The sequence below is a fragment of the Tiliqua scincoides genome, chromosome 1, assembly GCF_035046505.1.
Source record: "Tiliqua scincoides isolate rTilSci1 chromosome 1, rTilSci1.hap2, whole genome shotgun sequence".
In the NCBI taxonomy this organism is placed as follows: Eukaryota; Metazoa; Chordata; class Lepidosauria; order Squamata; family Scincidae; genus Tiliqua; species Tiliqua scincoides.
The window spans coordinates 68,617,078-68,739,764 of record NC_089821.1 but is presented as its reverse complement, the minus strand read 5'-3'; the positions used below and the strand labels follow the sequence as shown (position 1 = coordinate 68,739,764).

Here is a 122,687-nt window from a genome sequence, read left to right as displayed (position 1 = left end):
TTAAAAGTGTACTACTAAGTAGGTGATACAGAGTCAGCAGATGCAGCCACAGAATTATTTCCAACTGGGAAAGCAATCTAGTTTAATTTCTGGAATAATCTTAAACACCAAAATGTGGTGTTTTGTGTTTTTATTCTGATATTTTAAACACAAAATAGTGGTTTGTGTTCTAAAAAACAACAACAATGAAAACATCTCTAGTTATGGGCTTTCTTCAGGGATGGCTTTTCTCACTCTAAAACAGAAAACGCCAAACTTGCAACTGCTGCGTTACGAAAACCAGTCCCCGTTTGGATTGGAGCTTACTGTTCTACCATGTCGCCACATAACTTTCACTTAGATCAAGGGACAGGGATGCTCTCAGCATTTGCATCAGTTTCCTAGTGTCCAAGAAGGCTGCACAACAGGACATTCAGGCAGACACAACTGCCCAGAGTGTCCCTGTCCCCCAATTTAAGTGAAAGTCATGCAGCAATGTGGTGAAATGGTAAGCTTTGCTGATGGCAGAAGGGTTCATCCAAACCCTGGATCCAACCCCTGAGCTGAGGTTTGGAAGGCCCTGTTCTTATATTACACAGTTACAGGGTGAGAAGGGGGTTATGGAACAACATGACATGATAAGTGCTCTAGGTTCTTGTTACATCTTCCATTACATGCACATTCAAGTGAATAGTGCTAATTTGTAGCATAGTCTAGAAGCTCAGTGTGTTTTCTTCGCTGGATCATTTGCCCTCAGGTGCAAGTCATTTGATTGACAGCCCAATCCTGAGCTGCCCGCAGCGCCCAGGTCCGGCGGCTCCATGGAGGACTGCCGCCGGATCCTGTGCCTCCCGCGCTACCGCTCGTCCCCTTCCCATGAGTAAGGGAAGCAGCCCCGCAATGGGGCTACTCACTTTAGTGGCGACCAAAAGGTCAGCGCTAAAGTAAAGGTGCTCATGTAGGGCACGCAGCCCTGCACGAGCGCCTTGGATCCTGTGGAGCTCAGCTCTGCAGATCCGCCTCTCTCCCTCCCCCCATCGCATCTCCCCCACGCCCCTGGTCATGCCTCCCCACTCCCTGGAACGCCTCCCCCATGCCCCCGGCCACGCCCCTACCTCCCATTCCGCAGCCCGGTGGTCTGGGGTACCACGGAGCTGCAGAACCCAGGCAACCACCGGGTGCTAGCCCAGAGGCAGCCAGCGCTGGGCTAGATCTGGCGGGAGCCCAGCGGTGAGCCCCACAAATGTGCCTTACGGCACGTTTGCGACTGAGATCTGCAGCGCGGAGCCATGCCGCAGACCTCAAGACTGGGCTCTGAGGGCCCAATCCTATCCAATTTTCCAGGCCCAGTGCAGTGGTGCCAATGGGGTGTGCGCTGCATCCTTTAGTGGGGTGGCAGTCACAGAGATCTCCTCAAGATCTCCTCCAGGCTGCATTGCAACTGCACCTGTACTAGAAAGTCGGATAGGACTGAGCCCTAAGACAGTAAAGGCTGCACATTCAGACACTGCTGTAACAGTAATCTGCCATAGAGAAATTGTTTGATGTACGTGCAAGTGTGAACAGAGACCTTTATGACTACTCAATACTTAATGAGACCTCCTTCCTGCTTTATTCCCCCCTCCCTTTCAAATGACAACATTCCATTTTTCAGCTGGTCTCAAACAGACTTTTATTGCATGTCCCACTTGTTAACGCCAATGGTATAATCTGAGGCTTTGCTTCTGGCCCCACCTCTAAGTGAAACTTGACTGGTGGAGACAAGGGGCAGGATCTTTTGAGTAGCTGCACCCGAGCACCCAAACTCATAAGAACATAAGAACAGCCCCACTGGTTCAGGCCATAGGCCCATCTAGTCCAGCTTCCTGTATCTCACAGCGGCCCACCAAATGCCCCAGGGAGCACACCAGATAACAAGAGACCTCATTCTGGTGCCCTCCCTTGCATCTGGCATTCTGACATAGCCCATTTCTAAAATCAGGAGGTTGTACATGCAGATCATGGCTTGTACCCCATAATGGATTTTTCCTCCAGAAACTTGTCAGATCCCCTTTTAAAGGCATCCAGACCAAACGCCGTCACCACATCCTGTGGCAAGGAGTTCCACAGACCAACCACATGCTGAGTAAAGAAATATTTTCTTTTGTCTGTTCTAACTCTCCCAACCCTCAATTTTAGTGGATGTCCCCTGGTTCTGGTGTTATGTGAGAGTTTAAAGAGCATCTCTCTATCCACTTTATCCTTCCTGTGCATAATTTTGTATGTCTCAATCATGTCCCCCCTCAGGTGCATCTTTTCCAGGCTGAAGAGGCCCAAATGCCGTTGCCTTTTCTCATAAGGAAGGTGCCCTAGCCCAGTAATCATCTTAGTCACTCTCTTTTGCACCTTTTCCATTTCCACTATGTCTTTTTTGAGATGCAGTGACCAGAACTGAACACAATACTCCAGGTGTGGCCTTACCATAGATTTGTACAACGGCATTATAATATTAGCCGTTTTGTTCTCAATACCTTTCCTAATGATCCCAAACATAGAATTGGCCTTCTTTATTGCCACCGCACATTGAGTCGACACTTTCATTGATCTGTCCACCACCACCCCAACATCTCTCTCCTGATCTGTCACAGACAGCTCAGAACCCATCAGCCTATATGCAAAGTCTTGATTTTTTGCCCCAATGTGTATGACTTTACACTTACTGACATTGAAGCGCATCTGTCATTTTGCTGCCCATTGTGCCAGTCTGGAGAGATCCTTCTGGAGCGCCTCACAATCACTTCTGGCCTTCACCACTTGGAAAAGTTTGGTGTCGTCTGCAAACTTAGCCACCTCAGTGCTCAACCCTGTTTCCAGGTCATTTATGAAGAGGTTGAAAAGCACCGGTCCCAGGACAGATCCTTGGGGCATACCGCTTTTCACTTCTCTCCATTGTGAAAATTGCCCATTGACACCCACGCTCTGTTTCCTGGCCTTCAACCAGTTCTCAATCCATGAGACGACCTGTTCTCTAATTCCCTGACTGTGGGGTTTTTTCAGTATCCTTTGGTGAGGGACCGTGTCAAATGCCTTCTGAAAATCCAGATATATAATGTCTACAGGTTCTCCCGCATCCACATCCCTGTTGACCTTTTCAAAGAATTCTATAAAGTTTGTGAGGCAAGACTTACCCTTACAGAAGCCATGCTGATTCTCCCTCAGCAAGGCTGGTTCATCTATGTGTTTTGAGATCCTATCTTTGATGAGGCATTCCACCATCTTACCTGGTATAGATGTTAGGCTGACCGGCCTATAGTTTCCCTGGTCCCCCCTCTTTCCCTTTTTAAAGATAGGCGTGACATTTGCTATCCTCCAATCTTCTGGCACTGTGGCCGTTTTGAGGGACAAGTTGCATATCTTAGTCAAGAGATCAGCAACTTCATTTTTTAATTCCTTAATAACTCTTGGGTGGATGCCATCAGGGCCCGGTGACTTATTGATCTTTAATTTATCAATTAGGTCTGAAACATCTTCTCTTTTAACCTCTATCTGACTTAACTCCTCGGTCAGGAGGGGCCGTTCGGGCAGCAGTATCTGCCCGAGGTCTTCTGCCGTGAAGACAGATGCAAAGAACTCATTTAATTTCTCTGCCATCTCTAAGTCTCCTTTTATCTCCCCTTTCCCTCCCTCACCATCCAGAGGGCCAACCGCTTCTCTGGCGGGTTTCCTGCTTCTAACGTATTTGAAGAAGCTCCTAAAGGGGAGAACTCTCCTCCCCTTTAGGACACCTGAATAGCCAAGTCATTAATCATCTTCAAACATCTGAGTTAAATGCAGCTCGCCTTCTGTCTGTAATGTTTTTGTTTTATTTGAAATTGTTCCAGAGTATTCCTCTTATTTGCTTGTTTGTTTTTAATTAGTCATGAACCCCCAGGTTTGGAGTCAGAATGCTACTGAATGTACTGGGCAGCAACATAAGGGGAGGGCTATTGCATCTGATGGGTCATTTCAGGAAGCAGGAAGCTGGGTGGTCAGACTTTGGGTCTGAGCCAGTGGCAGAGCTCTTCTTATATTTCAAATTATAAAGGCAGAGAAGTGCCTGTACAGTTTTGAAGAGCTTAGGGTTTTGTTTTGGTCAGGGCTGGACCAAGGCAACTGAAGTGGCATGCAAAATGCTTCCCCCCACAGCACCTGATAGCATGCCAGTCTCTGCCACTCCCCAGTGTTATAATTCAGCTGCCTCTACCATAAAGAAAAGATCTTAAGTAAGCACTGTCCTGGCTGACACTTGCCTGGTCACAAGCTGGGGGAGATAGCCATAAGAAGAGGTGTTTGTTTTAGTTAAAAACACAAAACACCACATTTTATCTTTAAAATATCAAAATAAAAACACAACATTTTGGTGTTTGAGATATTTTCCAGAAATTGAAATAGATTACTTTTCCAGTTAGAAATAATACTGTGGCTGCATCTGCTGCCAATATTACCTATATTACCTCACTTTTAAAGTGTTTTAAAATTAATAAGAATGAGAACTTGGCATAAAAACAAATAACACCGTTTTCTGCCTTTTTCATTTTTTTCAGTCACAAAATCTGTGAAAAAATAAAACTATTTTCAGACACCCCTAGCCATGAGGTATGTTGAACCCCAGCTCTTTCAAAAGATAATTTCACAAAAGGAAAAAAAAAAAAGGCTTCTTTACAATGCAAATTACTGGAGTTCAAAAAATATTAAAGATTTGATGAGTTGCTTCAAATCTTTATACAAGTCCTAATCTTGGCAACTGCTGCCCAGGGGCTGCAACTCTTTATTAACTCAACTGCAACTCTTGTCTGTGTCTGTTCTCTCCCAGGTTTTTTGCTCCTCTCAAACTTTTCCTTCTGCTATAGCCTCTTTCCACCTTAAGGGCCAAACTATTCAGGGATAGTGTCAGAGATCTGCCACTGGCTGAGGGCTCATGCCCAGCCAAGAGCCAAGATCACACCTGGCTGAGCTGACCCCTGAACCCTCCAATCTGGTTGCACCACTGGGGGGGGGGGGGAGAGCACAATCCAGGATAAAGCTTTGCTTCACGTCCCAAGTATCTTGCCCTTGGTATGGAGGACCTCCTTAAAACAACAATGGAGAGGCAAAGAATGTACGAGCAGACCTCATATTTCAGACCTAAACAGCAGTCAAGGGGCTGTTTTTAATTAAAAACCTATTCCTTTCCTATGATGAACACTGCACCACAAAAAGTAGTACTAACCCTGACAGGGATGTTTCATTCCTAGAGCAAATACCAGCTTCAAAGGTGTACTTTTCAGTGGGACTAAGGCTCAAGGGGAAAGGGTTAAGTACTCTCCCTGGCTGCCATGGTAACAATTTTGATCTCAAATACTCCCCCCCCCTACTATTAAAACTTGGGGGAGGGAATCACAAAGCATCAAACTACATAATGCATCGTTTGCTTCTAAGCTCCCCTGCTTTCTTTGGGCTGTTACTCTCTCAGGCCCAAGACTCTTGCTTTCCTCAGTCTCTGCTTCTTTTACCCATTTTTCTTAGGCCTTCCCACTGCCTCTTTCTAGGAAGTTAACAGCTCAGCAAGTGGTAGTTTGGGGCTAATTGGCCTGCCTTCCTTTCTATCTCATTAAGGCAGTTTCATCAATCCCTTCCAGAGGCTTCACCAACAAATACCTTTCTACATTACATATAACAGCAATGGCTGTTTCAAAGACTCCTAAATGAGAACAAGTAGCACAGGCGAGCAATCTGATGGCCAGAAGAAGACCTTGTTCTTGCAGGCTGCTAAACCACCTGCAGCAAATCTGTTCCCCTCTCTTACCCCTGTGGAAATAGAGATACTGTATCTTGCAGAATCTTGATTTCTTTGTTGCAGGAGAAACCAGGAGCTGTGAACTGCCAATAAGTATTAGTTCCATGAGATGGCATTTCCTTTCATATAAACATATATGTTAAAGGCTGTTGTTGATGTCCTGTTTAAGCCTGGATATCATACCACATGCAAGCCTTTCTACTTCTAAGGGCCCAATCCTATCCAACTTTCCAGGACTGATGCAGCCACAATGCAGCCCTGAGGTAAGGGTACAAATGTTCCCTTAAATTGAGGAGGTCTCCATGACTGCTCCCCCACCAAAAGACGCAGCACATGCCCTATTGGCATGGTTGCATCAACACTGGAAAGTTGGATAGGGTTGGCCCTCAGTGTTATCGTAGAAACCAGTAATCAATCATCCTATTGCTCTCATTTAAAGAAATCTGTGGGGCAGCTCCAACAAGCCTTATCACACACTCTGTGTCCTAACTTATGGGAGAATGGAAAGAGACTCGTCATGAGCCCACAAACACTAAACTCCTTACCACATTAGCAACGTGGAACATTTTATCAGATGCTGCATGTGACACAGTAACCACACGGGTGTCGCTTCAAGTGGTCATCTTGTTTTCACACATCATGGAAAAGCAAGGACTGGCCACTTATCTTTAATGGTAAAATACTCCAAATGCAGAGAACATCCTGTCCCAAGACAGAACTATTTGTTTTGTCTCTCCGAAGGAGAGGAGGAATGAATGAGACCAGAGTTCCAGCAAGTGAAAAGTGAGCTAACTTTATTCATTGTGTGAACCTGGCAATGGCACCGTGGCTTGTGTGCAGGGACAGTTTGGTCCCCAGCTGGATCACAGTGAGAAGGCTGACCCCACTCCTTAAAGCTCAGTGACATAAAAGTAAGTAAAAGGAAATAAACAGAGGTGCACTGTGATATAAAATGTGGCACTGGATGCCCCATGGAGCTGTGCAGTGTTCAGGACCACTATGAGATCTGAAACAAATGGTCAGAGTGAATCCCCTCAAGAGCACTGGTTCTCCCCTTCCACATACTGGGGCTGCCTACCACTGGAAAGATGTGGAGCTGAGCTTGTGAGATGGTTGTGGTCTCTTGAGGATTCGATTCCCTACTCTCTCACTGCTCTTTTCCCAGAGTGTACAGATATCTCCCAAGATAAATTGATACTAGAGTCTCAGGCAGAGGAGGAAAAAAACAAAAAAACCCTCTTCCCTGTAATGTGGAATGAACTGTGGAATCTATGAATGACACCACTCAATAACAGCATATAGGGAGAAAGGCAAAGGCAGGTCTTCATCCCAAACTGGGATCCATGTCTATGCTGGCCTGGCGCACCATCCTTCGGGACTGGGAACGGGGTAAGGAACAGAGATCAGCGTCTTCTTCAGGTTGCTGCTTTTGGGGAGATGGTGACAGGATCTTGTCAGAGGTGCTGGAGTCGATTTGTCCTTCAAATTCCCTGGTTCGGCTTACCACCAGGGCAGCATCAGCCAACTGGGCCACAGAGAGACGTTGATGCAAAGGGGGCCTGCTGCTGAGTGGGACGGTGCCCTCCATGTGTCGAACAGCTTTATGCACCCTGCCTGGTGCTGGACGAAACGAAACTTGCTTGCACAGCTGGGAATGGCCCCTACGGCCACACCTGCGGTCCCGCACCCGCTCTCCCCCTGGCAGGCCCCGCTTTGCTCTAGAGTCTGTGGTCGACTTTGTTAAGTTCTCTTCATTTAGGGGAGATGGCTCAAAAGTCACCTTGGTCTTGCCCTCCTGATGAAGGAACACCTGTGGAGGAAGAAGAGATGAATATATTGAGCACCTCCAACAACACAGGATTTCCCTTCATCATAACTCTGCCCTTCTACCTTTTCCCAGTTACTGAACCTGCTAAGCAAGGAAGTCAGGGGCACATCTATTTATGCACTGCCATTTTTGTCTTCCTTATTGCAGCCTAGGCTTTATTACTTGCTTTTGCCTCCACTAAAAGTTTGTTTACTCCTTCCATGTTCACCTCTGCAGGTGAATGTCATAGCACCACCCCCTTACCTCTTCCTCTGTGGCACGTTCTGGTGAAGCGGTGGGTTCTGGGCTCTCCATCTGACTGATACTGCGCATGACAGCATAGAGGTTAATACGTTCCCGTCGGGGCATAGCTGGTTGCTCCGGTACTTTCATGGTAGCCAGGTGTCTTCGCACCTCCTCAGCCCCAGAGTCGTCTGATGCTCCTGTTTCTTCTGCCTCCTGAAGACGGACCTGGGGATCACTAAGTGGAGCAAGAGGCTGGTTGGATTCTTCAGGAGGTTCCCACAGAGGTCGAAAGCAATACTGGGGGGTTTTCACTGGCTCCTCAGATTCTTCTTCTGAACTTAGAGTTTCATAGTCTTGGCTGCCTGAAAGATCACTGCTGACATCACTTAGATCCGAAGAGCCTTCTGATTGAGCATCTTCTGCTTTTTGTTCCCATAGGCTACTGTGTCGGCTGCACAGACACATGAAGCAAGTGTGATATACCGAGTTATGATACATCTTAAGAGATAAGCAATGCATGTAAAGAAAACTATCATAACAAATTGGCAAGATCTGAGTCAAATTATAGGTCATATCAGTTTTCAAAAAGAGAAATAAAGAAGGGATTTAAAATTAAGTCACAGTTATAACAGTACTGTAAATCTATTCACATTTATTACAAACTTTTTCCTAACTTTAGCTGCTGTTTTTATACAGACACTAGCTTCTTAGGGTCAAGCTCAACACTGCATGCACATTCACTTAATGGTAATCTGACAGCCCATTTTTAACTAGAAAAATTGCTTCAAGAGGCAGCAACTAGGATCTAAGAAACAGCAAAGGCTTCTACCTATCTGGATTTTTTTTTTTTTTTTGGTTCTAAAAGCAGCTAAACAGCTTTTCTTCACCAGGATTTCAAATATGCGTTTGTCCTCACAAAAGGGTATTTGAAATCCTGCTGGTGATTGGTTGGAGGTAGTTAAGCAAACCGCTGCCACCTCTTCTAATTTTCCCCTCCTGGTTTTCCACTCTAAAATGGGCTACTGGGCTACCATTTTACACACTTATAATAAATAGCTTAAACTTTGGACAAGAACAAATAATCCAGCTTTGAATAGGCAAGTGAACTGGGCAGCTGCAGACCCCACCAGTCTCCCCTTGCACATCAACTGATCCTGACAGTTTCATGTCCATCTTTCCCATCCCTAGTGCAGTTACCTAGCGTCCAAGATGCCCTGGTAAAGTTCCAACTGCCTCATGAAGCCTGGGTTGGGATGGACAATTGGGCGTCGCTCCTTCACATGGCGAAGGGCCTGTTCCAGTGACCAGCCATACTCCTTCATGGCGTAAGCAATAACTGTGGAGGCAGAGCGGCTCACGCCCATCTTGCAGTGCACCAACACCCGCAAGCCTTGAGCCCTGCAGAGATAATCTTGGCAATAAGCAAGGCTAATGTGTTATCTTGAACAGCAGTAAGTTGGGACACCTAGGTGTTTCACTCAGGCAAAACCAAGAGCCTTCTGCTTCTTGGCATTCCTCAACATTCGTCAAGGCACACAGCTTGAAAGTGATAAAAAAAGACTCTCTTTGCTGTTCTGGAGAGAATTTTGGTTGCACAAACAACAGAGATAGCTAGAAAAACAAAAGAAGCTTTCAGATAATGTTCCCAGCAATGATGGTCATGCCAGGCCTAGAATTCCCCCCCCCCCCGGTAAGGAAAGACAGAGCTCAGTTCAGTCGCTTGCTTTACCAAACACATGACTAGCTCTTGTAAATGTGACAGCAATATCTATTCACCATTGCATGTACAGTTTGTAAGCATGAGCATCAAGAACTGCTTATTCAGCCCCAAGTATGAAAGTTAGAGATCTAAAACTGGGAACCACAGACACAGCACATATCGGGTCCCAAACCAGCAGGTGGTGCACTAAGACTACACCAAATTTTCATCCACAGATATGTTCAGAGTGAACAGAGAGCATTTTCACAGATTTCACAGACCCTCCTGAATCAGTGATATCACTGGGGTTTGTGTCACCCCGTACAGGAGGCAAGTGCATCACCGCTATGACTGACCTCCTCCCATGCAATGGATGGGGCAATGTCCTGGGTGGTGAGTATGGTGATGCACTGCCGCCCCACCCCACTGGTTTTTTGGCTATGACTTTTAATAGAGATATTTCAATGTGGTTTGTTTCATTGCATTCTTCATGAATGTACACCTCAAATAATGTACAGGTCGCTTCTTGTTATCCGCTGGGGTTCCGTTTCAGAACCCCTAGTGGATAAAAAAAATCAGTGGATTAAAAAAAACAATGGAAAAATAGATTTAAAGACCCGCTTCCAGGTTTCTTGCCCCTCCATTACTCCTAATAAGGTTGTGTCTTGACATTCACAGGGGTTTGATTCTGGGACTCCCTGCTGATACCATAAAATGCATTAAATAAAAGCAATTTTAAAAAAAATCAAAAAGTGCATCCCTTTACAAGTGCATCCCTGTTTAAAAACAGTTTTTCTTATTGTTGCAGAGAGGCAACCAGAAATTAGAAATGCAAAGGACACCTTGCCTTCCCTGGCCTAGCTGAAGAACGGAATCACTTGCATGACGGTCTCACTACAACAGTAAGAAAAGCAGTTTTTTTTAAACTGTGATTTTAAAGAGATACATTTTCCCCTTCTCCAGGGATCAGGACATTCCTTCTCATTTGCAATGGCCATTCATGCTGAGTCAAATCTGTATAAAAAATCCGTGTATAACAAGGTTGGACCTGTATAATATGATGGTATTATTTGAAAATACCAAGATTTAAAAAATTTGGCCAGTAGTGGTGTCACACCCCCTCCCCACCACTTTCCTGGATGGTCAGCTTTATTATGTTTTTAACAGTAACCCGCTTTAGTGGCACACATTGAATGCTACTTAAGATTTGCATTGCACTTTTTGAGCTTCACTTTTTGTACTTCACATGAATTATCCTGTTGTTTTCTTACAAGCTTGTTGTAAGGACAAGTATTATTATCCTTATACTGCAGCTGGGGAATGGAGGCTGAGAGGGTGAATTGTCTAAGGCCCATCTGGTGAGTGTGTGTCAGAGGTGAAATTTGAATCAGAAGAGTCCTGACTCACACCTCAGCCTCTTAGTTATTATGCTACACCAGCTTCTCATCCAACAATGTCTATAAAGAAACAACCGCCCTAACCACCTGTGTGCAGAAATGATGCCAACTTTTGGGGAGGCTTCATGTTGTTGCTGTCACCTGCTCCCTACTGAGCTACGGGTGGCTTTCCAGGTGATGGTGAGGAGCAGTGGAAGTAGTGGACCATCTTCTTTCCACATGCCATTTTAACATTCCCAGATGTCCCACCCCCTCAATGCAGCATCAAGTGCCAAGGCATCCAGAAGGTTTTAAATGGCTTCAAGGGAGAAAGAGGGTGATCTTCAGCCGCCCCCTCAACGTCGTCCAGTAGGTATCCCTGTGGTTTACAGGCATGGCCAGCCCATCTATGAAGTAGCTTATGTCATGTTGCAGCTAGAAGACTTGGTGTGCCCTTCAACCCTTCATCTGCTGTGGACAGAGCTGCTCTAATCAGCCTCCTTAATTTGCTCCTTTCTTGTACATTCCTTTGGAAAATTTTTTTTAAAAATCAGGAAGTACAGGGCACACTGGTATGGTGCTGGATCTCTGCCTTCTGCAGTTTTTTGGGGGGGATGCATTGGTGGGTCAAGGGTGGTGTCAGCAAGGGGCTTTCAGGTGGTTGGTAGAACATGTTGGGTTGTCCCTGTATACAGAACAAGCAGGGGGAGCAATGGCTACAGTAGGCCTGTTGCTGGAATCACAGCAGGCAAAGCTGGGGGTTGGCTAGGCATGGGCCCTTGGCAGATGCCTGCCCAGGCCTCACCTGTGGCGCCATCCCTAGACACATGCATTTGTGCTTTGCAGAGTGGTGGTTGTGCCATATGCCCTCCTATTTTGCTCATTCCTCGGATTTATACCTGGAAGCCCACTTCCACGCACGCATTACCCTTGCTGGACTGGGGCAATGATCAGTGCCTTCTTGCAGTATATGAATGATACAGCTCCATTCACATATACATCACTATGCTCAATTCTCACCAGGCAGCTGAAATGAAATGGTAGGTCTCCTTCCAGTATGGCAGCAGCTGTGATGCCTCTTCATCATAGAGCCGCACATTCATGTATTTGAAATGCTCCGGGAAGAAGTTATCAATCTCGCGGGTCACATTGAGGATGTGGCTGATCCTGAAAGGTCAGATGAGGAATAGGCTAGGCTCTCTGATATATCCTCATACAGAGGCTGTTAGTAACCTTCTCACCAGGTTTTTTGCTGTTCTCCCCCATCCTCACCCTGCCAGTCATCCCACTCTGCATTTCAGTGGGGCTGAAACCTACATTAAACTTCCTTCTGAATGGAAAACAAATTTGGAGTAAGTGACATGGCAATGGTAATCTCAAAGCCCAAGAATTCCAAATCAGAGGAAATGCCTGAAGATGCCAGTCTTGTTCACCAGGCAGTGTCCTATTTAGAATACAAACCTGTTCCTTTGAAGTTCCTCAAGGTTGGCTGCATTCCACTCAGAGCCCTGGGGAAGAAAGGGATAGCAGCCGTCACACAGCGCAGGCCCATGCCTGTAAGTCATTAACAAACCAAAGTGCACCTTAAGTGTATGCATGTATGATGGAAGTGTAGGACTTCCATCAATAAGCAATTCAAAGACAAACTATGCAAAATAGTGGTTGAGTTCTTGATCTGCACTACTGCAGGTGGAAGAACTACATTGTCGAATGCTTCCCCATGTGAAAACACTGCCTGTATATAGAAAAAGAGTCTAGCCTTGGTCTCTCCCACAGGTTGATGACTGCAATTGTTTCAAGTGGGGAATGTTCAAAAACGCAGTTCTTCACCTGCAGTATGAAGTGATCCTCCTCCTCCTTGATACCACTGAAGCCCACCCACATTTCCTGCAAGAAGTAGCAGAGGAAGGAGAGTAGCTGGAGCTGTAATATAGGAGGGGAAGAATGGAATTCATTACTCAAGATCCACCATGACTCAATCCAAGCAAACGATCTGGTAATCTTGCTGTTAAGTATTTTGTATCTGTGCTTCACAATGCCTATGAACAATGTTAGTAAGTGTGTGTGGATAAAATTAATAAGCGCTTATGAATAGCTAAGTACCAAGTCTTCATCTCCAGAAAATGCACACCTAAGGAGAGGTTGTTTTGATGATGTTGTATAATTTGATATGGGTATTGCTATCCAAACATGTGGTCATTAAGGGCTCTTCTAAGCAATCAAAAGCACTGTGCCAGAAACCACATATTGTGGTCTCACCCACAAGTTCTGTCCACGTATAAATAATGAAGGGAGGAGGAAAATTTTGCTGCATGGAAATAGCATTCTGTTTATCCCTTTAAAAAAAAAGCTGGGATGGAATATGGAAGGACACCACACATGTTGTATCACGTGCAATTAATACAAATTTCTGTATTACTACTTGCTGAAATTGCCTGGGGTAAGAATTGCCTCCGGGTGACCAGGAAAGGAAGATTTATGCTGCGGTTATTTCTTTCAAGCTGCAGAGGGCTAACGTAGATGTGTGTGGCATAGATGGAGTAGTAATGTATTGAGAGATAGTAAATATTCCAGGATTAATTGCAAGGGTAAATTAACCAGGACACTGGCAATGTCCGGTGGACACTCGCAGAAACACATTCCACATGGCAACCAAGGCTGGTATTTTGGCATTTCCCAGTGCCTAGAAAATGTAGCATCCTCAAAACATAAATGCAGTTTCAAAGGAATATGTGTGAATCTTGTACAACAAATGCCTCAGAAATGTGTTTATTGTGCTAAAAATTGATTAGAAAAGAACCACCATTTCACACTGGAAAGTGAAAGTGGCAGAGCCATTAAGATTCTGTACTTTAATTGGCTAGTACTATTGTTAATCACTTTAAAAACATGTGTTTTTTTTGGGGGGGGGGGTCCAAAAAACCACTAGTAGGATCCCTTCTTATACTGTCTCACCAAGAAGAGGTGGTCAAAGATCTTGGAGGGCCGATCCATCTGAGCCATGATGAGAAGCATCTCATTGTCAATAAACTCCTTGTAGTCCTTCAGACTGCACCCAGCTCGGTGCTCCAGTTCTGTGCGGATCTGTGGGAATAGGGGGGGGGAAGCTCACTCCAGCCTGGCTGCTCGCTTACTGCACACTCGAATTTCTTGTTCCCATACCCCATCTCCTCCTACACACACTTCCATTCCCTCACCCCCCACCCCCCATCACCTCCTCTTCCAGCACCCTCTTGTCCCAACATCCCACCTCCTTGGAGGTGATGTTCTCCAGGTCAGTGGTGGCCATCACCTCACGCAGCTTGGCCCGGATCATCCGCTCTGTCATCTTCTGTGCTGTCGGCCTGAGGCACAGAGACGGGAGGGTCGGCAGAGCTCTCGGCCCACCAGACTCTGCCCCAGACACCATCACACCAGAGTTTTCACTGTGGGCCCCCTCCCCCCCTGCCACAGTAGGCTTATAAAACTGATGTTGTCCTAAATGTCTGACTTTCTCTAGACAGCTTGATAAATTTAAGATTGAAAAGTGAAGCTGTCAGAGCAATAATGGGATGGGGAGGGGTGCTTGGATCAGCATCTTATCACCTCCAATCCTGATAAAAGGTCTCCTTCCCATTAGCTGCTGAGCCAGGGTCCAGAAGAACCACCCCAAGGGCATGGGAGGTCCTAAGCTGACTAGCAAAAATGTCCCCAAATGTCCGTGCTTTGGGCCACTGCATGGTGTATCACCATGGACTGTGCCAATCACAGACCAAGCCCCTGGGGGGTGGGGGAAGGGCATCACTGACTGGTCGGAGGAGACTGCAGGAGAACTGGGCCGCACAGACTCCAGGTCAGACATGGCTAGCCACTCATTAATGCAGCTCTGCTCAGAGTTCACAGCCTTCTGGTACCACTCAGTCCAGCACAATGCACTGCCTCCTGGGAAGTGGTTGTTGCAGACGGCTTCACTGCATGCCTTGTGCAGCACTTGCAGCGCTGACCTGAGAGCCGAGATGGCCAAGGAGGAAAGACAGTCAAACATCAGACGTTAGAAGGCAAGGAGCTGCCCCAAATAGGTGGCACCACTGAACACAAGCCCCACTCCCACTTTCTTTCACATAGTCATAACAACAGAACAAGGACTGGACATCTTTGCAATGCTTAAAGATCAGCTTCACAAAAGAGGCTCTGTCTTAGAGCCATAAAATGAAGATGTAGGGGAACATGGAAAGAGGAATCTACCCCATTATGTCCCCAGCTCCCCAGAAGACATTTTATAGCCATCTGTCACTGCCATTAAAGAAACAGGTCTCTCTTCCCTCCACAACATATAATCCCTTCCACCCACCCCAAAGCAATAATGGCACCTATATCCATCTTCTTCCCAAAGGCATTCATCCATACCATCCACAATGCTTACCACATGGTCTGGACTGAGATGGGCTTAAAGATACGTGTTTGTCCACCAGACGTCACACTGAAGCCCCTAGAGAAAGAAAGCAAGAGTAATTTCACAAGCCACTGCAGAGCCAAAGAGGGTAGGTCAGTTTTCCATCAGGGATACTGATATGCTGAAAGGGGAAAGAAAGAACATAAGGGCTGGTACAGTTGTGTAACTGGCTTGGGGTAGTCCATAATGCCAGATCCCATTTGTAAGCAGAAAAATTGGTTTCTGCTCCCATTCCAGGGATCTAGTATCCAGTTGGTGTATCTTGAATGGCAGTAGTGGTAGCCTTAATCTTAGAGTTCTAAAAATGGATTGTACAAGCTAAACCCAATATACTAAGCACTCTTCCTCTGCACTGTGAAATCCTGCTACAGATTTTCAGCTTTCATAGAGAGACTCTTCTACTCGTAATTTTTTTTCTGCAGTACGAAGGGGTTAAGCAAAATACAGAAAATTAGTACAACTATACCAGGACATGGCAAGAACAGACCTGCTGTCATAACCCTCGAACAGCCCATTCATTAAGAAAAAAAACAAAACTTAGATTTTAGAGAGGCAATTCATGACTATGCCATAAGGAAAAAAAGTGATAAGGCCTATCCATGTCATTTCAAAAAAGAAATATAACATTTTCTTTCATTAATGGTTGGCAACCTTCAGTCTCGAAAGGTATAAGCCTACAGCACCCGGTATTCCCAGGCGGTCTCCCATCTAAGTACTAACCAGGCCTGACCCTGCTTAGTTTCCAAGATCAGGTATGTGCAGGGTTTCATTGCCTATCACATATCTGTGCAGAATGGAGACACAAGACCTTGTCCTTAACTTGTTGGAACACTGCTTAGAATCTTTCCAGTAAATGACCCAAGTACCATATAAAGCTTCAAGATGGCCATTTTCCTGGAGACAAAGAAGCCTGAAAAACACATTGCTTGTGCCCGCAATTTTATGAGTCACTGCTGTCCCATTTAAGGAGACAGACGACTTTAGTTTCAGTAATGACAGTTTGCCCGACAGGCTACATCAAGGGTCTCCAAATCCTGGCCTGGGAGAAAGATGTGGGCCCTGCAAGCCTCTGGTCCCTTGTGAGCCTCTGACCCACTCAACTGGATGCAACCAGTAGGAGGGGTGTTCTGAGGGAGGCCGCACACAGCCTTCCTGATCCTCAGAACGCCTAAAAACATCATTTCCTGGTTTTTCTGAAAAACCAGAAGTGATTTTTTTTCGGCCCTCTGAAAGCCTTAGAAGGCTTTCTGAGGGTCAGGGAGGCCTCCCCAGCCCTCAGACCTTGCTCCGGGTGTTTCCTGTGATGTGCTGGTTCTGAGTATTTACTCTTGTACATATAAGTAAGCTACTCGTACTTGTGGGGTGGGACAATGGAAGTTCATTTGCTTTATTTCTGAGGTATGTGTTGGTGCTTGGAGAAATCCTGGAACTTTGAGCCCATTCATTCATTCATTCAGGTTCCATCTCTTATGTATTTATTTAAATTTTATGTATTTAAATTGTATGTATTTATTTAAATTTATTTATTTTTCTGGCCCTTGACACCATGCCAGATATTTGATGTGACTTTCTGGCAGAAAAGTTTGGAGACCCCTGGGCTACACAGAGGGAGGGGGTTGAAATGATAGTGTGAACTCCTCCTGTACATACATGCTTAAACTAATCCACCCTCATGGTGTCCATTTTTGAGAAGTAGGGAGTAGCAGCAGTTCATACCCTTTCTGCCCTGTCCACCTCCTTAAGAAGCATCTGGGGCTAGAGGGTCTGCAAATTCTACAATGGTGCCTGAACAAAGAAGAGGTCAGGCCACCAGCACCGTTCCCTCCTACAAGCTAGCCAGGACCTAATGAGGAGGTGCACTGGGTTACAGTGGGAAGTAGCATTTCTTTGGCTGCGTATTTCATTTCTATAGCATTTCATTTCTGTGGCTGCGCACAAGCAGTAGCTGGCATACATGCAAAGCTAAGTATTCCGAAGTTTATGTTGGATGGTGGAAAATCTGTCCTAACACAGCCAGTCCAACTGTTAGACAGAGGGAGTTGGGCTGCCTCAGGCAGCAGATCTGAAGCACTCAAGGGTGGAAAATTGTCATCCATCTCAGTGTTTAGCATTTTCTTGGGCTGCCATTGGCTTTTTCACCTCAGTACTACTACATCTTGGGTTGGCCCCGAGTCCTAATCAGCTTTACAAAACCTTTCCCCTTTCTCTCTCTTTTCTCAAATCCTGACACATTCATCCTGTGACCTTTGGTCTTTTAGCTCTGCCACCTTCAGGTCTCCTGCTTTCTCAAACAATTCCACCCTTTATCATGTGCTTCTCTCCACACCAGGAACTGCTACCCAGAACACTGATGTGTTGACACCTCTCTCACTTCCTTCAAAATCCCTCCTTAAAACCTGCCTCTTCTGTGAAGTCTCTGGCACAACACCTTACTCCTTGTCTTTTATTGAAACTAAGTCTGTGTAACTGAAATGAATGTGTATATTCCCCTTTCCCCATGCAGCCTCCCATACAAGGAGATTGTAAGCTCCTCTGAGCAGGGACTTGTCTTCTTTGCCTCTGTAAAGCACTGTGAACACTGGTAGTACAATGGCGATAATTTATTTAATTGATTTTTACATTAAGTAAAAATCTTGAGTGCCCTGCCCTGAAAGGCAAGACGCTCAAGGCAGCTTACAATCATTCTAACACAATAAAATAACATGATGATTACAGGATCCGATCTAGCTAGAGGCAGCACACAACAAGCTCTTGAGGCAAGTGTGTGAAAATTAAATCATCTGGAAAAGAATGGAAAAATGCTGGTTTAAAGCCAGAAGGAGGGACAGGTTAATCCAGAAACAAGCCAAACCCCTTCATGGCAAACTATATGCCACTTCTAATTGTGGACCTAACTGTTAAAATAGATCAGAAAGGAGGCATCTCCTATTTATTCCACTTCAGCCTTATCAAGGAAAAATGAAAAAAAATAAACACAATAAATTGTCGGAAGCATACTTGAGTCCATCTAGGTCAGTATTGTCAACACAGGCTGGCAGCAACTCTCCAAGGTTTCAAGCAGGATTTTTTTTTTCTGCCCTACCTTGCAATGCCAGCAACTGAACCTGGAACTTTCTGTATGCAAAACAGATGCACCATCATTGGACCACATCCCTTTCCCCCCCCCCCATGACCTCTCATTCTAAATAATAATGCCAGGCTGTTTGTTTAGTTGCAAAGTAAACCTAACTTAGAAGTATAAAGATTGCACAAGGATTACATGGAGGAATGTGAATCAAAGAGGGGTAAGTGGCTGTAAATGGAGTCTTACCCATCACCATCCAGGAAGACCTGGGTGTCACTCCAGAGTGGAAGCACCATCCCCAGGGTACAAGCAGCCAAGCTGGGGAGAAAGAGAGAGATTCACACTTCTAAAGACTTTTCTTGTATACCCATGCCTACAATTTTCTCCAAATGCTTGGCAAAACAATGTAGAAGTAAATACTACAGGCATCCCCCGCTCATCTGACAGGTTAGGGACCGGAGCTGTGGTGAAAAGCAGAAATGGTTGAAAAGTAAAATCGGTCTTTTTTTAGATTACAAATGTTGCTTCCAATGCTGTTTTAGCTAGCAAATTGCAAATACCTTTTTTATTTTGCAAATTCCTGCTGTCACACAAAGATTTCTGCAAATGGACTCTCATTAATGCCTTTAGGAATGGGAATGACTGAGAGCTGAAGCTGGTGTGTAAGCTCTTTCCCTCTCTGTCACACACACACACACACACACACACACACCAATCAAAACAGTTTGAATTACCAAGTCATATGCAAATCAACATGAGAAGGGCAATTTTAGCTTTTAGACCAGCAGTGAGAGGTTGAAAGAATGGAGCATGCATTTAATGAATGACTTCTGGGTATAATTGAAATGTGTTGAAAGAGCAGAACCTCAAAAAACAAACTGTCAGAAAGCAGGGGATACCTGTAGTTGCAAATACAAAGTTAAACCAACCTTCGATACTCCATCTGATCCGATGGAAAAAACAAATGCAGAAAATAAATAGTGAAGGTTTTGGATGGCTGTACACAAGAACATAAGGAAAGCTCTGTTGGATCAGGCCATAGGCCAGTTTCCTGTATCTCACAGTGGCCCACTAAATGCTTCAGGGCACACAACAAGAGACCTGCATCCTGGTGCCCTTCCTTACATCTGGCATTCTGAGGTATTAGTAGGCAACCTTCAGTCTTGAAAGACTATGGTATCGCGCTCTGAATGGTGGTTCTGGAACAGCATCTAGTGTAGCTGAAAAGGCCGATTCGGAAGGTAGCCCACTTCTAAAATCAGTAGTAGCAACAGAGGCACCTGGGGGACTGCACCTTACTGCCTAAACAGTGGTTCCTTATTGTGGCTAAAGAAAAGAAACACACATATCTTCAATTCAGCCCTTGGAATTGGGAGTCTTACAGCACAATCCTATGTATGTATACTCAGAAGTAAGTCCCATTATATTCAATGAGGCTTAGTCCCAGGAAAGTGTGTAGTATAAGACTGCAGCAGCAACACTCAAACACCTGTGTCCTAAAATGATTACACAAAACACATCCAGAATGAGTGGACACAGTCAGTGAAGGGTTGTCAAACTGGTTTGACCAGCAAGTAAGACACATTAAGGAAGTTAGATGTACATGAGGACAGGAAGAAACCACTCTGAAGTCAAGATACTTTGGATAAGGTTTTTTTTTATTTTCTCCCCCGACCTAGCTTCATGGAGAAAGCAAATGGTCCTAAATGCATTTGCTTGGAAGAAGAGCCCAAGAGACTTATCTGGCATCTCAGGAAATTTCAACCATTGGAGGCTCTCTCACTTAGGAATGCTTTTTTCTCCCAAACATTTCATCACTGTAACAGGAAGCCACTTTTATGTGGCTTTTAGCTTTTTGTGAAACCATTATGTCTAAACTAAATGTAAGCTTGTCTTTCTGAATTATCAGGTATCAGCAAATTGTCTAAATGAAACAATTGTTGAGCATCACTATCGCTTTTGCTTTCTTTCCTTCACAAACCACCACTTGGGACATGTCCCAGATTAACCTATCACACAGTGGAGTTACCAGAGACAATACTCCAAAAAAAGGAAGACCAGGACTAGCTAAAATTATGGTGGAAGAGTGCAGACAACTGCTCCCCTTATGCAGTGACCCCCCCCCACTCCCAATTTTTTCCTGCTTGGAAATATGGACAGGCTACAAAAAGTGGGCACATCTTATGCCACATCTTATGCATGCCAAGATGCATCTTATTAACCCATTTTTTCCCTATCCTATCCCCAAGGCTGGGGAAAAATTACATTATATCTTTCTCATTTTATTCTCAAAAATACGCTGTGAGAAATTATGCTGAGAGATGGTGACTTTCCCAAGGCTACCCAGAAGTCAAGCAGGGATTTGGAGAACTGGTATGTATTCCATCAAAATATATGTGTTATACCTCATTGGCTCCTTGGGTGTTTTCACTCCTGGCCTCCATTTGCCCCAATTTTCTCCATGCCCACAACTCTGAAATATTCTAAAAGTGTTATGAGTCCTGTTGGTTCTCTACATTTCCTCCCCCAGCCCATCCGCCACTGAGTCCATCTGTACCCTCCTCCTCTCACCCTTCTTCAGGGAAGTCCACTCCTAGCAGCACCATCTCACTCTTGCTCTCCATCTCTGCTGCCGACACAACCAGTAGGTACCGGATTCTGTGAATTCGAGATGATTCCAGCCTCACAGCCTGGATGCGAGAACACAAAACTTTTGCAAGACTGTTCTCCAGGGTTAGCCCTCATATCAAGGAGACTTCCCAGCATCAAAGTATGTGGTGCTGTCCCAAATCCAGGGATGGGTGCTTTCTTCAGCACCACTGGCCACTCACCATGATTCCTCAAGGCCAATGCCTTTGTCGGGTTTTTTATTTGTACTTACATGAAAACAACATAGTTAGCCACACACATGCATAACTATGGTAGGTTCCAGGCAAGCCCAGGCTAGAGGACATGTCTCATTTCTTCTTTGTAGCCATTTGCGCAATTTCCAGTGGATTTCAGAAAAGAAGCAGTGAGTTGGAGAAACTATTTACATTTACCCAGAAATATACATTGTTTATAACACTGCTAAAGACTGAAGTGTATGTTGCATCAGATTTGCACATCTAATTCTGTCCAAGAGCCCTATTATTGCTAAGCCCAGATCCTTGAAACCACAAATTATCTCTTTAAAACCATGGAGGGTTTGAAAACAATATATTTTTTTTTTTTCCAAAGCAGAGAAATAGAGCCACAAAGGGTCCAATCCTAAGCTTCCACAGGGCCAGCACTGAGTTGCAGCACAAGTGCTGGGTGTTGCAAACATACCATGTCCTCAGTGCTGGGAGAGGTGGGGCCGCCAGCACTGGGCCAGCACCAGTTGGATGGGATGGTTTGGGACTGTGTCCTATGCTCTGTGTCACAGGAGCTGGCAAAATAGCCAGCACACACTGGAGGAGACCCACTGTGATCCCTGTGTATGTGTGCTCGTGCTATAAATTGTTGACCTCAGACAGAAGAGTGAGTCAATGAGACCACTCTCTTGAGCAATAATCTGCCAATACCTGGCATATCCTAGCTCATGAGAAAACATCAAAAAGCATTTTTTGCTCCGAGTCGCTCTTGGTATTTGTAATTTTTGTGAATGTTGCTTAAGGCAGGGACAAAATATGCAAAATGTGAAAAAGCACATATTCTAGCCAATATGAGTTTCACTGTTATGTGCATTATGAACAGATTTAAGCCAAAAACAATTTAAGCCTTACTTGTGGAACAAGCCATTAGTGATAAGCAATGCCAAACTCCATTTGCATGATGTATTTTAGAAAAGACTTCTCTGTACAACAGCCTTAAGACAGCGGTTTTCATATGTTCCCGTCTTTGGGGAATTATTTCCATTCCAAAGTCAACCATGGAACCCCAGCATTTTACTGAGAATTCTGGAGCAGGAGTACACCATCAATTTGTGAGGGGCCCTCGATAAACTTGGACCCCACTGTTGTCCTGCTTGAACTCAGAGTATGCCTCAGAACACATCCAATGCTCTCTGGAGGTGTGCTTTCGGTTATTCCTCTGTTCCCTACACAGTGCAGGGAAAGAGCAGTAATGTCGGGAAGCTGTCTTTCAGAAAAATGTGCCTGCCGGTACTAATCTAGTTTCCAGCAAACACCAGAGTTCACCAGATTGCCACTTGAAAACCAGGGCTTTGAGGCATCGCCTCAGGTGCTCAGAGGCTGCCGTGACTCACTCTGTAGGGGGAAAAAAAAAATACTTAAACCAACTTGGAAATCTCCCAGCTGTGTCCTCAGAGCAAGAGCTGGGATCAGGCGCAGTAGAGACGCCGCCAGGTCTGGCCGCCTGCCCAAGAGAGCAAAAGGCCCACAGGCCATAAATGGGGAAGTGGCTGCAGCTCCCAGCTGAATGTCTGCCTGAAAGTCACATTCCAAAAGTTGAGGAATCCCCCCTCCCCCACCTCCACAAGCATGGACAAGGAGGCCTAAGCTATGCCCTCCCAAGTCAAGTCCTGGGGGAAGGGCCGGTTCCATTTTTTACAACCATGTCAGGCAAGATACTGGACTCATGCTGAGAAAAAGTAAAAGGCTAAGCCAGGTCATAAGCAATAGCCAGTCTACACAGAGAATTTGAACTGGCCTGGGAAGCAAGCTGTGCCCTGAAAAAGTTCTCACCAAGGTGGTGAACTTGTGCCTTGATTATACCATTCTGCCTGTGTGGGCTGACACAAGAGAATGCTCCACAACTGGCGGGGTGGGGGAGAATAGTATGAATCCTATATATAGAAAAGTATGATGTCAGGGAAAAGATTAGGCTAAAACTCTTCTTCCTACCCCTTTGTTTTCTTTGTGCAACTAAGTAGTTTGGCAGAGAAGACAATACATTATGTGAGCTCTCATCTATAGTCTAAAATGGTATAGTTCAGACAGAGGTTTTTCACTGCAGGGAGATCTAGCTCAGACGCTTATAGAAATATTGCTAATTTACAGAACAAACACACATCCTCAGATAAAACCCTCATTTGTTTCCAACAGTGCTCTGGTCTATCAAAGCCTGCCTAGTGATTCTGAACCAGACCTGTAGGAGAGAAACAAAGCATTCTGGGTACAGCTGGTAGCTCCTGATAAAGCTCAGAGGGGCATGACACAATGTATGTTACCAAGGAGAAAGATCCCACAGGTCTGATACAATGCCAGCGGGGAGAGACTTAGGTGGATGAGAGCATTTGATTGACAGAACAAACCAGTGGGAAGCTTTGATTGATCTACCAGGAAGGAATACTGAACCAGGGAAGGGAATTTGCCCAACATCTGGAGCCTACATGGGCACCTTATAACCAGTTGTAAGAGGGTGAGAGTGAAATGGAGGTGTTGCAAGTCACAGAGCAGGAACAGACAGCAAAGAGCACAGATCCAAGCTCCTCTGCAAGCACCATGCTGCTACGTGGCTTCTTCAGGCTCAGTGAGGTTTTCCTAAAGGGGCCCATTTTGCAGCCAGGAGAAGCCAGGCTCCATAATTCCACTCCGCTGTTTCCTTCCACCCCATCAGCAACCATTCTCACCAGCCTGATGGTGTCTTCTGGCCGAAGCAGTTCCACCATCTGCTGTAAGTGCAGCTCCTGCTGTCCTGCAGTGGTCTCACTCTGCTTCTGGTCTATGGGGGCAGAACTCTCCTGCACTGCCTCAAGCTTCTCTTCTTCCTGCAGGAGCAGAGCAGCTCCTTTGACCATGACAAAGCTGTGGCTAGAGAAAGGATGGGAAATGGGGAGATTAGCACAGAAAAGTCATCCGTTTGTGGATAATGTGTGTGAAAGAATCAACTCCCCTCTTAGAAGCTGGTGGAGAATTTGTTCCAGGGGAAAGGAGATCTTGCTCAATTAAATCCTACCATATCCCAAAGGGATATGTCTAGAAGTCTTTGTGATTACAGAAAAATCTCAGAATCTGAAGTGGTCACGCAGACTGCCCTTTTGTTCACAGGAAAACTGAGCAGACTCTGTTAGCCTGAAGCATTAAGTATCCAGAGGTATTGTTAATTGAAAATATGACTTTTTAAAGCAAAACAGAATAATTGTGACTCTGATAAATATGACTGATGTGAAACATGCTCAAGTTAGGTACATAAAACAAAGCAAGCATTTGGAAAGTAGCATTTTTTTTGGTCTATGCTGACTTATTTATGTTTAAAATTTGCTTTATAACACCCTACCCCCCCCCATCCAAAAAAACTCACCATTTGCCAATATCCGTTTTTGTGCACAGTTTTAGGGGGATTGTGAGCGCCTAAAATTTTCCACCACCACCTCCCAATGAGGGCAGATTAGGGGAAAGAACTGCAGAGATTCTAGACTTTTCACACTGCTGTATCTAAAACTGCCCCCAAACTAAAAATAAATACATGCATACAGAGCTGCTTCAGGAAAGGGGAATTTAGATTGCAGAAGTAGTAAAGGAGAATAGGGCACAGAACCTTGTCCTCATTTCTGTGCTCCAATTTCTACCCCTTCCCCTGGCAAGGCTCAATCATGCGTTTGAAGGTACAAGCAGTTCTTTCACCTGCTGAGGCGGAAGTGGAAATCAGATTCACCAGTTCATCAGCATTAGAGCTATTTCCATGAGACTTTTATATACAGGGTGTCCACAAAAACACTTCCTGATTTCACGATGTTATGATATCTAAACGAATTCAAATATATTGATAAACATGTTGTGAACCGATTCTCTAACAAAAGTTATTTCATTTCTGCCGTATCAGAGAGGAGAGTGTATGGCCCTTTCTTCTTTGAGGGAGGAACTGTTACTGGTCAAAGTCACCTGGAGATGCTGACCAATTTGATGTTTCCACAACTAGCTGCTAAGGGTGATGACTACCTTTTCCAGTAAGATGGTGCTCCGCTGCACTGGCATCTCGCTGTCAGGAGATTTCTCAACGAGCACCTGCCAAACAGATGGATTGGTCGTGCTGGACGAGATGATCAGGTGTTCTGCAAGTGGCCTGTGAGGTCACTGGACCTAACTATTTGTGACTTCTTTCTTTGGGGGTACGGGAAGAGCACAGTTTACATACTACCACTACCTGCAACCCTGGAGGAGCTGAAAATTTCGATCACTGAAGCAGTTCGCATGATACCTCCAGATATGCTGAAGAGCGTCTGGACCGAACTGGACTATCACATCTTAAGAACATAAGAACAGCCCCACAGGATCAGGCCATAGGCCCATCTAGTCCAGCTTCCTGTATCTCACAGCAGCCCACCAAATGCCCCAGGGAGCACACCAGATAACAAGAGACCTGCATCCTGGTGCCCTCCCTTGCATTGGCATTTTGACATAGCCCATTTCTAAAATCAAGACGTTGCACATACACATCATAGCTTGTAACCCATAATGGATTTTTCCTCCAGAAACTTGTCTAATCCCCTTTTAAAGGCATCCAGGTCAGATGCCGTCACCACATCCTGTGGCAAGGAGTTCCACAGACCGACCACACGCTGAGTAAAGAAATATTTTCTTTTGTCTGTCCTAACTCTCCAAACACTCAATTTTAGTGGATGTCCTCTGGTTCTGGTGTTATGTGAGAGTGTAAAGAGCATCTCTCTATCCACTTTATCCTTCCCAGGCATAATTTTGTATGTCTCAATCATGTTGCCCCTCAGACGTCTCTTTTCTAGGCTGAAGAGCCCCAAATGCCGTAGCCTTTCCTCATAAGGAAGGTGCCCCAGCCCAGTAATCATCTTAGTCGCTCTCTTTTGCACCTTTTCCATTTCCACTATGTCCTTTTTGAGATGTGGCGACCAGAACTGGACACAATACTCCAGGTGTGGCCTTACCATCGATTCGTACAACGGCATCGAAGTTTGACGAGCAACTAGAGGGGCGCACACTGAGTGCCTTTAATGCTACCCTATACCACATGAAACTGAATGAAATCCTGCATCTGAAACCACCGACTGTGAAAGATTATTACAATAAAGTTGCATGTTATACCTGTTTGAAATCAGGGAGCATTTTTGTGGACACCCTGTATAACCCACAGTATCCTTCTTCCACACATTTATCTGATCCACGTTTTTTCCATCCGAAGAAACTTTAAAAATGTGCGGTTGTTACACTTCTGATGCACACAATACAAATATTTTCCTTTCTGTTGCAGGGATTTCACATTTTCTTAGCACTGCATGAACAGATTTTGTATCTGGGAAAATGTGATTCTTTCTCCAGATAGCAACCACAATAGCACAGATAGTCCGTGTGACATTTGATTCTTACAGGTGTCATGCACTACCCCTACTGGAGATTATGTTTAAAAATCAGTTACGCAAGTTGCCTCCCACATCACCCGTATTTTTCTGGTTTTTAAAAATGTATTCTGTGAACCCTCACTTAAATTGGCCTATGGGGGAAGGAGTGCCTGTTAACAGCTGTCTGTTATGTCTAAATACGTTTAAGTCAATGGAAATGAGCAAACATAGGCAAATCATATATGACTAGTTTTTAGTGAAGCACAAAATGTCCCTTGTTTCTGAAATCTGTAAAATTGGGGTCTATTCAATTGAGGGTTCACTGTATCCCAGGTGTTAAGGTCTTTCAACATACAGTTCTAGTACTGAAACGCTTTGTAAGTGCTGACCTTAAGATGTCAGAGAACAACAAGGCTACTCCCTTCCTGCCCGACTATTACAGGAACCTTTACCCACCCACCCCTTCTGCTTTCCTCACTGTGCAAATCCTCTTGTGGGGTGGACAGACGGATGGACACAAACTGGCAGAGACTATCATCTTCAACAACATAGCAACCTTCTATGGGGATTAGATAATATTCTACTAATATCAGATAACCACTAGGGAGAATATGACACCAGATGTAAGATTCTGAGTTTTATAAAAATAACTGGGCAAAGAGGCACCTTTTAAAGGTGGCGTCCTCATGTTTAGAAACTGTTGCTCCTCACTTCAACATGGTGTCTTTTTCAGTGGCTGGTATCTCTTTTGCATCCTTTTTTATTGTGAGCCCTTTGGGGGCAGGGAACCCTTTATTTATTCCTTTAGTTATTATGTAAACCACTCTGTGAACTACTTTTTGTTGAAAAGCTGAATATAATAATAATAATAATAATAATAATAATAATAATAATAATAATAATAATAATAATAATAATGTAGAATTGCCTAGAGACTGGCTCTGGATAATCCTGCTGCTCAACACTGGTCATTTCATTTGTATGTATATAAAAGGACAGGATTATGACTCCTTACCGACGCTGCAGCTGTCTCCTCCTGGGAACATCTTCCTCCTGCAAGACAATTCCAGGTGGATTAGTAAACTCCTGTTGCAGTAGAGAAGGACCTCTTGCTCTAGATCTGTGGTTCCCAACCTTTAGGAGCTCGCGGACCGCTGAGGCAAAAATTGGAATTGTCATGGACCACATCCAGTTGTGGATGGTCTGGCCTTCGCCCTCTCTGGTGGTCTGTTTCCCAAGTGTTCTCCTCCAGACTATCAGAGAGGACAGAGAATGGACTGCCCACAGCCACAGCTGACACTTGTGGTTGTGGCTGTGAGCGGTCTCCACCCTCTTTGGTGGTCCGTGGGAGATTACTTGCTTGGCAAGACATGGAAGTGATCAAAGGTGGTTTTGTTTTGTCATGAGACCTTGCATACCACTACTCAGGGTCTCACAGATCACAGGCTGGGAACCAATGCTCTAGACTGAGATCAATCAAACTTCCACATATGCCCAGCACTGACCTGCTTCGTGCTCAGCAATTTCCCCAAAGACGTTAGGGATAGGTGGTTCATCTCAGTGAAATGATCATGACAAACCTCCAGCTTCTCAGAATCTGAAGTCACAGAAAGCTGCCCTTCTATTAAGTGATAAATACATTTCTCTAGATCAGGGGTCTCCAAACCCTGGCCCAGGGGCCAGATGCGGCCTGCAGCAAGCCTCTTTCTGGCCCGCGGCCAACTTCTTGTCCCCTGAAAGCCTCTGGCCCACTCAACTGAACATGACCAGAACTGTGCTCTGATTGTGTCTGGAGGGTGTTCTGAGGGCCAGAGAGGTGGAATAAATGAGCCCATTCATTCATTTATTCACTCATCTAAGTTCCATCTCTAATTTATTTATTTAAATTTTATATTTAAATTTTTTTTCTGGCCCTCCACATCACGCCAGATATTTGATGCAGCCCTCTGGTCAAAAAGTTTGGAGACCCCTGCTCTAGATCACAGGTCATAACCATGCCATATAGTGCAGTAATGCACAAATATCATTATTATTATCTATTTTTACACAGTTGTTTATACTTGCATTGAATTATTGTTGCAACTTTGTTGTCCTTTCTTTGTAGTTAATCTGCATGATTACCACAATTTTGTGGTTCCACCAGTTATTACTTGCAGGTAGTTTATACTTTTTATTTTGTTGCAGTGAATTATTGTTGCAACTTTGTTGTCCTTTCTTTGTAGTTAATCTGCATGATCTTCTTGCAGCAGCTGACTAGGTGGTCTACAGTTTCATTAGCATCTTTACACAGGTGATGTGTTTTCTCAATTTTGGCAGTTCATGGCTGAACACAGTCACGTTCTGGCAACTCCTGCCACGCCGCTGGAACCAACCGTATTGACCTCTGCCTTTCCGTTGGACCATTTCGGCGACGTGGAGAGGGGGGATTTGCTGCATGGGTAACAGCCTATCCTCCATACCTACTTTACCCAGGCTTTGCGCACTGGAGAGGACACTCTGTTCCAGAACCACCATTCAGAGCATGACACCATAGTCTTCCGAGACTGAAGGATGCCAACTACATACATTTGTTCTTAGTGCCTGGTCTTGGGCAGTCAAAATTAATTCCTCTGTCTCCTTCTTCAATCTACCTGTTCTTAGCCGGTGCCAGGTTTTGTTGTTGTCAGCATTTCCTGCAATGTCTTTTGTGCATAGGCTATGGAGAACTGTTTTGCCATTTTTATTTCCTGATCTTCATTTTATCTTTTTTATAAGCCAGCTTTGTGGTATTGTATCACCTTCTTCAGTATTTAGCATGTTTTCTTGGTAAACCGGCTTCAATGCCTCTTCTTTACTAGCCTTTACATATTCTTGCAATGCCCTTTTCTCTTCTTGTACAATTTGGTGCAGTAGTAACATCCCATGTCCACCTATGCTTCTGGGTAAACAGAGTCTATAAACATTGCTGCATAGATGTAGGTCATGATTCATTGTCATTATCTTCCTGATCTTCCTGTCTAACATTTCTAACTCAGCCTGGGTCCAGTCTACTATGCCAGTTGCGCATCTTATGAGTGGAATTGCCCGTGTGTTTATTGCTCCAATGGTATTTCCTGCTTTGAGTCTAGATTTTAAGATCTTCTGCTCCCTCCTAATACAATGTTTCTCAAATTGTGGGTCACAATCCAATTTCAGATAGATCCCCATTCATTTCAATATATTATTTTGAGTATATTAGACTTGATGCCAACATGGTATGTGACTACATTTGGGAAGATCTGTATTTTTAACAGGCTACAATGTATAAACTTTTAACAATGATAGTGAATGGGGCTTATTCCTGGGTAAGTGTGGATAGGATTGCAGCCTAGGATTGTTAAAAAATTTTCTTGCTTGATGATGTCACTTCCAGCCATGACATCACTTCCAGGTTAATGACATCACTTCCACTGGGTCCCAACAGATTGTCATTCTAAAAAGTGGGTCCTAGGCTAAGAAGTTTGAGAACCACTGTTCTAATATATTTATTATTAATCTTCTTTTCAACTTTGGTATGTTTAATGGTTTCTGCCTGAAGAATGCTTAAATACTTGTAGCGATCTTCTTCCAAACTGTTTGTCAGGAGGGCCACATAATCTCTCTGACACTATGTCAGGGGCCAGGGGTGGGGGAAAGGATTACCTTGCATTTCAAATTTGAATAAATTTACATGAATTTACATAAAGGAATACATTAGAGAGATAACTTATATGAATGAATGAATTTTACTGAGCTTATTAATAATACAAATGAGAACTGTAACAGAGGCATGCAATGAAAACACATGAGAACTAAGAACTTTGTAATTTAATGTGAGTGGTGGAGCTGTTGTCTTGATCTCATTATTTTGTCGTACCAACACAGGAACTGGTGAGTCTGCAGCAGGCCAGAGGCCTGTTGAAGACAGGGGGCTCCCTGAGGGCCAGATGAGGGGTCCTCGAGGGCCAGAAATGGGATTTACCCATCCTTGTTCCAAACACTTGGTGTTGCTTTCATATGGCATTTTGATTCCTTCAGTTCTCACCACTTTTCCCCTGTTGGTAGTTGGTAGTTGCCACATCTCATATCCAAACTCCATTGCTATATCTTGGCTAAATATTCAGACAATTTTTAACAGCGATTCTATTTTGGATGGTGATTTTCCATATAGCTTTAGATCATGCATGTAAAGAAGGTGGGAAAGCCTGGGAGATGTTTTGAATGTTTGATAACTCAAATCCGTTTTGTTTAGCAGTGTTTTTGGAGGAATCAGTATAACAAATAACGGTGTTTGAGAGTGCATTGCCTTGAAAAACACCTCTCCTGATGTTAACATCACCCAATTTATTACCACTGACCAGCATCAAATGTGTCTTCCATTTTGCCATTGATCTTTGCACAAATTCTCTGACATTTTAATTGATGCCTGTTATTTCTATGCACTTCATTATCCAATTGTGCAGCAATGTGTCAAAGACTTTTTTGTAGTCTATCCAAGCTACATTTAAATTTGATCTTCTCTTTTTGCAGTTTTCCAGAATCATTTTATCAATTAATAGCTGATTTTTTGTTCCCCTTGTATTTGGGCAATTTCCTTTCTGCTCAAATGGGAAGATTATTAATATTGCCAAAGCAGCACATAAAGCCATCAAACAGCAAACTGTTTAATGTTTGGCATTGAAACCATCTTGCCCACAGTCGAAACCTTTAAGTGCACTCTTACCATCACAAAAACATATATACAGCACTTCTGGCTGGCAAAAATTCAAGGTCTTTTCCTGGTTAGATCAGTGGTCCATACCAAATAGAACTGGTCCAGGTACTTCCATAGTTACTTGTGAGTAACTCCTTCCTTTGTACAAAATAATGATGCATAATTGAAGTATTTTTGAATAATCTTGCAACTGTGCTTGCACTGTCAGCTTTACCAGGGAAGAAGCAGAGTGTGAAACATTTGGGGTTGTAAGCATTTGGGATCAGGATGCCCAGCTATAATATCCTTATCATCAGTGGGACTTCTATTAAGGGTTGGGTATACTATGGGTCAAATATTAAAGACTGAATTTGCAGGTGTGTGTTTATTAATGTATTTCAGTTCTGCTAGTCAGGTGGAAAGAATGCCTCTTGGCCAATTTCACAAGCACAACCCACATCCTCTCAGTCTATCTCAGTAACCAAAAGGGCTAGAAACATGCTTTTTAAAAATTAAATAAAGTGGATGGTCTCAGCATGCCAAGAACCAAATCCTATGATGTGACAGCAGACACATGGAATACACAGCTCTCCTTAGTGCAAATGGGTTTGGGACTGCAATCTTTAAAAAGAATGTTGGAAAGATGGATTTATCTAGTCTTCTCTGTTTCTACAAATCAGAAGTGGCCTTATGATAAAGCGACTGCTTTGGGCTGAATGTAGTTTCCATGGAAGTGCCATTTTCCTACCTCTAGCCTCCATCTCTCTGTGGCACTAAAAAAAATGAGCTTCAGTTCAGAAGAAAGAGCTGTCATATCAATTTTTGCTTCCTGTACAAAATTATAAAAGGCTAAGAACTCAATCCTAAACAGTGCGCACCAACTCACCACTGATGCGCACTGTCACAAATGTGCTGTAAAGCACATTTGCAAGCCCTTAGCGCCAGCTGAGCACTGGGCTACCGCTGGTGGAACACCAGTGCTCCACTGTTCTGCGGTCACCCAAACCACCAGGCAGCATGGGGGAGGCAGGGAGGAGGCGTTTCGGAATGGGGAGAGGGCGGGGTGGAGGGGTGCCGGGGGAGGGAGCAGGCCAGGTGGGAGGTGGAACAGGTGGAGCTCAGTTCCACCAGACCCTGAGCTCTGTGTTGGACTGCATGGCCCGACATGGAGGCTCTTAATTCTATGGCAGCCCAAGGTCTGCTGCAGAATCAAGTAGCCCCATTGCAGGGCTGCTTCCCTCACCCAGGGGAAGGAAGTCTCCTTCCCCCAAGGAGCCAGCGGAGGATGCCCTTTTGCACACAGGATGCTGTGGTAGTCATTTAGGTGCTGCAGCAGTCTCAGCACAACAGGCAGCTCAGGATTGGGCTGCCCAACATTTGCTTATACAAAAAGCTGAATGCAAAGCAGATCAATCATACTTCTTACATTTGTATCTCATAGTGATACAACCTCGAGGCAAAATCCAGAGCCGGAGTCCCTGAGGCAGTTCATGGCTGAACACAGTCACGTTCTGGCAACTCCTGCGACGCCATTGGAACCAACCGTATTGGCTTCTGCCTTTCCACTGGACCATTTCAGCAACGTGGAGAAGGGGGATTTGCTGCATGGGAAACAGCCTATCCTTCATACCTTCTTTACCCAGGCTTCGCGCACTGGAGAGGACACTCCAACTTTGCCATACGGCGTTGGCACAACACAGGAAGCAGCAGTTTACTGGTTATAAGTCTTCTCTCGATTGGCGTAGAATGTGATGCTAGGGGCTGCTTCTGACGGTGGGAGAGATCATTGCATCTCATTGGGCAGCTACCGTCCGCCTTAAGCTGGGCAGTCCCCAGCCAGTAAGGTGTTGCCTCACCACGGTCCATTAACCTCACGGGGTGCATGGGGTTTAGAGTGAAAACCAACAAGTGGATCGACAACTCTGCACCATGCAACAGAAAACAGAAAACTCCTGTCCTAAAGCTGGGCACCTGGAATGTAAGGACAATGACACTTGGCCAACAGACTGAGGCAAAGAGGCAAAGAAGGAAGGCCCATAGCCAGGGAGACAGACCAGGGACAGACTGCACTTGCTCCCAAAGTGGAAAGGATTCTCACTCCCTAATCAGCCTTTTCAGTCACACTAGATGCTGTGCCAGAACCACCATTCAGAGCGCGATACCATAGTCTTTCGCGACTGAAGGTTGCCAACTGTGAACATAGTGATATGCATGAAGTTTTCCTTCTATTACTTAACATTAATGCAAGCACTTTTTGTGTGTCCTAAAAGCACCTCACGTTATCTGTAAACCCTACCAACAACCGGGTCAGGTCGGTCAGCATTATCACCTCAGCTTTGCGGCTGGTGGAACTGAGAGAACAGTGGCTTATCCAATGCTATTCCATAATGGATGGGGCAAGACTTAAACTCAGGGCTTCTCTGCTCAAGCAAAAATCAGTAGCTCTTACTATGACATGTCAGACCTGCACAACTTACCAGCTCACAAAGGTGAATGGTAACAGATGCTTGACAACTCACATTAAGAACATAAGAACATCCCCGCTAGATCAGGCCAAAGGCCATCTAGTCCAGCTTCCTCACAGTGGCCCACTACATGCCTCAGAGAGTACACAAGAGACTTTATCCTGGTGCCACTTCCTTGTACCTGGCATTCTGAGGTAGCCTACTTCTAAAACCAGGAGGCTGCACGTACCCATCATAGCTTGTAACCTGTGATTGACCTTTTCCCCAGAAATCTGTCCAATCCCCCTTTAAAGGCATATAGGTCGTGCCATCACTGCACCCTGTGGCAAGGGGTTCCACAGACTACGTGCTGGGTAAAGAAATATTTTCTTATGTCTGTTCTCCCAACACTCAATTTTAGTGGATGTCCCCTGGTTCAAGTGTTATGTGAGAAGAAAAATGAAATTCCTCTATCTACTCTATCCATCCCCTGCATAATTTTGTACATTATTCCCCCCTCAGCAGGCTTTTTTGGCAGACTCTTCTGTCTTGGCAGGCCCAGATAGGCAAGAAATGTATATTAAGCCCTACCATGCCACAATATGTAATTGGTGGGCTGTATTTGGCCTGATCGGTCACAAGTTATGTAGTCTGTGCTACACTGTAGCTGCTCAGCAATAGGAAAAACTTGCCCAAATACCAGGCTTGAAAATGCCTGCACAAGGAACAGAATGGTTCAGTTGCAAGACAGTGTCCACTGCTAGTCTCCCCTCTCCTTGGAACGTTGCAAATATTTTCCTGGACTAGCCTTGAATCGAGACTCTTACATAACCTTATCTATGTGATTCCCAGGCTGTTGACAATTTCCTGTGACATTTTTAAGCATGGAAACAAAACAAAACACAGTGGTCCTGCCACTTCCTAATTGCCAGTTCCCTGCATAATGTCTAATTATACTTAATACTCCTTCAGCTCTAGAATGCCAAGCACAGGGTGTGAACTCAGGTGCTAGGTGCCCCAGTGCAAAGAACATGGGGCGTGCCCTGGCACTGGTGTTAATGGACTGGGGATTCTTGCTTTGCTAAGGTTGTTGTGCAAGGGATTTTTTTTCCTGCCCTTCATGGGTCTGTGACATTGCAATCTGCAAGGAGCTGGCAGGAAGTGGAAAGTTGTGAAATGCACTGACAAGTCACTATTAGTGCTTGCTTCTCTCCACAGGATCCTGAGCTGTTAAAACTAGATTACAGAAACAGCATTTTTGTGGGGACACAAGGAAGGAACAGCCATTGCCCACTGGCATGCTTGCAACAGGTTGCCTAGATTCTTCCTTACAAGGAGACATTGGAACTAACATAGTCCAGGAAGGGAAGGGAACCCTACAACAAGCTACTCTCCATTGGCGTAAGACCCATGCAAGAATAGCAAGATGTCCCTTTCACAGCTGGCTCCTTCCCTGCTCTCTATAGAAACTGCAGTGAGGAAAGACTGGGTTCAAAACTAAAAGGATACACAGTCTTGTTGTCGTCTTGTGTGCTCCCTGAGGCATTTGGTGGGCCACTGTGAGATACAGGAAACTGGACTAGATGGGCCTTTGGCCTGATCCAGCGGGGCTGTTCTTGTGTTCTTACAGTCCCTAAGAGCCAGCAACCCCCGTTTATTGGGAAAGGCTACTACACTGTGACATACAAGAGACAGAAGTCTGTCTAGTACCCCACTTGGCAAAAATGTAGCCCCATCCCACACATTATGCCATGGTATCCCCTTTTAGATCTTCAGAATACCACACACACAGTATGCATACACACATAAAACAAATGAGAATTCTTGCTTCAACTTTATTATTACTATTCTTTTTAATATTTTAAGACCTCCTCCTTAAATGAAACCATGTTCAAAGGGGTTTACATGGAAAGGGTGGTCAACTTTAAAAAAAATTACCTTTTGGCCACTCTTCAGTTACCCAGACAGCCAATGGTGGCAGAAGAGATAAAGGGTATCAGTGTTAATGGATCATCTGTCCATCTTCTGCAGCTTAGTTGGGCAACTGTTGTGGTGATGACATGTGGTGGGTGGGGAGGCAGGTGAGGCAGCGCCTCCCCACCGGAGTCATTTGAAAAGCACCGCTGCTGTGTGAGGCACCCAAGCACTTACAACCCATGTGCTCTGCACGTGTCATGTACGCAAAGCGCATGGGTTGTGGGTGTTTGGGCGCCTCACACGGAGGCGGTGCTTTTCGAAGGACTCCGGTGGGGGAGCTCTGCCTCACCTGCCTGCCCACACACCGCACACGCCTGACTCTTGCCCTTACTAGAACCAGAAAAGCGCGGCAAGTTCTCTCCCATCACAACAGCTGCTGCTGCGCCTTCCTTGGGAAGATTTACTCACCGGACCTCCTCCCCCGCCCAGCTGCCTTTCCCGCCCCACCTCCGACAGCGCCCCCTGGAGGACGATGCCCGCACAAGCCCCAGTCCTTCCACCGCTGCAGCCACAGGGCTGGCCCCAGCCTGCAGTGGCGAAGAGGGGCTGCGCGCAGATTCGGGCAGGAGCGCACAGGCAGCGATGACGGGGACAGGAGTCCCTCGCCGAGGAGCAGCGGGGGCACCGGGAGGGGTCCCACGCGACAGCCCTGCCACAGGGAGGCCGGGCGAGGGAAGGGGGCAGGGGGGCTCACCTTGCAGCCGGTGGGTGTGGAGTGGCCGCTCCCCGAGGGGGAGCGACAGACGGTCACAAGCGCCATGCGCGGTCTCGTCTCCGGCGGTGCCCTCCCTCCACTTCCAGCCAGCCGGCGAAGATGGTGCCAGCCGCCGCCGCCGCGGCCAACCTGGAGGGGGCGGGCGGAGCGGAGCGGAGCGAGCCACCCACGCACCCCGGGGTGGGACCGTCAGCCGTAAACTTTCTACTCCTGCTGCAGCTGCACCCTCGCCCCGCAAGCGCGGCGGGGATGCAGCAAAGCGGCGGGCACGTCCTCTGGAGGCGGCTCTTGGAGGAAGAGGCCCCAGGAGCAGAAGCCGCGAGGGCTTTCCCCGCGGAGGAGGGCGAGGCGAGCAGCTGCCGGAGCCACTGCTGTGCTCGCCTTCGCAGGCGGCAGCAGCAGCCCCTCCAACCCTTGGTCCCCCCTTGCGCTGGGCCTTAGCGCTTCGTCGGAATCGGGGCTGAACCCGGCACCTAGTTGGACTGCCAGGCCTCCGCTTGGAACACGGCGCGATCAGAGGGGGAGCGAAGCCTCTGAGGATGTGCAGAGGGACGTCCTCTTTCTCCAGGACGTGTCCTCTTTTTTAGTCCCCTGCCCTGGAAAAGAACTTACATGTCCTCCTTTTCCCTGTGAGCAGGCAGCGCAGAGCCTTCTTGCCACTCACAAATCATATGTAAATTTAAATTTGCATATGTTTAAATTTGTTTGTTAAATATGTTTATTGTTTTCATTATTTATTATTATAAATATAACATGTTTGTTAAATACGTTTAAAATTAAATTTAGTATGTAAATTTTAAATTTAATACTAAGTGATCTGGTGTTTAGGTTAACCCCATGAAATCAATATGCGAGTGTTTTTAGCTTTTATTTTGTCATGTCCTGCATTTGTCTTGGGCATCCTACATTTTGGGCTGCCTTGTCCTCTTTTGCAGTTACGACATCTGGTCACTCTGGTAGAGTGCCTTTCCTTCCCTTCTGAAGAACACCAGCCTTATAGCCGGGACTAAATTCTGAGCAGACATGCATTGGATTGGGCTCCAACTCCCCAAGCAGCACAAATGAGATTAGGACTTAAAGAAGTTCAGCATTACCAGGCTGGCTTCTTTACTGCTGTCCTCTTTGCAGAAATTAACTATTACAGGGAAGAATCACAACTGACTTTCAGGTTGCCTCTTCTGTGGGGGGGAGGGGGATCAAGCAGCCAGTCACTTTTTTGCATATTTCTGTGAGCCATTCTGTACTGTTATCATGCCCCATGGAGAAAAGCAAGGCTCTGTCCCTGGACTTCTTGGTGTGGCCTGGTCAACTAATTTGCTTTCACATATGCCAGTGGTTCTCAAAGTAGCATTGGGACCCACTTTTTATAATGTAAATCTGTCAGGACCCATTGGAACTGCTGTCATGACTGGAAGTGACATCATCAAGTAACATCATCATAATTTTTAATATATATTAAAAATTAATTAAAAGTTAAAAGCCTGTTAAAAGTACAGGTCTGTAACATTTCCCCAAGTGCAGTCACATGCCATGGTAGCATCAAGTCTTGTATATTAAAAATAAAGTATTGAAATGAATGGGGACCCACCTGAAATTGGCTCATGAACCACCTAGCAGGTCCCAATCCACAGTTTGAAACACTGGTGTATGCCTATAGAAAACTTCATAGCTAATAATGAGACTGCACTTAAAATAGGAAACTTCGTCCAGGTAGGAATACCTCTGCTTCATTGTATGTATTCCTACAAAGACACAGCAGGTGGTTGAGCCATGCAGAGCATCTGAGCCTGGGGCCATTTTACTTGCCCCTTGCAGCAGAGTTATCCCTCCAAAAGCTTACAAGGTGACAATCTTTCTAGAGAGCTCAGCAAACCAAGAAGCAACACATAAAGTGCCTGCAGCATTGAAGCCCTCAAGCCAGTTGATCAAAGGCAAAAAAACCCAAACTGTGCCAGGCTGAGATCCTTGTATGTTGGGGAAGGTGACCCACGGTCAATCCAGAGATCCTGCTGCCTTTTTAAAGGTTCACACTACTAGACATTTCCAGGAAGCAGCTTTGTGCAAAAGCTATAATTCCCAAGCATTTCAAGTACTGAGCTCCTTCTTGGGGGAATAAAATCCTGTTGGATCTGAGAGACCAACACATTTATCATAGCACAAGCACTTGTGGACTACAGTCCACTACATTCGAAGCCACCAGGTGCCATTGTTTTTGCTGCAACAGCAAACAAAGCTACTTCTTTAGATGTTGGGAAATGTCTTTTTAAAGTTTACATATAAATATTAAACTAGTAGATAATTTATAGTGGGAACTAACAGTAAACATCTAAGGCTGCAACCCTGTACACAGTACCTGAGTAAACCCCATCGAACATAGTGGGACTTACTTTTGAGTAAACATGGATTGTGTTGTAAGATATTTATTTGTCGTAGGAAGTACATTGTGAACTGACAAACCACTGCTGATCAGCGGGATGATTGTTTTGCTCAGTATAAACTATATACTGTATTATAACTTGCATTGTAACTTTAAAAGTGACCTTTAAAATCCGCAAAAGAAATGAGGATTCCCCACTGCTGCACTTCCCACTCCATTGTGGTTCTAGTAGCTCTATCCACCCACTTGCTTGCTTCGTCAGTAGGAGGTCAAAAGGAAAGTTCAGCTTGCTACAGCAAGTGAAATGAGGGCCAGCACTGTTTTGTTGACTCAACAGAGTGGAAAGCACATCAGTTGCATCTTCTTTTGCTGAACAAAAGCTTCTGATGGGAGAGGCAGGACATCTCAGTTGAACACTGGCAACCCTATTCTTTGGTTTCTCTCTCCACCCCCAGCAGGCCAGTCAGTTCAAGGCACAGAATTGCAAGAGGCCTCATGGCACAGCTTCACCATCTGAACCCACAGCTGCAATGGGCAGTTATAGCCTAAGCTTAGCTCTGGGAAGGCAAAGAAAGAGGTTCAGGAGCTCCTGCAGACCTTTCAGTGAGCAGAAATACAAATAGCAGGGAAAAGTGTGTTGAATGAGCACTGTCAAATGAAGGTCACAATAAAATCTGCAATACCATTCTGTTAAAGATAGATAATCTCTGTTTGACACTGTGCCATCATATGAACTTATAAACCAATTAGGGTTCTTCACACAATTGCCAAGAATGCCCACTTTCTAGATTTCCTCATACAAAAGGTTGGGCAAGATGGAAGAGAAACAAATTGCAGTTCTGCTTGTGGACACTAGATGGGAGTATGCTTAGTGCCAAACCAGGAAGAATCTCTATTAAACAGCACTTTTGGCAGGGATTGTCTGAGCAGGTGGGATGGCTGGGAATTTCAAGTGCTCAGGGAACCAGTTTGCAGTCCAGATTCTTTGATGCCACAGAATGTGGCCAGTGTGAGTGGAATTAAAGGGGGTTGCTGAGGACGGGAGAAGGAAACGTAGGGAGCAGGGAAACAAACAGGTTAGTGGGAACGGGCAGAAATGTCAGAAAATGAAGACAAGGGATGAATCGGGGAGGTAACAAAATGAAACTACACGTTGCTTAAGTTGAGGAGGGGCTATCTAGTATGGGGGAATTGAAATTACAGGGGGCTGGTTAAGAAACAGAGTGGATTGGCAGAATGGGATGGAGTAGGCAGTGGCCTGAAAAGCAGAAAAATGAGGAAATCGAGGTAGTACAGCAGAAGAGAGCAGGTGCCAAGGAGAACATAGGACTAGGGCAACATTCGGCATTGGGCTAGAGATTGGAAAGTGGGCAGTCCAAAGGGCACGGAGTAGCTGGGTCTAGAGCCTGACCCTTGATGAGGGAATTCTGCCAGTCGCTTCTTATGTCCCTAGCGCACTGGGACTATGGAAGGAGATCATGTTGACCAAGAAGGGAACAGGTGGCTCAACTGACTTACACTAACCAGAAAATTCTTTAACTGAAGCCTTCTAGTTTGTAAGAAACTGAGGTGGTTGCCATCTGTGACTCTAGGTGCTGACTACCCTTCCTCTCACTTCTGCACTGCTCACCAAGAAAATGGTCTTTGTGGCAAGGCAGCATGTGAAAGAAGCAAACAGAACTGCACAACTTGCAACATCTAGCCCAATATAGTGGCCCACCAGGGGTCTGATAAATCCCAGGTTGCTTGCTTCAGACTATGAAAACGGGAGGTTTGTCAAACACCTGGTAGGATGCAATACATGTCTTTGATTTGGTGGGTCCCATGGTGTGCGTACCCAAACTAAAAAGATGAGTAAAGCCCCCCCCCTCACCTTGGGAGCAGCTCTCAAATTCATGATTAGGTCAAGCCCAGCTATTGCTACACTGTGGCTCAAAATACAAGTTGTTTTGAGTATACAAATCAACTTGATAGGTAATTTGCATGAAACACTGTAAGCAGAGCCACAGAAATCCGGGCAGGAATGAGAGCCTAGTTTAAGTGTATGTGAATGCTGCACAGTCTGAGACCAAAACACAGGAAATGGAAGAACACCACAAAAGCGCAGTGCTGGTTTCTTAGTTTTATTTAGTAGTTCCTGCTGCCCAGAGCCCCCTGTGCCTGGTCCCCAGACGACAGGAGAACGCTGCTCAAGAGTGGGCACAGCTGTTCCCTTTAGACCCACTGGGTTCAGTTAAAAAAAGAAAAGAAAATACACACCTCCCACTCCCATTCTTGTATATATCTTCAGAGATATAAATAAAATAAATTAAACACACTGGGAGGGGGGTGGAGCAGCTCACAATGAGGAGAGGAAAAATGCAGGACTGAAAATTATTCATCAGACCACAGCCTGGGTTTAGGTCTTACACTGCAAACCTCAGTGCATCAAGCTCCAGGCCTCCGCCACCCCCTCTATTGCCACTTCCCCAACAGGCCCAAACCCTTGCAAGGAGAGAGACAGCAGCGCATTTAGATCAGTCTCAGAGAAACCTCCTGCTTATCCTGAGGCGACAAAAAACGTCCTTGACTTCTTCTTTCTCCATTCCTCTCTATCTGTTGCTCCTCCTCCTCTCCTCTCTCTCTCTCCCTCCCTCGGTGCTGGATAAAACATTTCCTCAGTGAAGGATAAGGAGATAAAGCGATTAAAAACAAAAATCTTATGGGAAATCATATCAGAGGATGGAACCAAATGAGTCCCAGGAAATGCAAAAGGTGCTGTCTTCTTACACCCAGCCTGACCCCAATGGGGAAGGGGCAAAGCATGGAACCTACTCCCACCCCGTCCCCGAGGTTAAAAATACAATGACAGCAAGGACAGTTAGGCTGGGCGGTGCAAGGCTTGAGGGAGGCTGGGGGTCCCTTGCTGGCAGACTGGGATGCTACTTCTCCGTCAGAGAGAGCTGGAGAATGCGCTGCAGCTCCTCGTCTTCCTCACGCCGTTGACGTTCCCGTTCCTCCTGCTCCCGCGATGACAGCTCCATGGCCAAACGCAGCTGTTCATCAAAGCTGGGATAAGGTGGAGGCAGCGCGGAAGAGTTGCCACCATTGTTGCTGAGCGCTGGGCTGCCCTCCGAAGTGGGGGCACTGTTGCCGCCTCCCGACTCCACTGTGCCCAGGGCTGGCCCGGACTGAAGGAACATGCTCTCTTGTATAGCCCTGAATGAGCAGAAGGCAGAGGGTGAGAAACAGGCATCAGTAACACAGGATGACCAGCTGTTGCTTGGCCACACTCCACAGGCCTGCTGCATCCAACCCTGCCCAAGCTGCTTTCAAACATGTGTCCCTCCCCTCACCATTCTCATCACTGCCCTAGGCCAAACTGGGCTTCCCCCATGTGAAAGCCTTCTGGGTGCCAGGAAATATAAAGGAACACATCAACCTCTGGGTCACCGCGTCCCTGTTGTGACCACTGATCCCTGCCCCAGACAGCTTTTATAAGGCTGCAACTCAAAACATATTTAGCAACATTTAACAGAAGAATGCAGAAGCAGGAATTTGTGTCAGTGTGCTTTCATTGACATACAAATGCACAGCCTCCTAATCAAAGATTGAACTTAGAGCCTGGAGGGCTGGAACAGCTGGAGCATATGCATTAGCATCATCAATGTTTCACCACTGTGGCAATTTCTCTGCTGGGCAGCAGCTCAGAAGCTCTCAGAGAAAAGGGAGGCGATTTCTTCCTATGGTGAAGAAAGTCCTCGCAGACTGCAGAGGTCACAAGGTGACCACATGACCAAGAGGTTTTCCCTTTGTTCACAAATTGTTGCACACCACACAGTTTTATTCAGTTCTGCACTGAGATAATAAGCTCGTAGAATCTCCCTCACTGCAAAATACAGGTGAAGCTACAGAAGGGGCTTCCACCACCCCTGGATCATTGTGGATGCAGTTGCACTTCTCTCAAACAGCAGTATTTTACTGCTGAGGGTTACTGCTGGGGGAATTACAGAAGGATAGGCACATTAATCTGTTGCAGCAAAAACAACTGTCTTGCGGCAAAGGTTAACAATAGCATAACAATATTTTGGTTAAACAATACTTTGTGTCATATGCTTTCATGGGCCAGAGCTCACATTGTCATGTGAGCATGAAATGGTCACCAAAATGGTGAGATATATATATGCACACCATAAGTATAGGGAGGAACATTTTTCCACAAACTGAGGCCAAAGGGCCAAATAAAGCAAGAAATAGCAGCAGGTATGTCACAGGACTATGCAGAGCATAAACAATCCAATCAAATGAATACAAAATATGTTTAGAGTGGATGTGGTTCACTCCCAGCAAGCATCCACTAGTAATGACCTGGCATAGCACGGTGACTAATGTCAACCAACTCTCAAAGATGGGCCATTATTTTCTCCAGACAGCTAGCTACTCCCAGTCTTCATTGAGTCCAAGTTCCACATGATTAAATTTATGGGTGAATTGCAACTCAGCGCCTTCGCTTGGGGGCCTCCCCTTCAAAACAAACTGTGGCATCTTTAACAGGCCTTTTACAGGACTACCAGACCAAAATGCTCCCCCTCTGGTATCTGCGACCTTTTACAGGTCTGGTTTGTGTCCTTTTAGTCTCTTGCACAGCAACTGACCTGACTGGCTTATGGAAGGACATTGTTGGCAGATGATGGCATATATTACATTAGAAACTGTCCAAGTGAATGATGGTATGGCTGATATTAGTTGGTTCCATTATAATGTTTTTCAAATAGATAGGGCACAGAGTTACAGTAATGTGCTTCCTTGGGGACAAAATGAATTCGCAACATGGACAGTTCAGATTAAATACTTTGTTGCTGAAGGTCCCATTGGCCTAAATTATTGCTTCTTGAGAACACAGATGCAAAAATACCTTCACTCATGATGACATCCACATTTTAAGCTGTCTGCATTGTACATGGTACTGTGTTGCTATCCTATGCCAAAAATGCCTCACTGTATATCTGTCAACCTTTTCCATTTTGTTGGTATAATTCTTGAATTGTCATGGGAGGTGGGGCAGCTTGCTTTTCACTCTGATAAGATTATCGTTTCTTACTTTTATTAAACACTTCTTGAAGAATTGCACAACTGCAAAAACCCAGACAGGAATGTTACACTGGAATGTGAAATATCGCAAGGCCTCCCAAAGTCCATCAGCCCAACTTGGCACAGTATGCAATTGCATTTAAGAGAGCCTCTTTCCCACATGCAGCAAACAGGCTCATCTGATATACAATCAAGCTGCACATTAGACAGGCACTAATGAGAAAAACAAGAGCAGAATCTACAATACAGGCCAAATGTGCGTTTTGGATTTGTTTTCTTTTCAATCAGCACTTGTTTTTCCCTATCTCATCCTAACTGTAAACCCCCTACTTTTACAACAGAGACTTTGTATGAACTGAGATGAACTAGTGGACTGCAGTGCCCTTTTTCTTCTGGAGCCAGTGAGTCTGGTGAATTGTGTGAGTGTGTCTGACAGCATGAGTAGTTTGACAACATAGGCACATGCCCAGAAGGATCTGGCACTGAAAGGAATTGGGGCCAAATCCTATTCCATTTTCCAATGCTGGTGCAGCCGTGCCAACTGGGCATGTGCTGAATCCTATAGTAGGGGGGCAGTCACAGAGGCCTCCTCCAGGTAAGGGAATGTTTGTTCCTTTTCCTCAGGGCTGCACTGTGACTGCACTGGCATTGGAAAGTTGGATAGGATTGGGCCCTTAGTTGCTTGTCCAGATCACAGCAGCAACGAAGGCCCAGTTGATGCTGTATCAATGGGGCAGGTTGGGGATCTGAAATCCAACCAAGCAGAATGTGTGCTCATTTTCAACAAGAATTGTCCAACAGTGGGGCTACCCGGGGGGGGGGGGGTATCACAAGGAATTCAGCAGCTATGTCATAACAAGCCTCTTTAAGATAAGAGAAAGCAGCGTCTAATGAGCCTGAGTGGTGTGCTAAGAAAGAAAATGAGGGGCAAAAGTACCTAAAAATGTACCTAAATCATAAGTGGGACCACAATGGAAGTATGCTCCCAGCTTTTTGGTCAGATTTACATTCTCCTCTCCTTGATTATACTCTGTAGAAACAGGTTCTGCTGGTTTGCAGCTAGAGTTGGCTATACACAGTGCAGACTGGCTAGTGTCTCTGATGTTACCAAGAAATCTCTCCCTAGAGCAGTTTTTCAAGTTTAGAAGGACTGGCAGTTTTTTTGCCCCATAAAAATGAGACCAAATAACTTTTAAATGCAAAAGCAAATAGGGGTGCATTGAGCAATTTTAAAAGGCAGATTGTTCACCTGAAGCATGGGGGGGGGGGAGAGGCAGGGAAAAAATGAAGACAAATCAGCATTAGAATGGGAAGAAAGTACATCTACATGGGAGGAAGCCAGGCTCATCCTACAGGAGATAAACCTCTACTGGGCTGGGTTTTGAGAAATCTCTTTTTGCACCCCCAGAGAAGTGAAAGAGTTCTATTAATACCTAACTGTCTCCTTAGGCCCTGCATGGTCACCGCACCTAGCAAAAGTAAGCATTCAGTCTACAAACTCATGAGCCTGGTAGCAAGTGGGATGGGACTGACTTTCTATTTCCACTGCCTCTATCAATACTCACAGAGCCTGGGAGGACCTCATACCTAAGCCCATGCTTTCTCAGAGAGTGCTCCACTGTGAAGTATTGTGACTGCTACGTAAAGGCCACAGCATCTTTGAGTGGGGTAAGGATCGTAAGGTGTGGCCAGAGGAAAGCTTCTGTGCTCTTGATCAGTGTGGAGGTGCACAACCAGAAGTACAGGAAATGTCCCAGCAAAGCAGGTTCCTCTTCCATGGGACACTCCTGTGATCACCACAGGAGACAAATTATGCACATGACGTGGCCTCTGCTGGATCCCATCAGCTGGGATGACGACAACAAGATAAACCACCACATGACAGGACTGCTTTAATCAGAAACCTTACCCTTAGAACAGCATCCCAAGTATTAGCTGCTGGCTTGTGCCCTTCAAATTAGAGAAGGTATTTATAAAGTTATACCTATATACCAAGCTAAAATAAATATCTGCACAAAGAATAAGCCATTTAGTTATTTGATTTTTCTCTGTAAACCGCTTTGTGAACGTTCAGTTGAAAAGCGGTATATAAATACTGTTAATTAAATTAATTAAATTAAATTTTTCAACCTGTATCAAGTATGCAAACATATATAATTGGTTATGCATCTGCCAGCCACAGAGAAGGCAAAGAGCTATGCAGGGCATAAATATTCTGCCCCCTACCTCCAGGAAATCTGACTGAGCCTTCCCCCTGAGGTTTTCAGCAGGTACACACTTCCCAGCCTAACAGAACGACTTTCATGCCTTTGTTCTGGGACTCACACCAATGGACTGCAAGATCCGTCAGCATAAGCCCTGGACAGGAATGGACTACCTGTTAGGCACTGAGATTCTCAAGGTGTTCAAATACATGGCCAGTATACTACATCCTTCACTTACCTAAGATAGTCAAAGTTGTGTGTAATCTGTGGGAAGGCAGTATTGTGATTAGGTGCAGAATGAACCTTCCTCTGAAACTCCAATCCTACTCTTCCCCCATCCCCCGCCGATGCAGCAGAGCCAAAATGGCTACTACTGCATCATGTGGGGGGAGGGGAAGTTGCAGAGGTTTCCTCTGGGTAAGCCTCCACAGTGTGGGGTGGGGGTCTACTCAGGCCTACACTAGCTAAGCAGTGGAGCTGTGTGAACTTGCACTGTGGGATCAGGTCTGGGAAGGGGGTTAGGACCTAACCGAACCCACCTCTTCCTAGACTCATCCCCCACCCCCCTTGTCAACCCGTTCTGCCCACCCTCAACTCATTCTGCCCTGGCAGGAGACAACCTGCACCCACTTTCACCAGCCTCTTTCACCATCTTTGTGCTGCTCCAGAGTGGCCTTCCCACAGGTATTCTGGCAGCAGGTGGCTTTGTGCACTACCAGAGTGCCTTTTACAGCAGCCAGAGCCAGCATGCCAGTGATGGCCGGCCCAGGTAGGATTGGACTGTCAGTTTTTGTTTTTAAAAACCAAGCTGTGAAGACCTGCTTGGAAATGTGTGCATGCTGCCTGGTGATATCTTAAGAGCCAGAAGAACAAGATTTGGGGGGGGGGTAGTAGGATGGGGGAAGGCTTCATAGGATAGAGGAAGGCTTTGCTTCTCCCCATGATGAAATAACAAATAGTGAAAACAAAGACATAGATGCACATTTCCCTTAAGTTGCATAATTGAACAGTAATGGAATCTGCCATGCGGCCTACTTGCTGCCAAATACCCACCGTTCCAGCTGTAGTTCCTCATCATAGGATGGGGGATTGGATCCTGGTCGCGTGTTGGTCAGAGCTTCCCATATGGTGACCTAGTGTAAGAGGAAAGAATAAGGATGCTTAAACTGGGAAACAGAGATGGAAGCGGTACGGTCCTATACCTGATTATTAGGACTTGGGCCTGGGATAATGCATTCACCTCCAAGGCCAAGCTATGGACACACTGGATGAAAAGTCATAATCTCTTGGCCTCAGATACTTCCTCACTTGAACAATGCAAATATATTACAACCAAGAAATGTGTGAGTATTAATAAGATCAAGAGTTGCAAAGTTGCACAATGTCCATAAATGATAGCCAAGAAAAAACACCACTGACAGGGCCAATCACTGGGGCTGGCATCACTGGGCAGCTGCTTAGGGAGTCAGGGCCCTCAGAACGGCTGATATGATCTCAGACCAGCTCTGTGCCCATGTGGTAGTGGTTGGTGGGGCAACTCTCCCAGGAACAAAAGAGCCCATGGAGGTGGGCATCCTGATAATCCCCTGAAACCCAAAGCTGACCCTTCCACTGAGCACCTGAGTGTTGGTTTGCTAGCTAGCCCATTCCAACTCTTGCTGATATCCATACCATCTTCTCAGGACCAGACATATGGACTCAAACCCCCTCTCCAACACAGGTCACTTGAAGCCCTCCCAATTACCTGGTCTGTCTCTGTGCCAGCATCCAAGAGGCTCTGCTGAATAGCAAACTGCAGTAAGTCGTCATCCTCGTCCCTCATGGGCTCTGTACGGCCTGCGCCCAGCATTGTATAGCCCTGGGGCACCTCAAATACTGATGGGTCCACCTCACAGGGGAAAGGGTACACTGGTATCAAGGAGGAAGATATAACAGTGGTCAGCATACTGGTCAGGGACTGGGAAACCACATTTCCATAGTGTCCTGTGTCAGAAAACACTCATCCCTTCATCTCAGCCTCATTTTCCCCCATTTTTAAAAGGGGTTCTTAAAAATTTTACTATTTCACATTTCCTTAAGATAAGAAGAGCATGGCATGGACTTCCCCAGGTCTGCTTAAATACAAATAGTGATAAGGTAGCAGACATCACCTTCCTCCGGCAGTGGGATGGGAAGGCGAGAGGTCCCTAGAAGCATGGTTTAAGAGCCTAAATAAAAAAAGCTTTAAACATATCAGAAATTGTTTCTACTGGTTCCCTTCACCACCAACCCATCGAAGCTGACAGGCATGAAGACATCATAATATGATGATTGGGCATGTCTGGGCAAATCCAATCTCCAACTCTAAAGCCACCCTCTACAAAATTTGGGCAGCTAGAGAAAAGACAGCTTGATGGAAGTTCATGCTTCCACAGGGAGAGCCAAGGTTCAATACCAACCAGTTTTTTTCAATTAATATGGTTGTTCCTAAAATTTGTGGGTTGGTTGGGAAAATGGAAAGGAGGAGGGGAGGATGTATCCCCTCCAGCAATTATTTGCACCTTCACAGCAGGTAGAATCACACTTCTGCCACTTTCATGCCTCCTTCCTACCATCTCCTCTCCAGAAAGGCAAGCTAGCCTGGCTGCCATTGCACCACAAAGTCTTTAATTTACCCAGCTGCAAAAGCTGCCTCCTCCTCCCTAGTCTTTTTCCTCCTCAACGGATTAGTAAAGCCTTTGGGAGTCTCAAACCCACACTTGGGAAGGCCTCCTTCAGTCCCTGGGCCTACCTTTGGTGTTGTTGGCTGCTTCGGCTCCAGCGCTCGGCTCCTCGGGGCTCTCGGGGGTGTGGGTAGGGGTACAGATCCGCACAGAGCTGAGTGGCTCATCGCAGCCACACAGATTACTAAAAGTGATCCGGGCATTCAGGACATGAAAGAGGGGGATCTCTGTGGAGGACAAGGGAATACACAGAAAAAGGAAGCTGATGGAGGCTGGCAAGCTTCCCTTTCAAGCCTCTCACTGTTCTCTCACGTGGCTTTTCTAGGCCCTCTTCCCTGACCCCACAACAAAGGCAAACAGTACCCCACCCTGCCACTTCCATCTGCCTCTCCTGATCTGCATCACGGCAATCCCTCTGCCTCTCTGCAAGGGCTACCATTCTCTTGCTTCCCACTTTCAGCCCCCCCCCCCCGCTTTACATTTCTCACCAATTTTGACAGGGAAGCCAGGCGGCAACTTGAGGGTGATGAAGTCTCGCAGCTTGGCAAAGTGAGCGTTGCTGATAGCCATCAGATCAATGATGGGCGTCACCTGCTCCACCAGGGAGAGGGGATGATCCTCACATAGCCACAGAGTGGCCTTGAACCTGGTAAATGAGGAGCATGTCAATTCCCCAAAATCCTGTTCACCTCCTTCCCTCCACCCCTTAGCCAGCAACACGCACATGGTGAATATCCGCAGGGCCGTACTCTCATATTCCCCACCCCATCTCTTCCCTCTTTCTGGGAAGCCTCTGCCCTACATAAAGAGCATTACTTCTAAGAGCCACATGTCAAAGAGTACAATCCAATCTCTTCTTCCATTTCTGTCACCCCATCCTTGCTACCTTCCTCCCACTCCATACCTCCTCACCTCTGCACCTTACTGGACATCTCAATAGGGCGGCCAATATTGCGGGTCTCCAAGTTGAAGTTGGGGTCAAAGTATTCCTCGGGGGTAATAGCTGTGGGGTTGGTGGGACTGGCGGACTGCAGCACAGGGGCCTGCAAAAGTGGAGAGGAAGGTCCACTTTATACGAGGGATTCTGGCACTAAACCCCAGTGCCTATTATCTGCAAGCATGCAGACATATACATGCCATTCCTTTTCCTTGCTCTGCCTTCCCACTACATCCCATTGTTACTCCCCTCATATATCCTAGACTCATTTGCATAGCTAGACCCGCTTCCCCTCTCCCCAGGTATTGAAGGGATCTGAACTGGTCACTCACCCCATTCTGGGCAGCATGCTGCTGGGCAATGCCCAGGAAGGACTGGAATGGAGTCTTGGAACCTACGAAGAGAAGAGACAACATCCAAGGAATAAGTCCAGTGCTTCTTTTCCAAAGAAATTCTTCTGTAAACATCACTACTAATACCATGCCTGCCCCAACTGCTAGCTGGTCTCTCCTCTCTTAGACTCCATCGGCAGGCAACCACACTTCAGTACAGAACAGAGGCCCTTCCATGTTGGTTTGCCTTGCCCAACTGCCAGCTGGTACCACTCCTCCCATGGAACCCCATCAGCAGCCAGCCACACTACAGGAGGGAGAACAGGCCCCCTCAGCTCATCTGCTTTGATCCATTTGTATTTGATATTTTTTTCACCAGCTGCCTTTTCTGTTGGGAAAAGACAGGCAGGAAATAATTAATAAATAATAGCTGCAGAGAATGGAAACATTTGGCAACTCTCCTCACCATTGCAGCACTGTGATGAGAGAGGCCTCATGCGCCCAAGTAGTCTCCATGTGACTATTCAAGACCCTGCTTTGCCTTTGCACAGACTCTGGCCACCCTAAATGGACTGTTCCCCTGAATTCCCTCCCCCCCAGGCTAGATGGGAAGTCAAAAAAGTCCTCACCTGTCCCTCCCCAGTCCTTGCCTTTCTGTCATATTGGCAGGTAAGAGCACAGAAGGTTTCTCTGGTTTCTGGACAGGAGTTCAGACAGTAGGGATAAAGACTGGATAGCCCTAATGAAACTCCCCCCAAGCTGGTACTAACTGGCAGGTGAGAAGTATGTGGCAATTGTCCGGGCAAAGAGAAGCAGTTCATACCTATTGGGTTACATATGGTACATCTGAGGCTTAGGGAGCAATCCTAACCCCTTATGTCAGTGCTTTCCAGTACTGGCATAGCAGTGCCAATGGGATATGTGCTGCCTCCTGCAGTTGGGTGTCACTCATGGAGGTCTCCTCAAAGTAAAGGAAGGTTTGTTCCCTTACCTCACAGTTGCATTGCCCTTATGTCAGTGCTGGAAAACACTGACATAAGGGGTTAGGATTGCGTCCTCGGTTGTCTTCCTGCACCACTTAAGACTGGGTGGAAAGCAAGGTTCTCTGTAAAAATTACATGGACTGCAAGGAGCCCTAATGGAGCTGCACAGGGCAACTATGGAGTCCCTGGCGATGACATCATCGCTGAGCTCTGGAGCACCATGAAGGAAGCTATGCAGGGCTCCAATTCTAGCTGCATAGCCATGTGGCCACACAGCTTATAGCAGTGGCTCCCAAACTGGTGGGTTGTGACCCACCACCCAGAGAAGCACTTGTCCCTGCCCCTTTAAGGGGCGGGGGGCAGGCCACAACACAATCCCCAGGACCTTGCTGCTGCCAGGTATGGAAGGGTTTTGTTTTTTTTTTTACTTACCATCAGCCAGCACTAGAGTCCAGGGAGCCCTCCGCAGGGCTCCTCCCACCTCCAAACATCTAAAAAAAAGAAAAAAATTGGTACTTCTAGTTTCATGACAGAAACCGGAAGTGCCCATTTTTTTCCACGTCTGGAGGCACAGGGAGCCCTGCAGAGGGGTCCCAGACCACTCAGGACTCCAAGTGCTGGCTGTCGGTAAGTAAAAAAACCCTCCCATCCCTGGTAGCAGTGCATTCCTGGAGATCGTGTTGCTGTCATAGCCCCTCCCCTGCACTCTCTTACAGTGCCCTTGTAAGAGTTTGGCAAGCACTACCTTAGAGGGAACACTGGTAGAAAGGGGTAGTTATTTCTCAAAATAATAGCACATTCTTACATTTAAAAGCTGTTCCAATTCCCTAGGAAATTATCTCCTTCACCTGGGAAATCACACTGAGGGTCCTGTCATCCAAAGTCAGACAGCGGCAATGATCAAATAGTGAGAACATTAAGGTGAGTGGAACTCTATGGGACTTGAGTTAACAGCGAGTTATAAAAGAAGCATCAGCTACATTTTACCTTTGTTGCGTGTTTTGTCCTGGTCTGATAGGTGCTCTGTACGGGTTTTGGTGACAAGCTCTACATTGCTGGCACTGTATACCTGGAGAAGCACAAAAGTCATTGATATTGCATGATCCCACACAACACAAGCCCTGCTTCCTGGAAGCAGTGGTCAAACCTTGCTGGGTAGAAGCCTGGTATCCATGCTGAGTATCTGTGCACCCAAAGAACACGGGTGGAAACAGAAAAGAGTAGTACCTTGGCTTCATAGCCACTGATGGTTTCCATTTTCTCCGAGCGCCAGCCCCAGATGCCAGATTTATTCCTGCAGAAAGGAAGACCCTAAGTCAGGCATGATAGAAGCCCAGTTCAGACATGATGCTGCCTCTTCCTCCTCCAGTCTAAAGACTCCAGTTTCTTCAAATTTCACATTCATATGAACCTTGAGAACCCTACCCTGTCCTACGCTGTCCATTTAGACTACAGAGCAGAAAACAGAGGCCTATGGGCCAAAACTCATCCCCACAGAAGAGACACCTAGCCCTCAAACCAGAGATGTAGCACATGTAACAGGGCTGCAGTCCATTTCAGGAGTGGGGATTGAGGCCTCAATCCACCTTTCCTCTGCAAAGCTAGTTGTACTCCCACTGGGTGCCCATGAGTTTCCAGAGCCTTGCCTTCCCCATCTCATCTTCCCCAGCTCACCGCTCAAAGGCAATGTTCTTGGTGTCAAGGTGGGTGGAGACGATGGGCGAAGTGAGACGGCTGGCCACATGCTCCTCAGAAGGCTGCATGGCAGCCAGCATCAGTTCAGGCTCGTGCAAGGCTAGCGACAAGGTTTCAGTGTACACAACCTGCTTATCATGGTCAACCTCCATCACCACAGCATTCTCGTCTGGTTCGCAGGTGAAGGAGAGGGGGAGAGAAAAGCAAAACAAAAAGATCAGTTAGCACCATAGCCTCAAACTCCATCAAAGACACCCTGATTTTCCCAGGAAAGGGATTTGCTGACCTTCGCCTTTAAAAATGTAGCTGCGCCGGCCCCGCTGCCAGGTCATGTGTTCAAAGCCCAATAAGGTAGTGTCAACTCGCAAATTTTCGCCACGCTTCCATACTCGGTACACATCACTTGGGCACATCTTGGAAACCAGGGGCACTGATGGGGAGAGAGAGAAAGAGAGAAAGCAGAGGGACAGGGATGATTATTCAGTAATGACTTATTTGCCACAGGTGTGCCTCACCCTTCTTTCAACAAGACATTTTATCTTCTCTGGGATAAGCAAAGGTGAGACAAAGTGATGGATACAAGTACATGCAATGAGAGGCACTCCTTTCCTGATCTGACTGGGATTCTCCTATTTCATCAGTGTCACTTTCAGCTTCTGGTGTGCTGCTGGGATGCCATGAATCACACACACAACTAAGCAGACTTGATCCCTTGATGAAGCCACTACAGTGATTGCAGAGAAAGAAGAAGGGATCCCCCCCCCCAAATATAGGCCAAGTTTACATGCTGTGCTCCTGATGTGCAACTAGCAACCAATGGGTCAAATCTGGTTTGAGGAGTGCTGAGTATTCTGCCCTTAAAGGAGATCTGCTTGCCCAAGCCAAACCCCTCCCATCCTCGACACCTCACCTGCTCTCCTCTGTTTCTCTCTCCTCACCTGTTCTAACTTTTGTGAGATTCTCCATTCCTAGAAGGTAGAATTCCAAGCATGGACTTACCCCAACTGGTAAACTCCCATTTCATCTCCACATAGAAATCTGGAGCCTGATCAGATGGAAAACCAGAGTGAAACATATAAGTACAAATAAGAACAGGGGTAGTAGCGGAAAATCTCTATTCTTAAGGGGGAGGATGTGTTTTGTCCTAGTGGGATGTGACCATAACATTGATAAAGTCTGTATTTTGCCAGTGAGAGTTCAGTACTAAATAAGATTTAGTTACTACAGTACTTTAGTAGAAAACCCAGGAGATTTTTCAAGCACCCCATAGGAAACAGGGTTTAAAAAACAAGCTGATGATTCTGAAATTCACAGTAAGCGACTTCTGTCATCCTGACAACATGCTTTTCAAGCAAATCATCCTCAAGTCCCTTCCCTTTGCAAGAGAATAGGGGAATAATTATTTTTTTCCCTGCTGTAAATACACATTGGAAGAACTTTTGGAGCAAAACAGGAATAGTAAAATAGCATTAAATTTTGACTTTTGTACTCTATGTGTGAGCACACACTGTACAGAGATAAGGGAGATAATGCTGAACCTCTCTGCTAGAGAAGAATTTAGAGTGCTCATTTTGAACTGAGCAGAAGATAGGAACGTAGGAAGCTGCCTCATCCCAAGTCAGAGTGTTGGTCTACCTAGCTCAGTTTTGTCTACATTGACTAGCAGTAGCTCTCTGGCATTTCCAACGGGGGTCTTTTTCAGCCCTACCTGGAAATGCTAGAGATTAAACCCTGAGACCTTTTGCATACAAGGCATGCATTCTACCATTGAGCCATGGTCTCACAGCCACTTTAAAAACTGCAAATGCTACCAGAGTTTTAGGAAGGAGAGAGGGATATTCCAATCAGATCCTAGAAGAGACACCACTGGCAAAGTCTCTCTTTCTCCTCCCCTCCTCAAGCTCTGGCAAGGTTTCTAACAAGAGTTCAAGATAGGCATCTTTATGATAAAATACTGGCATGGTATTACTGGTAATACTGGTAGAAAACACTCGGGTTGAAGTCAGCTGGAAGATTATGACAGTACATACCCTGCGAAGCTTGTTAAGCAATTCTGGGATGCCAGCTAGGCGTTGCGTGGCACGCTGGTAATCACGATACTGGAGCACCAGTTGTACCATCTCTGGGTCCCCTGTACTCACGGCCTCCTGCAGGACTAAAGTGCAGGGACAGAGTCACAGAGAAAACATCAGTCTCCAGCTCTTTGGACCCACTCCCTGTGCCCGTCATTCCCCTGCCTCTACATCCAGATGAATTTCTCCTCTACCCCAACCAGCAGGAGCAGAGACAGCCTATTGATCTGCCAAAAGGGCATGTCTGACTGCCAAGGGCACAGGTGTTGTGCTAGTTAATGCTCAGTTCCCAGTGAAATGCCTTTCCATGCCGGAAAGATCAGGACAGGCATTCCAGAAAAAAACCGTAGAGAAGAAGACAGCATATAGCTCCATCTCTGAAGCAGATTATTTATTTAAAGGGAATAATTACATACTGGATCAGCCTGGATTCCTGTTGCACACTCCCCATAACCACAACCCCAATTTCTCAGATCCCTCCTTTCTCAATAGCTGTCTGCCCCTAACCAATGTTCATGACAATCCCTTCCAGTTTGTTATTCTCACCATTACAGGGTATAAAGAACTGCCTTATTCTGCATCAGATCATTCTTGAGTCCAGTATTTACAGGTAGACACTCCCCAAGGTGTCAAGTAGAGGTCTTGCATAGCTGTGTGACCAGATACCCTCTGAAGCTAGGGACTGATCCTGGCACCTTCTATAGGCAATGCATGCACTCTAATCACTGAGCATCCGTACCTGTCCAGCCATGCACATTCTCCTGGCCCACACTGGCATTGTGTCGCAGCAGCACTCGGGCAGACTCCAAGTTTCCCAGGGACACGGCCAGCTCCAAGGGTGTCCGGCCACGTGGATCCAGCATCTCGAGGTCATGCTGTAAGGGAACCACAAAACGGTTGATCTAGAGCAGTGATGGTGAACCTTTTGGGCTCGGCGTGTCAAAAATTTGGATAATTCCTAACTTGACTCTGTTGGCGTGTCACCCTTCTCCAAACAAAAGACAAATAATTCTTTACATATTCATTTATTTAAAAAAAATACAGTCCAATCATGTGTATGGCTATGTATTTATATTAAAAGATCAAATAATTACAAAAATGAAATAAGAGTAAAACAAAGTCAGTTGTCTGGTGTTGGTGGATGCTAGTATGTCACCCAAAATGTCATGGCCTGTCACCTTTGACACACGTGTCATAGGTTCACCATCACTGATCTAGAGGGAGATCCCTAGAGGGAGAGCCCTAGAGGGACTCCCCGGGAGTGACAGAGATAGGAATTAATTTTAACTGGGGCTCAGTCCTAGATCTATTTTTTGTACTAGGACTCAGACCTGAGAACTGGAATATTAATGTCTTTCCACCGATGTTAAAGATGACCACACACCCAGTACTTTTCCCAGATACTTGTGTTTCTATTTTGTAAGTTTCTAAAACAGAATTCAGATAGCCTAGAGACTAATCCCACCTAAGAGATCATATCATATTCACCTGCTAGGAAAAAAGAAGAGCCACATTGCTTAATCTAATATGCACTGATACTGACACCAGATTAAAAAATCTATATGGTTATTGGGTCCTGAAATTTAGACAGCTTCCTAAAATTTAGGCCAGTGGTTCCCGACCTTTAGAAGCCTGTGGAAGCCTGTGGACCTCTGAGGCAAAAATTGGAATTGTTGTGGACCACACGCAACCCTCCAACCCCAGCTCACAAAAAATACAATTTGGTAGTCCATGGGGGAGGACGCTTGGCAAGACATTGGGCATGTCAGCTGCAGGTCATCCATTCTCCACCCTCTCTAGTGGTCCATGGGGGAGGGCTTGCTCAGCAAGACTCTGGAAGTGCTGGCTGCGGTCAGTCTGTTTTCTGCCTTCTCTGGTAGCGTGAGGAAAAGTGTCTCCTGAGCAAGTGCTCCCCCATGGATTACCAGAGAGAACAGACCACCCACAGCCCCAGCTGGCACTTCAGTGCTGGCTGTGGTTGGTCCATCTCTGCCCTCTCTGGTGGTCCCTGGAGAGTGCTCGCTCAGCAAGATGCTGGAAGTGATCGAAGGCAATCTTTCTTGTTTCCTCCCCTCCCCCCAGAACTCACAGACAACTTCTCAGGGTCTCATGGACCATCTGTGGTCCACAGACCATAGGTCGGGAACCACTGATTTAGGGAGATGAAAATACTGACCCTGCAATGGAAATGCTGTGTCCTTCCAGGATTTTGCCATTCACAGTCATATCTTATCAATATATAACGGGAGGAGCCAGCACTAGCCTTGCCATCCTGCAACACTATCTGGTTTGTTTTTAATTGTAGGAAATGTGCACTCAAGTGCTGTGTAGTAGATGAGTGCATGGCCCATGAATTAAAAGAAAATTTTTTTAATCAGCAGAGCAAGTTTTAAAGAGATGAATAATTAAAATGGATGATGGGAGGGACCTGCAGCACTCAAGAATGGTATCACAAGCAGCTTCTCAATGCTGAGGGAAATGCAACAGTTGTAACTAATGGGCTAGGTCAGCGCTTCTCAGCATTTGTCCTTTGCCATATCACTTCACATGGTCCACCTATTCAAAGTACCACTGGATGAAACTGGCAATGACATCATTGCCAGATACTTCTGGGTTGGGAGGCCAGATGCAACACGACAAACACCAGTAAGAGGCTCAGGGTGGAAGGAAGGGCTTCTGCAAGCATGGAAAAGCATTCTTTGGAGCCTCCAACCACTGTTGTGTTGCATTCCTGGTCTCACCGCAGGCAGTAGGTGTCCAGAGGTCCTGTGAGTACCACCAAACACCACCTCAAACACTACCTCAGATACCACTGGTGGCACCTGTAACTCTGATTGAGAAACACCTGGCTAGGTGATTCACTAATAATGGCACTGTCTGCTAGGGAGATGCCTGGCTGGTTCAACCATAGTTCAGCACATAGCTCCACAGTCTGGAACAGCCCACAGTGTCTCATATCCTACAGTAGATGTAACTTGTATCCTACAATTTTTTCTATTCATGAAAGTTAGCTATCTACAAGAGCTTCTCTGAGTATAGGCAAACTGCTCTACTATTCACCACAGAGTTACCAGAACCCCAACCTCCTCAAGACTCAGGATTTGTGGCATGAATTCCAGGCAGGTAAGAAGTCCCCTACTGCTTTGTACACATTAAATTCTAAACAGGAAACAGCTGTATACTTTAGGATGGGCATCCTGTTACCCAACCTTGTCACACCATATCCCTATTTCTTGAGATGCTACCAGATCTTTTCTATGCACCATAAAGTGGAGATGTGCTTTGAGATTAGCTGTAATGCTAATCTTGGTGAAGTACGCCAGCATCTTGCAAAGTCTGATAACAAGACAGGGGTATGCAGGGATGGCTGGTGCCACAAAACCCACCCACCCTGCCAAATCACTCTCTTCCCTGGGTTCCATCCACCCAAAACTCCTCTTACTTGATCCACCCTAATTCTACCCTCAAAAGCCCCTCCTGACAGCCATGAAAGTTAAGCAGAACTTCCATGTTCAGAGCCGCAATGCTTCTTCTAAACTTTTATATTCCATTCTGGGGGTGTCCAAAATAGCTAGCATCATTTATATAACACATAAACACAACACCCCCCCCCCAAAAAAACAAAGCAATTATTTAAGTAACAATTGAAAAAAAAAGAAGACATCTAGATCAGGGGTGTCAAACATAAGGCCCAGGGGCCGGATGCGGCCTGCAGAAGCTTTTTATCCGGCCCTCAGGCTCTCCACTGCTGAGGTGTTACTGCTGAAAGGGCAGCCCCCACGAAAATTGGGCTCTCCCATATCTTGAAATATGATAAAGATTTGCATGTTTTCTCTTCTGTCATTTGTAGTTAATGAATTCCTAAGTGAGAAAAAGTGATTTTTGTTATGAGTTGTTTAATGACATCACTTCCTGCCTAACGACATCGCTTCCAGCCCTCGGCAGGCATCATGAATGCCATTCAGCCCTCAGTATGAAACGAGTTTGACACCGCTGATCTAGATAGTCCAGAGAGAGAACAATCCACAGAAATCAAAAATCTTGTCAAGATAAGAGTGTTTAATTGGCGACAGACCACGGCCAAAGAGGGGCTCAAACAAACTTTCTGTGGTAGGGAATTCCATGTGCTGGGTGCCACTACTGAGAAGGCCTTCACACAATCACCAGCAATCTTCCTTAGTAAATGGCAGACTATGTAAGAGCGAATATCAGATGCTAGTAAAAACAGTAGGAGAACACTGTCATCCTCACAAACCTGAAACAAGGCAGAGGTAGAAGTACAGTCTGAGCCCAAACACCAACTCATCATTTCCCTTTGCAAAAATTACAACCCCCAACTCAACGTTGCTGCAATGCCATGGTATGCAGTTCTTCTACTTCTCCGCCTAGATTTCCCATCATTGCAGAAATAAAAGGAAAATAAATTCAAGCAGCCTCACAAAACCATGCAGCACACATTACTTCTTCATGAAACACATAACCACCTTATGGAATTCTCTGCCACAACCTATGGCAGAAGCCACTAGTTTTAAGTAGACAAATGCCTGAAGGAGAGTTCCAGCAACAGCCTGACAGCTGAGCTAAATCAAGCTTCCATTTTCAGAGGCAGTATATCTCTGAACACCAATGACAGAAACAAACAACAGAGGGCCATCACCCCACTGCCATACCCTTGTGCCTTCAAAGGCATCTTCTGGTCAGTCCATGACTCCCTCAAACTCCTTTCCTTCAGAAAACCTCGCTAAATCCATTCCTCCAGATGCCCCAAACTAATCTTCTCTGCCCTCCTCTAAAGAAAGGAAAGGGGGGGGAACCCTTTTGCTCAATCTCCACCCGCTCTTTCTCTGCTAGTCTTTTTAAACAGACACCAACTAATTCCCATTTCTCTCCATTCAGATGAGTTGCCAAGAGGAGCTTCAGTTTTCTCCCATGTAGGCAGTCTGACCCTAACATCCCTGTTTACCTGGGTCCACCTACAGGAGAAGGAACAAAAGTGCAAAATTTAAATGAGCAGCAACTCTCTAAACAGCAGGCACCCACCTGTGCCCCAACAGTCACCATGCCCTGCCATTCACACCTTCTCGTGCACTGAGTCTGGTGCCAGCCTGGAGACTTAAGTCATTTCAGTGAAAAATAAATAAATAGATCATGCAAGGTGTGTGCATCTGCAGCAGTGATCTTTAAAGCTGCTTTTTGCCCTTTTCCAAAATGTCAGATATCGGTGCACCGCGTACACTGAATAAGATGCTGCCACCCCTGGGGTAGAAAAGGCTAGGACTCAGTGCCAAAAGATGCTATGAACTATATCATGGCTGATGTTCCTCCAGAATCAATTAGGTCTGAGAATCCTTGGCTGGTTTCATGCGCCCAGTTGTGGGTGGGTGAGGGATGCTGCAAGGCAGATGAGGAAAGAATGTTGGATTGTGGGATTCCAAGCAGATGACCTCAAAGGAGGAATGCTCTTTTCTTTGGCTTCTGCTACCAAGGAGTGGGGTTGGGGATTCCCAGCCCAATTACCCCCCCCCCCCCATCTGTAGGACTGTTCTCCAGGCACTGGCTGGGTTGGTTGGGTAGAGTTGAAGGAGGAGGAGCAGGAGCTGAGGTGGCACAGAAGAAGGAATGGAGATGAGGCATAGGGTGAGATGGGGGGGCATGATGGAGCCCTAGCAGTTGGGGGCAAGGAATATGCAGTGGTCAGATGTTCCCATGCCAATGTGCTGGAGTGTTTGGGGGCAGGGGAGAATGCAACCCCCCCAGCCATGGGGTTCAACAGGATGCAGGCGCCTGGGAGCCCAATCCTATGCGCAGAAGTAAGTCCCATTACAGTCAATGGGGCTTACTCCCAGGCAAGTGTGGCCCCCCAGAACTAGCGTGCCAGTCTCTGGCCCCCCTCCAGCGGCCGAGGGCTGGGACCGTCCCCAAAGGCTCCCCCCTTCCCCCGGGCGGCACATCTCCAGCTCCGGCTGTGGGCCGGGCCGGGCCGGGCCGGGGGGCTCCGCGTACCTGTCCCTTGCGCAGCTCGCTGTCCAGCGCCTGGTGCCGGTTGTGCCAGACGAGCAGGTGCAGAGGGAAGGCGTCTGCGATGCGGGCCATCCCGTCACCATGTCCCCGCGTCTCTGCGCCTCCGATCCCTCCCTGCCCGAGGCCTTTCCGGGCGGCGGCGGCGGCAGGGCCGGCGACGGCTTCCCTCCCTTCGGCTCTGCGCCAGGCCCCGCTGCGACGGTGGCGGCGGCGGCGCTCCCGGGAGGAGACTCGCCAGCCAGGCAGGCAGGCAGGCAGAGGGAGGGGCGCGCGCGCGGCCTGCCCGGGTTCGCCTGGGCTCCCGGGCCGCCCGACACAGAGCCGGAGAGGGGCGGGCCTGCAGCGGGGCGCAGGGAGGAGACAGCGGCGGGGCGCGGAAGCCTGGCCGGCCCAGCCCCGGCCCCTCTCCGGCCTGCAGCTCAGCGCCAGCCGGGGGCCGGATGGGCAACACCCCTCGCGTCAGTCACCCTCGCCGCCCGCAGGGAGGGAGGGAGGCGACTGGCAGCCCGCAGGGCCTGGCGTGGAACCCCCCGCTTGGCATCGAGGAAGGTGGGCTGCCTTCGGCCTCCCCCGCTTTTCCAGCAGCGCTGCACGGGCAGGGTCGGGGCTCCTGGCGTCAGGCAGAAGCCTGGGGTGCCATTTAATCCTGCTGGGCTTGCCTGGGAGTTTGCGAAGCAAGGAAAGGAAAGGGTGCCTATGAACATGTGCAGAGCGCCTTTTCCTCACCACTGAGTAGCCCCATCAAAGGCGTTTCTGGAGCCCCAGCACCCCTTATTATTGGGGGTGGCACAACATGCAGGGTAGTCACCTCTGGGTTCTTCCTGGAGGAGGAAGAGGCACCAGCGGCTTTGCACCCTTGTTCCTTCCCATGTAGAGGCTCCCCTTGGTTTAGAGGTAGGCTACCTCAGTTTGCCAGATGCAGGGGAGGGCACCAGGACGCAGGTTGTGTCTTATTGTCTTGTGTGTTCCCTGAAGCATTTGGTGGGCCACTGTGAGATACAGGAAGCTGAACTAGATGAGCCTGTGGCCTGATCCAGTGGGACTCTTCTTATATTCTTATGGGGCGCACATAGCCACCAACGCCAGAGAGAACCCAGTAGTGATGTCACAATGTCATGTGACATCATGACATCACTGCCCCAGGCGCCAGGGCGTCTCGTTATGCCTCTGCATATTATAGAAATGACAAATTCCATCTTAGCTCCTTTGCTGCTTTTTACTTCTAGTTGCCAATTCCTAATTGTGTCCTTCAAAGCAACTTTAAGGCGGGGAAAGCTAGGCATGTTTTCTCAAAAGTCCTACTTTGTTCAATGGGGCTACTTTGTTCCAGGCATGTGCTGTTGGATTGTAATTTAAGCCCTCAAGTAATGGGTCCCCTTCCAGACCTCCTTGTGCAAGCCAGCCCAGGTCTCCTCTCCACAGGAACTGCTCTTTGCCTGGCTGATGTGTTTCTTGGTTGACAAGACAAGGAAGTTGGTACCCACTTAAGAAGTAGTTTCCTTTAGGGAGAGGCATTTGGTAAACAAGAGGCCTTCCCATGAGCAGACTTAGAAAAATGTAGCAGAGGAAGTGAAGAGGTAGCACCTCAAAACCACAAGGAGGGAATTCATGAAGGGAAGGCTGCCTCCCTTGATCATTGCGCTGGTCAGGAGCACTATTACTACCTTTGTGATTTGCAAAAGATGCTCTTTGGCTAACAAACGCCCTCTCCTGCTATAGACCCCAAATCAGACTCCTAAGGGGGGGGGGAAAGCCTGTTCTTTCCATTTTTGTCCAGGAGGATTCCTAAGGTTTTAATAGCCACATGACAGGGAGAAATTCAAGTGAAGGTTTTCCTACCATTGCTACCTTTAGGCTGTCAAAAGCTACAGAAGTTTAATTTCTGCCCAGCAGTGCAACTATTGAAGATGTACCCCTGCCAGGAAAGGAAAAAAAGTGGTAACTCCTCTCATCCTCTGGGTATCTACTGTGTCACCAAGATCAACCTTGAAAAAAAACTTTCCCATTCACTCTTTTTAGCTCCAGCCCAGTTTGTTTTGCCAAGTTCATCTACGCAGACTGCTGTGTATGTTTAAAAAAAAGAAGTTTTGTGGCACTTAAGGACTGATTTATTATGACATCACCTTTTGTGGACTAGAGTTTTTTTCTCTCCATTAGATTCATGGTGTGTTATCCTCAGTTCAATCATATAAAAATATATATTTTCAGAGAGAGGGGAAGAGTTATAGAAAAATAAAAAAAATGGTACACTGTGAGAGTCAAAAGCCATGAATTTCAAGAGGAAGCAGTTCTGTGACTGTTTTGTGCAAGGCCTACATGTATACAAGATAAGAACAGTTTGATCCCTTTGCACAGCAGTAGTCCCTACAATAACACTTCCTTATGAGGAAAGGCTACAGCGTTTGGGCCTCTTCAGCCTAGAAAAGAGACGCCTGAGGGGGGACATGATTGAGACATACAAAATTATCCAGGGGATGGACAGAGTGGATAGGGAGATGCTCTTTACACTCTCACATAATACCAGAACCAGGGGACATCCACTAAAATTGAGTGTTGGGCGGGTTAGGACAGACAAAAGAAAATATTTCTTTACTCAGCGTGTGGTCGGTCTGTGGAACTCCTTGCCACAGGATGTGGTGATGGCGTCTAGCCTAGACGCCTTTAAAAGGGGATTGGACAAGTTTCTGGAGGAAAAATCCATTACAGGGTACAAGCCATGATGTGTATGCGCAACCTCCTGATTTTAGAAATGGGTTATGTCAGAATGCCAGATGCAAGGGGGGGCACCAGGATGAGGTCTCTTGTTATCTGGTGTGCTCCCTGGGGCATTTGGTGGGCCGCTGTGAGATACAGGAAGCTGGACTAGATGGGCCTATGGCCTGATCCAGTGGGGCTGTTCTTATGTTCTTAACACTATCCCAATAACCATGCTAATTGAAAACCTAAAGTGTGTGTGTGTGGGGGGAGAAATCCCAATGAAATAGATTGGAATTCCAATCTATTCCAAATGGAATAGAACCAGATTTGCTGATAAATTCTCATTCAGCAGCTTCACAGTCGCCTTTTGAAGTTTTGTTGTTGATGGATGGTGATTCTGAGGTTAGCAATAGAGTGTGTTCTGGAAGGCTGAAATATTCTCCCATCAGTTTCTGAATGTTGATTTTTTTTGTGTCAGATTTGTGATCCTTTATTCTCTTGCATAGAGACTGACTAGTTTGCCCTTTGTAGCCAACAACACATTCTTGCTGTCACATCATGGCATATGTTATGCTGGAGAATGAGCAGGTGATAAGCCAGTGATATTTGTAGGACCAGTATAGTCTAAACCAGTGATTCAGAAACTGTGGGTCGCAACCCAATTTTTGGTGGGTCTTGAAACTGACAAACTAATAGCCAACAAGGCAAATGAGCCCTATGGTAAAGTGAGATTTTATAAAAGTCTCATAAAGCTAGGTGGGTCCTGATAGACTGTTTTAAAAAGTGGGTCCAGGTGCTAAAAAGCTTGGGAACCACTAAGCAGATGAGATGGGTACATCTTATATCACAAACGGCAACTGTTTAGGCATCTGAACTCACCTGACCTGATCAGAGAGTAAGTAGGGTTGCCCAAGGGGTTACAAAACATTCAACAAAAGCAGACAATGATATTACTGAACCTTTGTTTCTTAAGGTCAAGCCCAAGGGGTGGGGTGTGTGTGTTCCAGATTGACTGTCCTTATGGTGGCAGTAGGAGTCAGTACTAAAACAATGTAGTGATTTTGGCTCTGGCATAGGGGAAAGGAGGGAAGCACCAACTTCAGGGTTCTTCACTCTCCTTCTGATATCACTATATTTGCATGCAGCTGTAAGGGACCAGATATTACTTCCCTAGTTATGTTATCATAACCTTCCCTGTCTCTTCCCTTTAGCAGTCTGCTGTAGTGTATACTGCCTTCAAAGTCTCTGTTCTCTTTGAGGGGAGAAATACTGCCTCTGGCATTGGAAGCAGTGGATGAGGACATTGTTTCTCAGGCAGCATCTGCTATGAAAAGATAAAACACTGTCTGCACAGGCTCTCTTCAAGACATACTCTGAGAGTGTTGAGTTGATGGTAGCCCCTCCTCCCCACACAACCAATCTTTTATCTCAATGGAGAGAGATGGTGTAGTTTTTTCCTCACCAAACTAATTCAATTGATTTGTCTACATTGTAATGCATATTTCTAGTATGTGTGTATATATTGTACACAAACACATAAGTACGCTCCTCCCCACAAACACATTTGTTCCTAGCACAGACTCCAACATGGACCACCCTACATCTCTTTGTGGAAAGGATGAGAGAGAAGGCACTGAAGGGCCCGTCAGTCAGTGGCAAAACATATATTCTATGAGTATTAAGTTGGGTGCTGGGTCTGAACTCCAGTTAAAGAGTCTACCATAGCAGGACTGGAAAAGGCTCCTGCCTGTAATCTTGGAGAGCTGGTACCAGTCTGAAGAGACATTACTGGATTAGATGAACGCTAAAACAGGTGTAATCTAGGTCAATGACATATTTTCTGCATGCAGGTGATAAGAGCCACAGAAGAGCCTATACTAGAGTTGTGGGTTTTGGATTTTTTTATTACAAAAACAGTCTTTTATCCCACTCATTAAAATCACATTCAAAAATCGGCAAAAAATCCATAATAATAACCCAGAGAGACAAACCAGAGATCAATATTTACAGACATTGCAGGGAGCAGGACTCTGTTCTACCTCTCCCCTCCCAAGGCCAACCACCCTGGGAGGAATGCAGGAGTTAGGTGGCAGAACAGGCAGAACTCATCACATGGGGGGCATGCAGCAGAGGCAATCACATGCGCTTGGGGCATGAGACCATGGGGATAAGACCTGATCCCCAACTGAAAGCCATCCACCCAAGCCCCACCCCTCTGTTAACCACAAGTGGAGGTGGGAGGAGGAGGGGCACAGGGTTAATTCGACCTGAGATTTCTTCCCATCTTGTGGGAGAAATCCTAACACTGCAGGGGATAGGGGAAGCTATTGATACAAGGGATGCTGAGAAGGGAAGAGCAGACTTGGTTTTTCAAACCCAGCCCGGCCCCTTGGCACAGAGATATTTACAGAGTCCTTCAGACACTTGGGAGTTTACATGGAGCTTCACTCAGGCTGAACTTCTAGAAAACTGCATCCCTCAGTCCAACCCCAGCCCAGAGCGGCCCTGGGCAGAGGGCTCAGGCACCTCAGAATCTCTTTTGGCGTGAAACCTGCTGACCTTCCTTCTTTCCACATCAAAGCTGGACAGGGTTTTGGCAGTGGAGACAGCAGAGTAGGAATAGCTCTCATCCCACCCCAAGAAGAGTCAGAGGCAATAGCACAGACTAGGTAGTCAGGTGCCAGAAACGTGGTCCAATTTAGCCTGGGATCATAGGGAGTATGACTACATATTCTCCACTGGGCCAGCTGCGATGGGCACAAAATTCATCTTGAAATTTGGCACAATTGACTGAGAATATCTGTTCAGGCCTGGGATGGCAGAGGCAAAGGATCATGATTCCTAAGGCTGTAGTAGCAGCGGCAGCAGCAGCCCAGGTCAGAGATCTCAGTTTTGGAATGGAAGCTAGTGGGACAAGAAGAGGGCAGAGGTGCAGATTTAGGACTTGAACTCAGGAACACACAGTCATTTGAGAAGAGAGTGGGGAAGAGAAAATAGGAAGAAGACTTCATGTTTGTTAGGAAGTTCTTCTGGGATATAATAGCTTCAAGGCAATTCCTTACCATTCCGTAGAATGGAAATGCAGCCAATCCTGAAAGAGCTGCTTATGGCACCGTGGCTGCCGAACCGATACTCTATAAGGATGGGGTATGGCAGTGGAAATTGTGCTCTCCTGAGCACTTCCTGCCAGAACCAAAGCACCCTTTCTTTAGAATCTGCTGTGCAACCATTGTCAGAGTGTGAAGCCAGAAGGGGGCTGGTATTCAGATTGTCATGCAGATGTCTTTGCACTCTTCCTAGTGTCCGGGGACTAAAAGCAGAGGACATGCCCTTCCATACACCACATAGGAATCAAGGCCTAAGCTTGCAGGCTCTGTGATGCTCCTCTTATACACACTGGCACATTTGGCACCGGGGGTGGGTGGGGCAGAAGCAGGAAGTGCTCAAGACACATGGCATGCCTCAGAAATCCCCTTTAATTGGTCCTATTTAGAGGCAGGGCCTTAATACCAGCCTTGCTTAGCAGGGGAAGGATAGACTCTTATTCACCTTTCCAACCAGGGTTCCTTCCCCAGAAATGGGTATCAGTCCCCATGTGCTTTGGGGCACATGTCCCACACCTTCTGGATGCCCCCCTCACTATAATACCCCAGGGGCTGGGGTAGACGTCACAACGATCAGCAAAAAGAGACAAGAGAGGGTGGGGACGGTGGATAAACCCAGCCGAATAAATTAAGGATGGGAGGGGACATACAGGAGGATCAGAGGCCATTGGTGCTGCTGCTGCTGCGCTGGATCAGTGGAACCTTGCTCAGCTCCACCACCGGAGAGCGTGGCTTGTGTTTCATTTTGGGCACCCTCTGCAGCAGCTGTTGAGCTTCTGAGTAGGCAAAGCGCAGTTCCTTCCTCCATTGCACCAACTCAGGATCACTCTGTAGGGTATGGTAAAAGGACAGTCAAAAGGACCAGAGAGAAAACACATGTCAAGGCAGCAGCAATGAACAAGATTTACCAAGATTCATCTGCTTGTTGACATATAACAAGACCGTAAGCAATGAGGTGACCCCTCCTGTGACACTCTTAGCCAGTGAACATTTGTATATAGAATGTTCCATTAGTTCTAACTAGAATGGTTACAGATATTGTTTCTCAAAGGACTGCTCTGTGCCAAGCCTATGAGAACCAATATTTTCTCTCTATAGAGCAGGGATAAGCAACTGAAAGAACAGGATCCCACTCCAGCTCCAGGAGCTTTCCATGTGGCCCCCTCTGCATGGCTTCAATCTCAAGAAGCCTCTTACAATTCACTTTAGATGGTCCCGCCTGCAAGTGCTGAGGCTGCTGAATCCTCTCTTGCCCCCCCTTGAGTCAATGGCAACAAAGTCCTGTCAGAATTCTGAGGTGTTTGTACACCTCAGTTGCTCACTCTCATTTGATCATGTCTTGGCTGTGGTATGGGAGTCATTGCTAAGATAATTTAAAAGAGGAGGGCAGAGGTTAAAGAGCTCTTTGCATGTACCTGGAGTTGTGTGGGAGGGGCGTAGTGGGCAGAGCCAGTGCTTGCTGGCTCTTCAGTAATTCCTCAATTCAAAATATGGTTCCTGCGAAATATTTGTGGGGAACTAGGAATATTGAGCTTCTTACCGACAGCCTTCGTATCTCCCTTCAGTCAACCGAGTCCCTATCCCCCACCACCAGTGCCAATGCAGCTGTGCCAAAAAAGGTGCACACTACCCTATACTGGAGGGTGACCCGAAGGAAAACAGGAGGTAAGTAAAATATTTTTGACTTACTGCCGTGCAAGCTCTGGGGCTGCTTACAGGTCGTCTCAGACATATGCCATCTATCTTGATGGTATATATCCCAGGAGAGGAAAGGGGCAGGGAGGTTTCCAAAACAGGAGATAAGATCTAGGGTGCCCCAATGCCGCCAGATCCACTCCTTCCCTGCCCTAGTACCACCCCCTCCCTGCCCATGATCCTGCCAACCAATCTTGTGCTAGCTTACACACCACCTGCAGCAGCTGGCTTCTGCTGCTATTTATGGTGTTCATTCCAAAATGGCCACCACCAAAGCAGTGCATGAGCTGCCACATGGCCTTTTACGACAATGGAACACTACAGATAGGACTGGGCTGTGAATTTTTAAAAACCTACATTATGGGAGTGGTTTTCTCCTTCTCAGATCAACCTCACAGATTTGCTTTCCACTTTGTCTCTGCCATCCAGACTAGATGGCTATCAAAACAAATAAGCCTGTTTACTGCCCTCCTCTGTCATGCATAATAACACAACTCTTTCCTGCTCTTCATAAATACTCTCTTCCCCCAAAGGGTTGTGTGTGAGGATACACTAACATGTGGCACTGCATGGCATCCTAAGAACCTCAGCCTTTTTTTTCTTCCTTTTGTAAATATCTGAGGCACAATCTGACCAAAGGTCATGGCCCATAGATGTAGAAATGAGAGTTTAACCACATGCTTAGCAGACCAAGTGAGTTGGTGTTCCATTATTTCTAACTAGAATGGTTAAAACTTCCAGATAATTGTTTTTTAACTTTGGCTGAGTCGTCTCCCTGGTTTGAGGAGAAACCTGAAAAGGGGCAGCAAGAATTTATGAAAAGATCTGAAACTAGAAATCATTTAGTTGAGACTTCCAGTGATGAGCTATAAACTCTTCAGTCCCAAGCATCTCTAGGCAGACGGAAGGTACTAGCAAAGAGAATCTGGAGATCAGCTGCCAGAGCAGAGTAGATATTACTGAGCTAGATGGACCAGTGGTTTAACTCAGTATACCCCTCCTTGTCGCTCAGTGCTATAATGCAGGCTGCTCCTACTCCTCTAAATGTGCACACTAAAGAGTCATATTATATTATACTAGTCAGTGAAAGAAGACATTCCAATTCCAGCTACACTGAAATACTGAAAACAGAATCATGAAAATGACATTCTAAACATCTGCTTAATATGCATACATTTATTCCAATTGTAGAGCAAAAGTTTCCTTTGTACAAAAGGTAGCATTTCAATGCAAAGCACACGTGACTTCTTCATAATCCACTAAATTGGCCATGCTGCAGCATGACACTTTTTTTTAAATATACATATATGTGGTGCTAGGTGCATGCCAGGTGAGAATGACTCAGGTCAATTGAGTGTCATTTTGAACACTCTGATGGGGGGGGGGGGTCTGATGGGGGGTCTCAAACTCCACAGGCGCTGTTTCTGCCAAGCTGTGAAGCCACATGCCTCCAAGCCAAACTCTGCACAGCAGAGCTTGGTAACACAGAAGTTCGCCAATGACATGTGACATCATAACTAAGCAACCAGAGAAGACGTCATGATACAGCAAAAGAAGGGGCCTGAGCACTGGCACAGACCCCTTACAACAGCACATCCCAAACTTACTGGGCCAGCGATGCCTTGGGCCTGTTGCTGCCGGTATGGAACCCAGCAGTACATGCCAATGACATGACGTGTGGCGTGATTACGTCATCAACATATACTTCCTGGTTCCATCACCTCAAAAATCAGCACTAAACAGGTAAGAGTGAACAGAAGGGCTTCCCAAAACCTGGTGAAACGACACGCAGCACACAGAGCAGAGCCTCTTCCCCACGCTTGTCATGTTGCAATCACACTGCCAAGTGGCTTGGCCGGTGCACCACCCACCACACCCCTGGGAACTTATAATGACAGCTAGTTTGGAGAGCACTCCCCCCAAGATTCAGGTATAAAGGCCAAGCTTTGGTTTGTCAGAGCAATCCTGCTCCTGCCACTCTAGCTGGCTGGTTTCAGAGAAGCCTTGTCTTTTTCATTTTGGAAAAATTCAACCACTGGCTGCACTTTGCTTTGGGCAACAGATTTGAACCTTTAAATCAGTCACATCTTGTGAAATTTCTGATTATGGAGTAAACTAAGCCATTAGCAATGCAAAAGAGGAGACCTCAACCTCTGCTTCCTTCACAAACCTCATTGTAACAGTCAAGAAGTTGTACGGTAACTGAGGCATAGGCCTCCTTTGCTGGATGCCAGACAATGGATGTATCCATCTGGAACCACAAATGGACCATCAAGACATCAAAGAAAGGCCCTTGATGAATTCACACCACAACCACTTCTATGCTTCCCAAGAGGAATTTTGATAGTAAAAAGTGGGATTCCCAGACCCCTCATACTCCTTCTTGCTGTGGCCCATGCTTGTGAATTGCTCAGCTACCTATCCCTGCTGCACTTGTGTCAAGCAGCTCCTTTCCTACCCAAGAACTGCAGGGCAAGCTGGCACCCAGGACCAGTTTCACACTGCTCCCTTTTCTTTGAAGCTTACCCCCCCTTCTTCCTTGCACCCTCCCTAGCATTACCACCAACTGCTTCTCTATAACTCACTGAGCGGCCTTCCTTTTGCAAACCACTGCTCCGCCTGCACTGAGCAGACTCTCACAGAACCCTTCCCCCAGGAAAGCAAACTCAGCTCCCTTGCCTTGCTTCCCTCCCAGGAACCAGCCAAGGCCACTGCCTAGCCCTCCTGAGTGTTTTCTATGTCTTTTTCTGCCTTTCTCCCAACTCTGAGCCAGGAAATCAGTCTCCCAGTATCCTAGTCCCACAACCTTTGCAATGCTACAAGCTCACCTCAGCAGCTACAGATAGGTAACTTTGGCCATAGGCAACCCTAACTATTGGCCCACAAACCCCCTCTATCTTCTGTTTCCTCATGTGCAGTGAAACTGACCACACTTGGTGTTCTATTTTTTATTCTCCTCTTAAAAGCCACCTTATCCCCATCATAAAAGCTACCTATTGTTGCACCTTTAACCTTACCTCCCTCCCTCATTTCATGCTGTCCACTGAATTATGCCATGAACCACTGCACTTGATCCCTGCACCTGCAATAGATTTTCCCCATATGCTTGTTGCATATGTTTTAAAAATATGCCCAGTAACAAGCATGTCAAGTGAACTTATTTTTTTTAATGGATTGAGAAGGACCTGTTAGTCATACAGGAAACCCGGTGAACACAAAACCCAAGAAGTGGACCAAAAGGCCATCTCAGAATGGCGCAGGAAGTGCAAGTGTCTTGAGCTTCCTGTTTCTGCACTTCTCCATCTCATCTGAAATAGAAGTTGCATGTCTCCCACTTTGTTCCCTAAAGCTGACCCCACATCAGGAACTTGCACATCTCCTTTTGCAGTTAGATGTGAAAGCTTTGTTTCAGACATGACAGAATGGCACAGGAAGAGTGCATTTCCATCTTGCATCCTCTTTGTGTCCGGAGCTGCTTACTTCAGCTCCCTACCAAAATGAAGGATCATCAGTCCTTCCCCTGACCACCCTTCAATCCACCTAAGAGGTCTACTCAATCAATCTACTACACTCAATCATTCTTGAGCTCAGATACATGAGACAGCCAGGTCATAAATTAGTATAGCGTGGCACTGGAATTCCCCAGTTCAAATCTTGCCTCTGTTTTGAACTTAACAGGTGGCCTGTCAAAGAAGCGCTTTCTCAGCCTAAGTGCTTCTCCCCTACACCAATAGCAGCAATCAAGACAATAACATTAATCTATCTTATAGGGCATTGCTAAAAGAATGTCTAAGATAATTTATATGGATGCACTTGGGACATTCACTGTAATGCTGCTATAATAATTATGAGTACGGTGCACCTATCAAATCATGTCTAAGGGGAAATGGGGGAGAGTCTCCAAGCTAGAGGTACAGAAGGTTTCTGTACTGCTTTACTGTTAAATAAACAGCTTCTGTTATTTTATATATGCCTTTTGCATTTCTATTCTGTCCATAGCAATATGGAAATACAACTGAACTAAACCGTATCGCTTCACCGGCACTCCCTGTATTTTTCAGGCTCTTTTCTATCAGAGAAAAACTTACATCGCACTGCAGGACAAACTGCTTGCCTCCCCGGATCCTGAGGAGGATACACTTTCGATCCTTTATCTGTGTCTCATCCACTGCCTGGATCTCCTCCATAGTTAGCAGGGATTGCTGTAGTGGGGTGCAGAAAAATCACTGGTCAGTGAGAAATCTCCAGTCTTTGGCTTAAAGATGCATTCTGTATTCCCTGCCCATATCCAGGTAACCCCTCCTTCAAGCATTGTAATCACTCCCCAGCCCTACCTCACACAGTCACACAAGCCAAAACCAAGCTCTCATGCATACACATTTATTTGAAAGATATACCACTTTTCCCTATGCTCAAATATATGGCAATTCCTTACCCCACCTTAAATGTGACTAGGAGTAGAAAACTTCCCTTACCGGGGACTCTCCTTCTCCACGCCATTCCAACCGGTTTGGGAAGAGGTAGAAGTATCGCCTCTGCCACTGAGTGAGGAAAGGGTTTCCTAATTTTGACATGTAGCCATGCATGATGCAGTCCTTGCCCAGGGCATAATCTGTACCAAGGAGGTCAAAGGAAAGAGTGTCATGGAAGCATACAGCAAAGCAAACAAGTGGAAGTTCTGTTTGCAGGGCAAACGGGATAGGAACAGGGCAGGGGACAGTACCCAGATTAGCCAATCACAGCTTCTCCTTGCAGCAGATGGGGAAGAAGTTATTTCAGCAAAGGATTTCTGAAAGCAAATGCCCTTTGAATACTCTACATTTTAAAACAGGCAGAACTGGTGGCTGGAGGAGGCACTCCTAGCATGACCACAGTTTGCCTGAGCAAGGGCACCAACTGCAATCTGTTCTCTCAGCAGCGGGGCTCACCTTCCTCGTGGCCCAGCTGCTTGTTCTTGGCTCTTTTGCGGGCCTCCAACTTGTCAGTCTCAGCATTGACAGTGTCAAAAACAGTCTCTGTCACCTCCTGCTGCCAGCGCTCTGAGATGGTGAGTGGAAAGTTGCGATAGAGCTCCTGGTCACTATCCAATAGCTGGGATGAGAAGTAGGTTTGGTTACTGTGAAGCTTTAGCACAAGTGCCAAAGACCCACCATATTCCCTCCCTTTCCTACCTTAATGTTCTTAATCCAGTCCTCTGCCTCAATTTTTTGACTGTCCACATTGCCCACCTTCCCAGCCTATATACCCGTTCCTGACCAAAGCTCCTCTCTTTTGGTTTTGCCCAGAGAACTCAGTTCCCTGCACATCTCCTCAGCCTCCCTCATGCTTTCCCCCAGATGTAAAACTCTCCTTTCACATGTGGGAGCCCTTTTCATTCCTCCAGTCCCTCAGTGATTGCCACCATTTTCAGAGGCAGATCTCTCCTACTGCCAGATGAGAACAAACTGGGTCACGGCTATTCCCTGCTTCTGATACTCTCTAAGACAGCGGTCTTCAACCTTTTTCGTGCCACAACCCCAAAAATAAAGTATGGGATTGGAGACCCACCACTGATCCTGCCTCCCAGGAGCTGATTAGCCCACCACACACCCCATTTCCCCTACTTCTTGTGTCTTCATAACAACCCATGCAGCAGGGCCAGCCTTTGGAGCTGCTGGGCAAGACAATGAGAAGAGGCTGTGCAGGATTCTATCAAGAACTCAGTTCTGATCAGGCAGTACCTTATTGGATTTACCCCTGCTAACTGGGTAAGAGGCACTTTTTCAAGTGGGTGCTCCTCTTTTTAGCAAGGGGAGAGTAACTGGCCCACCTCACCCCAGCAGTGTCTTTTCTAGTGGCTGTCTGCTGGTGTTCTTTTGCATCTTTTTAAATTGTGATCCCTTTTGGGACAGGGAGCCATTAGTTATTTGATTTTTCTCTGTAAACCGCTTTGTGAACTTTTAGCTGAAAAGCGGTATAATAATAATAATTAATCCAAGCCCTCTTGTATAGGCTTTGAAAGGTGGCCATAACCCCCCCCCCCACACACACACACAACACACACACACAATCAGGCTTTGTGACACCATTGGCATCACATCCCACAGGTTGAAGAACACTGCTCTAAGGCATCTGGCTACCCTAAAGAGGTTTAAACAAACTCATGACTATTAGCCACAATAAATTGAAGCTCCAGGTTGATAGGCTCTTCAGTCAGTCTTTTGTTTGCAGTAATGTTATTTCCCAAGGAGCAGAACAGAGTAACTGCTTCAGCTGTCAGTGCCATCTCCATCATTAGCATCGCCTCCTATACTCCAGTCGCTCTGCCCCTGCTATGTGTAATTTGCCTGGCTTTGAGTTCCTGCTCTGAAAGGGATATGATTTTTAAAAAGAGGCATGCTCAGAGCAGGAGAAGAAGGTCTAGCTGGCTAGCAGTGAGTGTGCTGTAACCCTGAGAGAGGAGAGTGGGGAACTTCTCCTACATACCTTGATTCCTTTTGTGTCCTCTTCATCAAAGGAACCAATGTCAAAAGCATCAGCTGCATTTACCTCCCCACGTGGTGGGATCAAGGGGGGAGGATACTGTAATGACATCAACAAGGACAATGTTAATGAAACTCAGAAGGAGCAAAAAAGAGTTGCCTTTTCCTCTTCTAATTTCCACCTTCTTTGCAATGTCTCAGCAGAATCTTTGTCCCATTAACTCTTCTTCCAGCTCACCTTCTGGAGGAAAACCATCTGCCAGTCCACACCTTGAAAGAAGGGACTCTCCTTTACTTCAAGGGCCCTGTTGGGAAAAATGACAGCAGAGTCCTCCTTAGACTACTGGATGACCCAGATGCAGGGAGACAACAGCTTCTTCACAAACATCAAATACAACTAGAATGTTCCCTATGTGTCTGCTGAACAATTTCCATAGGGCCAAAGCACACAATACCTTAAATCAGTGGTTCCCAAACTTTTTTGACCAGCGTTGACCTCCTGGGCCACTTGGCCGTGGCTCCCCATTAGGGCTACAATCCTATACATTGTATAGAGCAGCAGGTATTTGCGAGGATTCCATAGCTCCCCAGGAAGCCATGGCTCAAAGTTTGGGAACCACTGCCTTAAATGCATGTACTAGCCCAGGTTATATTTTTTCCTTTAAAAAAAAAAAGTGCTGGAGGAGGTACTTAGAATGTGGTGGAACTAAGGCAGGTGGGGAGCAGAACTTGAAGACTTTGCCTCCACCATGGTTCTGATCATGTGCTATTTAAGTACACAAAAAGTTTCCATTAAAATAATGGTCAGGATCAGAAGTGCAGTGGAGAAAGAAGTCCTAAAACACCTCCATCCCCCCCAACCCCATTTTGGGTACTCCCTCAGCACTTTTTTCCTTTAAAGAAGAAAGAACCCAGGCTGGCACACACATTTATTGTATTGTGTTTCGACCATTAGAGGAAAAACGTCTTTGGCATATCTCTTTTACATCTATTGGTTTCTGCCTCCTCCATTAACTTGGCTGTGGTGTTCCTGGTTTGCTCCAGAAGAGCAGCTGTTTTATTTTGTTGTAGCAAAACAGGACAAAGAGACTTGTTGCAACTTTCTGCAAACTTGTGGCAACTGAAGATGAACAGAAAAAGCACAGAATGTAGTATTGGGTGTAGAATCCAGCTTCCTGAGAATTTCAGTACTCATTCTTTAAAAAAGAAAAACAACCAAAAATAAAAAGCAAGTTTCTAACCTTTACAGTTTTGAAAATATGTTTAAGCGAGTATACAGAGCCGCCCTGGGTCCCTTTGGGGAGAAGGGCGGGATAGAAATAAAGTTTTATTATTATTATTATTATTATTATTATTATTATTATTATTACAACAGATCAAATTTCCAGTGGTTCAGGGGCAGAACCCCTTGCCTTTCCCTATGGATTAGGAAAACCGAAGTAAACCATAAAAAAACAACTGCAGAATAAATTGTGCAAAATAAAAGACATCAGGCAAACGTGCCCCACTTGCACATTAAATGCAGGCTACAGAATTTAGCTTTTCTTGGTACAGAAGTTAGATTGCTTGGGATGGAGTTTTGCTAGTGCAGGACACACACAAATGCTTAGAAATGCAGTTGCCTTCAGAAACCCATGCTACGATAGGACCCTATGCCAAGAACTGAACAAAAAAAGGTTCATCCTTATTCTGTGACATACTATGATCTGGATGATATGTAGATTCCTCTTGGAGTGCAGAAGATCTTATTTTGTAGTTCAGCTTCACAATATGCTCTCTTCTAGTTCTGTTACTTTCTCAAAAGGTGAATGTGAATATCTAACCATGACAGAGGTGTCTGGTCAAGCTCACCCTCGAATCTTGAATCAAGAATCTACCATTCTTGTAAGAAAAAAATATATCTACAGGAGAGGGTCAGGCAATTCACACTTTTGAAAACAGTTTCTTCTTATTACTAAAATGGTGCCAATAGCCCAATTTTAGTTTTGCAAAATTTGAAGTGTTCTAAAAAAGATGAAACTCATGGAGAATAAAGACTAAGGATGCAATCCTAGCCACATTCACCTTTGAGTAAGCTCCATTTACTATAATAAAACTTACTTCTGAATAGACATGTAAAGGATTGGGCTCTAAGGGGAGATGTAGCATGTTGCTAGGAGGGACAGAGAGGTGCGAGTCACTAAACTCACAGAATCCCTAAAACCAACTGTATAGTCCCTCTCTGAGTTTTAAGGCAGATTTTTTCTTTGAAGGGTTCCTCTGAAACTTTTCATGGTTGGAAATTGGCTTATTTTAAACAGACGTGGGCCCAATTCTATACAGCTTCCCTTTGCTGATGCACCTGTGCCAATGGGACGTATGTAGTGTCTGTGGTGGGGAGGCAGTCATGGAGGTCTCCCTCAATGTAAGGGAATGTTTGTTACCTTACCTCAGGGCTGCATCAGCACTAGAAAGTTGGATAGGATTGGGCCCTAAATTTGTGATTCCCTGGATTCCATGTCTGTCTGAAGTTCTATGCTGAATAGCATATAGGTGGCAAACTAGAGCCCAGGGCATATGTTGCTGGAGCACACAAATGCATTCCTTAACACCCTCACAACACAATCATAAATTGAACTACCAGGTTGCCTCTGAATCTAGGAACAGGGCAAGCAGGAAGTCAAACCAGCCACAGGACACCAGAGGATAGTTTTGTGACACCTGTTCTGTAAACTTTTAAAGGGCTGCTTTTTATAGGTTCTCATTATATATCTAGCACAACATGTGAGCAAATAAATCTGGTACAGACATGTTTTAAAGCTGTCCTTATTGTGAAAGTACTCCTAAGCAGCAGTGGCATCACTAGGGTTCGTGTCACCTGATGCAGGATGCCAGCGGGTCACCCCCCATGCAGTGGGCAGGGCAACATCCCAGGTGGTGGGCATGGTGATGTACCATCACTCCGCCCCCACTGGTTTTTTGGCTATACCTTTTGATAGAAAAAAGATAGAACATATTCTGCATGAAATTACGCATTGATTGATATATAACATACTGGTATTATTCTTCCAAATTATGATTTTAGTGATTTTGATCACTAGTGGTGTCACCCCTCCCAGGTGTCAACTTACAAACACCTTATTGCAGCAATTCTCAAACTTTTACAACTGGGACCCACTTTTTAGAATGACAATCTGTCCAAGACCCACCAGAAGTGATGTCATGGTGGAAGTGACATCATCAGGCAAATTAAAATAAATAAGTATAAATAATTAAAGTTAAACAAATAATTAAATAAGCAGAAGCCAGCCCTGGTCCACGCAGTGAATTTCCTCTGTAACCTGCCTGTAATAACACCCCCCCTCCAAAACCAACAAGGTTTTCAGCCCTACCCAGTGCCCAGATCAATTTAAGAACTTCTGTTTAAACCAGATCACTGTCAGGATCCACCTGGCTTTTCAAGTCTCAAAAAGGTTCACCTTATCAGCTGAAGCCTCTGTTTTGATCCTTTTTAGTGGGGGGGGGGGAGCTGCCTTCTGGAGCATTTGTTTAACTGCAGGTGCATAGGATCAGGACCATTCTGGTAGCCTTGCACTCTCCTTCACCTGATCTTTCACACCAGCCAAGGCACATTTGCTAATTGGGTAAGAGGCACTTTTTCAAGTGGGTGCTCCTTTTTTTTAGCAGGGGGAGAGTAACTGGCCCACCTCACCCCAGCACTGTCTGTTCTAGTGGCTGTCTGCTGGTATTCATTTGCATTTTTTTAGATTGTGAGCCCTTGGGACAGGGAGCCATTTAGTTATTTGATTTTCCTCTGTAAACCGCTTTGTGAACTTTTAGTTGAAAAGTGGTATATAAATACTGTTAATAATAATAAATTCAACATGAGGCTTAGTTTTGTTTTCCATAGGGCTCAACACATTCATCTGCTTGGAGGGAGGGACTTCCTTCTCATGTGTTTTTGGGGGCTGCATTCATTGGATCAGGACCATTCTTGTGTCTTTGGATTCCTCTCAGCCTGCCCTTTCCAATGGAGTAAGGCAAGTTCACCTACTTGCGAGTAAAAGCACGATACAGCTCACTTTCACTTTCCATAGTGATCCATGCATTTTTTGTTTTCCAGTTTTTTGGCCATAACTTTTGATAGAAAGAAGATAATTTACTCTGGTGTTTTGCATTGCCTTCCACTTGAAATTCTGCATCCAACTGTATATAATATGGTAGGTGTCAGACCTTTAGAATCCCAGGCCCTGAATTGTTGTAAGCCAGGATGTGGAAGGAGGGGCCTTGATGTCCAGGCCTGGTATGAAATGTAAAGTAAAGGAACAGCTGCACTGTATATGTGTGTGATTAGCAATCAACTGCACCTGTGTTAAGTGGGAGCCATGTGACCTGGGAGGATGTGTGCAGAGTTACATAGGCTATGGTGAAGTGGTGCAATGCACCACTGGACAGCCAATCAGAGTGGGTCACAAGACTATCTTGTGACTATGAGGTCGCCCTACTCTGATTGGCTGGCCCCAGTATATATGGGGGCAAGAACAGATGCCAAATGTGGGTTGCTGTGGTGGAGTTTCTGTGTGTCATGCTGCTGGTTTGTTCTGTGACTTGGACTGCTTATCCTGACTGTGCCTCTCTGTATCCCTGACTTCTGGATCGTTTGACTGACTACTCTTCTGCCTGCTCCTTTTACCAATACATGCTTCTGCAACAAACAAACCTGTGTCTGCTTCTTTGGCTCTGTTCGGAATCGCCTGCTTCTTGTGCGATCTCCCTACGCTCCCGTGCCACTCTGCTATCAGGAAAGCAAGGGCTTTCTTCCCCTGCTGCCCTGACAATGGGGTTACTCCTAACCACTGCAATTTTAGCATGTCACCCCCCAGTGCATGTCACCCAATGCGGCCCGCACCCCCTGCACCCTCCTAGTGACGCCACTGCTAAGCAGCATTTTGTTCATTCTTACCAGATTTTCTTTTTAATGTGATTGATGTTCACAACCCAAGTCCAACCCAACTCCATCTGAGAACATTCATCCCTTCTGGTACAAAAGGTGGGTAACATTAAAGTCCCAACCAGCTCCTGCACTTCCTTGCAGCCCATTCAGACCCTTCAGCTCTCCTGTAGAACTCACCCACGGCCCATGCAACACAGGCGACGGTTGACATCTCTCTGTAGCAGCCCCTCCAGCAGAGAGCGCAGTTCTGATGAGAAAGAATCTGGCAGCTCCACAGCCTGTGGGATCAAGGAGGACAGAATAAGCTGAAGGGTCATATGGGTATGCATGTGGAAAATGGATGTCGGATGTCCTAATATAGGTGCTTGTGGGTTCTACTTTGTTTTAACTAGGACCTTGAAATTCACCAGCCAGAGCTAGGAGCAGAATTTAATGGGGAAGGGAGCAGATACCAAACTACTTTCTGTCCACCAGTTTTAGGAAACTAAAGAGATCCTGGATCCTAGACCCAGAGATGCTATTCTGGGAACACAGTAGCAATTCTGTCTCATGACTAAAAGCTGTGCTGACCAATGGGGCCATTTATTTATCCATTCACAATACCAGAAGGGTCAGGACTCCCGTCCAGGAGCCCAAGAAAGTTCCTCAGAAAAAGAAACATAGGACTTGTGTCCAACAGCAAAACAGTCACAATCCAAGGAGAAGAAGTGAGACTCAGGGCTTAAAGCATCTTCAAATCAGCAGTAGCAGAAAGAAAGATATTTTTAACTGATAACATCTTGCCCCTCCCCAAAAAATGCCCAAGCACACACACACCATTAGGAGGTTGGCCATCACCCTGATCTCCAATAGATTATCTTTATTGTTCATCTCTACTGTACTGTACTGTACATCTCTACTGTTCATCTCAACTGTAACCATGCTGTCAGCATTTACTCACAACTTGCCTCATACCATGGAGTCGACACCCAAAGTTGCCTCCTAATACACTTTACCCCACCTGCCTACCTCCTGCCTTCCTCAGCTTCATCATATGCCTTAAAAGCCCATCAAGTAGTTTGGCAGCCAATGCCTCACAGTTCAAGGGCCCCATCCTACGCAACTTTCTAGTCTGATGCAGGTGTGCCAATGGAGTATGCACTGCATCCTGCAGTGGGGAGGGGGGAGCAGTCACAGTGACCTCCTTAAGGTAAGGGAACAAATCTTGGGGCTACATTGTGGCTGCATCAGCACTGGACAGTTGGATAGGATTGGGCCCCAAGTCTATCATGACGATCTGTATTGTCTCTCTTTCCACTCTTCCCTGTGCTGCAGCATTCTATTGTGTGCAAGAAAAAAAAAACTGTAGGAGGAAATGTACACCCTCTGGAGCACTAGTGCAATACACAAGCTCTACTGATCAGCCTGGAAGAAGAACGGAATCCATGATATTCCAGAAGCAGCAGCCCTGAAAACTACCCAAGCAGCAGAGACTTCTAACAGAACAATGAAGAGTGAACCCGCACATTTCATCAATCTTGTATAAGTCAAACCCTGAAATACGTTTAACATCAAGTAGCCACAACCAGACCATCTGAGTACCACACTTGAACAGAGAAGCTTCTTCACAACTGCCATGTCCAGAGCTGAGATTTTGATGCTAGAGGCAGAATCCAAATAGCATTCTAGTCTTCCACTAAGAAGGAAAGTTGCTCTTGGAGTTCACTTAAATGATTTCTCTTTCTCTCAGCTCCCTGTAATGGTGACCCAAATCTGTCACTGCCTCACCTTATTTTGTGGTTTGACCCACTTCCAGACCCACAGTCTCAATGCCTCCTGGGGTTTGCCAAAATCCATGTTTGGGCATTTTCCTGAAACAATGCAAAACCTTTTTGCCTTACATTTGATCATTAGAGGGTTAATCTAGTAAAGAATGATTTTGTATGGAGGACATGAAAAAAGGTTTTCAGAAAAGGTGTTGTCAGACACTAACTGCTGAGGAGGTGGGGGAGGTACAGGAGAGATTGAGGGGGCACAGGAGAGGTATGGGCACACACATTTTAACACTCTCCCCATCTCCCCTGCACTCCCCAATCTCCCCCCACACCTCCCCTTCTCCATGTCTCCGACCTCCATCACTCTACCATATTTCCCCATCTGCTCCTTGCCTCCCTTTACATTTCTGCATCTCCCCTTTCAAACTTCCCTCCTTCTTGCCACACTGCTGTTCTCCTCCCCCTGCCCTGTGCCATTCAAAAGCAGAGGGTGGAGAAGACAGAGAGGAAGTGGGGGAGAAGCATAAAGAGGACTCAAGCAACTCCTCCTGCACTTCCTCTTGCCTTCCCCCACCTTCTCTGCCTTCTTAAAAGGCAAGGAGCCAGGAGCAGGAGGCAGTGACTAGGGTCGTCACCACTGCCCTGGATACTTTCGAATGCCAAATGTTTGAGAGAACACAGGGAGGGTTATTGCCCTCATGCCCTGCTTAGGGGCTTCCCAGAGATACCTGGCCAGCTACTAATGGAAACCTGATGCTAATGAGGGACTTCTGGTCCGATTCAGGAGGGAACATCTTAAATTCTACTAGTCCTGTTATAGTGTTTGCTTTATATTTTCTACATGCATTTATCTTGATATTCTGCCCTATCTTGAAGATTCAATTACAATGAGAAGGTACTATCTCTACCAGGATTCCATTTATTAGAGCAATAATGGATATTAACATGCTTATATCTGTAAAGTGTCCCACAGTCTTCTCACTGACAGCAATTCTATGAGGCAAATGTCTCTTATTCTCATTTTTATGGATAACAGAAATGCCTAACAGTGACTTGTTCCAGGGCTTCTTGGACAGAGACCAAGCTTTCTATCAATTAGACTATATCTCATGGCAATCAGTTTCTCATATGCATACATTTTCACAAAACGTGCTCATTTCATTTTAATTCATGCAGCTGAGCCCATGGTATGGCACAGTGGCTATGTCTCAAGTTCTCTCTGGAAGAGAAACAACAGTTGAGAAGAGCAGCTCTTCTGCACACCCAGAAAAAGGTTTGGCCATGGTGACTGGAAGTAGAAGATAATCCCTCTCAGAAGTCCTGGAAAAATAGCTGCAGGTTGCAAAGAGTGGCAAAATTTGAGCTCCAAGGAAATTGTTAGGGAGAAGGAGAAAAGGCAGGACACCAATATTTGTTCCCAACTAGACACATCAGCTTTGTCCACTTCAGCTCTGCTGATTCTTCATTTCATAACCTCAGGCTGCATCCCAGCTCTTGGTGAGATGCCACACACTGTACATAAACACAGAACAGTCTTGTGTGGCCTCCATAAATAAGATATTGTCATGACTCCTCTTAGTTATCTTGGAGCCAATTCCGCTTTGAAAGTGAAACCTGGACCCAGCCAGGACAACTAATCTGGATAAAACTCTACAGAATTTCTATTCTGAATCACTGCAAATGCACACTGTGCACACATAGGGACAACAGCCGCAGAGCGCAACACTGAAAGCACAGCTGTACAGGGCTGGCCCAAAGGCTCATCCATTCCAGTATTGTGTTTGCAAGTAGCAAGCACTTGTCTGGTGAAATGTGTAAGAACACAGAGTCCTGCCCAGAAGTTTAAAGCTCTAAGCCTGCGGTTCTCAAACTTGCAGGGAGTTTGAGGACCGCAGTAAGTCCTTGCAGGGGAGGCGGGAGGCAGCAATGCAATCTGCAGGATTGCATTGCTAAGAGGGCTGCAGGGACTGGCATGTACTCACCATTCCCTGCAGCAGCCTCCCTGGGGCTCAGGGAGCCCTGCGTGAGTGTCTGCAGGGCTCTCTGAAGCTTAAAAAGTGAAAGTGCAGCGAACACGCCCCGCCTCCGCAAAACTGGAAGTGGAGAGCCTCCCCTGCCTTCCCCCCTTAAGGGGAAAGAGGCCAGGGCCCTCTGGCTGGGGCGTCACCATGTCCCAGTTTGAAAAGCACTGCTCTCAGCTTGCCTAAGCCTTAGAAAGGCTACACCGTGTCTTCTTCCTACCAAGAGTCTTGAGGCACATTTATTGTAGCATAAGCTTTCTATGGAGTAGAGCCCACTGCATCAGATGCAGGAAATGTTTGCTTCAAGGACAGGATTGTAAGCAACAAGGCCAAATGCCCATGAAATGCAAAAGGGACAATTAGTGACCATCTTGTGAAATGTTTATTTTGTGCATTTTAAGATTTACATACAATTACCATAAACTGAGGCCTTTGGTGCTATTTGGCCCCCGTGCTTATACAGTTAGAGAGAGAAAAATGATATACCTTTATCTGCCTGTTGAGGATTGCACTTCATGCATCCAATGAAGCAGGCTCCAGTCCACACAAGTTTATGCTACAATAACATGTGTTAATCTCTATGGTGCCAAAAGCTTCTGTTGTTTTTGCTGCAACAGACTTAACACAGCTACCCCTCTGGAACTTGTTACCTAGTAACCAGTCATTCCTTCCTTATAAGTAGGAGCTTCAACAAAATGCTGCAGCATTTCCCAGTCCCTAAGAAGAGTGCTCCTGATCAGGATTCCAGCCAGGCTGATCAGGATTCCAGCAAGACTCAACAAGAGTTTTGTAGCACTGTACAGGCCTTTCTGGGGGAGTGGAGGGGAAGATTTCAGGAGTGCAGGAGGGGAAGGACCTTTTTTTCTTTTCCAATCCATTGGGATTTTCCCCTGCCATGCTATACAGCCCTAGAGGTGAAAGTTAAGGGCTGACTGCTAGCCCCAGACCTAAACTTGTCATTTGCATACGGTACTATATCTTGGGGAGAGGGGCAGGATGGAGGCTCCAGAGACCAGGAAATGAATTAAATGTGCTTTTTCTCCCTCTTGAAGCAGCCATTTAATCTGATGGTATGCATACCCTCAATCCCCTTCCATAAGGGGCTATATTTATTTTGTAAGAGGCTATCTTGGCAATTCGCCCCCTCTCCCTTGCCTTTCATTTCCCCTTTTTTTTGAAATGTACTTTTCAACATTTCATGTCTCAACTAAACATAGACAGACTCATAAAGCCTGGTCAACTTCTAGGTCCTTTATACCCCCCCCCCTTCTTTCCCACCTCCTTCAGGGCAAAAATGAGAGCTGTTCATATCCAACAATGAAGAAATTCAGAATTTTAGCACAGCCGTAAATGGGCAAGCAGCAATGGCAACATGTACCCCTCTCCAAAGGAGGCAGCAAAGAGGAGTTCCTCATTTCCAAACAATGAGATGAATTATGTGTCATATTTTGCTATCTTCATGCACTCAGTATTGCATAAAGTTCTAGAGTTATTGACAGGATCAATCTGGTTTTGAGTGCGTTTGAAACACTTTTAATCACAAACCTATATTATACTTCTTTGCACACAGGGAACCCTCCCCAAAGTATGAAGAAACCACCATCTTATTTTTGGGCAACATCATTCTGCTTCCCAACTGATGGACACTCAACTACCTGAGTTCACTATTAGTACTTGAGATTCCATTAATTTGTTTTAACAGTGCATGGAAGAATTAGTGTTCCATATTCACTTTTTCCCCAAACCTACTCATTTTACACAAATTATATTAGTTCCTAATTGCTCCTTATTAAGGTGAAAGAATCCTAACCCATTTTAACCTGATTTTTATATGAAAAGTGTCTCAACAGCATTTTTATTTCCTTTTTCTTGACCTTTCCCACACTTACTATGCCTTCTCTGAGGCAGGGAGATCAGGACTGTCATCTTCCCCACACAACAAACAGCCCAATTTAAGCAGACTGACAGAAAGACAAGCAAGAAGGTCTGATCCGAAAACAAGGTAGGCTGGTATAGATCCCCCTTGACAAAACAAGTACACAGGAAGATTCCTAACATGGCAGTGCACTTTCCAAACTATACGAGATCTTTTATGGATGACAATTTATGACCACAAAGAAAACATGGACGTAGAATCATAAGCACAATCATAGTAGACACACATTGCCCTGTTCACTTGCTCAACCCCCTCTCCTAGCTTGGCAGTGCCTGGGTTCTACCTAAAGTAACTGAGATAAAACAAGTAGGTGACAACTTCCTGCCCTCAGCGTGGGGAGGGCCATGACTCAGTGGTAGGACTCAAGCTTTTCGTTCAGAAAGTCCCAGGTTCAACCTTCAGCTAATGCTGGAAAAGACCCCTGCTTGAAACCATGGAGAATCACTGCCCGTCAGTATAGACAGTACTGAGCTAGACAGATCAATGGTCTAAGGCAGCTTTCTTTGCTCAGAGTCTATGTAGGCCTGTTGTGTAAAGATAAATGGAGAAGGTATCACTCTAGCAGTGATCTCTCACTACCCTCATCAATAAGCCATGAGGGGAAACATCATTGTGTTACAGAGGAGAAAAGGACAGAAACAAGGACATGCCAAACAACAGCTAATGCCTGCATCCCCTATAGGGTACTTTAATCCTGCACTGTTCAACAACCTGACCACCTTGGCAGCAGCTGAACAGCTCACCCTGCCAACAAGTTATCATTGAGTTGAACTGAACTGCATCTGCTTACTGTCTCCACAAGCTCTCCAGGGAAGGGAATATCTTTCTTACTGCCTGGACAGTTCCAAAAATAGAAGGCCCCGATCTACTGAAGCTCTTTAGGCAATACTGTAAAGCCGCAGCTTATCCAGCCAGTTCTGGTTGCATGTCTCTCTCATACACATGCAGAGCCACCCAACTAACCAAACAAGAGAGGGCACCGAAACAAACAGAACGAGGGCCTAAACATCAGGTATTTGATTCAGAAGTTGAATTGTGGAGGATTCAGTGGAAGATAACCTTGTGAGGAAATGCACAGACAATATACCAAAGTTCACAGAATGGGGACAGTTGTTCAAAACAAATAATTAGAAAGATGCTCCAACACCACAAGACACTGTCAAGTTGGTATGTGGCATAGCCACTCAGGAACCTGGCTGCACACACCTGGGATGTAAGGACTGATCTTCCAGGTGAGGGCTGGTTGGAGATACTGGGGGTGAGGGGGGCCAGGTTCAGTGCTGGGGGGGGATTCAGGGCCGAGACCAATCCCTTCAGTGAACTTAAGAGACAATGGGAACTTACCATGGTGAGAGTCATACGGTCAATCTCATGTTTGTCCTTAGTCTTGTGCTGCCGAAAGGGGCTATGCCTGAGTTTGGAGAAAAGAAAGTGTCAAAGCCAACTCCTCCTCACTCACACGCATCTTACAACTGACCTCTCTCTTCCCATTCTCTCATCTCATTTCAGCACTGCCAACCTCTCCAACCCAGCAAGAATGTCAACCCTGCTCCCCTATTTGTCATGCCTTTCCCCCAACTCCCTTCTCCCCCACAACCACTTCTCCATTCTACCCACTTACCCCCTCAGTAGTTTGAAGAGCATGCAGCCGAGAGAGAACCAGTCAGCACTGCTGTCATAGGCCACGCCCTTCTGCAGCACTTCTGGCGCCATGTACCCATGCGTGCCCCTTGTCGGGGTGAAGGAAACACAAAGTTAGAGAGAACACAGCACCTACGTGGCTAGAGGCCTTCAACAGGATTTATCCATGGAAAACAGATCCAGCATTTGTTTAATGGAGAGGGAAGATACATGTTCCCTGCTGCTCTGTTGGCAGGGTCTCCCAACAGGGGCTACTAGTCAGAGCCAGTGATCACACCTTATCTGGAACACACACACACACACAAATGCTGTGCAGATGTCCATTTTAATATGGGAACTGGGATTGTGCAGGGCTGATTTCACTGAATGCTGAATATTGCATTTGCAAACTACTCTGCACAGGGAGTCGAACATGTGTACATAATTGGTACATTACAATTTTGTGCGGAACAGATCACATGTTTCAGGCCTCCATGCGTTGGGCTTCATGCATGCCATATGCAGAAGCTCTATGGGACACTACACAAACATACAAAGGCAACCGTGCTGAGGCGCAGGAGCCGAGCTGGTGTGAACAAAACATCTACAGAGAGCTAAAGGAACTGCTATTTGAGGAACTTCAGGCAGCTCACATTGCAGCTGATGATACTGGATTAAAAGACAAGTGCTTCTACATTTATCAAGTCCCACCACCCTCAGAGGGAGAGTATTTATAGGTATGGGTAAGTAGTAAAGAACAGAGTTTATGGCTGAGCAATGGATTCCTTTCTAGATACTCACACACTGGCATGAGGCTTCTTCTTTGAGAAATCACAGGCAAGCCCGAGATCTGAGATGCGGACATGGCCAAACTCATCCAGCAAGATGTTGGCTGGCTGAAGGTACAGAAAAGGTAATGAACAAAAGTTGTGCAAAAACACAGCCTACTAAAACTGTCCTCCATCAAACTGTGGCTGGGGTCTCTACAGTGGTACTCTGAGATCTAACCAACAAGGATAGGCCTCTGCCGGGAAATGGAGGGAATTCTTTCTAAACCATGCATTCAGCTGCTGCAGTGGGTAGATTTAATTTTTGCTAAAGGATGTATTCAGGTCATGATATACAAAATAAAGCACAAAGCATGATCCCTTCCCACTTGAAATCAAGCTACAATAGTGATTCACTTTGTGGGCGTCAAATGTTTAATAATCCGCAGTACAAAAAATATGAATGCACTTGGAGCAGAAGCATCCAATCTCCATCAGGGATATTCTCTGTAAAACAGTCCATTCATGCATCTTCAAAACACGATTTTCTGAAGAAGTCAATGGTGGACCTCGATTCCAACATCCCCTGGGGAAGAGTGCTGTGGCCCCAAACAAGTCATGACACTACAGTGTAATGTTAGCTCCTAAGAAGAAGGGGGTGGTACAGCTCTGTAGAGAAGCACTCATATCATAGTCAAGAGTACATCATAAAACTGTGTGGTATCTGTGGGCGGGAGTATGGCATGGAGGGCTTCTGAACCAAAGACAGCCATTGGCTCTCTTTCTGGAAAAAGAAGTCTTTGTGATAGTGTGGGTGAGGTATCAGGTGTGGGTGACAGTATCAAGCGAGAGCACAGCTGTTGGGGTGGCCTGGAGGGGATGTACATGCTCACCTTGAGATCACGATACACCACAAAGCGATTGTGCATGTGTTCCAGCCCCAGGATGATCTCTGCTGCATAGAAGCGCATCTCAGTCTCAGAGAAGACCCCATGCTGGGAGAGGTGGTAGTGTAGGTCACCTCCTGCAGGAAGTAGAGAGCCATAGGAAGTGTACAGCCAGTACATTAGCAGAGGTAAGGGGCAGAATGGCAGGGATGAGCCACAGGAGAGAGAGGAGAATCCCTTAGGGAAGCACATGAGAAGGAGAAAGAGGAGGGTTCCTACAGAGAGGGTTCTGGCTCTCACCATTCATGAGGTCCAGGATGAAGCTGAGCTTGTCAGGTGTTTGGAAGGCATATGACATGCACACGATGAAGGGGCAATCCTGGCAGAGACACGAGGAACAAAGTCACAACAGGACAAGGAAAAAACAACCATGGATGTTCATACATGTTAATAGGACTCTTATTCTACATGGTGTGTATTCTAGCTTATGCATCTACTCCACATGCCCTCCTGCACCCTTTGGGAACATTCTGTGCTTCCCTTCTGCATTCTACAACACATCCCTTGCACATATCTGTTTCCTATCACATTTTCCTTCTCGCCCTCAAAGGCATATGTGCATTAGGCAATCATGTGGGATTGGATTGTGCAACCTCTCGGCCTCTTACCTCACACACTACTGTGGCCTTTTTTGTTTGCTGACTTTTCCATTAACCCTTCACTCCCATTCCGCACTGTCTGCCATGTGCTTTGGATCAACTCCTACACAGCCAACAGACTTCCCTGCTTTTTTACAGCACACACAGATCTGTATTACACCCTTGTCAAGAACACCTGCGGTGGGTTTCCAACCTCCTTTGATGTGTCTTGCTCACTGAGCCGTGTCCCTCCCCCTCTTTCCTCTGCGTACATCTCCTGCCCTCCTCCTGCCATCACACATATTGCACTGCCTCTCCTCCCCTTTCACGTTCATGATACTCACTGCACTGCCTACACACATCACAGTCCTGTTGCTAGCTTACTGCAGATATCACACTCCCAGCCACATGCTCAACACCGCCTCCTGCCCACATTATCCTCCCTGTCAATATACTCTCAGAACGCCTGCTGTGTCTACCAGCATATCATTGCTTTGGTTACAAGTCCCCTGCATGCTCCCAAGTACTCCCCTCTGCATACTTGTCACAGCCCCCCCCCCCCATATCAAGTAGCTCTACTGGCAGACTCAGGTTTTATGCATTCTCTCCACTCTTGCCACTGCTCAAAGTAGCCAAGCTCACCCCAGTGCTGACAAGGGACAGCATGATGCGCTCATTCAGGGCCAGTGTCTCCCCCTGCTTCATCTTGATCCGCTTCTTATCCAGACATTTCATGGCATACCTGCCAAGAAAAAGAAGGAAACAATCCTGGTATTACATTCTTGCCAAGTGTGCTTGGTGATGATGCTTCCCAGGAAATCTTCCCCACTAATATCCCTCCATGCACAAACAGTGCAAGTGCTGGGATCTCCATGCAGATATCCTTCCACCTGGTACTTTCTGAACAGCCCCCCCCACTACCCTCCCCATGCCATATGAATCTTGAGCCTCCCCTAACAGCTAGACAAAATTCCCCCTCACCCTCAGTCTTTATCATGATGGAAATTTGCCCCAGATGTCCCTGTGATGCCTCATAATGTTCTCTATTCATCCCATAGATGCCTCTAGCAAGCCAGGAAAATAACCAACCAGTTTACCAATGGCTAAATTCAGTTAGTGCTCAGGACATGAAAGGAGGGGGTGGGCAAAACTGTTAAGAGTTTAATCCTGAACTCTGTTTGGATTACCAGAACAACTGTTGGCATGAACTACTTTGGGGAGGGGTTGATGATGTGGTTTGCCAAGGCAGAAGCAAGGAACCACATTTCCAACCCCATAAAGGAACAAGAATGTCAACCGAAATAGAGAAGTTTCAAAGAAACTCAGGGTTCTCCTAACTGGGACAGGTTCTCCTAACTTTACCTCAAAAGAGGTTGCTCAGCCCCCTCTATGGACAGATATGACAAAAAGACAATGATTGTATCTTCAGTCTAGGGTCTCTTCAGTCTGTGTCAGGGATGGTGTCAAGAGTCAGCATCATAGGGCACCTGCCATGAGCCCTCAGAAGGACCCTCTGCTGTTCCCTTGGACCACCTGTATGCCCTTCACAGGTAGAGCAGAGGGACCCTTTAAGGACCAACCTATGTCAGGCAGTTTGCCAAGGCCCCCTGAAAAGTGGAGCTACTCCTGCATTAAGTATGTTCAACCACACCTGTTCCAAGATCTTTCTCATCCTATCCAGTTCTCCTCCCTTTCCTCAAGGTATACCTTTTGTGGACAGGACACAAAGTGTTGTGTGGCTACTGGGTAGGAAACTGAGGTCAGCTCTGCGATACTGACTAAAAACAATAATTTTTTTTGGGACATGGTATATATACATTACTTGGGGGATGCTCGGTTCAGGGTAGCACTGCTGTGCACCCACAAGGAAGAGAGGAAAGCAGAGACAAGGCCTCTGGGAAGCTCACCTGCAGCCTGAAGCTACTGGGGGCAGAATGCTGAGAACAAGCAGAAACTTGCTTATGCCAGTTTTGGAGAACAGCAGGACTGACCAGGAGTTGGGATACCAGAAGGTCATGCCTAAATATTCCATTGCTCATTTATCCTCTCAGCAATCCTATGGTCTAAATCAGGGGTGTCCAAAGTTTTTGGCTGGAGGGCCACATCATCTCTCTGACACTGTGTTGGGGGCCGGGGGGAAAAAAGAATTAATTTATATTTAAAATTTGAATAAATTTGCATAAGTTTACATAAATGAATATATTAAAGATGAACTTATATGAATAAATGAAGGTCTTGCAATAGCTCAAGGCCTATAAAAGGCCTTGCACAAAGCAAGGCTGGCCTTTCCTTTTCTGCCTCTGCTGCATCACAGACATGAAACAGCAAGCAGTGGAGGGAGCCCTCATCCAACAGCTCACACGAGAGGTCAAACAGTCGCCCCCACGCTGAGAGCAGTTGCGTCGGGCCAGTGTGGGCTCCAACAAATCTCCAGAGGGCCAGAGGCTCATTGGAGCCTGGGGGATCCCTGAGGGCTGCATTGAGAAGCCCTGAGGGCTGCATGTGGCCCCAGGACTGGGGTTTGGGCACCCCTGGTCTAAATGAAAGCTGGACTATGGCCTACCCCAAACCATACAGTAGATTTTTTCCTCTCTAGCCTGTAAATAGGCATTTGAAGACTCTTCTACCATGCATGAAACTAGTATTCAGACAGGGAGCCTCCCCTTTTAGCACAGGCCAGTTATCACATTGTGAGGAAAGAGTGCCTGGCAGTGAAGCTTGGCTTGTGCTAGGACTTGCTCTTGTGGAATTCTTACAACCATCTGACACCCTCAAAGCAATCCCACACATTACATTTTGCCAGTGTCTGCTTTCCGGCAGCCATAGACCTCGCCAAAACCGCCACGCCCGATGATCCGGTGGACGCTGAAGTCATTCATGGTTAGCTGGCTCCAGAGAACAGGACAGTAAGGCAAAACAAAAACAGGAGAAGTGAGAGAATACATTAACAAACTGTAGGCACCGTCCTGCTCCCAGGATATCATGGGAGCGACAGAGAACATAGCTAATGTTCTCATCCTTTCTAGTATCTGGGCCTGCTATGCCTAAATCTGCCTGGCCTACCACACACTTTGCCCCCACCCATCATAGCTGCTTAGGTGTTTTTCTTGCAATCTGGCAGTACAGCATGACTCAAGGTTATCTATGTCATGAGTGGGCTGAAAAGGCTTGCTCTAAGATATATTGGTCACCAGGTTGGATTCACTTCTCAAGCTCTTGCACTGATACGGAATGCTCAAACGCCCCCTCTCATTTGCCAATAATAACTCTCCTTTCCTGTGGCTACTAAGATGGTGAGCCTGTTGAAGCAGGAGCCAATCTTCTCACTGCATTATCAACACTCGGCAGATCCTGTACTCTCTACCGTACTATGGTCACATGACCACAAACAGGTCTATGCTTCATGTCTTTTGACGGCTCTTCCTTATCACAACAGCTTTCAGGAATGCCCTCCCACCCTCCGGAAACTCACATGGATGTTCAGCTCCACATTCTTCCACTGGCAGAAGCGTGTGAACTTGTCACTATTAACAGAGTAGAGGGAGGAGAAATGAGAAAGGGAGCCTTGTACTCCCAGATGACTTCCATCCCCAATGGGCACATCGCTCTCTTCCATTCTGTTCACTCACAATCCCCTGTCCAGAATCCTCAAGTCAGAATTCCCATCACAGAGGGATCCTCCATCCCAATATTCTTGAAATGAAACAGCAGGCACGGGGGAGGGTGGAAATCAGAGAATCTCCATCAGTCCTGCCAGCTGATACTATGCATGTTTATTCAGAAATTAATCCCACTGAGTTCAATGGGGCTTATGCCTTGATAAGTGTGAAGAGCATTGCTGCCACACAGCCCAATCTCATTTACTCAAAAGTCTCACTGTATTCAATAGAGCTTACTCCCCAGTAAACTCAGTCTTAAAAAGGTACAGTCCCATCCTTCCCCCTTCAGAAAAAAGTACATTTCCAACCACTCCACAATTAACACAGAGTGAAGCTCACCCACCTTTCCAAGCCACTCTTGGGTTCAGCATCTTTATTTTATTACTCCACCTGGAAGCACCCACTAAGCATTATGTAAGCATTTCTCTCCCATCACATATCTTCTCCCACGATCCCCCATAAAGCTGCAGCCCATAACCCATTGAGCACCTACAGTCCTCAGCACTCACCTCTCAATGAATCTCTGGAAAATAGCCCCACGCAGGCACTGGCAGATCTCTTCAATGTAGGGCTGCCAGAGAGTGAGTAGACAGGGATGAGTGCCAAGAATCTATCCCACTATTCCTTCCTCCCACATGTTCTACTTCCCAACTGCACAACTGCTGCAGCTCCTGGGGATGTTTACACCAAAACCTGTGCTCTAGGGGACACCTGAGCATCAACAGCAAGTGAAGTAGAACATATGATTCCAATAGGAGTCTATGTTTAGCTTTGGTAATGGTAGGGAAAGAGGCTTTTCAACTGTCTCTTCCCTCCTCTTCCAGTACTACGGGTCACTGGTACAGAATGGGAAGAACCAATTGCATGCTATCTACCTCTCTACCTGACCTCATGGCTGATCCCAGAAATGTTAGCCAGAGGCTGACTCTGTCCCAAGATAAGTGAAATCCTAGACTGGATAAGCCCAATGTTTTAGCTAGTCCATGAAGGTGAACTTACTTGGAACAGGTCTGGTGGTACTTGCTTCTTGCTGAGGCGGCTCTGCACATATTCAGTGGCGGTCTTGGAGAATGGCTGCAAGGGGACCGAGAAATTAATGAGCCTGGTTGCATGGGCCATCTCTCATCCCACTGTCTAGGCAGAATGACACCTTGGGAGCGACCTCCAGCTCCAATGCAGCCGTTGCTAGGGTTTTGCAAGAGCAACCCATCCATAGAAGAAATAAGGGTTCAGAGAAATCGGAAATTCAGGGACACATAACATGAGTCAATGGATGGGGGAACAGGACTGGCCACAAGCAAATAGCAGCATGCTGGGGGTGGGGGGAAAAGGCACTTTCTTGTTCTCTTACACAAAATCTTGGTACTCCTGGGCTGGCAGCTACTTCTCACCTATTTGCCCTGGACCTGAAGCTTCTTGCATTGATAACACCTCATGTTCCCACAGGCTGCCTAAAGGCCACTCTCCCGCAATGCTGCCAGGTTCATAGTCTTCCCCTGCATCTCCTACAGAACATCTACTACTTCCAGGTAGTAGCTGTTGGTGCTGCTAAGCCCTTCCCCTTTATGATTCTACTGACCTTTTTCCTTCACTTTTGTTTGATTTCAATACCTGAGGGCCTTTATAGTCTGAGGGCCAAACCACACATTATATTAACAACATGCTTGCCCCCATGGTGCAATTTGTTTTTCAGTGTCAAATACAGCAGTTGCTGCAGGATTGAGAAGAGTGATTTGGAACAGGACCATGACAGGCAGTTAGACTTTAACCCTTTGCTCCCATTGTAGTCCTGAACTGCATTGGAACTCTGTGGTTGCTAATGGTGCAAAGGAAACTTTCCTCCCAGGACAAATGGGAATATTTTTCCTGGATCAAATACCAAGTGCAACAGAGGATCCTGATCACTGTAGGACAAAGGGTGAAGTCCCCTAAACTGCAGCCCTGACTTGGATCAGGTCCCCCTACAGCAGCCATCTGCGACAAAGAAGTTGAGCACATCACTCCCAATGATGTGCATATACAATGTGTAGCCTGGCTCTTCTAAATAAAAGAAAGCACCTTCCATCTGCTGCTCCTGCAGCAAAAACACTGCATTCCATGAGGAGCTGTCCTAGGTGGCAGGCTACAACTTCCTAAAAGTAAGGACTAGAATAGGAGAGCTCCTAGGAACTGTAGGAACTCTGTCCTTGAGGAAGGGTGTTCGTGAAATGAGAGTTAAGAGCTGGCTTGAGTACTTCTAAGGGAGCTGTGCCTGTGATTTACAGGTTTATAGGAAGTACTTAGCCAATGTGAGCAAATATAAAGCTAATTGAGTAGCTCCTCCCAATCTGTCTGGGGAGTACTAGGGTTTCTGGGATCTCATTCAAAGTGATTATATAGCTCCCTTTCTGCTAATTGCCATGGGGCTTGTCAGACTCTCCCACAGGACAGGATATATTTGGGGCACTCACATGAGAACAGGATAGCAATTCCTTCATGATGTACATGTCAAAGATCTGGCGGCTCTTAATAGCTCTATCCTCCTCTGAGTCCAGCTTCTCGTACTTTTTGATCTGGAGAAAATCAATGAGGTCACTTCCGAGGCATAAGACAATAAGTTCCAAGAATGTACTCCTTCCCACAACAGGCTCTATAAAGTCTAACAGGGGAAAGAGATGCTGCAGAGACTACACACATTGTCTGAAGAACTCAAACACTGTTCTTGAAAAAAGTTCTTCAAAATATATTTGGAAGACATAATTTGTTTGAAGGGAGGAGGGCAGCTTCCCTTAGGGCCTTGGTGGTGGTGACAGAAAATCAAATGGGTGGGGGCTGTGCATATACCTAGTCAAAGGAACAGGAACTGAAGGTTATAGGGAGAGGCAAGGAAATTAATAATATCCTGAAACTCAGTAGGAGCCCTCTCTACTTTTTCAAATCTATTTTTTATTTCAAATCCAGACAGAACAATATAGACTGTGCACAAGCACCACAATGTAAGAAAACATGAAGTACAACAACACTGTTTGGCTGTTAGGTCTTTAAAGCCAGTATTATGGCTGAGTTCAACCCCCTCCAGGTAAAAGATAAGATGTTCCAAGATTTTGACAAAAGTTATAAATGCTCTGCCCTACAGACTGGTTTCCATATCACAACCCAGAGACTCCTCCTGTATCATCACGTTTCCAGCTGAATCAAGAGAAGAGGTGACTGTGGCTTTGCTTCCGCTTGCCCACCAACCGATCTTTTTGCCTGATTTCCTTGCTTGAGATAGTGAACCAGGCTTTAGTTATGCTGCATGGCAAGGTGGGGAGCACAAAAACACAAAGAAAAAATGGGTAGGAGAAGCCACAGCTGCTTCATCTCCCAACTACGTCAGGAATCTAAAAGGTACAGACATTCCTTAAATGTAAGAGGGGAATCTCTGGGTTGTGAACTAACAGTACTCATTCTGAAAGCAAAATTGCTTGTGCTGTAGCCTTTCACCTTTCAGGAACAGTCTCCTTGCCTTCAAGAAAGACTCCAAAGTTCATCTCCATATCCCAAGACTACTTTTTGTACATGCAACTCCTCCCTGCTTTGCATTCAAAGGGACTCAACTCTGCATGTGCCAACATTAAAAAAAGGGGGGGGGCCTGGTTTGACTAAACTGAAACCATACCTATCCCCACTACAGGCCTCACCTCTTCATAGAACTCCACCAATGGTTTGGCTTCCTCCACCTGGTTCAGGCAAAAGTCTCGAAACAGCAGGAATCCTAAGAAACACACACAATTGTCAAGCAGTAAGGGACCAGTGTGCCTCTAGTTCCCTCCTCCAGGTCTGGCAGCTTCAGTCAGTGCCCCCAGAAGGTTAAGGTCCCTACATTCCATTCCTTGGCAATATAAACAACTGACAGAGGGGGCAACTTGTCTGACTCAGAAGAATGTGATAAAAGCACCTGTCATCCATAATGCAGTCACCATTTTTAGAACACATTACTTGTCCTGCAGGAGGAGACCAAGGTCGTTCCTGGTCAGCACTCTATGGCCAATCAGATCCCACTAGAATTGCCAAGTTGTAACTGAATGTGGTGCACCTACAAGGATCGAGGAAGCAGGGAGTCAATATGGCCACTGGTCCTCCTCTCCCCCTTCACTTTTAACCAACAGCAGACAAAGGAGGAGGTGAACTAAGGGACCCAAGGTAGAAGATGTTGTAGATGCACTGTCTCCCATTTCTTCAACACTTTCAAAAGGATTATGCAACATCTCTGAGTTGTAGCCAAGCAGACCTTCAAGCAAAGTATGACAGTGATAAATACACAGGGTTTGCTGTCTTTTCAGTATCAGGTGTTCAGAGGTATACTGCAACCTTCATAGATGGAAGCATTCACTTGTCATGGATAATAGCTGATATCATATCAATCAATTTGTCTACTCCTTTTCAGAAGGTCATCTAAACAAGTGGCCACAATTGGGTTTACTTAAAAACAAACAAAAAAAAATGTGCCTTTAAACAACAAGCACAAGGAAAGAATCTGCAAATATGAACTTTTTTTAACAATTTGCATCTTCATGATGATGAAAGCTTCACCTGGTGATTTTACACTATTATTAACCAAACTTCTGTCCATATAAAAACTAGTAACTATGGTTACCCAATTTATATTTACTGCCATAAAGTTTAGAAAGCCGCTATCAAAAAAAGAAATTAGAATTTTAAGATTTCCAGCAAGATTCTCTAATGTTTTTAATCTTGCAAAAATAACAAGGTTGCATAAAAGACCCTCAGGGATCACAAGTAGCACACAAGCCTTGCCTTCTTCTGGGGGGAGGGGCTCCTCCTATGCCTTCAATAGCAGGTTGGCACAGAGAATTAAACAGGAGAAACTTTTCCCATCACTTCATCCCCATACTAGGAAAAGTAACAAATTTTTCAGTATCAAATGTCAGGCAGCTACTTTTGTATGTCAGGAAGATACCAGAGAAGGGTCAATTTAAAAAAGAAAGGGGCAACAGCATTGCTCACACTTGTCCCCAGTCATCTTGTTCCTCTGTCAAGGCTAGTTGTGACTCATCATGCCCAATCTGCATGTTAAAACAGTCCTATAAGCAAACTATCATGTAGTCACTTCAAGGGAGATCATAATGGGTGACTGACCACAGCTCCCCAGCTCATGCATTACTGTATATACATGCAACCATACCTATACATGAGTTTCCTGCAGTGGATAAAGTGGTCCTTTAATAACCTTAAAATGTGTATAAAGTGCAAATGAGTCTTACCTATACCAGTTACAGCAAAGGCAAAAGGAGAGCCACAAGGGCACTAAATCCCCCCACCTGGGGAGCAGCAACAGCCTTCTCATGCAAACACCAACTTCTGTCTTGTCTCCCTTCCTGATTGAGGGACATACTGTGCAATACCCACCCAAGCTTTCTGCTAAACGGCTCTTGGAGCTCAACCCTTCCCCCAGCCTAGGCATGCACCATCCCAGGTGAGAGGGGAAGCCAAGAGTCTGTTGGGAAAGTGACAGGAGAGCAAGGAGCAAAGGGAGGGGAGAAGGGGAGGGTGACAATGGGACATGTTGTGCGGAAACCACAAGTGGCCGTGGGTGTGGGAGGAAGCAAGAGCATTTCCTGTTGGGGCGGGGTGTAGTAACAGAAAGGGGAAACAGCACTGCATGCAGATGCTGGGCTGTGTATGGACAACAGTCCAGTGTCACCCAGTCACTAAACCCTCCGCAGCACAAATTTTTCTTTATCCAGATGCTCCCAGGAACAATAACCTTCCTTCAGCTATTCTAATGATGGCCTCTGGATTAGTCCACTATCTGCTTAAGGCAGATTGGCAGGTGTCTTTTCCTGATGGCATCCTGTGCAATTAACAACATGATAAAGAACTTTAGCAGGTGACGTTTTCCTCCTCAAATAATGTATCTCTGAACAAAAGCTTCACCTGCTCCTCTGACAGTTGTCCTCCACAGATAAAAACTGACATGCCTATTTTCTAAAGGGGGGGGGGGAAGAGAAAGCACTGAAAGGGCTTCTGTCCCTTAAGGGCACAGAAGGAAAATGTACTAGGCACAGCTTCTTCCCTGATTATAGTAGCCCTGAGATAGGAAAAGCTACAGCGAGTGACACTTGACTTCCTGAGGCACTCTCTAGGACACAGGACCCTGCTGAGAGACTGTGGTCCTGGAAGACCTCAAGGAGAACAGTCTCAAGCCTTAACAAAGCCAGGCACCTCAAACCCTCTTCTCAATCAGTACACCTACCAGTGAAGCAAATGTCCCCTGAATTAACAATGAGAGGGAGAACAGAAATAATCACTGACTACACAAGAGGAAGCAGAATTTCTTCACTGACCTCAGCATTTTCTCCCCCTTCCCCAATTCATCTGTTCAGCTCTTAACTCCTCCCCAATGACTTTACAACACCAGCCTGGGATACAACCCTGAGCAGGCACAAAGGAGATAGGACTCATTTTAGAAAAGGGCATGTTTGCTGGCACAGCTTTTATCCTCCCTCCCCTCCAAAATTCCCTCTCCTACACAAATGTGAAAGCTACAGGAGTCCTGGCCTCCCCCTGCATCTGACCACTATCAAAAAGAAGGCTTACGCCTCGCCTGAATGAAGGTGGATGGTGTGCTCTCAACAGCTGGATGAGACAGATTCAGCAGGTGAGAAATCTCCTGTCCAAGAATAGCAGTAATAAAGGAAGCAACACCTGTCACTCCATTAAAGGCACAGAACCCTTTTTCAGGTGAAAGGCTGGCACCTTTATGAGGAAAGCCAAAAATCATACCCAGGGTAAGGAGTCCCTCACAACAGTTTTGTAGGTATCCTGCAATCCAACCCCCTTAGCCCCCTGATATTTTCCTGTTCAGACCAGCGACTAACCCACAGAACCACATTCAATTACTTTTGTCTGAATTCACATCCCCATTCAGAGACTCTCCTACTCACCAATCTTCTGCAAAAATATCTTGTCAAATGTCACCTCACCCCGGTCTTCCAAGTATTTCTGCATAACACTGCGGATGCTGCCAAGAGAAAAGGCACGTGAGCAGGGACTAATTGGGAAAAGCTTCTCTTCAGCTTTGCATATTCTCTCCAGAGATTCTTCCCATAAAGAATCACAACCAGAGGAGACTGTGAAGAGCAGATACTTGCCCCTGAGACGGAGGGACAGCTCTAGTACTAGGTACTCTAGGATTCACTTATGGATTAAGAACAGCTAGCCCTTTAAATGAGCCTTTCACATAGCACAGACTAATCGGAACAATGAGTAGATTCCTCAATATAACAGCAGAATGAAAGAGAGATTTCTTGAATATGTAAAGCTTATATAGTCAGATGAGTGGTACTTCTAGCTCAGAGCTGTTGTACAGTGTCAGCTCCAGGGGCTTCAGACAGTATTTTTCACCACTGCCTGGTGATACCTAGGATTGGCCTGGCATGCAAAGGAGGTATTCTCCCACTGCACTATAGTGCAGTGCAGTACACAAGCCTGTTGCTTGTGTCAGGCTACAATCCTATGCACACTTACTTGAGGGTAAGCCCCACTGAACATGGTGGAGCTTACTTCTGAGTAAACATATATAGGATTGCACTGTTAGAGAAGGGTTAGCAGTTCCACAATTATACCTAACATGCTGTGGAAATCAATCAAAAAGCTTTCAGATAAAAGAATTCTTCTTTAGCAATAAGATACAGGTTCATATGGGGTAGGCTTGTGTAAGAGTAAATGGGTAAGGCTCCCAAATTTATCCTGGAACCATTGCTATGAATAATCCACCAGTTTTGTAGCATGAGGCGTTTGTTTACCCTTCTAGCTGCCTCTCTTAAAAAATGACGAGGAGAGATGCGAAATGCCAAACAAAAATGGGACAAGAGTACCCTTAGTTGAGAATGAACCTGAAAATTCAAGGTCTAAAAGTATACTGACTAATCTCAAAGATTAGTTGGCGAGACTCCTAGCTGGTAGTTTGGAAAATGTCCTAGACTTAGATGGTCTAACCACTTGACAGAATCACGCTAGGTTAATGTATTACAAAGGCTAGACTTGGTGCCACTGACCATCTTTCTGAGTTAGACTGTGACCTGGTTTCCCCTGGAGATATTAACTGGTTGAGAAACTTTTATCTGCTGCATTAGATAGCTTGATTTCTTGAGGAGCATCGCATATGAGTGCTTATAACCTGCTCATGAAAATCTTGGAAAGATGCCTTAGTATTCTCAAACTCCAGTCAAAAGCATATTTTATTTTGGAATTCTGCTTAATTCTATGGATTGTTTTTTCTTCCAATATCTTGATCCTAACCATGTTTGTCTAAAAGGAAATCACAGGGTTTTACTCCTAGGATGTATACTTGGTAATTGTTCTTCTTGACCCCAGCATGCTGTTTTCTCCCGCAGTGGCTTTTCTGCACCTCTTTTTAGACTGTGAGCCCTTTGGGGACAGCGAAGCATATATCAATTTCTTTTGCTATGTAAACCACTTTGTGAACTGCTTTTTGTACAAAAGCAGTATATAAATATTCCTAATAAAAATACTTCTAGATGAAGGCTTCTTTGTGACAAGTGCAAGTCAGATTTGAAAAGTGCATCTTCTCACACCCCTTGTCAAGTGTGCTGAGTCAGCACTCTTGACACTCACTGGGCGCAATCCTAACTCCTTATGTCAGTGCTTTCCACCACTGACATAAGGGCAATGCAGCTCTTTTAGGTAAGGGAACAAACATTCCCTTGCTTTGAGAAGGCCTCCATGAGTGACGCCCAACTGCAGGATGCAGCACACGTCCCATTGGCACCGCTATGCCAGTGCTAGAAAGCACTGACATAAGGGGTTAGGATTGCACCCACTAAGTGTATAGATCCTCATGCTGTTTGAAACAACCAAGAAGGATTGGTGCGGGTAGCATAGCAATTGTGGTATAAAGGAGATATGTAGCACCAACCCGCACTAGCTGGCACATCAAAGAGGCATGCTGCTACAAAAGAGTGGGGAAAGGGCCATCTGTAAGTGCTTTTAGAACCAATGTATGCAACAGTTGGAACTGATGATAAAACGTCTTTTGGGCTATTCCATTTCGGGCTGCAGGTGTTGTATGTCAGGGACAGGAGTTATTTTTCTGAATGCTTCCGCCATGGGTGGGGGAAATCCCTTCACAGAAAATGAGCATAATGGAGATGGTAATCCTTTTTCCTGAGATGCATGCTTCTTTTTGTATGTGTGATTTTTAAAAATTTATTTATTGTAACATGGGATGGGAAAATTGACAGGCGGGAGAGTCAGAACAGACAAAACAAACTATTTATTTACCCAGTGTGTAATTAATATGTGGAACTCCTTGCCACAGGTTACAAGTCCTGATGACTGTATGTAACCTCTGGATTTCAGAAGTAGCTTATCTCTGAATGCCAGGGACAAGGAAGTGGCAACAGTATACAGGTATCTTATTGCCTGTATGTTCCCAGAGGCACCTGGTGGGCTACTGTGAGATACAGGAAGCTGGACTAGATGGGCCTTTGGTCTGACCCAGCAAGGCTCTTATGTTCCTGCTCCCAACTGTCTCCTAGTAAGTCCAAGCAGAGACTTACTAAAAGGCAGTAGGAAGCAGCAGCTGCCACAGTCGTCCACTATCTTCTGATAAGCCAGCGAGGGGCCTAGGGCACAACAGGGAGGTTTACCAGGAAGCGGTGGAGTGCAGGTGGTTCCTGACACCATAGGAAGTAGCTGGTGCATGCACATGCTTTTTCAAACATAGGGAGTGCACGAATTAGAGAAAGATCACAGGGCTTTTGCCTCAGTGTTCCCCCATAAATTGAAGGTAGTACTGAAGAAACATCTTTGGGAGGTTAATGCGGGGGATGTGAGAGGAAGGAGAGAAGAAATGTGTGAGAGATGATGCGGTGTTTTTCCACTCCTCAATTTGGGGTCGGGGAGAGTGAAGGGTAGATGAAGAGTTTGCTGGGTTTTGTACAAAGACAGAGGAAATAACTGGAGGTTTCATAAATGTTTTGGTCTGAGTTATTTCCTCTGAGAGGACTATGAAGCAGCAGCTATTTCTCACATATGGGGAACATGGTTTTGAGGAGCTCTTAAATCTAGTGCCCCATAGGGGAAAAATATCCTATGACTGAGATGGAAGAGAGGCGGGTGGAGGAAAGATGGATGGTTGTATTTCTGGTAACTGGCTGCTGTTAGAGGACTGGGATAATATATCTCAAACATCTCCATGACAACCCTCTCCAGGGGCAGGTCCAGTTGAATGATAGCATTAATATTATTACATAAAGTGCTTTGTGTGGAAAAGGATTTAACACTCATTATCTGGTTATCCTTGCAGTGTCCTGGTAAGGTAGGGATGTGAGGATCATTATTCCCTTTATGGGAGAAGCTGAGCAGAGACTTGAACCTGGGTCTCCTAGCTTCAAGACAATTGTTCTACATCAGCTGCATTTGGGCCAGGCTTGTAAATAGCTGGTTGTCTAGAGTGAAGAAAAATTGATTCCAGGTTATTAGAAAAGGGTGTTTTGGTAAAAGATCATTCTCTTAAGTCACAAATGGTTCACTGATGTATCTGTGGCCAGGTGGGCTAGGAAAAAAAACTCTGTTGTGACTTTATTTGCAAGACCCTTCGAGAAGAAATTGAACTTTATTTGCAAGACCTTTCAAGAAGAACAGTCAGTGAAGTCTGAAGGGCTGCCTAGATGGGATCTAAGCATGCTGGTTTCAGCTCGCTGATTCCTGATTCAGTTTCCCCCTTGGTAAATGATGTGCATTAGATACGGTCCAGGAGGGTGAAAAAGAATGATAACTCCCTCGAGTTAGTTAGTTCTCTTTGCAGAGACGCTTAATGAGAGGCAGTGACCTACTAAAAATAATCAGCCAGCTGTTGACAATGCTCTTGTTCGCTTAAAGGCCAATAGGGAGGAAGTGGGAAGTTGCTTGCAAGTATCCCTGGGCATCAGTTTGCTTTAAAAAAAAAAAATGCTCTTGTGAATTAGGAGGCTTTGGGGAACACTGGTTGGCTTCATACCCAAGCAGAGAAAAAGGAAATGAATGCACAGAAAATCGTTTAGCTCCCTAACAGGAAAAACAACAATGTGTAGTGCAACAACAAGTAGAAGAAAAACTTCCCTTACCTCTCTGACATATCTTCTCCCCTCCCCCCAGCCTTTGCTGACTTCTGCTCTCTCACAAATGCCATAGCTAACTTTGCTTTGTAGACAAATGCACGGGGGTTTGAGATAAACTCCAGGAAGGAACAGGGATGCAGTAGATGTTATGGAAGCCAAGAGACATGGGTTGCCTTACTCTGTCTCTCAATGCTACAAATGCTAATGCTAGTAGCAAATTCAAATGGTCTACGCCCACAGGTGACACCATTTCCTGGCAGCAACACTGAAGTCTCTTCCTGATGCTGGCCTCTGATTTTGGTGGGAGGGACATGACAAATAGCACCATAAGAAGGGGTTGGCTAGAATATGGTTGAAGCAGGAAGTGGAGTGTAGCAGAATCTATTAAAAACAATAATATAGTAATTGATGCTAATAGGAGCTCTTTCCTCCTGCAGTAAATAGCAACTAAATCAAGTCCGCTTGTAAATCAGGACCATAGCAAGAGGAGTGTTAAAGCAGTGCTACAGCTTGTGTTCCTGAATCTTGGAGGTAGCCCAAATTGGTTGCTCCTAAGCCCATAAGGACTGTAATGCTTTGAAAACTGCATGTAGTTTGACACTTAGAGGTGTTTTTTTTTTTTTCTGTATGGAGTAGCCTAGGGCCCAGAAGACCTGTGTTCAAATTCTCAAACATGAATTTCACTGGGTGACCATGGAATAGTCTGATCAATCTACTTCACAGGGCTGTTGGGAAGATCAAATGGGCGGGAAACCATGAATGTGGTCTCAAGATCCTTGGAGGAAGGATGGGATCAAAATGTTACAATGGAACCTCCTCTGACTAAAGCAATTCAAGTGGTTCTATTGAGCAGCAGCTCTGAGATGCAATTCACTTTGACTTCCTTTTGGAATGACTAGGTAAACAAAATCCTTCTCCTTAGGAGGCAGAGTCACCTGGTGCAGAAGCTTCAGGTGGGAGAAACCTGGGTTCAAAACCCCACTCAATGGCAAACCTCATTGAATAGCTGTGGCCAAATCGCAGTCATTCAAACTAACCTCAGACAGAGGTAGTGAGGATAAATGTTGCCTCCGAACTTCTTGGAGGAAGATACAAATGTAACAAAAATAAAATATATTGTAAGTATCTTTGTTACAGTTGAGTAGAAGGGGAAAAAAACCCAAAGTGTAGGGGAAAGACATTTATTAGGGCCAACTAAACTCTAAAAAAGTAGCCAATAAGCTTTTGACTTCATCTGACTATTGAGCAAAATGGGAGGAATGGCAACAAAGCAGAATATGACTGAAGAGCCCCAAGAATTGTAGTGTGTAACATTCTTAAGGAGGGGTGCAGAAGGGTTTACAGAGGCTTTAAATAAATTAGGGCCCAATCCTATCCAATTTTCCAGTGCTGGTGCAGCTGTGCCCATGGGGTGTGCACTGCATTCTGTGGTGGAGAGACAGTCACAGAGGCCTCCTTAAGGTATGGGAACATTTGTTCCCTTACCCTGGGGCTGCATTGTGGCTGCACTGGTGCTGGAAAGGAGATTGGACAAGTTTCTGGAGGAAAAATCCATTACGGGTTACAAGCCATGATGTGTATGTACAACCTCCTGATTTTAGAAATGGGCTATGTCAGAATGCCAGATGCAAGGGAGGGCACCAGGATGAGGTCTCTTGTTATCTGGTGTGCTCCCTGGGGCATTTGGTGGGCCACTGTGAGATACAGGAAGCTGGACTAGATGGGCCTATGGCCTGATCCAGTGGGGCTGTTCTTATGTTCTTATGAAAATTGGATAGGATTGGGCTCTTAGTCTCTGCTGGATGCAAGATATTTTTCATCACTTGGCACAGAGGGTCACTGAGATAAAGAAACAGAAGTGACTATTCCCTACCGTTTTGAAAATAAAAAATCCCTTCAGCAGTTTTGCTGATGATGTTTTGTTCTTGAGAGTGTTGGTCCTTCTATTATTTTAATCCTCAGCAGCCACCTGCACTGTAACGACAGGGCCCTGAGCTAAGTCCTATGAAAGCGCTTTGGGTAAATTCCTCCACTTCAAGAGACAGGTGAAAAACAGGAAGTACCTGGGCGAACTGCCCACGAAGCAGTTAATGCCAGTCTGTTGTGGCCACGCTGTCTGCGGTTTCTGTAAATCTCGCCTATCTAAGTGGGGGTAGGCTGCTCACTCAGACAGATGTACACTGAATTGCTACAGTGTATCCTCCTGAGCAGGACTGAGCCTCTGCCAAGAGCACATCATGGGGCACAAAAATCAGTCTCCTAGAATCCTGCTTCTCATTAAAAAATAAATAAAATATTAAAAAGCAAGTTTTCAGAATGCTGACCTACAAAGACAGTGGATACGTGCAGGGTGTAGTGAACTCTCAAAAGTGGCAGGACACTGTGCAAACAGAATTTTCAGTGGCCAAGTGCCCTTTCCCATGGCTACCTTGGCCATTTTCAGTGGCCAAGTGTTTCCCATGGCTACCAGAAACAGAAAAAGTAATACAAAAAACAAAATTATGCAAATATACTTAGTTTGCATACTTTGCATTTCAGTGTGGCCTGTAAACAGTTTTTCTTATCATCTCTCCATTACAATCTCTTCCTCCTGGCTTGGGAGCTGGGCTACGCTCAAGAGCTTATCCATTTGATGTTCTCAGCTGAGAGGAACCAAAAATTCCTTCAGCCTCTTCTCACTGCATGTCCTTCTCAAGCTCAGTCAATTGTGGTAATTCCCGGTTTTTCCATTTGCTTCCAGAATGGAATGTATGGGGCCAAGTTTCAAAATCAGAAGAATCCCCTCCGTAAGATGGTCAGAAGCTAATGGAGAGAATTTATCTTCCAGCAGATGTCCTGGGCCCAAACAAACCCACCTCTTCACACCTCCCCATGTTATCCTTCCCAAGATATCCTCACCATTCCAGTGATAGTTGTAATTCTGCTCTTCAAAAAGCCCCATACTATGACACTAGCTTGTGCAGGTCTCATATTCCCTGATCTTCTTCCAAGGCAAGGCCATGCTTCCCTAATTGGCAACCTGACCTCTTGAGTGTGGAACTATCAGCATTTAAGGTATCTTTGACCCCTGACAAACCAATTTCACAGGTGCATCCTACCATATTTGAAGGGCAAGACCCACTATTGTGTACACATACAAACACAAGATGGATAATGGGCTGGGGTTAAAAAAAAAAAAGTGCAAGACCTGTTGATATGCTGAATGAAGGTGGGGAACCAGTGGCAATGTTAGCATAACTGAGGTTAGGTTTGGGCCTAGAAAGAGATGACCTTGAATGAGACAGGGCAAATATAACTTGCTCTGTAAACTCAAGACAGCGCTCTTAAACTGTATTGAGGGCTATGACCCTCACAATGGGGGCTGCCAGTGAACAGTTATTGATCGAGGGAGTCAAGTGAAGAAAGTCAGTTCTTTGTTTCCATCTCAAAACAATTTCCTCTTAAGCCTATGACATTAAGTTCCCACAAGAGCACTTCCATGTTGAAACCAGCAGCCCTATGAAAAACAAAAAGGTTGGTGTTGAGGCAGCTGGTGGGCGCCTGGGGGAAACTGAATGCTGAACTAGATAGGTCTTAGACATCTAGCAGGGCTTTTCTAATAGACTTTCCGTTTCCCATGATAGCACATCTGCTTCATCCTCTGAAAAAGTAACTTCAATTCCTTGTTCCCTGGAATTTGAGCTTTCTTAGTGTTCCCTGGTACATTTGAGCTTTCTTAGTGACCACACATCCATCTCTCATCCATATCTCCCCCCCCCCCTTGTTGTGGGAGGCTTGATCTGAACAGACTTCTCCTACAACTGGGAGGGGCCAAAGTTTTTGGTTAAAAAAGCAGGACAGGCCTGATGTCACAAGGAAAGATGGGGTGAGAGAAAGTGGCCTGCACTTGACAACATGTTGTAGGTGTAGGAGGCCTGTCAGGTCCAACCCTGTTGCCCTTGGTAACTACTACTTGCTTGGGAAGAAAAGGGTAGCTAAAGCTTGGTCAGAGTAAATCATGGACATCTGTCCCAACTGGATGACTGGCTGGAATTACTTGACTGAATGTCCCAGGCCCCCTTATGAGCCTCACAGGTATCAAAGACCCTTGTGTTAACCTAGGGCCTGGTCAAACCCATTTCCCCGAATCTGCTGTGAGCACATCAGTGACCTTGCAATGCATTTACACAGGCTTGCCATGTTGTTCGTGCGGCCCCAGTTCCCACTCAAGTTCAGGGCAGCGAGAAGGTGGGCAAGCCTTGGGGGCCATCTGCGATCACATTGCCCATCCACGGACACTTGGTGAACAGTCTGGGAGGTGCTCTCAATTCCCTGCCATGGAGGCATGATGAGAGATTCTCCTCCAGGCTCGTGAATGGCCCCAAGTCCTGCACACAGAATACTGAAAACAGTAGTCTGTGTGCAGAGGCCGTGGTTAGGGCATCACGAGAATGACCCCAGGCGCTGCCAGAGCCATGCTGTGAGCATCACATCCTCATAACATGTAGTGGTACAGAGGTGGGATGGCTCAGAAGGGGGGGGGGAGAAAATACACCCCACTATATGGCAACTAGTCAGCCTGCCTGAGTCCCTGCTGAAGTCAACAACTGCCTATTACACATGCATAAAGAGAAAGCATGGGGGGATTATGACGTGTAGACAGATAGGGGAAAAGAGGAGAGGAGGGCTTGCTCCTCTATGCACATGGGCTAAAGAGGTGGGGAAAGCGACCTTCGGGGATCGGGCCGAGCGAAGAGGCAGGAAGCAGAGAGGGGGCGCCCTGACAATCCATCCTTCATGGTGCCCACTGAGTGATGCCCCCTCCCCACCCCACGCAGACGGAGGGGGTCCAGATTCCCCCCAGGAGAGGCCAGGGGAGGCGGGCTGCTGTGTTGCAAGGCACACACGCACTGCACCCAGCCACAGTCGTCGGAGCCACGCCGCCACCGGCCACCTCTGCACCTGCCCCCCGCCCCGCGGCTCACCTCGGCTCAGGTAGGACGATCTTCTTGCTGGCTCGCGCTGCCGGGGTGGACTTGCTCTTCTCCATGGCCATCAAGTAGCTCACATCGGCGAGCACAGCCTCCAAGTCGGCCATCTTGCCAGGAAGGATTCCTTCTGCTTTCCTTCTTGCACAGGCAGCGCTCCGGCTCTGCTCCCCGCGGGCGGCCTCTGCGGCTCCCTCGCCTCCTCTTCCTCGACGGTGGGGGGTGCGTGTGTGTCTCTCTCTGCGGGGGAGAGGAGTGGGGGAGGGAAGGAGAGGGGATCTGGCCCCCCAGCCCTCTCACAAGCAGACCCACATGATGATGCCTGGCCGGAGAAGCAGCAGCAGCAGCAGCGGCGCTCCCTCCTCAGTGCCGGGCTCGGGCTGCCGCCGCCGCCGCCGCTTTGCGCCCGCTCCCTGCTCTTGGCGTGCGCTCCTCCAGGGCAGTGCGTGTGCTGTGCAGGGAAGGCTGCTGCTGCTGCTGCTGCTACTGCTGCCTGTCAACGCGGAGCGGCGGGAGGAGGACAGCGCGGGCAGGGGGCGGCCGCCGCCTCCTCCTCCTCCTCCGTCAGCAGGGCTGCCCGCTTCCTCGTCGCGGGGCTGCTGCGCTCCAGGACTGCAGAGGGAGAGGAAGTGGCGACGGAGCAGAAGCAGCCTCGGGCGAGGGAGCCCCTGCACGGCGTCGAGGGGGAGCAGTGCGCCGGGGGCTGGAGGCAGCGGAGCCCCAGCGCGGCAGCACGCGCTTCCTCCTCCCCGTTGCGGGTGCTTTGGGTCCTGCTCTTCCCCAGCCTGGGAGTCCCGGGGCCGCCGCTGCTGCAGAGCCTGCGCGCTTCTCCTCGGTTCGCTCTAGGTGCAGCCCAGAGCAACAGCGCTGGTCCAAGACGGGGGGGGGGGGCGGGAGACAGGGAGGGCTGGAAGCCTGCTTTGTACACAGGCGGCGCTCGCAGCTCGCCCCCTGGAGACTGCGGCCCGACTTGCACTTCCCCGGGCTAGGCCGAGCAGGGGCACCCCTCGGGTGCAAGCGCCGCCCGAGGTGAGGCGCTGCAGAAGGTGCTGAGCTCCATAGACGCCGCCTGGGGAACGGGAGGTCTGAGGCTACCACCCCTCTCCGCTGCACTGCCCAGCAGTGCCCCAGGCGCGCTTCCCCCCCTGGCAGCCAAAACTTGGAAGCCAAGCGCTGCAGCCACCCGGTGTGGCAGAAGGGGGGAGAAGGCGCCCTTGTTTTGCATTAAGTGCAAATGGGGCTCAGCATCACCCAGGACTGAGAGACAAATGAAAGACAGACAGCCCTTCCACACTTTCCTGGGAGTAAGCCCCGTTGACTCGAATGGGACTGACTTCTGAGTAGACATGCCCACGACGGGGCTCTGAGGCTGCAATCCTAGCCACACTTTCCAGGGAGTAAGCCCCATTGACTCGAATGGGACATGCTTAGCACTGGGCTCTGAGCCATTTCCAAGGAACACCCGGGGGACACCTGAAGGGACTTTCAATCTGTGACCCTTTCCCAATATTCGCATAAAACACTAACTGGCCCATCTATGAGGCCAACTGAAGCCATCTCTTCAGGCAGCAGATTTGTGATGGTGGTGGTGGGAGGTGTGCCCATCTCTGTCTGCCTACTTGCCTCTACCAATGCTCCTTCCTCCTCCTCTTCCCACTCCTTGTATTGGAAAAGAAAGAGGGGGACAAGGGGGGAACGTGGAAGGGGGGAGAGCACTGTGCCCCCTAAGCTGCGCAGCTTGAAGTGCATCTCACACCTCAGTGCCCTGGAAGTGTGGTGACATGTGACAGCATCGGGGAGCATCCAGAGATGCTGCTGCAATGCTGCACGGTGACAGAAGGTGTTCGCGCAGTGACACAAACCCCTTCTGGGAAATATGGGAAGTGAGTGCTGCACTAGAACATGGGAGAGGGGGAGCAGATTTGCACATTTTTGGGTACAAGGGGCAGCATTTGGAATGGACTTGGAAGGCTTGGGCTGGTCCTCTGAGCATAAAGCTAAAATTTCCCTATGATCCAGAAAGCTTATTTTGAAGCTTAGAAACCATTGATGTTTTGTCATTTGATCTCTCACTCCTCATATACTAACACAGGAACAATTAAAATTCAGTCCTGTTATGTTGTTCTCAAGGCAGAAAGACTGTAGTTTGCTGTGTACTTAAAGGAAGCACTATCACAGTAGGTAAATATCCAGTGTACATCAGCAGGTAAAGAGTATATGTGTCATGTAGGAGCACAATAGGTCATCAGGTGTACAAGTGTGCACAAGTACAGTTCCCTCAGTTTCTGGATATAGAGAATATTCAGGCATGGAATAGTTCTATTTTCTCCATGTAGTAAATTTCCCATATAGGTACAAGGCCCTGCTTTTGTATCAACTTGAGACCTTTCACAAATCTGAGGCCATTCCATCCGCAAAGCTTTGCTTTCCCAACAGAGGTCCAACGTTTACTTGAACAGATCCAAAAACCTTCTGGCGTCATGGCTCAAAGCTCAACCACACTTACCATTCTTATGACAATAATTAATGGAGCAGCATATTCTTTAATTGGGTTATACTTATCAGGGCTTTGAGTCCTTCTTTTGGCTGCAAGGTATTTGAGGCAAATTATACAAAACCAGGCCTCTTTCAATATTTATTTTAAGACTTCCCTGGAGAAAAGTCCATCTATGCTTATTCTGTTGTTTATAACAAAACAAAAATGGGTCTTTTGATCAATATGCAGGGTAAAAGTGACTTACTTTAAACTAGGTGGATGTTCAACCTGCCAGCCTTGATTATGGGCTGATTCACACATGCATGGTCACCACACTAACTGCAACAGCAAGTACAACCTCCACGATGACAAGGATGGACCACAAAAGATTTTATACCATCAATTGGACATTCATATCTTCTCTTATCAGCTCAATGCAATTATGAGCTGATAATCTCCATTTAAAATTCTCGTATTTTAAATGGAGAAAGTCAGTTGCCGCTCATCAGGTGTACAGAAATCAACTTAAGTACATGCATGGGTGAAGCATGGCAGGTCCGCACACACACATATAACACAGATCCCCCAAATCCATTTAATGCTGTTAGGCAAGCCTCTTTATAAAGGGGTAATCAGACCCTACCAGCTGAACTGTCTTCCTCAATATGACTACACTGAGGCCAAACCAAAATGCTTTTTATTAATTCAGGTCCTGTGGCTTACAGTGTTATTTCCTCAAACAGCCATACTTCTAGTTACCCTTTTGTTTTCAACTTTGCATACCTGAGTGACTTTGACTACAGGTATGAGGAATGCACCTATGGAATGGTGTATGAGAGGGATCACATTTGGAAGATGCATACGCCTCATTTAAATGCACATCAGTAGTAAGCTTCTATTTTGCAACTCCAAATCCCTTCCCCCTCCCTGTCACTGTGGTCTTCAGTTTCTAAGCAGGGGCAGTTAGTTTACTAAGAATGCAATTTACGTTTTTTGTCTTACATGTGAAAACATAAGTCCTGTGTTCCTTGAAGATACTTTTTTTTCCTAGTTAAGACTACATCTAGGTTTTTTTCCCTTGGGGATTTAGAAGCAGATGCATAGACCATATTAGTTCCCCTTCTGTACAAGCTAATGAAAGATGTGTGGTTACACTAGAAATCACCTTTCTACACAAAGGCTTTTGTGGTGATATATAAGAATTCAGCTAAAAAATGCACTCTAAAAGATGTATTAGAAGTGTATTGTGTTGTGTACCTGGATGTACTGCATATGTATGGTAAAAATGGTATGGGCAGCCCTGCATAAGATGCCAGAGAGCAGGTTAGCCTGCTCCTTATCTGCTAAATCAGCACAAAGCAGGAGCTGGGAGTTAAGTGTTTTGGCTCTGCTAGATCAGCTCCTGGGTTCTTGGCACCCTGTCATTGCAATGCTTGCTAGATAATGAGTGAACAATAAGGTTACTTGTTACCCAGGATTGCCTGGAACAACAGGCTTGTCCACTCTTTAGGATAACCTTCCTTTTATGCATAATGTTCAGAAATAAAACGCAATGAAGGAACAGGGCCTACATAGTATCTCAGGCTTGCTCTCTCTCACTTCCTTTTGCTGAGTCGTTATTCAGAATAAGAAAGTACCTCCCATTCCGTACTGTGAAAGGCAAAACATCACCAATAGTACAATCGTTCGAAATATTTGTTGGTTTGGGTTTTTTTTAACTTTTTTTTTCCTTGTATGGCTTATATTGCCACTTTGGTGTTGCAACATTTTTCATCCCCAGTAGTTTTTTGTATGTATTTCAAAATCTGTAGGCTCCTTACTCTCATATAGTGCCATAGAACATAATGAATGTCCCTTACTGTAAAGTCCTCCACATCCATCGCTCTGTTTAACTGGCCACTCTCCTTGCCAGCAGGAATTGAGGGGACTAAAAACACTTACAAAATACAACTGTCTCATTAACTTTACCACCTTTTGTTGTATGTGCCTGAAATGTCTCTAGTATGGCTCCAATCTTAACTTGGTATGCATACTATTGTGTACTGTGTGTGCATATTTTTTCTTTTTCCTTTTTACTGGTACCCCAGGTAGCCTCCTAAGTCAGTGTTTCTCAAACTGTGGGTCAGGACCCAGTAAGGTGGGTCCCCATTCATTTCAATATTTTATTTTTAATATAGTAGACTTGATGCTACCATGGTATGTGACTGCATTTGGGGAAATGTTACATATCTGTACTTTTAGCAGGCTACTATGTATATGCTTTTTACAATGATAGTAAATTGAACTTATTCCTGGGTAAGTAAGGGTTGGATTGCAATTTAGGATTGTTAAAAATTTTCCTGCTTGATGATGTCACTTCCAGTCATGACATCACTTCTGGTAGGTTCTGAAAGATTCTCATTCTAAAAAGTGGGTCCTGGTGCTAAAAGTTTGAGAACTACTGTCCTAGGTGAAAGGAATGATCATGGTCATAAATGGAACAGAAATTCATGATTTTGAGAGAGTAATTTTCTTTTCACACAAATATATAGCACGCTATGTCTAGATTTTTCCACCTGAGGCTTGCTCTTCACTGAGGTCTGTAGATATAGTGCACATCCTTACTCCCAGTGTTTTGCAACCGAGTCCTATATAGGAGACAGACTTATATAGCCAATACACCAGTCTCCACACTTCTGTATGGGTCCCATCTGTTGCTGAATCTCCTTCCTGATGTAATCTTGCATTCATTCCTTTTGCCCTGATTGCTCCTCACATTTTGTCCCACCCTCAGTCCCCACCATGTCACTGGCTGAGCACTGTTCTCATAGTAGGCCAAAAATAACAGAGCAGTCATGACTACTCTTACCACTAGCAACTTAGGAGCAACAGTGTAATAGTCCAAGCAGCTGAGAAGCCATCACTGGGGTCTTTAGGAATTAAACTCCAGTGTTCATACACATTCTGTGTGACATTAATGCTCGTTACAATATAACACAGCTTTTTGAGTGTCAGCTCGCAACTGCATTGGAGCAGTTGAGTTGAGGCTTAGGAAGGGACTGTCAGCACTTTCTGCTTGTAGGGTAGGTATGTGGTGAGCTATTTGATTCAAATTCTCTCTGTGTGTGTCTTTCTCTCAGTGTGTATGCACACATGGTTCGCTGCATGCACAGCTGCCAAAGCATCATGTTTTAATGGCACAAAGCCACATAGCTTCTTGTTTGTGATTTGTGTCCCCGTTTTCCCTTTAGAGTGAATGTTCCTTATCCTTACAGTAGCAGGGTTAGAGATATTATCTTTCTTCTCAATAATGGATCAGAGCAGACATGGGTGTATTCAGGAAAGGAGACAAAAAACCCTCCCCCCTTTTTGTTTAAAAGTAGTGCAAAATGCTTTGTAAACCGTAGTTAGCAATTCTGGGAATTTGCCATTAGAGCCAACTGAAGATTTCTGAACCGTTTCCTAGAAAAACAAATTGCAACAGGATTTCACTTTGACAACACTTTTCAATTGCCAAACAAAACTGTGCACTAGGACATCGTAAAGAGTAAGTAGGACACTGCAGCATGAATCTTGGTAAACTAGAACTTGTGCACACTCTCAGATGTCAGCATGCTCTAATATGTTAGCTGAACATGCCACAGCACTTTGCAACAGCATAGTAAAATGCCTACTTTTTTCTTCAATATGTACAGTATTTACATTTTCCTGCTTTATTTCTATCAGTTCCAAAAGGTCTAAAGAAAAACAATATTTTAGAACCATCAACACTCTTCCAAGTTGATTCCAATAAATTTACACTGATGAGGTCACATTAGCAGTCAGTGCAGGCATTTGGAAAAGTTAACATGGACAATGTATGTTCTCAATGTATGTTTTCAGGGAGGATTCTATGTCTCCTGATCCTTGGAATTATTATCCCTCCTTCTTTTTCTATTTCTCATCTATACAGGCAAAGGCTGAGTTGAATAAATGTCCTTAGATGGAGCAGTGAAATCTGAAAATAAGCTTGTTTACTGTTTCTATGAACATAATTTTATTTGAATGTGAAAGGAAATGTAGTTGATTCTGCACTTATTTATGCATGAATTAAATGACTGGGAGGGACCACAAAGTCAACAAACTCCACCCTCCCTCCACTCATCTGGCCCTTTCCCTGACTTATCTATATAATCCAGAGGAAAAAGACTAAGTAATGTTTACCAATCCTATAAAGTGTGCTCAGCAACACCTTATACCAGAAGCCATTGCATCCTGGAGATGGTCATCTGCTTAAATAGGCGTTTGTGGAAATGCCATATTTGTGGCCAGGAAATGCATCTACACTGGTGTCATGACCTGGATTGACCCAAGACACAGTGCTGCCTTGGTCGGGATGAAATGGCATGCCTGACCTTCATAGCATGAAACCAGCATACACACTTTCAATCAGGAGGTTGAAAGCCCATGTGATGGCTCATTGCCAATCAAATGCAATGCATAACCCAGAGTTGGGGAGATGGGCAACAGTGCAAACACGCCAATACGCTACATAACCCAGGTTTTTAATTTATTTTGTCCCATGTCAGATGCATGGCCCATGGTTAATAAAAAACAATGAAGAGTGAACAAATCCATATGCTTTTATGCACTGCAAACAGGGGCTCAAGGAATGAAGAAAAAGGGGGAAAGCAGCCAGATACGTCATCCTGCTACTCCCAACCCACTGCCAGCAGTCTCCCTGTGGACAAGGATCTGTCTCTCAGAAGAAAGGAAGGAACCCGCCAAGTTTAATACCAAATAAGCAGCAAGAGAAAAAAATTGGGGAAAGAGTAGCACTTCACACCACATTCACTCAGCTGGTCTCCCTCGGAGATTTGAGGCCTTCTGGTACTGCTGTGTCATTCACATGTGCAGTCTGCAAACGGCCTTGCCAACGAGAAAGCACACTGACGCAGCTGCAGTCTGGTCATAGAGTGGCATACTCACCACTCTCATGGCCTTTTCACATGCGCACTTAATAGTGCAATTAGACCTGATGGAGTGTTTAGCAAGTAGGAGGAAGAGCAGAACTGCAAGGGGAGCACACTACAGCCTGCAGCCTTCTCAGTCTCCCTCCCTGACACCCAGGGCCAGGTGATCTCCTGGTACCTGAGGCTGAGTGCCAAATGCTGCCCCCCCTTTCTTGGTGTTGCATTAATCCCTGCTCCTCCTGCCCCCAGATCAAAAAAGGAAGGAAGGGATGGGGAAGGAAGAGTAGAGGAGAGTGGCAGAGGCACTCAAGAATATCCCTCTCCCCTTCTCCACACTACCTCTTCCACTCCATCCCTCTTTTCCTTTTCCAGGCCAGGAAGTGGGACAAGGAGTAGTAGAGGTAAGTGGGTGGACAGATGTAGGTACCCCTTCCCATCTGCTACTTAAGGCAAGTGCTTCAGTTAGCCTCATGGATGGGGCAGTCCTACAGACACCCTTTCACCCCAGATAAAGTAAAAGTTAACACCTCATTAGGTCTAATTGTACTATTAAGAGCATGTTTAATGAGGTCCTTTATAGGTGCAAGGGGCATTGTTAGTGCCTAAAGATATCTGAGATTGAGGACAAAACATTTTCCTCTTCCCACACCCTTTCTCCAGGAAATTCAGGGTGGCACACTTCTGTCCACACCCACACCCCTTCATCTTCACAAAAACTTCTTAGGAAGATTATGCCAACAGTTGGTGACTGGGTCAGGGTCACTTCAGAAGTGTTGTGGGTGAGCACAGATATGACCTGGTCAAACACTCTAACCAGTATAGCACACTGCCTGTTTATATAGAGACTTAATCCAAAATCCTATCACTTGATTTTTAGAAGACATGAACTAGTTCACACATAGAAATGTAATAGCTTCATTGTTGTTCATTTAACCTGTTGTCCTACTTTACAGAGTTGTAGTAAAGGAGATTAGACAAAACAGAGGATACACAGTATTGTCAGGCATTCTCAGAATACAGACTTCATGCAGCGTTTGCAAATAGAAATTGCTCCAAATCTGTCAATCAGTTTCTTGAGGATTATACTTGCCTTCCATTTAACTATTTGAATAGTTCCCTCTTGTCATAAAACCCTCAAACTGTGCTTAAAATGGAAGGTACCTTTGGTCCTCGAGGAGCAGCCCATGAAAGAGTTTGTATTTTAATACACAGTACATAAATATCAAGGGCCTTTAGCAAAGTTAAACATTCAGGCTCAAACATAATTCAAGTTCTAATAACCATTCATAAAACATTGGATGGAATCCAACAGAACAATACTACCAAGAAAAGCTCATACCCAGGAAAGAACACATGACCTATGAAGGTCCAGGAGGTCAAACAACATCTTACCATCAGGCACTATGATGTATATCCCAGTAGCAGCAACTCAAACAACATTGCTAGCAAGTTCAAACACATAAGTAAAATCACTCAGACCTAAACAGGCATACCCTGAGCTAGAAACTCATGGGGCAACATACAGCGTAGTTTGCTATGGAGGAAAAGCTGAATACTACCCATAGTCAATCAAGGAACTGCATTTCACCTCCTACTGAGGGTCCAGCTATAGGTGGGGCATGCTTTCAAATGAGCATTAGGGTTGCCAGTCCTCCAGGATTGTCTTGGAGCTTCCAAAGGTCAGCGCCAATCATCAGGTGACTACTGAAAACAATCCTGAAGATTTGAACAGGGCCTCCAAAAAATTCCAACATTATGTTGGGGAAAAAAAATCTCCAGGAATGACTAGTTGCAGAAAGGCTTGGTGACTCTAGTGAACATTCACAGGGTCACATTTCGCATGTCCAGAATATTCTAGAAGCAAAGACTGGAAATAAATAGGCAGAAGTGTTTGTGTACAAAAGTAAATATCAACACCCATGTTGTTCAGTGGAACACAACAAAAGTCTAAAAATGTAGATGACCAGAAAATGTTGGTAGTTCTCTCTCTCTCTCTCTCTCTCTCTCTCACACACACACACACACACAGAGAGAGAGAGAGAGAGAGAGAGAGCCCTGCACTGGCGCAGGAGTGTCGCAAATGTACATTTGAACCTCCTCTAGAGATAGCTGGGCTGGCCCAAAGGCCTGCACCAGCCCACAGATGGTAGAACAGCAGCTGGAGGGGGTACATTTGCATCAGGCTGGGCAGGCCGGCACAGGGCTGGGACAGGGTGTTAGGAGGGCATTCCAGGGGTGGGGAGGAGGGTTTCTGGATAGAGGAAGGGTGGCCTGGGAGGCAGATCAGGCCAAGCAGGGGGATGGGGTCAGCCATAGCAGCACAGGCTGTATCCTAACCCCAGTCCCTGGCCTGATTGGCCACAGGCATGGCCAATGTCTTACATGGGCTATTTGGTTTTGTGCCAGCACAGATCAGAGTAGTCTCATAGGCGTGGCTGAACTGCTACATAGGGTAAAGAAAAAAATATCTCCTTACCCTGAGTTGCCCTCCAGCCACCTCCTAACCACACTGGATACCGCATAGGCTACTTGGCCTGCCTATTCTAGGACAGGTTAGGATTGGGCTGCCCATCCCTATGTTATTAGGGCCAATGATAATCATAGCTTAATCAAGCTAACCTTTGCATTAAAAATACTCTTCCTCAATGTAGATGTTAAACAGACACACCAAAACAAAAGGTGGGGAAGAAATAAGATGTTTGCAGAGGCATAGAAGGTGACTTTTGAAATCAAACATCCATCTGTCCCTATTTACCAGGGACAAACTCTATTTCCTTGTACCTGATTCTGCTCAATCAATGACACTTTTCTTTTTTTCTTGTAGAAATTCCTTGTTAAAATTCTATTAGTGTGAATGTCTACAGTTGTCATTCTTCAGGGTTCAGCTCCCTCCTCAGAATCTCTAGAAATTATGCACATTAAAGTACAGTAAATACACATTCATGAACAGTGCAGTGATAAGCCCAGGGGTGTCAAACTCATTTCACATAGCAGGCCAAATAGCATTCATGGTGCCTGCTCAGGAGTGACATTAAGCAGGAAGTGATGTCATTAAGCCATTTCTACCCAAAGTTGCATATATGCAGCAGGGATACGCAACAGGAACCAAATGTGTACACCTATAACCAGGCAGAAATGGGTTAAGCAGATGATGGCTAGAAAGCAGCACTTTGTTCTCATGTAGAAAATCATTAACTCAAAATGACAGAAGAGAAGATGTGCAAATCTCAACCACATTTTCAAGATATGGGAGAGCCCAATTATCATGCTGGCTTCCCTTTCAGCAACACCAGTTCTGCTAAAGCATCACTTTGCAGCTCAGTAGCTGAGAGATGCTCTTGAAACCTTGGCAGAAGCAGCACTGCTGAAAGGGTGGCCTGAGTGATAATTGGGCTCTCCCAGCACTTTGGCAGAGTCTCCCTCTCACCTTCTTGGTCTGCCCCTTCCCCTGTAATATTCCTTGCCTCCTGAATCCTCCTTCCCCCAATAACAACTTGAAGGTGCCATTTCACATGCTAGTGCGGCTCATTCTGACTGTTTGTAACATATAGGACAGTTGTGTTTTTCCACCATATCTTTATTGTGTAGGAACAGGACCTTGTTTTGTTAAAGCAGAATAGGAGAGACTATGGAATGAATATTAAATACAGTCTACATCACTGTTTTCTGGAGTTGGGGGTATGTGGGGTATGTGGGGTATGTGGGGGGGGGGATATTCATGCAGCAAGCCTTGGTATGAAAACAGAAACTTCAGAGGCGAGACTCTATTTCCAACTGTGTGCAATGTAGAATGATATGACATTATAATTTGACAGGTGATACCGGAAGTTCTTTCCATTGTACTCTTTACTAAGAACTCTTCCACTTCCTTTTTTTGTTCAGCATCCAATCTGAGGAGCAGTTTTGTGAAATCCCAAAATTAGTTGAAAGTTTAAAACTGGTGGGGCAATAAACACAGAGGAAAAACACAAACACCCCCAACGCACAGAGACTACAATCTCCATACAAAGGGTTACTAAAGTCCATTGTGTGCCTTTTGCATAGTGTGACTGCCATGGCAGAAGATGGTAACTAAACATTGGGGAGAATGAGAACTAGGGGAAATGGAAACATTAAAATACTTACAGTTCCTGGTGAGTCCCAAAGTACCACCAAATGATACAATTCAAGCATATACAAGCATATACAATATACAAGCATGATACAATTCAAGCATATTAGACAGATCATAACCCAGGTCAGACTGAAAAGAAAGCAGGAGTGAAGAATTGCAGGAGCAGGTGGCTCCCTTTCTGGAGCAAAGTCATGGGTCAAAATTGCACATGGTTAAGGAATTAAGTAAGTAGTTCTAGAAAATATGTACCCATTTTACAGATGAGAAACACCAAGTTAAGTCCCAAGGGCAAGCTGTAAATCCATGGCGGAGAACTCAACTATAAACACAGATGTCCTTTTATCATTATTACAGCCCAAGCCTATAAATGTCTGCTGTACTCAGATGTAAGTCCTATTAAGTTCAATGGGTTTTCCTCTCAAGTAAGCGTGAAAAGGACTTCAAAATAAAGTACACCAATACAGAAAATGGTTTTGCAAAATAAAGTACGCCAACATAGAAAACACACACAAGCATGCCTCTCATTCAGTAAGACAGGCCTTTTCTGGGTGCCCCACCTTCAGACAGAGATTCACATCATTCCACTTTGAGGAGGGAAAACAACAGCCCAAATCCCACTCCCTCCATCTTTTTCTTGCATGCACATAACTGCACTTCCCCTCCCAGAGCTGCCACTATTGCCTCCTGTGTCTCCTGTCACTCCTTCTATACTAGCTGGATGGGGAGGCTCTTGGGAACAGAACCTGCAGAACCGGATTGCTGGTAAAGGCCAGCAATCCTTTCCCTGACCCCAATCACACTCCCGGAAAGAGTGGAGTGCCATTGGGAACAGGATCATGACAGTCACCTCTCCCACTCCCCACCCCCCCACTCCTCCAGCTCCACCATTGTGATCTTCAGCAGCAATGCTGGAGGAGGAAGTAAGCCCCCTTCTCTCTTGGTCCCCAAGAAGCACATGATACATGGAGCAACTGGGCAGATGGAAGGCTGGAGGTGGTAGTAGAAGCTTGTGGGGCATTCTGCCAGTTCTTTGGTTCCCTCAACTAGCATTCAAATAAGCCACTTTGAAAAATCCATTACAGGTTACAAGCCATGATGTGTATGTGCAACTTCTTGATTTTAGAAATGGGCTATGCCAGATGCAGGGGTGGGCACTAGGATGCAGGTCTCTTGTTGTCTTGTATGCTCCCTGGGGCATTTTGTGGGCCACTGTGAGATACAAGAAGCTGGACTAGATGGGCCTATGACCTGATCCATTGGGGCTGTTCTTATGCACTTCACCCCACCTCATGAGGCCAGCCTTCGAGAGAAAGGGGTGGGGCAGGCTAGCAACACTGTGCAGACACAATACCAGTAGGGGATCTGGGCTGAGCCAAAGATTCTCTGGGGCACCTGAGGTGGGATGGATCCACAGCCAAAAGTGGAAACATTCAGCATTTCAAGTCCTTTCAAGTCCGTCCGTCCCGTCCCCCCGCAATGGCCACAACCCACACAGGAAGGTTCAACATTGCCAGGTTGCTCAATGGGAACTTGACAGAATGCCCTGGACTTGGTGAAGGCCATTGATAGTTACTGAGCTTAAAAAGACAGTGTACAATTTTTCACAGTGGAGAAAGAAAACCCCAGTAACCTGATAGCCTAATCCAGGGGTGCTCAAACTTCCAACTTTAGGGATTCTGGACCTTTAACAAGTGTATAGAAGAGAGAATTGCAGCAGGTGCAACTTGTCATCCCACAGATGACAAGCTACACCTGCTGAAATTCTCTCTTCTATACACTTGTTAAAGGTCCAGAATCCCTAAAGTTGAAAGTTTGAGCACCCCTGGCCTAATCCTATCCCAGTTTACCTGGGAGTAAGCCTCATTGACTCTAATGGGACTTACTTCTGAGTAGGCAGGCATAGGATTGGGCCATCAGTTAGGTAATAAATTCAACTCACTTTCTTGTTTCTGAATGAACTTCCAGCACTGGGGTGGGGGGTGGGGGTCGGGGAGGCAGCTGCATAAGAACATAAGAAGAGCCCTGCTGGATCAGGCCAAAGGCCCATCTAGTTTAGCTTCCTGTACCTCA

General features: G+C 46.0%; 3 protein-coding genes across 4 annotated transcripts; all 3 read right to left on the bottom strand.

Annotated features, from left to right (window-relative positions):
• Positions 1-6,540: 6,540 nt before the first annotated feature.
• SSH3 (slingshot protein phosphatase 3) lies at positions 6,541-36,702 on the bottom strand. Of its 2 annotated transcripts, XM_066611470.1 has the most exons (14): positions 36,436-36,702; positions 27,646-27,683; positions 23,952-24,132; positions 20,969-21,087; positions 18,644-18,715; positions 15,304-15,369; positions 14,690-14,884; positions 14,152-14,245; positions 13,857-13,985; positions 12,363-12,409; positions 11,922-12,068; positions 9,024-9,224; positions 7,845-8,277; positions 6,541-7,583 (listed from the first exon to the last, which is right to left on the bottom strand). In XM_066611470.1, exons 1-14 carry the CDS (start codon positions 36,499-36,501, stop codon positions 7,098-7,100), a joined length of 2,274 nt encoding a protein of 757 aa, XP_066467567.1. In that variant the 5' UTR covers positions 36,502-36,702; the 3' UTR covers positions 6,541-7,097. The 2 variants fall into 2 exon arrangements, with proteins under 2 accessions (XP_066467567.1, XP_066467568.1); XM_066611471.1 differs by lacking the exons at positions 20,969-21,087; positions 27,646-27,683; positions 36,436-36,702 and having other exon boundaries at positions 23,952-24,031.
• A 4,241-nt stretch (positions 36,703-40,943) lies between these two features.
• On the bottom strand, positions 40,944-61,231 carry ANKRD13D (ankyrin repeat domain 13D). Its single transcript, XM_066611468.1, has 15 exons — positions 60,832-61,231; positions 55,568-55,703; positions 54,787-54,911; positions 53,756-53,801; positions 53,043-53,186; positions 52,736-52,925; positions 52,289-52,355; positions 52,049-52,130; positions 50,079-50,140; positions 49,722-49,852; positions 49,298-49,455; positions 48,878-49,036; positions 47,852-48,015; positions 47,161-47,240; positions 40,944-42,031 (listed from the first exon to the last, which is right to left on the bottom strand). Exons 1-15 carry the CDS (start codon positions 60,919-60,921, stop codon positions 41,755-41,757), a joined length of 1,911 nt encoding a protein of 636 aa, XP_066467565.1. The 5' UTR covers positions 60,922-61,231; the 3' UTR covers positions 40,944-41,754.
• Positions 61,232-65,429: 4,198 nt separating this feature from the next.
• GRK2 (G protein-coupled receptor kinase 2) lies at positions 65,430-109,930 on the bottom strand. The gene is made up of 21 exons (XM_066611467.1): positions 109,094-109,930; positions 99,951-100,027; positions 96,684-96,757; positions 95,472-95,573; positions 94,021-94,095; positions 93,531-93,592; positions 92,835-92,886; positions 92,156-92,247; positions 90,005-90,104; positions 89,025-89,103; positions 88,731-88,861; positions 87,872-87,966; positions 87,072-87,179; positions 86,795-86,861; positions 79,917-80,017; positions 75,045-75,111; positions 74,811-74,906; positions 73,274-73,436; positions 72,821-72,957; positions 72,434-72,547; positions 65,430-67,478 (listed from the first exon to the last, which is right to left on the bottom strand). Exons 1-21 carry the CDS (start codon positions 109,204-109,206, stop codon positions 67,308-67,310), a joined length of 2,076 nt encoding a protein of 691 aa, XP_066467564.1. The 5' UTR covers positions 109,207-109,930; the 3' UTR covers positions 65,430-67,307.
• Positions 109,931-122,687: the final 12,757 nt, after the last annotated feature.

What these genes read in the sequence shown, in the direction of transcription:
- SSH3 (XM_066611470.1), bottom strand. Translation starts at nt 36,501, where the DNA reads ATGGCGCTTGTGACCGTCTGTCGCTCCCCCTCGGGGAGCGGCCACTCC. An exon ending in CCACACCCACCGGCTGCAAG is followed by an intron (nt 27,684 to 36,435) that starts GTGAGCCCCCCT and finishes ATTGTCTTGCAG; the next exon opens with GAGGAAGATGTTCCCAGGAG. An exon ending in CAGAAGACACCATCAGGCTG is followed by an intron (nt 21,088 to 23,951) that starts GTGAGAATGGTT and finishes TCTCGCATCCAG; the next exon opens with GCTGTGAGGCTGGAATCATC.
- ANKRD13D (XM_066611468.1), bottom strand. Translation starts at nt 60,921, where the DNA reads ATGGCCCGCATCGCAGACGCCTTCCCTCTGCACCTGCTCGTCTGGCAC. An exon ending in ATGTCCAGTAAGGTGCAGAG is followed by an intron (nt 49,456 to 49,721) that starts GTGAGGAGGTAT and finishes CTCATTTACCAG; the next exon opens with GTTCAAGGCCACTCTGTGGC. An exon ending in TGGCTTCCCTGTCAAAATTG is followed by an intron (nt 49,037 to 49,297) that starts GTGAGAAATGTA and finishes TGTCCTCCACAG; the next exon opens with AGATCCCCCTCTTTCATGTC.
- GRK2 (XM_066611467.1), bottom strand. Translation starts at nt 109,206, where the DNA reads ATGGCCGACTTGGAGGCTGTGCTCGCCGATGTGAGCTACTTGATGGCC. An exon ending in AAGAAGCCTCATGCCAGTGT is followed by an intron (nt 87,180 to 87,871) that starts GTGAGTATCTAG and finishes CACCCCGACAAG; the next exon opens with GGGCACGCATGGGTACATGG. An exon ending in ACCGTATGACTCTCACCATG is followed by an intron (nt 80,018 to 86,794) that starts GTAAGTTCCCAT and finishes TTGATCCCACAG; the next exon opens with GCTGTGGAGCTGCCAGATTC.